Raw genomic sequence first — 133743 nt, forward strand, 5'->3', positions numbered from 1 at the left:
CAGCCAAATTTCCCTTATCTGGACATTATGCACAAACATTGCTCATGGGTATGCAAAGGATATTTTATGTCAGAGTGTAAAGTTCCTCATGATAAGTTGCTGGTTGCCACTCCCGATTTCAACCTTGGCTTGCACTTTTGACCATGACCGTTCACCCAGATTTTTTAACATGTACACAGTTTAAAAAAAACAAATGCTAAAACAAATGTACGAAAGATAAAGTGAGAACATGGCTACAATTTGGATACTTGGAGGAGTAGAGAATTGCTAATAGAGAAATTAAGCAACTTCTCTTCCTTCAACAGGTTTCAACAGAATGGTACCTTATCAGTATTGCACCTTCAACTTACTCATTTACATTCCCATGGTTTATCGGACGAGGGCCAGGAACAATGTATATTGATGTCACTGGAGAAAGTTACATTTTCCTGGTGTAGGTGACAGCTGCTCTTTACCGAAAACCTTATTCAACCTGAAGTGTAACACATGTGCACTGAACTCTTTTCCTAAAACTCAGTATCAGTGTACTTCCTTTTACTTCAATGGAACCAAATTTCAGAATTAAAAACATGTGTTACTGTATCCATTGTTCAGCACACACAGAGGACAATTTTCTTTTTAAAAAACACACACTTTTCTCTCCACTTCTGACACCATCCAAGGATACAGGCAAGTTCAAGTTTATTGTCATAGTCAGACATACACAGGGTATAAATGCCATGAAAATCAGCTTTTTGCAACAGCAACACAGTACATTACACACATGACAAGGTTAACAAACTTAAATTAATATAAATTATACATAACATACATGACAAAAACATAATGACATTAGTTGAAGTTCAGAGAGAGACAAAGAAATACAGTCCAAGGTAATGTTGCCAGTATCTCATGGACATTACTTAGCTCACACTTGGCATAGTGTGTACAGTTCTGGTCACCACACTACAGGCAAAATGTGAGGGCTGTAGTTATAAGGAGAGATTGACTAGGCTGTTTATTCTTATTGGAATGTAGGAGGCTGAGGAGAGACCTTACAGAGGTTTATAAAAATTACAGTTAGTATAGAAATCAGGGCCTTTTCTCCTAGGGCAGGGGAGTCTAGAACTACAGGTTTAAGGTGAGAAATTCAAAGGAGATTTGAGGTGCAAGTTTTTCCACATGGAGGGTGGTGGTTATCTGGAACAAGATGCCATAGGAAGTGGTAGGGGCAGATATAATTACAATGTCGAAAAGCCATTTGGACATTTGAATAGTAAAAGCATAGAGGGCCTAATGTAGACAGATGGGATCAGTGTAGATAGGTTCATGGTTGGCATAGAATTCTGTTCTGTATGATTCTAATTATTCATTCTTCTGTGCAAATACGGACTGGGGTGACTGACCTTACAAAAGAAAGCCTGAACAAAGCTAGCCTTCTGCGTTCATGCTGACTCCCAATAGATCAAATCCATCAGTCCCATGTCCCCTCCTTATTTTCCTGTAGCCCAGCAACATGTTCTTCTCTAACATGCCCATCAGCTCTTCTTCGATCGTCTTACCACGAGGGATAACTTATGGTGACCAATTAGCTTACCAGTGCATCTTTGGGATGTGGGTGCAGCCAGAGCACCCAAGAAAACCCATGGGGTCTCGGGAAGAACCTGCAAACTCCACAGTCAGCACCCAAGATCAGGATCAATCCCAGGTCCCTGGAGCTGTGAAATGACAGGATGAATGACTGTACCACTGTGTCACACATGTTCAGGAGCAACCAACACATCTTAAGAAATCTCCAAGCATGTTTATTTCCTCAGCACATACATCGTTTTTTTTCTGAAATGCAACCTTCCCGGGTAACATTGTGCCACTCCAGAAATTCAAGCAGGCAGTTTGGGTGGCAAATCAACCTTGCATGTGACTCGTATTGAATGACATCATTCCCCATGCATCCTTCGAGTATTACAGAAGAAATTAATGGGCATTGTTCTGAGGAATGACCATCATTTGTGCTTTGATAATGCAAATCCATGCTGTGACCCCACTCAGGGAAGAACCATTACTTTCTTTTGGGTCATCCCCCTGCATGGTATCAACCCTCACCCAACACTTACTGATTCATCTCCAACAGCCCAGGCTTAGACCCTGAACTGGTGCAAGTTACTGAACTCTCCACTCTGCTGTCACCACAACCTCTCTTTGGGTCCTAGTGGACCCCTGACCGATCTGGACACAGCTACCATCCCCGACTCCATAAGTCTCTCCGTGGATCCCTTACTACATGAAGGAAGTGCACAGCAGAGGTGCGATGGTGCCTGACACCCTCAGCCTTGAAGTAGCGAAGTTTCCTTCAGTGGACCCATGATTGAAACTGCTGTTGGCACATTGTAGAACAATCCTGTGGTGCATTTTTAAACGTGCACATCAATTTCTTTGCCTTGCACTATCAGGTACAGAAACCTAGAGAATTGGTCACCATAAGTTATCCCTCGTGATAAGAGGATCGAAGGAGAGCTGATGGGCATGTTAGAGAAGAACATGTTGCTGGGCTACAGGAACTTATCCTCTCATCGATTGATGAGGTGGGTTGTAGCATAGTCGTGAGGAGGAAAGGGGTAAGGATTTGTGGTGTGTGATGACAGGGTACTGGGTGGGATGGAGGGGTGTCAGGTGAGAGACGGTGGTAGAGGAGTACCTATTAATCTATTTCCTGCCTCCACTTCTCCCAAACCCATTGGCTCCTCTCTGAAGTAAAGTTCCAGAAATATTTACTATGTTAATCACTCAAGAGCAGTTGTACCAGTTTGTTGAATAATACTTCCGAGATTCACCTTGGAACATTCTGTGGTCTATTTACTTATAATATGTAATTAATTCAAGTGGTTATAGAATGTAACAATGTCATCATGGAAATGACATAAGCACGAATGTTGTTGCCTTGCTACAAGACGAGAACAAAATATAAATCCTTGTTTTGCTCTTGTGCCCTGTGGATAGTATTGTTGTTAGTGCTTACTTACCAGCACTCTCAATACAAAGTACTCCCAAAATATATTATGTATTTTACTCTTTTAATAGGGACTCAGTCAATGCAAGTCATTATTGCAAGTAGATATTCTTTGTGTACAAGCCATTATCTATTCAACTGAAGAGACCATCATACCTCAGGCTGACATCCAAGGATGTGCATTAATTGCAGCAGATAATAATAAGAATCAGGAATCTTAGCCAGTTGGGTCCGTAATCCTGGGTTGCTAAGGCTAATTGCTGCATTCCAACCACCACCCAGACTGAGATCATCAATGAACAGTGCAGAACAAGCCTCCAACCTTTAACATTCCTGATGTGTTCAGCTCAGTCATTCATAGGATAAACAATCATTGAAGGAGTTGAATCATTTCTTACATACCAGGTCCACCTTAGTGACAAAAATAAACAATGGTTTAATTTTAAAACATAACTGCTATATGTTTGAGATATGTATAAAACAGTAAAGTGTTCATTTACTGTAACACCCTTGGGTCAGATGCTAAGATCTACATCCAAGTCTTTGGTGTTGGGTGTTGAAGGGAGTTGTGAACATTTTTATGACTGGCAATCACTAATTTTAGCAATGGAAGTAAATTTGTTTATAATTCCTTAAATTGGTGTAGAATTATAGTTATAAAAAATGGAGAAAGTGGAAGTCTACATTGTAATATTACTTTTGATGGAATATGTTTACATATTTGATAATTTAGAGAGATTATGTGAAAATAAATCAGAACAAATGCTTCCACAGCCATATAACAATTATTCATCTACATGCAAGATCCCAGTGTTTAGTGAAGATTAGCTGAGACTCTTCAAGTTTGAACAGAGGTATCTTGAAAGGGAGCTTTAAGATGACACTTAATTGGCGGAGGAAGTAATTCCAGAACAAGACTCCTAGTTAGGGCAAGAGGTCACAAGGTCAAGTCATAAAGGACGGTTTTGTGGCAGATATTAGGAAGGCTTCATCTGTTCAGCGGAGTTGATGCTTTGAAGGGCCAACATTTCAAGCTAATGCTAAGTCCACATTCACAACTATAATTATCTAGAATGGTTCTGCCATTTAAAGTGGTCATTAGCTTGGAAGGAAAATAAATAATTAAATTGAATTTGTTTTGTGGCATTTTCCATGTCCCTTACATGGTATTGGTTTATTATTGTCACTTGTACCGAGGTACAATTGAAAAGCTTGTCTTACAAACTGATCATACAGGTCAAATCATTACACAGTGCAGTTACATTGTGTTAGTACAAAGTGCATTGATGTAGTACAGGTAAAAACAGTAACAGTACAGAGTAAAGTGTCACAGCTACAGAGAAAGTGCAGAGCAATAAGGTGCAAGGTCACAACAAGGTAGTTTGTGAGGTCATAGTCCACCTCAATGTATAAGGGAACCGTTCAATAGTCTTATCACAGTGGGGTAGAAGCTTTCCTTAAGTCTGGTGGTAAGTGCCCTCAGGCTCCTGTATCTTCTACCCGATGGAAGAGGAGAGAAGAGAGAATGTCCCGGGTGGGTGAGGTCTTTGATTATGCTGGCTGCTACACCAAGACAACGAGAAGTAAAGACCAAGGAGGGGATGCTGGTGTCCGTGATGTGCTGGGCTGTGTCCACAATTCTCTGCAGCTTCTTGCGGTCCTGGGCAGAGCAGTTACCGTACCAAGCCGTGATACATCCAGATAGGATGCTTTCGATGGTGCATTGGTAAAAGTTGGTGAGAGTCAAAGGGGACAAACCAAATTTCTTTAGCCTCCTAAGGAAGTAGAGGCGCTGGTGAGCTTTCTTGGCCATGGCATCTACGTGATTTGACCAGAACAGGCTGTTGGTGATGTTCACTCCCAGGAATTTGAAGCTCTCAACCCTCTCGACCTCAGCACCATGATGTTTCAAGGTTTCTTATAGTCAACAAAGTACTTTTTGATGTGTTGTGATAATGTTATAATGAAAGGAATGTGAAGACCAATCTGAGCACAGCAAGCTCCCACAACAGCAAAGTGATAATGATGAAAACTCTGGTTTTGAAATACCTATCTCAAAAAAATACTGGGTTCAGCTCCCCTGTTTTCAGTATTACAGTGTCTTTACCATTCACAAGAAAAAAGGCTTGGCTACTTAAATGTCAGTAGATCTAAACTACAACCTTCACTCCGTAATACACAGTCTATTAGCCTAGAATTTGTAGTTGTATGGGACTTCAATACACAGCTTTCTGACCTACCAACTAAGCCACAGCTGACACAAAAAAAAAGCTCACCTTTTGAATCCTGATCAGTCTTTAACTGATTCAGGGTGTTTCACTGTATCATCACGCAACTGTGATAGGTCAAAGATCAAAGAGTCCCCCAACAGTCCATTTACACTTCAGTACAGAGCATAAGAAATTCATGATACCAGCAAAGGACCTTTTTTTCTTGTGCCCTATGGGTGACATTCTGGTTAATTTATTTGAACAAACTTAAGGTCTGGATCAAAGGAAAACAATTATAACGTAAATGTGTAATAACTACACTGAAATAGTGCAAATGGCATTTAATCCTGAAAACATGAGGTGATGAATTTTGGGAGGACTAATACAGCTGGGATACACACATTGAACGGTAGGACTCTAGCAAGTACTGAGCAGGGCCTTGGTGTACACTTCCAAATGCCCTGAGGGTAGCAACACAGGTAGACGTGGCCAGAAAGTTATAAGACACGAGTTAGGCTACAGCCCGAGTATTGTATGCAGTTCTGGCTGCCACACCACAGAAAAGATTTCATTGGAGAGGATGCAGAGATGCCTAGACCAGAGGAAATGGATTTAAAATCAGAGTTTTAGTGGGGTTTTGAGGAAGAATTTTTTTCACCCAGAGGGTAGTTTGAAATCTGTAAAGCACCACCTGAGGGGGTGGCGGGGCAGGTACTCTCACAACATTTAAAAAGTATTTGGAAGAGCACTTGAAATACCAAAGTGAGCGCTGCAAAATGGAATGAGCACTGATAAGTATTTGATGGCTAGCATGGATGTGGTGGGCTGAAGGGCCTGTTTCCCATGCTCTATGACACAAACATGATAACCAATGCACTAAGAATTGCAAGTGGAGGCAAGTGACTTCTGAGGATGAAGATGAAAACCGGAGATGAAGATGGTGTACAAGTTGTAATAAGGAATGAGATCAAGATGCATCAAAGTCAAAATAAACTGTGAAGTTTCTCACTTTAGAGTTTACATCTCTGTAATTTGCATAAAGCACTTATTTTCAGTTTGTAGTTAGTAAGAACCAGATCACTAGCTTGGTCTGGAATGTAAAATATCATTCACTTAATTGTTTTCTGTACTACTCCTGCTGGTTTCTCTTGTTTGCACTCTAGCTGTGGTCTACTAAATCATTTGACTAGATATTTGTCCTCTTGCTCTTTATTCCTTTGTTTCTTTCTCTGGCAGATGGTCTATTAAACTCTCTTAACTCATTCACATTTAATGGACTTAGTGCCTTGGTCTGATGGAAAAGCATTTGAATGCTCCTTCAACAACTCAATGTAAACACAGCCCAAGGTCATTGTGAAACACTCTAGCTTTCTTTCTCCTTGTGTTTTTCTTCCTTGTATGGATCTGTAACCTATAATGCACTTTACTCTGTGAGGCTGTTGAGGTTTTGCAGTGGTCTTGAATCAATGGATTAAGATACATGCTGTTTCCAGTACACTTGGAATTGTAAAAAAACATTAGAGGAACTCCGAAAGGAGAGCAGTGGGGGACTCATCCTCTCCTTGAAGAAATTGATCTCAATGCATGTTGGCCATGGAGGAGAAATCTAATGAACTAGTCACTCATCCAATCCCCAGCACTGCACTTCCTTGTAGCTGTGACACTTTACTCTGTATTCTGATATTGTTTTTGCACTGTACTACCTCAATGCCCTATGTAATGAATTGATCTGTATGAACGGTATGCAAGACAAGTTTTTCACTGTACATCAGTACAAGTGACAATAATAAACCAATACCAATACCATTTGCCTGCATTTGACCCATATCCTTCTAAACCATTCCTATCCATGTACTTATCCAAGTGTCTTGCAGCAACTCCTCTTTCTGCAGTCGAGGGGGGGTGCATGTGACGGAGGAACTCCGAGAGGCGAAGAGCCAGCAAGCCCAGCTCCACGCCTCCGAATCCTCCAAGATTAGCTTTCGATCCAGGGTCTGCTCCGTGGAGCAAGATGAGACGTGCTCACATTTCTTCTTCCAAAAGGTGCACAGGGGGAGCTCTGTGATCCACAGCCTTAAGGAAGAGGACGGCTCAGTAACATCCTCTGCAGATCCTTCTATTCCAGTCTGTACGACAAAAAGGCCACAGACAGCACAGCCTCCCAGAACTTCCTGTCCTCTATCACGGAGGTCTTAGATGACAGCAAGCGGGAAAGTCTGGACCAATCACTGACCCTGGATGAACTGACTGGCTCCATCTGTTCCTTTGATTTGAATAAAACTCCCGGAAGTGACAGCTTACCGGCTGAGTTGTACTCAGCTCTGTGGGACTGGATGGGCCCGGACCTGCTGGAAGTGTACAACGCTATGCTTCTGGCTGGCAGCATGTCAGAATCCATGAGGAAGGGTACCATTACCATCATCTACAAGCAGAAGGGGGAGAGGGAGGACATCAGAAATTGGAGACCCATCTCACTGTTGAATGTGGATTATAAGATCCTGTCCAAGGCCATTGCCAACAGGGTCAAGTCTGCTCTGGGACAGGTGATCCATCCAGACCATACCTGTGCTGTACCTGGCAGGAAGATCTTTGACAACTCGTGCTGCTCAGGGACACCATCACCTACGTGCAGGACAGAGGGGTGGACACCTGCCTGGCCAGCTTGGACCAGGAGAAGGCCTTCGACAGGATATCGCACACATACATGTTGGACGTGCTCTCCAAAATGGGCTTTGGGGAGGGAATCAGGAATTGGATCCAACTGCTCTACACAGACATCCGTAGCACAGTCCAAATCAATGGGTGGGAAACAGACAGCTTCCCCATTAAGTCTGGAATCAGGCAGGGCTGCCCTCTCTCTCCTGTCTTGTTCGTGTGCTCTATAGAACCCTTTGCCGAGTCCATCAGGAAGAATGAGAACATCAGAGGGGTGACATTGCCAGGCAGTGGGGGCACCCAGGTGAAAACCTCCCTGTACGTGGACGACGTCACCGTCTTCTGCTCGGACCCAAGGTCAGTTCGCAGATTGATTAGCATCTGTGACCAGTTTGAGTCGGCATGGGGGGCCAGAGTTAACCACGCGAAGAGCGAGGCCATGCTCTTTGGCAACTGGCCCGACCGATCCAACGTCCCCTTCACTGTCAGGCCTGACTACCTGAAGGTGCTGGGGATCTGGTTCGGAGGGACCGAGGTGTCCAAAAAGAATTGGCGGGAGCAGATTGGGAAGGTGAAGCAGAAACTGGGACTGTGGGAATGGCACTATCAATAACTGGGAAGAACTTGGTCATCAGGTGTGAGTGCTCTCAGGGCTGCTGTACTTGGCACAGGTGTGGCCTGTTCCTTGATCCTCCGGCTTGGAAATCACCCGTGCCGTCTTCCGGTTCATCTGGGGATCCAAGATGGAGTGGGTCCAACTGGTCACCATGCACAAGTCCCTGGACAATGGGGGCAAAGGTATCCCCAATGTCGCCCTCATCCTGATGACCACCTTCGTCTGTGGCTGCATCAGGCTGTGAATGGAACCAAAGTACGTGGGCACCAAGTGTCACTACGTGCCGAGGTTCTACCCATCCCCGGTGTTGCGAAGGATGGGCCTGGTGCCGTTGCCGTGCAACGTCCCAGTCAGCTGGATGTTGCTGCACTACCTGTCCTTTGTGGAAAAGTTCTTCCAGACCAACACCTTTGACCACAAGTCCATCAGGCAGTGGTCAGCACGTAACGTCATGCAGACACTGCAGGAGAAGGACTCAATGGATACTGTGGGATGGTTCTCTGAGCACACTGTCCAGACCATCTGGCAGAATGCCTCATCGCCAGAACTCACCAACAAGCACCAAGACCTCCCTTGGCTGGTGGTGAGAGGGGCCCTCCCAGCCAGATCTTTCCTGCATGGTCCAAACTTCAGTCCCAGCGCGCGTTGCCCCCGGGAAGACTGCATTGGGTATGAGATGGTCACCCACCTCTTTGCAGGCTGTGGTTTTGCGAGGAGGGTGTGGAGAAAGATGCAAGGGTCCTTGTCACAGTTCATCCCCAGCAGCTACGTAACAGAGGATTCTGTAATCTATGGGCAGTTTTCCCAGGGACACACACAGAGACGGACATCAGCTGCTGCTGGAAGGTCATCAACTCGGTGAAAGACGCCCTTTGGTCTGCCCGAAACTTGTTGGTCTCCCAGCACTGTGAGATGTCTGTAGGGGAATGCTGCTGACTGGAGTACGTGCTGAGGGACGCACTGAAGCTGGGTGCAGCCAACACAAGGGCTCGGTGGGGAAAGACTACAGTTTAGGGTTCTTCTGCCACTGGAGATGGAGGGGCTGGGTCAGACAAGGAAGCCCCTTAAGTGGTATGAATATGGGATTGGGGTATCACCCCAGGGAGCCACACGAGTGGCATCGGTGCTGTGGTTTTTTATAAAAAGGTAACACTAATGATTGATCTGTACACGAATATAAAGGTTTGCAATGTTTTAATGTTGTATATAGTTTGTTTTTTATGATGAATAAAGTTTATTTTGGAATTAAAAAAAAATAGGATCGTGATTGGTTGTGATGCTCAACACAAATGCATGTGAGAAATGGCACTTAAACAGGCACTGGAAAAATAACCTGGCAGTGGGTTTCACTTTCTCTGTACAAGCTAATGACTGCATTAGTACAGTAGAAATAAGAACACACATAGATCCATAATACTCACGGCCGGGTCACACCGAGATTTACAGCATTTGCAGCTTTCTGTTTTCATTTACTGTGAAAAATGGTCACCTGGGCAGATTTCCAGCTCTCATCCAGAAAGATTATGTATCAGAAAAGGAAAGGCACCCACCATTGAATGCAACTGAGGTAGCAACTGATGCTTACAGCCACTGAGTGACTGGGATACAGATTCAGTACTTTTAAAACCTCAAACCGCACCATAAACAGAATTGATTCCCTCATTCTTTTCTGGATTATTTTCTTTTTCTACCTCCCTGGTCTCTGCTGTATATGCCCTGTGTCCAAGATGGATGTGCATGTTCCAGTGCTGCTGTGATACTGGCTATCACAAGGCTTCTGACAGCAAGCAGAGAACAAGTCCTTTCGTTTTCTTCACAAGGCTCTTATCGATTGCATTGCTGAGATTCCGAACACTGCACCGCAAACACAGAGTCAGAAACAGGATGACCATCATGCCCATCTAATACTAATCCTACTTTCCCACATTAATTCCATCTCCCTCTATGCCTTGCTCATTCAAGTACCTGTCCAGGTGCCTCTTAAATGTTCTTACTGTTACTGCCTTCTACCACCTCCTCTGACAGCTCATTCCAGATACCAACTACTCTTTGAAAAATTTACCCCTCAGATCCTTTTTAAACATTCTCTCTCTCACCTTAAACCTATGTCCCCTAGTTTTAGACACACCTACAAGGGGAACGGACACTGGCTATCTATCCTGTCTATATCTCTCATTAGTTTATATACCTTTAACATGTCACGTCTCAGCCTTCTTTGCTCCAGCGAAAACGGTCCCAGCCTATCCATCTCTCCTTTATAACTCAAGCCCTACAATCCAGGCAACATCCTTGCAAATCTTTTCTGCACTTTCTCCTGCTTAAACACATCCTTCCTATAGTGTGGTGACAAGAATTGCACACAATACTCCAAGTGCAGCTTAACAAACATTTCGTACAACTATAACGAGGTTCCAACTCCTATATTCAATGTGTCGGCCAATGAAGGCAAGTCCATCATATGCCCTCCCCACCTCTTTCAGGGAACAATGTACTTATACCCCAAGGACTCTCTGCTCAATAACGTTCCTCACGGCCCTGCCACTCACTGTATACGTCCTATCCTTGGTTTAACTTCCCAAGTCCAGTGAAGGGTCTTGAGCCAAAACATCAATTGTCCATTTCCCTCCACAGATGCTGCCTGACCCGCCGAGTTCCTCCAGCTTCTTGTTTGCTGCTCCGGATTCCAGCATCTGCAGTCTCTTGTGTCTCTGTCATTTCCAAGAGGGGTTCATTGAAACTGTGAGAGTCTCTACTCCTGAATCAATTACCTTTTCCTCAGAAAGATATTTGCTTCCAAGTTACAAAGAGGGATTTTTTTAAAATTAGTGGCTGTTCATCTGTGCTGTATTTAGCACGATTTCATAGTTTCCTAACACATCATTATGTCTCAGTATTATTTTATGGATGCAAATTCTGTACAACTCATGAATAGGTTTAGTGCTCGTAATAAGAATACAAGCGCGTTGATGAATGTTACAATGCCCAATGCACAACAACTGCAATTCCAATGTCACCAGTCCCCTTATGATGTCCTCAACCATCTACAGACTGGTAAAATCCAGGCCATACATTTGCAGCTTGTATACAGTATGTCCAACACATTGTGAAATGGTAGCACTACAGTGGTTTATGGGTAAATACACAACCTAGGGAACAATGAAGATAGTTCAATCCTAGATTTAATCCTAGACCTGCACTGAACTAACATTTAAAAAAAACAATGGTTTGATGTGGAAGTCAAGCCTATAGAGGCGGTGGATAAAACAAAATCAGTGGTTTCATAAAAGAAGTGGACAGATACTTGAGAGAGAAAAGATTTACAGGATGATAGGGAATGAGAAGGATAACAAATCTGATGATACTGCTCTACTGGCAGCAGGTATGCCCTCGATGAACTTAATGGACTTCTGCGTTGTAACAATTCTGTAATTTCCTCCAATCCTAATTAAATGTTAGTTTTAGCCCTTAATTTTGTACTGGTTGAATCTCAACAAAGTTAGATTGAGAGTCAGATCCCCAACTTTCCTGGTTTGTGTGACTCAATTAGACAGGGGATAATAATCATTAGACAACAGAGAGCCAAAGCACACACTTTATTTACTACCTATTTTTCATTCTTTCTGATGCCATTAATTACTTCCAACTATAGTGAACACTACCTACATCACTTTGCCATGAAGAGATTTTCCAAATTGCTACACGATTAAAGCCTACTGCCAACAGTAACACAATGTCTACATGGTTACGTTTTTGCTCTTGTTAAGTCACCCCTTTAGTGTTTTCATTGTTATTGCTGGTAAACATGTGGTGACCAGAACTGCACACAGTACAATGTGGCTGAACCAAAGTTTTATACAGCTGCGACATGATTTCCCCAACTTTTATATGCAGCGCCCCAACCAATGAAGGCAAGCATGCCGTATGTCTTCTTTGCCACTTTTAGGGAGCTACGGACATGCACCCAGAGATCCCTTTGTACATTAATACTCACAAGTGTCATGCCATTTACTGTACACTTTCCTTTTGTATTTGACCTCCCAAAATGCATCACCTCACACTTGTTCGGATTAAACTCCATCTGACATTTCTCCACCCAAATTTCTGCTGTATCCTTTGACAAGCTTCCTCACGGTTCACAACTCCACCAATTTTTGTGTCATCTCCAAACCCACTGATCAGTCCACCTACATTTTCATCCAATCATTTATAGATATCACAGACAACAGAGGTCCTAGCACTGATCTTTATGGGACACCACTGGTCACAGACCTCCAGTCAGAGAAACACCCCTCCGTCACTACCCTCTGTCTTCTATAACCAAGCTCATCCAACTTACCAACTCACCGTGGATCACATGTGACTTAATCTTTTGGACCAGCCTACCATGAGGGACCATGTCCAATGCTTCACTAAAGTCCATGTAGACAACATTCAATCATATTTGTCACCTACTTAAAAAACTTGATCAAATTTGAGAGACGGGACCTCCCCCGCACAAAGCCAAGCTGATTTTCCCTGTTAAGTTCATGCTTCTCCAAATGCAAGTAAATCCTGTTACTAAGAACCTACTCAGTAATTTCTGTATGTTGATAGAAGGCTCACTGGTCTATAATTTCCTGGTTTATCCCTGTTGCCCTTCTTAAACAGAGGAGCAACATTGACTATTCTCCAGTCTTCAAACAAATCAAAATCTAACCCTATTCCTAACTTTAAAAGCATTGAAATAGAAAGTAGACAAAAATCTGATCAGCCTACTCATAAATAACAAAACAGTTAGATCCGTACTGTAATTTGTATGTCAGTCTGGCTCATCTGTGGGTTTAAGGCTGTTAGAGAGCAGATTGCGCTAGCTTTTGCAATGCTTGCAGTAATTACAGTGTCTCACAAAGCTGTTGTTACTGATATCACCATGAACTTGTCATATAATCTTTAAAAGAAGATGCTGAAAATGAAAATTGCAGGTTGCATTTCATTTTGGTAATTGACTTTAAATCTGTCTAACCAATGTATTTATTAGCAAACAGGTGAGTGATAACTGGACTTTCAGCACAAGGGCATCAGTTTCAGGTCAGCTCATAATTCTGTTCAATAATGGGCAAAAAAAATCTCATCCTCACTGCAGTTTGTTCAATAAGTTCTCTTGTCAATAAACACTGAACTAAACTGAGAAACATCATAACTCAAAAATTACATTGAATAACTGCTCATCCCCCAGTTGCTATGGATTAATCCTATGGCAGGAAGGATTGGGTTAAATAAGTGTGTGCATAAGTGTATGTTTCCACTTGCTTAAAAGTTGTATCCTTGACTACACTGTAAATTGTTAACATGTGGGGGTTCAGCATTTCTTGGGAAGCACACTGGCCTTCTACCTTTGCTAACTGGTTCAGCTTAATGGAATAAATGTTTTTCTTCTGTCAGCTATAAAGGCAAGTTTATACAAAAATGAATTTAGAAAGTGCACATTGCAAGGTACCATAACAACATCATGCAGAAGGAAATTTAAAAACTGTTTTCCAGAAAATACAGTTAAGTGGTGGAATGAGTGTAGATTTCTTTTGCATCAGGCCAGTCTCACACTGATCCTGACAATGGTAAAAGTAAATAAAAGCAGGGAACACTCAGCAGGTCAAGTGGCATCGATGGAAACAGAAACACTTGAAATTGTAGGTCCAGGATCCTTTCTCAGAACAGGGAAAGACAGAAAACAAGTTAGTTTTAGGTAGCAGAGATGGTGGGGTAGGGATGGGTGAGGCCAGATGACTCAATGTTAAGTAGCAGTTAAGATCAGATGAAGCTTTCTCGTCTATGTAATGTGTTAATGGTAGGGTTGTGAGACTTGCCCAGCAGGCACACTATACCAAAAAAAAGGAAAAACTGAGCCAAAATGATGTATGGTAAAAATGTCCAGTTCTGATACAGACAGAAAGAGCAAGTTACCTAAAGTTGGAGAGTTTGATTCGAGATTTCCTGAACGATGGCTTCCCCTCTACTGTGGTGGATAGAGCCCTTGACTGCATCTCATCTATTTCTGCACCACTGCTCCCACCCCTCTCCTGTACAGAGCACAAACCTTTCACCCCACCAGCCTCCACATTCAATGGATCATCCTTTGCAATTTTTGCCAGCTCCAACAAGATTCCACCACCAGACACGTGTTCCCCAACATTCCCCTTTCAGCATTTTGCAGGGTTTGCTCCCTTCACAATTTCCTGATCCCCATTCCATCCTTGCCTCCTACTCCCTGTCGTGTGGTGACCAGAGCTGCACATAATACTCCAGGTGCGGCCTATGCAATGTTTTGCACAGCTGCAACATGATGTCCCAACTCTTATACTCAGTGCCTTGGCCTATGAAGGCAAGCATCCAAATGCCTTCTTCACCACCCAATCCACACATCGCCATTTTCATGGAACAATGAATTTGCACCCCAAGCTCTCTCTGTATATCAACACTCCTAAGGTCCCTGCCATTTACTGTCTACATCCTGCTAGGATTTGACACCCAAAGTGCATTACCTCACACTTGATTGGATTTACTTTCATCTGCCACCACTCCACCCAACTTTCCATCTCACTCTTTATCCTTATACAACCTTCTTTGCTATCTATGACTCCTCCAATTTCCATGTTGTCAGCAGCATTACTAATCAGACCACCTGCATCGTCACCCAAGTCATTTATATATGTCCAACAACAAAAGGTCCCAGCACCTATCTCTGTGGTACACCACTGGTTACAGACCTCCAGTCAGAAAAGAAATCCTCAACCACTATAAGAGATAAGATATTTATTTATTAGTCACATGTACATCGAAAAACACAGTGAAATGCATCTTTTTTTGCCTAGAGTGTTCTGGGGGCAGTCTGCAAGTGTCGCCACGCTTCCGGCGCCAACATAGCATGCCCACATCTTCCTAACCCGTACATCTTTGGAATGTGGGAGGAAACCGGAGCACCCGGAGAAAACCCACGCAGACACGGGGAGAACGTACAAACTCCTTACAGACAGCGGCCAGAATTGAATCCAGGTCACTGGCGCTGTAATAGCGTTACGCTAACCGCTACACTCCTACCTCCAGGCAAAATATTACACAGACAAAGAAACTTAATCTGATCTTAACTGCCACATTAAGTCATCTCCTCACACCCTATCAGAAATATTCACCTTGTTCTAGCCATCCCTCTTCTATCTTTTCTATTCTCTAAAACTAACTTTTTTCTCTCTTTCCCACTTCTGTGGAAAAAGAAATGTTAACTATTTCTCCTTCCACAGGTGCTGCCTGATCTAATGAATGTTTCCAACATTATCTGTTTTTTATTTCAGATTTCCACCATCTATGTTTCCTTTAGTGATAAGATTTCTTCTGATACTTTCCTTACAGTAGGTTACTGCAGCATACAGAGCAGAACTGACTTGCTGTGTTCTTTGACTTCCGTGGCAGTGTTCTAAACTGCGAATCCTGAACTCAATATGGAATAGATTAGACAGGTTCACATTGCTGATTGCCAATCGCTGGCATCATACACCTGTGGATTCTAGAAGAGGACAGCATCAGGATCATGAATGAACCCAAGGTTGATTGCCCTATTGATCTTTCAGCAGGAATCACTGGAATAAAGACTTGCATTTATGTAGCTCCTTTCATGTCCCTGTTAGGATATCCCAAGGCCCTTTATAGCTCATGAAATACTTTTGATTTATGGACAAACAAATAGTAAATGCCAAAGTTATAATTAATGGCAAGGAGCATTTCAAACAAAGAAAGATAATACAAACACCCTAGAATAACCTAAAACATAAGGCCATATAGGAGTACAGTGATGCACAAAGTAAAATGTGAAAATACATTCATTATTGAGCCATGAGGGTATTTTAAAAGAAACTGTGTAAATACTTGAAAAGAAAGAAAATAAAATCAAATGGGGAAGTGGCACAAAGGTTAATTTTGCAGCTGTAAGTTTGTTTTAAAATTACATCAGTTTCCACGGGGGTTGGGAAGGGGATGGCAGGAGTGTCAAGACTCCAAGAACTAAGCTGTTGAAATAACAAAAGATCAAATTTATAGAGTCACAGAGTCAGAGCATGAAAACTGGTCCTTTAGCCCACAGAGTCTAAGCCAACCATCAAGCACTTATTAACACTAATCCCATTTTTATTCTCTCCTCATTCCCATCCACTCACCTACACACTTGGGGCAACTTACAATGGCCAGTTAACTTACCAATCTGCACATCTTTTGGATGTGGGAGGAAATGGGAACATCCAGAGGAAACTGCTGTCACAGGAAGAACGTGTAAACTCTCCACAGACAGCAGCAGAGGTCAGAATTGAACCCAAGTGGCTGGAGCTGTGAGGGAGGAACTCTACCAGGTTTGCCACCCCTAAATTCTTGGTCTGTGTGCTGATTTTGTTGTTCTTAAACAGAGCACCAACTCAGCATAGGTGGTTGTCTGCAGAACCCCAGAGCACGAGGAGTTTAAAAAATTGGTGTGGATCCTTGCCAGCTTTTCAATGGAACCTACAGAGAAAAATGCTGACATATTTGTGCTTAATTTAAAGATTTGACTGGTTATTTAGACTCATGAAAAACCCAGAGATCCTGGTTCATGTGGAACCAAATTTTGATACAAGTTTCCTCATTTAGTCAAAAGAAACTTATTTATTTTACATTTTGCTGAAATTATGTTTCAGTGACATAAAGTGCATTGCAAACCTGACTGCAGAACTCAGAATAAAAAAAATCACAACTCTGGCAGCATTGCAACCCCCTTTTTCAAAGGCACTGAAAGGACCCTATTAAACTATTTTTTTGAGGACTTCTTAAGGATGATGAGAATGTCTACCTATACCACCCTTTCAGGCAAGGAGTTCCATCTCTCTACCAAAGATGTTAATTCCTTCCACTTTTCTTTATCTAGGCTTCTCATAATTTTATGCACCTTAGCCTCCTCTATTCTAATTAAAACAGCCCAAGCTGATATAATTTTTCTTCATTGGTAATTTATTCATGCCCTGGTAACATCCTCATAAATCTCCTCTGCACACTCTCCAGTGCAATCACATCTCTCCTATAGTGTTTCATTAAGTATGGTGAGCTTCATTTGCTACTACTATGGAATTCAACAAGTCTCTTAAAATCAGAACAGAACAATGGAGGTGAAATCAACTAGGAGTGAAAAAAAACTTTGAGAGAAACTGGTTTCATTAATGGAGTATTTAATTAGCATGTCCACTCTTAAGTGAACTAGACTATATGTACTAGTACCAGTATCTCACTTCAGCCTGAATGCACACACTGTAAAATTAGGCTCTTCTATTTCTGTTTAGAAATGCTCATTGTATCAGGCTGTCAGTGAGATGAGAATGCAGCTGATTTATAAGCAATTAAAGCTACAGGCCTCCTGCACTCCTTGTAAAATATAGCATCCCTCTCAATAAGCAGCTCACTGGGTCGTGATCATAGTCTGAAATAATTGACCCACAAAGCGTGCACATCCATTCAATGTAAATTGTTTTAAAGACTGCGTGTGATGGAAAAATAAATTAATACAATTTTATGAAAACATTTAAAGTAATTTTAAATTTTATATAAGACGTGAACAGTTGCAGCGTTTTTCACTTAGAATACTCTTTGGGAAGACAAAAGGTTGGTGGGGCAAATCTCAGTTCCTAATGGCCATCTTATGAATGCATATGTCTGCAGTTTGACTGTTTCAGGCTCACCTGCAATGTTGCCATTAAATGATGGCACAGAAGGGAGCTATTCATGCCATCATCTGTGCATTCTGAAAGAGCTTTCCAATTAGTCCCACTCTCTTTCTTTCTCCCTAACATTGTAATTTTCTCGTCTGCGTTAGCTCCTGGGATTCAGGTATGAAAAATGACACCTGGATGAGATAACAGAGGGCTGTCAATATATCAGCATAATTCTGTTCCATTCAAGAGGAGATAAAATATTCAACAAATAGCAAAAGAAATTAAAGGGAGTTTGCATTTATAGAGTACCATTAATCTTGAAACTTGAATATTAGTTCTGTTTGAGGACCCACAATCGTGATCCTTTTAAAACTAAAATATAAATTCAATGGAGGGTGACATTTAAATCATGGGAGTATAAAGCAGATGGCAGCATAAATGACACCTGTTATATATTCAAGCCCATCTTCCTTTCAATCAACACAGGCACAACAGGACAAAGATAAACTGAGGCCCAGTCTGTTCTCTGAAATGGTCATAAATGATGCCATGGCAAGATAGTTACAAACAAAAACAAATGCATTATTTAATCATAATCATTTCGCTAATAATGTGCAGAAATTGGTTGTCACCTTTCCTGTATTTGCAAGTGTTTAAATTTTTTAAAAACTTTGTTGGTTGTAAAACGTTCTGGGACATCCAGAAATCCTAAAAATTGCTGCATAAACGCAAGACTTTCTTCCTCCTTCCTATTGAAAAAAAATTGTAGATGTTTAAAATCTGAAATAAACCCAGAAAATGCTGGAGATACTCAGGTCTTTTTTCATCTGCATTGTGTGATTCTATGATAGGGAAACCGAGGGAAACGCTCATTTCGCGCCACTTCATAACTCAAATTTATAAATACACACATGCGTATATTTTACTTTGTTTCCTTTTGCTGTTTCACAGGACCTCCAACTCTGATCTTTCGCACTTTCAAATATTAATCATTGGCATGCTAACAGCAGCTGATTCCCCCCCCCCCCCCCCAAAAAAAATACTCGGCGGTTTGTTGTGTCTATGAGCAAGATCAGTTAACTTGTCTGCATGAAATTTGCTCTCTCCATAAACACGCACTTACATGGCAATATCGCCAGGAGGATCTGCACACCGCGTATGTCTTAATCGCTGAGATGCATGAAAATACGTCCTGAGAGTTTTAAAATATTGAGTGATAGTAATCGATAGGAACCCCCATTACCCTCGATGCCCGTGACTCCTAAAATTGACAATGCCAGCCTATTCCAAACTATAGAAGTCTCTTTAAAGGCCCTTAAGCGCATTACAGTTTCTGAATCAACGATTCGTCATCATCATCATCATCATTTCCACAAAAAAATCCTTAAGGCTTTACCGCCAAAATGACGCGGAGGAACCCCAAGGCCATGATATCATTGGTTGGCCTGTCCTGCCAACTGCATTTCTGCGGATTGCACTACCCTATTTCACCAGCTCCTTTTTACATTAAAATAAACCTAAAAAAATTGATCTTTAAAATGTTATTATTGTGTCGATCAAAACAAACCCGAATGCCTACACCCCCCACGTCCTATCTCTGAGAAGAAGGAACTGCCTTATTGGGATACAGGCGCACAAAGCGACGGGTGCGGGGCCATCTGCCGCTGTCAGGGGAGGGGTTCCAGGCGGCGGCACGTTACCATGGCAACACCGGGGGATTTCGTGGCGTTCTTTGGAGTTTCTCTCGTTTTTTTGGTTCGGATGAGAGGCAGCTGTTAGTGCAACACTCGGAAAGCAAAATGGAAAGCAAATATAAATAAATTACTCGAAACAGAAGTAGCAGTTCCTTGGACTGCAGCGTTACATGCCGGAAGATCGTGAGTATATATTTTTTTCAGAAAGTGGCGAAAGTCTCCTCAACGGGCGAATGGAGGAGCAGTTGGTCTGTGAATATAATGAGAGCCGCGTCAATCACCGGGGCTCCCTCGTGCTTCCTTTTTCTTTCGTTTGAAGAGAACGTTCCCCGGGAATCATGGAACGTTCCCCGGGAATCGTGGAACGTAAGTTGCGCGGCCGGGGCGCGAGCATTCGCACCACGTTTCACGTCGCCAGGCTGAGCTTGCACTCTGTATCACACCGAAATTCTCTCTTTATGTAAATTATTATTAAAACGCGCCTAGTGTGTGGATTTTTGACTTCTTTCACCAGCCCCCGTTAAAGACTATGCTTTCAGAAATATTTTTTAAATTTGGGAAATGTGTGCGTGTAAAGTTATTTATAACGTAGTAAGGCATTTTTTTATTTTAAAACGTTGCAAACTTTAATGTGTACGTTTGCATGAGAACAGTCGTAAGCGTGCGAAATTTCGCTAGATTTAGAAGCACGTAGCATTTTCTGCTTTGGGATTGCTGGGGGTTCAACTTTCAATCTCGATCGTTTTGTGTTTGTTTATACTTTAGGATGGCAAACGTGATGTTTTACGGTTTAAATTGGTAGGCTAAATGCTTTTAATCGGTTGGAAACAAAAAAAGAAAGTAGAGTTCACCATTTTTAATTAGAGTTTGTTTAATGGGGGCCCAGTATTGTAGGCCTTATCGAAAATGAGAAGCCGACAACTGAGTTCTCGATCGTGTCAGTTTCCTGAATGAGATATTGCAGCTTGTCGAGAGAGCGCTGGAAACTGACAGGTCCACGTGGTCGGATTGAGGAGACAGGAAGCGCCACCGCCCGGTCTCCCGGAGATGGCCCTCTTTTTTTTCTTCCCTAAAAATACCGTAGAGTGGATCTTCGTCATTTCCGCGTATCTCGCCATCGAAAATAAATGATTCCCAATCACAAACAGCTTGGCCGAACAACTACCGTGTGATCGATTCCTTTACGGAGATTTTGAACATTTTTTTTCCCTTTAGTGCTTAGTAAGTCTGTGAAATGCCCTTGTCAGAATACAGAGACTCATAAAAGAGACAGCATGAAAAAAAGGCCCTTCTGTGCACCAAGTCCTCACCAACCATCAACCACCCATTTACACTAATCCTATTTTACTCCCCATACATTCCCGTCAATTTCCAGTATTTACAACACTTTTTGTTTTTATTTTTAAATTTCCAGCATCTGCAAATTTTTTGTTTTTCATTATCTAGCAACCCGCATGTCATTGGTATGTGGGAAGAAAGTGGAGCACCTGGAGGAAACCCATGCAGTTACATGGAGAACATGCAAACTCCACACAGACAACACCCAAGGTCAGGATTGAACTTGGATCTCTGGTGCTGAGGCAGCAGCTCTACTAGCTGCACCACTGTGCTGCCCAAATATATAAACATTTATGTCACCCTGCCAGAAATTTAGTACAATTATTGGTAAAGCTGCATGTACATGATTGTCATACAAAGTTTACATGCTAAAGTCATGTTTGAAGGCATCATTAGGATTTTTCTGTCCATTAATAATATTCCTCTTGATGACAACAAAATGGTTCCTTGGGCAATGACTGCACTCCATTGTCTTTCAAACCACCTTTATGCACATTTCTAGATTGAAATATTTTTTAAAAAGCAGCAGGTGCTGGAAATCTGAACTATAAACAACAACTGCTGTTAATACCCAAAAGGTTGGACAACATATGAGAAAAAGAAAGCTAGCATTTTCAGTCAACTGTTAACTTTGTTTCTTTCTTCACTGATGCTGCTTGACCTGCTGAGTATTTGCAGCATTTTCTGTTTTTATTTCCAGTGTCCCTAGATAGTCAGTGTAAGATTTTATGGTAGTTAAAGGTAGTACAGGGTTGGTGCTGGAAGTGTATCATGGCCTGCTAGATCTTCTCATTCAAGAATTAAGTATTTGCAGACATTTCATTTGGAATGTCTCCTTGGCCATGGAGGCCAGTTGGATGCCCCTTCAACTGTCTGTATAAGTACACTTTAACCTATGTATAACACTGTATGTTAGTTCAGTAAAATGTTCTTGAAACATGAACACATGTTCCTGAGCTGTGACACAGTGGCAAATGTGACAATCTGCTGACTCCCAAATCCTGTTGCAAGAGATGTCATATAATCACTAATATTCAATGGGGGAGGTGGTATGTTATTTCTGTGTTTCTGAGCTTTACAATTTGCATGAGCAAGGAAGAAAGAAATAATTTAATGAATTTACATGAACTTGATTTAAAGTCATTCATGAACTTGATTTAAAGCCATATCATCATTATTATTGAATTGGAATTTATTCAACACCCTTTCCAGCCTTTACCATGCCTATGCTAAAACTTTTTTCCCCCATCTACATTAGTCCCATATGCTTTGCCTATTTAATTATTTGTCTGAATGTTTCTTAAACATAGTATTTATGTCTGATTCCACCACCTCCCTGGCAATGCATTCCAGATGTCAACCACTTCGTAACACACACAAAATGCTGGAGGAACTCAGCAGGTCAGGCAGCATCTATGGAGGGAAATAAACAGTCGACATCTTGGGTCAAGACCCTTCATCAGGGATGATCAGTTGCTGCCTGACCTGCTGAGTTCCTCCAGCATTTTGTGTGTGTGTTGTTCCAGATTCCAGCATCTATAGAATCTCTTGTGTCAACCAGTTCTTTTTAAAAAAAACTTACCCCTCAGATCCCCTTTAAAACTCCATCCTCTCACTTTAAAATGATGCTCTTTTATTTTGATACCCCTGCCATGAGGAAAAAGAGCTTGACTATCTACCTTATCTATTGCCTCCAATGATCTTATTTGTTTCTATCAGATCATCCAATGTCCTCCTTTGTCCAGCCTATCCAATCTCTCCCCATAACTAGTCTTCCAATCCAGGCAACATCCTGGTGAATTTCTTGCACATTTTTAAGAGGAAGTAACCAAACTTCTTTGATTTAGGCATTTTAATGATGTTTAAATGATCATTACCACCACCCCAGGGATTTTACTTACCATCAGTATTTTCATTCTATGTATGCTACTTTTCTGGCCTAAAGGGCAAACTATTCTCTGGCCCTTTCACAGGGTTGCTGTAATGTGGCTATTGCCAGATATTCAATTATCTGAGAACCACTCCCATGTATATTTTCTAAACACCATGTCATGAAAGCAATACAAATTCATAAGAGTTACAGGTTTTTGCACTCTATACTAACATAATGTAAATGCACTGTGTAATGAGGACAAACTCCAAGGCTGAGTACAAGGTAAATGGCAGGATTCTGGGCAGTGTAGAGGAGCAGAGGGATCTGGGGGTTCATATTCACAGATCACTGAAAGTCGCCTCACAGGTAGATAAGGTAGTTAAGAAAGCTTATGGGATGTTAGCTTTCATAAGTCGTGGGATCGAGTTTAAGAGCTGTGAAGTAATGATGCAGCTTTACAAAACTGTGGTTAGGCCACACTTAGAATACTGTGCCCGGTTCTGGTTGCCTCATTATAGGAAGGATGTGGTGGTGTTGGAAAGGGTGCAGAGGAGATTTACCAGGATGCTGCCTGGATTAGAGAGGATGGATCATGAGGAGAGACTAAAGGAGCTAGGGCTTTACTCATTGGAGAGGAGGAGGATGAGGGGAGATACGATAGAGGTATACAAGATATTAAGAGGAATAGATAGAGTGGACAGACAGCACCTCTTTCCCAGGGCGCCAATGCTCAAAACAAGAGGGCATGGCTTTAAGGTAATGGGTGGGAGGTTCAAGGGAGATGTCAGAGGGAGGTTTTTCACCCAGAGAATGGTTGGTGCATGGAATGCGCTGCCTGGGGTGGTGGTGGAGGCTGATACGTTGGTCAAGTTCAAGAGATTGTTAGATAAGCATATGGAGGAATTTAAGATAGAGGGATATGTGGGAGGAAGGGGTTAAATAGTCTTAGGTGTGGTTTGAAGGGCGGCACAACATGATGGGCTGAAGGGCCTGTATTGTGCTGTATTGTTCTATGAATTGACCTGTACGATCGGTTTGCAAGGCAAGCTTTTCACTGTACCTCGGTACAAGTGACAATAATAAACCAATACCATGTACACTGTTCAAGTTGCAATTTTGGTACTCAGTTGGCTTTAACTGGGGAGGAGAAAAATCAGCCAGGTTCACAATAATAATCACTATTGAGATGCTCCAGAAAAGTACAGATGACCATTGGGTATAGTCATTATGTTTATTAGTCAGGTAGATCTAGCTAATATTTACTCACTGTCTATAGATGCCCTTTTATCTCATGCAAGGTACATGAAGACTACCATTGCAAGGGAGACAATGTCTTTAGAACAGAGAAAGTTCAGAAAAAGTCATAACTATGCCAATGTTATATTGTAGATATTAAAGCTGCCATCATGACACAATACATTTTCTTTTAAATATAAAACCTCAATGTCATCTCAATTTTTCTTATTTACATTGTAGGTCCTGAATTGAAATGACTACCTTGTGCTGACATTGATCAAGTTAAGTCGTATTGAATCGATTAGAATACAATCTTCTTAGGTGAGTTTTGAAGATAGTGTGTAATGCTGTCTTTAGCAGCTGTTTTTTCTCTCTCTACCACTGTACAGAATTACTGTACCAACCTTGCACCTGTTATCCACCATTGCTGGCTCCTCTTTATGATCAATGTTGTGTGCTAGTTCTTTGTTGGATTCCCAATATCTCTGTAATAGTCCTTCACAATAATGTGTACCTTTTGAGCCAATTCCTTCTCAAAGACAAATTGTGCATGGTGAGTAGTAGTAAGATTTAAATTTATGACAATCTGATAAGCAATGGCATGTTGGTCACTAAAATGGAAAGCAGTGAACTGATGACCACTCCAGAGATTTGTGAACTTCACTTAGGCTGGATACTTCAATGCAGTACTGTTTCACCAGAAAAACAGCTTTCCTCTAGGTTGGATGTAAAACATCCCATGGCATTTTTTAATAAGAAGGATTGTTCTCCTGGTGTTCTGACCAATACTTCTTATCAACCAACAATGCCAAAAAAAAGTTATTTATCTTGTTCAAAATGGCTACTGCTTTTCCCATGTATCATAATGACTACATTTTAGAAGGATTTCTTAGCTGTAAAGTGCTTTGAGACAGCTGAGGTTGTGAAATGCTCTAAAGAAACTTTTTTTGTTTACTCCTCTGAATCACTTCAGATACTGATAGAAGAAATCAAATAGTCTGTTCTTGCTCCTCCACTTGGAAATAAATAAGAGTGAAGTTTCCCCATCTCATCATCAAACTGCCTAATGCTGCGTCATTCCACCTGGAATTCTGTTCCAGCTATTGGTGATTCTTTGCATTCCAGAATTCAACCTGACAACCATTGTTAAAGCATATTTTCACCAGTTTTATGCTATGACTCTAGATTTTACTTGGGTGTGGTGTTGCTCTCGGGTTTATTCATTTTCTGTTCTGGGAATGTGGAGATGAGCTTCTCCTGAAATTCCTGTTACTCATTTGGGCAGGGATTTCAGCATATCCACACACTGGTGATGTAATAATGTCAAAGAAAAACTGCATATGATGTTGTTTGCACTGGACTGCTGCTCTGTCCACCTGGTAATCTTTTGTGACAGAGCTCAGAACATAGTATCTGTTTTGGGAGTCTGCTGTTGAGTATGTGACGAATGTGGTTTCCAAAAGCAATGACTGACTGTAACAGTGGTCTCAAGGTTGAGAATGTTGGCCTAGGAAAGGACACTAATGTTGGTTTGCTTATCCTAACAGTGAACTTGGAGGATTTTGTAGGGATGGTATTGGTGGTATCTTGAGATGCTTGCTGTAGGTAGTTCAGGTCCCAGAAGTATATAGGAAAGCAGGGAATACTCCTACCTCGTAAACCATGACCAGGTCTAAGATTTTGATCTTCGAACACACTTTTCCTCAATCACCCAAAGTCTGTGCTGATACATTGAAGGCAATGGTGAATCCATCCTGAGAATGAGGTATTTCCCCTTTTTCAGGGTCTAACAGTGAACTGTTGTTCTATGGGTAGGTTGGTTAGGGACCTTTGTCGTATAGATGTTGAGGGTAAGACCCATCCTGTCATATGCTTTCAGTGATGCCATGGAGCTACCAACACGCACGTCTTTGGAATGCGCATGGAAACAGGAGCACCCAGAGGAAACTCGTGCAGTCACAGGGAGAACTTGCAAACGCCAAACAGACAGCACCTGAGGTCAGGATTAAACCCTGGTCCACGGTGCTATAAGGCAGCGACTATACCAGCTGTTGCCATGATTAGCCTTCTAGTGAAGATAGGGATGTTTGAGTGTTTTCCAAGGGGATTGATGTACAGTACATTTGGCTAATGGGATTTTTTTCTAGGGTTTGTGGATTTCGTGTTTCCGTGGTTCATTATATTAACAGAAAACATGTTTACATTTAAGTTCCTCACGTGAGCATCTACTATTAAGGAGACAGATAAAAGTGCATTTTATGTTTATTATATTTCAGTGAAGGAGCTGTCTATAGTAATCCTTCTGAATTGTAGAACACAGCTGCTTTATTATTGGCCTTTTGCAAAATCCGATTTGTTTTAAATTGAGTATCTATAATACAAAGAGGCATTAACTTCCTTCCTCCCCTGACTATTTTGACTTCTCTGTTACTTGGCCATTATGTGTGGTGCTTAAATAACGCATGTTGTGTCAGAGACTCCAGCATATGTTAAGTTCAGAGTGGAAGGACATCCTCCACTATGCACTCTAATGTAAACCAGACTGTACTTTTTTATCCTGTGATATTGGAGATCCATTCTGAGTCTGGTTTTTCTACAATTCTTTGTTTTGAGAATGTGGATGTGGTATCTAGGGTAAAATGTGGCTGATTAGTCACAGGGATATGGAGCATAAGACCTAAGAATGATTGGGGCCTACCTTGTACACCAGTGAGCCAAGATCCAAGGAATGATTTCCCACAAACTACCCAGCTGACTCTCCAGGGGACACAGGTTCTGGGAATGAATCCAGGATTCTGGGGCCTAGTTGAGCAACCAGGGAGCACAGATCCTGAGATGATTTCCAGATTTTGGGCCAGACTAACCCAAACCAAAACCCAAGCAAAGTGAAGGAAATTGCCAAGTATCAAAAAATAAAAATAGCTCATTTAGCATTATGCGATTTGCTTTGCAGTCTTTTGTCACATATTTATATCTTGACATGAACAAGAGGGAAACCGAGAGGAACATGAGGTTCTTTCCCCATCAATTCCCAAACTTGCAAACCAATTTTGACATCTTTCTCCCAATTCTTTAACCAATTTTGACATCTTTCTCCCAATTCTTTAACCAATTTCTAGGGGCGGAGTATCAAAACTGCCATTTTAGCTGCACACAATTCTGCACTCATACCTCAAATGTTTTCCCCAGTGATGTGGGAGGTCAAGGGTAAATGTAGCCTAACAGACACTGGGAAAACCTCTGATCCAACTGCAGTGGCTGCAGAAGCAAACACTGGTTCCTTCCCCTGGTGGAGGGGGTGGAGGGGGGGGGGGGGTAGAAAATGTTCAAAAAACGGGATAAAGTGTGTCATTTACTGTTTCACTACAGGGCAGCTAATTTTCCATTTAAGTGTGGGCCATCTCATGTGAACATTAGGAATTCTTGATTTATGACCTTGTTTAGGGCTATTTCAGTGGCAGAGATAAAACGCTGATTGGTGAGATTTAAAAACTAGGTTTTGACTCAGTTTTGGACCAGATTTGGGAGACGACAATCTGCTCATGGTTGGAGCAGAACAGGGAATTCGGAACTACAACTGGTAATTAAAACAGACAGTACTGAAGGAGAGGAATCCTGTTACAATGTCAGCTGATTTGGGGTCAGTTAAGTGGTCAGAAGAGGGGGATAAGGGACCAGGGCAAGATGATCATGAAGGAGAATAAGATAAATGCTGAGAAGGGACAAGAATCAGGGCTCAGGCAAAGTGGATCCAGGGATCATGTTTATTTTCATGGGGCTGGCACAAGGGAGTAACAGCAGAAAGGATGGTTTTAACCTTAGTGAGAAAATTCATGACGATAGAGCACACTGGAAGGGAAATAGCTAGGCAGAAGGTTCTATTAGCAAAAATAGGAAATGGAGGAAAGCAAGTGCATGAAATATTTAAACTCTAGATTGGTTCTGGAGCAATGGGTAATTTTCACACTGGAAAGTAAGGCCACATCCACTTGACAATGAATGATCAAATCAATAATTGATGAGGCATGCTTAAGTCTCCACCATTTGGATGAGAAAGTGGAAGGTGAGGACCCTACTTGAGTCTTAACCAGCAAACGAGACAATTTAAACATTTTATTGTGTTAAAATGTACTAAGGGTGGGCTGAAGAAGTGGTGAGCAAACTGATAGTTACTAGAAGTAACATGGTGACTGGAAGGCAAAAGGAGGTTTGGGATTTGAACTTGCAGATTTGAAAAAAAGTTTGACATAGCCCTATCTGTGATCAAGATCATGGAAACAGGAAGACCAATGAGATGTCAATGCCAGGCATAGCTGTAATTATAAGTATGAGGGTCTATATGGAATGACAAGATTAGGAAGAATATGGAAGTAAAATCTGAGCAGGAAAGGGGTGTTGAGATGGAAATTGAATTTTCTGAAGACAAGGAGACCAAGAGAGTGAAGGTGGGGAAAAACTGAGGATCATTTGGGAGGAGTGTGAATAGGAGTAAGCCATCTAGCCCTTTAAGCTTGTTCCACCATTTAACAAGATTGTAGCTGATCTTCCAACTCTGCTTCATTTTCCTGCACTATCCCCATTTCCCTTGGTTCCTATAATATCTAGCAATCTTATCTAGAATCTTACCTATGATATCTAGTATGTTATAAGACTATTGAATGGACCTCTTGTATGACAGGATAGATTCTTGACCTCACAATCTACCTCATCATGGCCTTGCACCTTATTGTCTGCCTGCATTACACTTTGTCTCTAACTTTAATGCTATATTCTGCATTCTGTTATTGTTTATCCCTTGTACTGCCTCGATGTACTGATGTGGTGAAATGATGGGTATGGATGGCATGCGAAACAAAGTTTTTCATTGTCCCTCGTCTGTCAATAATATTCCAATTACCAAATCTATTGATCTATTTTGAATGAACTCGATGACTGAGCTACCACACCCTCCAGGGTAGAGAATCCCAAAGATTCACCACTTCTTCAGACATTTAAAAATTTTATTTACAGTGTGGTAACAGGCCCTTTCGGCCCAATGAGTCCGTGCTGCCCATTTTAAACCCCCAAATTAACCTACCCGTACGTCTTTCGAGTGTGGGAGGAAACCGGAGCACCCGGAGGAAACCCACACAGACACGGGAGCACGTACAAACTCCTTACAGACAGCGATGGGAATCGAACCCCGATCGCTGGCGCTGTAGTAGCATCGCACTAACCGCTATACTACTGTGCTGCAGCCCTAAATGGCCTACACCTTATTCTGAGACTGACCTTGGTTCTAGACTCCTTAGTCAGGGGAAGCTTTCTCCTTGCATCTACCCTGTCCAGTGCTGTAAGAACTTTGTAAGTGACAATGAAATCGCTTTTCATTCTTTTAAACTCTAGAGAATACAGGCCTAGTCTACTCAGTCCTTGCTCATATAGCCAAACCTATCATCCAGAAATCAGTTTAGTGAATCTCTGCTGCACACACTCTATGATAAGTATATCCTTTAAAGTATGGATACAAAAAACTGTACATAATACTCCAAGCACAGTCTCACCAAGGACCTATAAAATTGCAGGATGTCCCTGGGTAGCAAACGTGTTTCATTTTCACAGATGTTCATTAGTCAATTTTTGTCTGCAAGTTGGAAACAGCTATACACAGTCTCCCTTCTTGCAATTGTACTTAATCTCGTATCATCAGCAAACTTGGAATTACAAGATTTGGTCCCTCGGCCAGCTCATTTATTTAGATTGTGAATAGCTGAGACCCAAGCACTAATCACAGTGGTATCATTCTAGTTATAGCCTGCAAACCTGAGAAGGACACTTTATTTCCACTCTTTTTGTTTTCTGTCTGTTAACTAATTCTCAATCTGTGCCAGTATATTACACTGAATTCCATGTGCAATAATCTTGTTAACCATCTTCTTGTATGGGACAGACCTTAATGAAGGCCTTCTGAAAATCTAAGCACACTGTAAGACAGGAGCAGAATTAGGCCATTCAGCCCATCGAGTCTGCTCTGCCATTTGATCATGGCAGATTTATTTTTCCCTCTCAGCCCCATTCTCCTGCCACACCAAATGCACTGGTCCCCTCATATCTATCCTACTAGCCACATCATCAATTAACCCCATTAGTTTAGTCAGACATGATTTTTTCCTTTCATAATTCCTGCTCAGTTCTTTTTTTTTGTTAGGTGTTCAGTCCTTTTTAAATTCCAGCACTTGCCCAGCAAAGGTTAGGCTAATAGGTTGTTAGTTCCCTTTTGTTCCTCTTAAATAAATGGTCACATCTGCTACCCTCCAGTATGCTGGAATTATTGCAAAATTCATATCATTTCAAAAGATGATAACCAGTGCATCCACCATCTCCACAGCCATCTCTTTCTCACCCGTCCATCCCAATAGGCACCTGCTGTCCCATCTGTGGTAGAGTTGGATCTATAAATGTTTAGAATGACTTTTATGAGTTTATGAATAGCAACACCAAATACAAAGTCGAATTCTTGCAGCTTTCTTAACCATCTCCTTAACTTGTCCTACCATCTTCAAAACTTTATAAATCTGCATTCCATCCTCCATTCAAATGAACTTTTTAAAGTCTCTCTTGAAGTGCATCACTTGAAACTTAAATCATGTCTACCCAGATCACAATACTCCTTTTAGATTTGAAGCATGGAATTCCATGTCTAAATCTTCTCATCTCTACCTCTCTCTCTCTTTTAAGATGGTCCTTAAAACCACCATTTTGATTGGCTACCTGTTTGATTAATTTGCTGGTCTTGATGTCAGATTGTATTTGATAACACTAGTGTGAAGTGCCTTAGGATAATTGCACAACATTAAAGGTACTCCATAAATACAAATTGTTGCTATCATCCATCCTAAATGGCTCCACCTTTTCCAAAGTTACATTTGTGTCTGGGTATCCCCTGAGATTGTGTACACTGCTGTTATGCTCAAGGCCTTTTGAGATCAGTGGGCACTGTAGGGACTCGTATGTTTGAATGGTACACATAGTATCAGAGCACTCATGGAAATAAAGGAAATGAAAAACAGAGTGGGAGAACTGAAAACAATAACTTCTATCAGTGGAACAGATAGACATCAGAATCAAGCTCCACATAGAGCAGTGATCGTGTGGGGAAAAACAGAAGGATGTTTAGGCTTTGGATTTGTTTTTGTAGGTTCCTTTTTGAATTGAAATGGGTGGGGCAGAATTTAATGGCTGGCTGTTGAATTGCTGAAGCAGGTGAGCATTGTGTTGCTAATTAGATATTTAACTAAATAGCCACTCAACAGCATGGCTGATGTCTTTAATGGAAAAGCTCTGGGGAAAAGGACAGAGCTGTAAATAAGGCACTTTTACGTATGGTGTTATCTTGATTAAGTGCATTGTTTAATTGTGTATCCATACAAGAGATTGAATATTTTTCAATTGACCTAGTTATCAGCTTCACAGAAAACAAAAAAAAGCACACTTTTTTAAAATCTACTGTGTGATTTAAGAATGTATTTTTGAGATTAGCATCAAACACGCAGTTAACGTAAATTATGGGAGCTTTTGTCTTTGTGAATAAGATTTCTTTGTTGTCCACTATTTAAGCGAGGTAATTCTTTGTCTTTTCCTTTCCCCTAGTTTAAATTACCTTTGGTTTCTGGTGCTCTAATTAATAAACAGTTGAATTAAATTTATTTTATTCACAGTAGTGATCAAACTAGATTAAATTCAAGTGCACTAATTTAGACCGAATCCAGTCTGTACTCTGAATTAACACTCCATTTCTGGAAAAATTCAACAATACATTTTTATTTACAGGATGAACAGAGGCTTGAGGTTCATGGGTTTGGAGCAATGTAAATGAGATTAAAGCCTCACTCACAAGGAGACTGAAAGCTTCACCCTCACTAATTGAGAGAAAATAAATGCACGCAATATTTCCTTGCATCTATATTTTAGAGTTGACAAAACCTGGAATTTAGGACCTCAAGATCCCTGGATATCTCAATATTTAAGTTTGCTTTTTCTCTCTTTTCAGTTTTTACTTCTAAACATTCTGTCAATTGTAGATACAATTTACTTAAGGAACTTTGGTCACCTTGTTCTGTGTGTTCATATATAGTAAGTACTTGCAGAGTTTCCAGTATTGTCAACTCAGCAGGAACTGCTTGGAGGTCTCTCTCTTTAAATCTCTTACTCTCTTTTGCTGCCTGGATTGCAAGATATTTATGAGGAGGGTGTTACTGATTCAGAATTCCAGAGAGATTCTAAACTCTCGCCCCACCCCTATGGCAACATCTCACCATTTTAGGGCTTTCATCTGCTTTGTATATTGATCATATTTTGTGTAGGTAAATCGGTTCTAAATTCTGTTTTTATTTCAGATAGCTAGCATCTGTAGTTTTTTGATTTCCATTAAATTTATCTATTAAAGTGCACATTCTCTTTTCTGATTCTCATCATTAAATATTCCAGATGAAATATTCCATTTCCTTACCTATTACACACATTTCCATGAAATCACTTTTGGGACACTTGTTTTTCTCAGGCTGAATAATACATGTCACTCCAGCTTTTCTTTAGAAATCAAAATATTGACATTTACCAGACTTGACTCTTTGTATTTTCCTAATTGCTTGAATATCTCTTGAGTTGGGTCTAGCCCCTGCGACAACTACTTAAGATGTGGCCTGTAAAAAAAACATTATATAGACTGTTCAGAACTTCTTACCTGTACTTCACTGGTTAGGTTATAATAACAATACATTTGCTTCATTGGTTGCTACTCTGAATTGTTTAGAAATGTTGACTTTTGAGCCATCAAGGCTCCATGGACCTTTTGGATCCTGAAATAAGCTTTCTTTCCTAAAAAAAATATATGGAGTAATTTTATCTGACACTGTTCAACTTGTGTACTTATTCTGATCTATTTACTCCATAATTTCTGAGTCAAATCCCTTGTTTGCACTGACCCTTCTGATTTATCATTATGCACAAATTTGGCTGCTTTGGTATCGGGATTAAGTCTAAGTCATTGATGTAAAATAGAATAATGGTGGTTCCAGCATCAAGCTGTGGAGCATCCCATTTATGATTTTTTTTTGTGTGTATCCCCTCTCTTTCACTTTCTGCCTCCCAAAAACAAAAACCAGGGTTGGGTTGTAGGAAGAAAACTGTAGATTTACACAATGCTTTTCATGACATCTGGATGTCCAAAGTACTTTCGTACAATTAATTACTTTTGAAATTCAGTCACTGGAGTTGATTATGCTTGGTTACTATTCATTATTGTAATTTCTGATACAAGAACATTGATCTGGAAATATTAACTCTGTTCCTCTTAAAATACACTACCTGATCTGCTAACTGTTTCCAGTTTGCCTGCACAGCTTTAGAGGCTTTCTTGATTATCTTATTACTTCTGCCAAACTTAATATATTTAAAATAAAAACAGATGGTTAGTGTTTATACAATTATGTAAAAAGGAAGAGATTGGTCAATGTAAATGAGGTTCTCTGGTAGGCCAAGTGATAACAAGGATTAAGGAAATGGCAGAGATGTGAACATATATACAAATCAGGAGCAGAAGTAGGCCCTTGAGCGTGCTCTGCTAACTAATAAGCTCATTGCTCATCCGTGTATTCCTACCTATCCCTTGTAACCTTTCTAGCCATTAGAATCTATCCATTTTCCCTTTTAAAAATATTTAAAGACTCTACCTTCAACACCCCTTTAGGAAGAGAGTTTTGAAGACTTGCTACTTGTGAGAGAAAAATATTCACCTCCACTGTGAATTAATGGGCAACACCTAATTGTTAAATAGTGACTCCTACATCTAGGTTGTCTCACAAAAGGAAACCTCTTCTTCACATCCACTCTGTCAAGGCATCTCAGGATCTTGTATGTTTCAATCAAGTCACTTACTCTTCAAAACCCCAGCATAGTTTGGTCAAACTCTCCTCGTAAGGCAACCCACCTATTCCAGGTATCAGTTTAATAAACCTTCCCAGAACTGCTTCCCGCAATTTGTACATCTTTCCTTAAATGAGGAGACCAATACTGTACACTGTGTTCCAGATATGATCTCATCAATGCCCTTTAGAAGTGAAGTATAACCTCTCTAATTTTGTATTCCATTCACCTCAGGAAAAAATAACAACATTATGTTAACTTTCCTGATTACATGTAGTATGTGCATACTAGCCTTTTGTGAACTGTGCACTGGGACAACCAGATCCCTCCATTTCAGAGCTCAGCATTTAGAAAATGTTTTTATGTTAAGTGCAAAAATGTACAATTTCACATTTTCCTCCTTTATTGTCCATTTGCCAGATCTTTGGTCACTCACTGAAGCTATCTATAGTACTTTGTAGCCTCCTCATGTCTTCTTATTAACTTGCTTTCCTACTTTGTGTTAGCAGCAAATTTAGCAGCCACACCTTTGATCCTTTCATTCAAAACATTTATACAAATTGCAAAAGGTTTAGGCCCCTAGCATGGCACACTACATGGTACATCTTGACAACCAGAAAAAGATGCATTTACACCTACCATTTCCTATTAGCCAGCCAGTTTTTTTTATTTTTGCCAATATGTTGCCTCCTACACTATGAACATTTATTTTCTGCAAAACCTTTGAAGTGCCATATCAAAACCTAATTGACCACAGCAACTATACTTCAATCATATTTATAAGATATCTTTATTAGTCACATGTACATCAAAACCCACAGTGAAATGCATCTTTTGCGTAGAGTGTTCTGGGGGGCAGCCCGCAATTGTCGCCACGCCTCCGGCGCCAACGTAGCATGCCCACAACTTCCTAACCTGTATGTCTTTGGAATGTGGGAGGAAGCACACGCAGTCACGGGGAGAATGTACAAACTCCTTACAGACAGCGGCCGGAATTGAACCTGGGTCGCTGGTGCTGTATTAGCGTTATGGACTTTTACATTGGTGGTGTCAAAGATTTTCTGATGTCCTGTTTTTACACTAGTTCAACAGGCACTGTCCTTGACTATATTCACTTTTCTTTGCCTTACAGATGTGAAGGTTAAATGGGTCCGATTAGCAGCATGTCTTCAATGAAGAAAGCAGAGACCTCAGGCACAGGGGAGCCTTGCAGCTTGAATTCAAATTGTCCAGTAGATGTTCTTCCAGAGGTGACAGGTGGCTCTGGGTCAGGAGCTATTCTTGTAGAGAAAGGAATGACTGATGATGAGGAGCTTACAAACCTGAATTGGCTTCATGAAAATAAAAACCTATTGAAAAACTTCAGTCTTGGCAGTGAGATGCTACGTAGTGTTAGTCCTACACGTGATGTCACTGAAGAAGACACTTCGCCTTTGCCACTCTCTGATTCACTGAATAATGAGAAGCGTGGATTGAACTCCAAGCCTCCCTATTCATTTAGCTGCCTTATTTTCATGGCGATTGATCACTCTGCCAGAAAATGTCTGCCAGTCAAGGATATCTACAATTGGATATTGGAACGTTTTCCATATTTTACCAATGCGCCCACTGGCTGGAAGAACTCTGTAAGGCACAACCTTTCCTTGAACAAGTGTTTCCGGAAAGTGGAGAAGGGTCATGGCAAGGTTAGTGCACGCTGTTCAATGTCTCAATTGGATCATGCAGGTGTCAAGACAGACTCTTAATTGCTTGGCTGGTAAATGGGGTGCTGAGCCACAGACATCAATATGGCTCAAGATTTTATTCTTGGTCTGTGCAAATTAGCTGATCTGAACTGGGTGCTGAGGAGCATTTCAGCATATGAGCAAAGACGAGTGAAAATGACATTGAGGTTCTTGTTCCAGATATGTTAGTTGATGACAGAGTTTTCCTCTGCTATGCTTCCTGAAATCCTTGCCTGAGTGCTAAAATTTAGAATGGAAACTTGGAGGGGTGGAGGAATTCCAGAGGAGTTCTCAACCTGTAGAACTAAAGTCCACCATAAGTGTTAGAAGGAGAATAGCTGATCTCTTAAAAACTTAATTACAACAGAAGGTTACTGGTTTTGATGGAATTCCAAGTGTATGCTCCTTCATAGTTCTTTAGCTTGGCAGCCATATTTTTCTTACAGGAGAAAGATTGGGTTATCACATGGCAGAAAAAAAGAGCAGGAAGTGAGGAAGTAAAGGGTTAAGAAACTGTGACTAACTGTAACTATACATATAACTGATGGAAAAATAACTTGCAAGCAAGAGGACGCAAGCTACTGACTCAAGCTAAGTGATAATTGCTGTGTCCGGGACCTTGGTGGCAGGGCAATATACTAGACGATAAGGGTAGCGGGTGTAATAAACAGACTGGAAGAAGCTTGTTTTAAACAATGAGGGTGATACCTGTCTTTGAATCTCTCGATTATAACCCAATTATGTTGGACAATAGGTGCGATGTCTGTCTTTGGTTCTCTGAGGCCTGACCGGAACTCGTGGAGCCGAATTCATTAAGTGTGCGTGACAATATCTGTATAAATTACTGTCTGCTGCTTTGGACTGCGGAGACCTCCAATAAAGACTCTACGTGAGAGTTTGAGGAGAATTCTCCCGCAGGATACTGCTAATAAATGTGTTTTAACAGAATTAATCTGTGGCACTGTGTTACTTTGCAGCAGACAGGAGTGGGAACTTAAAAGTGGGACAACAGAAGGGACTGGATTTTCTTTCTATGGTTGTTCAATTGTAATCTCTTACAGTTTTATCTCAAGTGTTCCTTCAAGTATGACCTCTGAAGCATTAAATATGTTTAAATTTCAAAATATTTCTCCTATCATCCCTGTTATGTTTGCAAATATTTACAGTAGTAAAATGGCAGGATTGATACAGCATGGATAAAACACTGGTTAGGCCCTACTTGGATTTCTGTGTGCAGTTCTGATTTCACACTACAGGAAGAATGTGATTGCGCTGGACAGAGTTCAGAGGAGATTCGTCAGGATGTTGCCCTGGATTGGAGGACTTTAATGCCGAGAGGTTGGATAGACTGGGCTTGTTTACAAAATTATGAGAGGCATCGATAGGGTAGATAATCAAATCTATTTCCTATAGTAAAGGTAGCAAAAGCAAAAGGGCAGAGATTTAAGGTGAGAAGGAGGGCCCATTTCAGTGCTGTATAACTCTGAATCTGGAACGCACTGCCACTGGAGGTGGAGGAGTTGGATACAATTACTACGTTTTAAGAGGCATTTAGATAGACACTTAAATAGGCAAGGCAGAGAAGGATATGGTGTTAATGTGGCAAATGGAATTAACGTAGATGAGCAAAAAGATCGTCATGGATGTGGTAAGCTGAAGAGCCTGTTTCTGTGCTATGCAATGACTCCAAGATCAGTTCACCTTTGGAGAAACTGTTTACAGACAATGGTATACATCATTAAGACTGGTGATTCTGCTCCAGGCTCTAGAGTGGCAAGGCACCGGCACCAAATAAATAGAAGTAGATGCAGTTTCTATGCACAGAAAGAATCATAGTGAGCCTTTATACTACTGCAAGCTGATTAAGTACACATATTAGATGTTTACAAATAATCCAAAAAGCAACAAGCAAGATTCTCCTCTCGCAAAGAACATGTCAGGTAGAGCATTTTCATTGTATGCTTCATCCTGCATAAAGCTTTCGACTAGTGAGTCACATAATGAAGAGGCTGGAAGTTAGTAGACTGTTACTGTTGGAGACACAAGAAACTGCAGATACTGTCAGACAATCTGCTGATTGCAGAGACTACAGATGCAACAAATAATCTGCTGTAGGAACTGTCAACATTTCAGGTTAAAACACTGCATCAGGACTAAGTGCAGAGGGAAGATAGCTGTTATAAAGAGGAGAGGGGGAGTGGTGAGACGGGCTAGTAGATGATTGGTTGACCGATGAGGGATGAAAGATGACGGGCAAATTGAGCCAGGTAGGGAGGGGGAAGGGGTGGAGTTCGGAGACAGGCAGGTGGATGATAGGTGGAGGTGAGCAAGAACTAAAAACATAGATGGAGCCAGGACTGTTGCCATATTGTGGGAGAAGGTGTGTGTGGGGGGTCAGTAGGAAATGATCTTTCATTCAGTTAATACATCACAACAACAATTATCCCAGATTTCAGTATTTTCTCATTAACTCAAGAACCAATATCTGCCTTCAGCATCCCGTGTGAGAATTGGACGGCATCACATTAAGACCCAAGACCAAATGGAAAGAATGTATTGGCTAGACAATCCGGCTGCTCTGTGGACATATACCTAAACTCTTGGGATTTGTTAAGAGGGATCTGACCCTATGGTTGGGGAGGATGGTGGGGTGCAGGCAGGAAAGGAGGGAGGTGGTTAGAGGGGAGGAGAAAGAAGGTACATTCTGCTTAAAACAAAACCAAAAGTTGAGATTACAATTCTCAGTAATTTGGCAGGATAAATGGGAACAAAGTTCCATAAAAATATTCTTTGCAATGCTCCCCTTGACAGCCACGGCCTTGAGTCCAAACACCACATTCTTAGATCCCTCCACTTATCCATCACTACCTTTTATTTGCTTCTGGCCTTGGTATCTATTCCATACGGCATCTTGATGTTTTTCAACATTAAATGCCATTATTTATTGACATGTTTTCGTTATATCATTCAGATATCTGTGGTCAGTTGATTAACATAATTATCTAAACATGGCATGCAGCTTCTCATTTTGTACTGTGAGGAAGATAAAATAAAGGGGAAAAGAGAATTTAAAAGGATATGCCCATATCTCAAATATTAACACATTATAATAGAATTCAGTGGTCAGAAGCAATAATTCTAGATGATTTGAGGTTAACAGTCAGCAAACAGGGTTAAGTTAATGATCTGACCTAGATTGTATGCTGGGGTTTAATGTTTGCATGCTTGCAGTACACCCAATTCCACCCCTTAGCAGTTTGCTGACAGTTACAAATACAGTTAGCTCACTTAACCTAGTTACTATGGTTATTGGTCAAGTAGACTGAAAAGCTTTTGTAAAATCATGGTCCCATGCAGGATTTTGGATAAGATGTGAGGCTATGGGTGCACAGAGCACAAGGCTACTCTGTATTGCTATGCATCCAGATTGAAAATTACAGAACTGTTTAACAAGAACTTTGTTATTTTTTCTATTTAAAGACATTTCCTGGTTCTAATTATCAGGGTTTGATGCTAGAATCTTAATGTTTCTTCATTATAATAGTAAATAAAAACCTTTTAAGATTGGATACATTTGCAAAGCAGTCAGGAAGTTGCTTACCGGGTGTGGGTTTCATTTTGTGGCCTGGTTTTGAGTTGCTATGGCAACATTTCCTTCAGCTCTATCAGTTTGTGACCTGCCAGTAACATAATACATGACTGATCTGGCTTAACTGGATAAGAGTATTAACGCTTGTAGACAAACCATGTGCTTCCTGTTTGTCAAAATTTGTTCTTGATTCAGGCCATGAAAGTAACTGTACCATGTAAATGTAGTGACAAGTCGTGCATTTAGGAAATTTTTTTCTACACATTTTACCTGCCCTATTCTCCACCAAAAGCAAACTATCCCTCATTGTGAATTGTGTAGATTTCTCTGCTGGTTCACAAATGTACCTAATGTTTATTTCAGTACTTTTGATAATAATGAGCTGCAAGAATGCAGGCCTTGACAGTGTGACTACATCTCGAGCACGTATTTTACAGTGTCACTATGTTCTAATCGATGGCTAAATTTGCGCAAATGAGGATCTTGCAGTGCAATGCACTCTGTGCCAATCAGCAACTAGGTCAATGGTCAAAGTTTTTCTATGTAACTTGTTTATAATTCTGCTTAACAATTTATTAGCTAAGATCAAAATGAGAGAGAAAAAGGAATGGCTATATCCACTGGGCAAAAATGTGATTGTGATTAAGTTTAAAATAGTGAGAACTGTTACCCGTAGCAACAGCTTAACTTGCCAATAAAGAACAGAAACTGTTATATCAGGCCCTATCCAGCAAAAAAAGAACAGAGTTAATGTTTGGGAACTGGAAAAACTCATAGATAAAATAAAATTGCTGTTAGATACAGAGAAAGGAGGAAAGAGCAAAACAATCTTAATTTGGCACTGCATCACAAGATGAGTCTGTAGTTTGGTTTCTGATTAACCCTGACTCTGTATGGTTTAAATGATGTGATGTGTCTCCAAAGGCTGTGTTAATTGTTTTGGGCTTGTTTACTCACTGTTGAAGACTGTGGAGCATATTGTTTATGCAAGCTGCAATGAAGTGTGGCGTTTCCACAAAGCATAAATGCCTGCTTCCACACTTTGAAGGAAATATCTGTTTGCAGAAAGCCATCTTAAAAGACACCAGATAACTGGACAAGGAAAGGAGAATGCAAAACCATTCCAGTCCTAACACTAACACTTTTCAATACAGTACCCTGATCCAAGGTCCTTGACCTGAAACATTAATGCTTTCTCTTTCACAAGATCACAAGACAAGGGAGCAGAAGCAGGCCATTCGGCCCATCGAGTCCGCTCCAAGGAAAAGGGAAAAAGAAATGGGGTGGGGAAAAAACTATTCTAATCCCATTTTCCAGCCTTATCCCCATATCCCTTGATACCCTGACTATTTGGATATCTGTCTATCTCCTCCTTGAACACCCCCACTGATCTGGCCTCCACTGCTGTGCGTGGCAAGGAGTTCCACAATTTCACCACCCTCTGGGTAAAGAAATTTCTCCTCATCTCTGTCTTGAAACTGTACCCTCTAATTCTAAGATTGTGCCCTCTGGTCCTGGACTCGCCCGCCAAGGGAAATAGCCTAGCCACATCTACTCTATCCTTACCTGTCAACATTTTAAATGTCGCTACGAGGTCCCCTCTCATCCTTCTGTACTCCAGTGAGTACAGTCCAAGAGCCGACAAACGCTCATCATACTTAAGCCCTTTCATTCCCGGAATCATTCTCGTAAATCTCCTCTGAACCCTCTCCAACGTCAGCACATCCTTCCTAAGATGTGGGGCCCAAAACTGCGCACACTATTCCAAATGAGGCCTCACTAGTGCCCCGTAGAGCCTCATCAACACTTCCTTACTTTTATACACTATACCTCTCGAGATGAATGCCAACATAGCATTTGCTTTCTTAACCACCGATCCAACCTGGTGGTTAACTTTTAAGGTATCTTGTACGAGTACCCCCAAGTCCCTTTGTACTACCGTACTATCAATCTTCTCTCCTTCTAGATAATAATCTACCTGCTTATTTCTGCTTCCAAAGTGTACAACTGCACATTTCTCAACATTGAATCTCATCTGCCATTTCCTTGCCCATTCTCCTAAACTGTCTAGGTCCCTCTGCATCCTTTCTATTTCCTCTATGCTCCCTACTCCTCCACTTATCTTGGTGTCATCCGCAAACTTAGCCACACAACCATTTATTCCATCATCCAAATCATTGATGTACAAGGTAAAAAGGAGCGGCCCCAACACCGACCCCTGCGGCACACCACTAGTAACCGGTAACCAACCAGAACGAGATCCATTTATTGCCACCCTTTGCTTCCTGCCAACCAGCCAATGCTCCACCCATTTTGCTACCCTACCCATAATTCCATGACCTCTCATCTTATTAATCAGTCTCTTGTGAGGCACCTTATCGAAGGCCTTTTGAAAGTCTAAATACACAACGTCTACCGCCTCTCCCTTATCCACCCTACCTGTGATTTCTTCAAAAAACTCCAATAGGTTGGTCAGACAGGACCTCCCCTTCACAAAACCATGTTGACTAGGTCCAATCTTGCCTTGCGCCTCTAGGTATTCGGTAACCTCCTCCTTGAGGATAGATTCCAATAATTTTCCCACCACTGACGTCAGACTAATAGGTCTGTAATTGCCTTTGTGCTGCCTCCCACCTTTTTTTATACAACGGAACTACATTCGCTACCCTCCAGTCCTCCGGAACCATGCCAGAATCTATTGATTCCTGAAAAATAATCGCCAATGCCTCCGCTATCTCTACAGCCACCTCCTTCAGAACCCGGGGATGCACCTCATCCGGTCCGGGAGACTTATCAGTCTTAAGCCCCTTTAGTTTTCCTAGCACCTTCTCCCTATTAATCTCAACTGAACTCAGTTCCAATTCGTGAGACTCCTGACTAACGGGCACATTGCTTATGTCCTCCACGGTGAAGACCGATGCAAAATATTCATTCAATTCCCTTGCCATCTCACTATCGTCCATTATAATACCTCCTGCACCGTTATCAATTGGTCCTATGTCAACCCGTGTCTCTCTTTTATTCCTTATGTATTTAAAAAAACTCTTAGAATCCTTCCGAATGTTGTCCGCCAGCTTCCTTTCGTAACTCATCTTTGCTTTCCTAATGACCTTCTTAGTTTCTCTCTGCAGATTTTTAAAAACTTTCCAATCTTCTGTTTTCCCACTAATTTTTGCTACTTCGTACGCCGCCCCTTTTGCTTTTATTTTATCCTTCACCTCCCTCGTTATCCACATCTGTGCCTTTTTTCCATTCAAAACCTTCTTTTTTCTTGGAATATATCTGTCCTGCATTGTCCTTATTTCCTGTAGAAATTTCTTCCATTTCTCCTCTGCCGTCCCTCCAGCTAACTTACTCCTCCAATCAATTTGGGCCAACTCTTCTCTCATACCTTTGTAATTTCCCTTATTCCACTGAAATATCGATACACCAGTTATCAGCTTCTCCTTCTCAAACTTGAAACTAAACTCAATCATATTGTGATCACTTGTTCCCAGTGGTTCCTTTACCTTTAGTTCCCTAATCACCTCGGGTTCACTACACAGCACCCAATCCAAAACAGCCGATCCCCTGGTGGGCTCCTCAATAAGTTGCTCCAGATGCTGCTTGACTGGCTGAGTTGTTCTAGCATTTTCTGTTTTTGTTCCAGATTCCAGCATCTGCTGTTTTGTTTGTTTTCCAGAGGGCTGGATTTTGAATCTTAGCAAAGAGGCTGGGCATTTTAAACTTTAAGTTATGAAAATTACATCTGGAATTCAAAGCTACCATAACTAAAGCAGACTATGAAAATGGTGTATTCTAGTAAATTCATCTGGTTCAATAATGTATTTCAGGGAAGGACGCTGCTATTCTCAGCCAGTCTGGCTTAAATGTAACTCCACATCATCACAGTGATTGAAGTTTAACTGCTGTCTGAAATGGCAGGACAACAACTTTGTAGAAGGGCATTTTGGCATGGACAGTAGATGTTGGCCTTGCTATGATATCCTTTTACCATCTCCCCAACCATTTTCTGTAAATTTAATTTTTAAAGGAATTCTTCCCATTGGAGATCAGAAAAATAGGTTGGTGTTTAAGACTAGAGTGTGTGAGAGCTGAGGTAATATTTCTTTCATGGATCTCTCTGCATCAGTAGGGTATGGGTTTGATAAGTTCTCAGGCTGTCACCTGAAATTGGAAGTCAAGGAAATGACCAAGGCTATCAAGAGTAACTCGTCTGTGTTTTGGTTTTCCCCAGGCTTTCATGTGCCACTTGCCCATGATGAGATAGCTGAGGGCAAGGATATTAAATTACATCCAACAATAGTGTGCTACATTATATCAATAAACAGTGTTGACATCAGAAATTGTGAGTGAAAACTGGCTGCCACAAGTCAAAGTGCACTGATTTGTTTCATTTCTCCAGTTCTGATGTCAAGTCATTGACCTGAAACATTAACTTTGTTTTTCTCTCCATAGTGGTTGCCTGACCTGCTGAGTATTTCCAGTACTTCCTGTTTTTATTTCTGACAAAAGAAATGTTTTTATTTTTGTTTTGAACAACTTCTATAAAATTCACCATTAAACAAAGGTTGAATGGTTGCAGGAGAAGGAAAATGTAACTGGAGATTGAGAAATAAGGGGAAAACCATTAGCCAACCAAATTTGTCTGGGTAGGCTGTGAAATGACTTGTGAGGAGAGGAGAAAGATGGTGAGGGACAAGGGGAAAGCTAGATTGGCTGAAGCTCTGCAGCCAGAGGTGAAGAGGTGGAAATGGGAAGTTATGAAGAAGAAATGGGATTTGTTGACAAAGATAGGAATTTAAAAAGATAGCTGTGTTGACACAAGGAGTCAGTGATGGTGTCATTTTCAGAACCAGTTAAGATTTTTTAAAAAATTGTGAACTTTTGAGAAAGTAGATTGCTTTCTCTGGCACACTGTTCTTGTTGTCTTTTACTGCTCTACAGTATAGGTGCCCTCCCAGTTCCTGCCAAATGAGTTAACTCTAGCTGGTGCACTATATTTGGCTTTAGCGCCCACTTTTGAATCGCAATCCTATGGGCAACTCCTACCCTTTTACTAGGAAGCATGTATTTATGAGCATTGGATTAAAATGGGCTTGGTCTTGACTGTAAACTTAAAATAAAAACTTTGATTTTTACAGTACCTTTCATATCCTCTGCATAATCAAAAGTATTCTACGACCATTTAAGTATTTTTTTAAAGCATAGTCACAACTTCAATGTTGGACAGGGCCAGCACTTGTATGGGAATAACACTATTTACCAGTTCCCCTCCAAGTTAGCAGTCCTTCATTGTCACAAGATCTACATACTGGAACTCCCTACCCAATGTCACTTGGAGTACCTTCACCAGAAGGACTACAGCAGTTCAAGATGCTCACACCACCTTCTCGAGGGCAGTTGGGGGATAAGCAATAAATGCTGGCCTTGCTGGTGTCACCTTGAAAATGAATGAAAAATATGGCAGCCAATTTTCACACAGAAAGGTATCTCCAGCAGTAATGTGATTTATTTTTGATAAATAGACAATTTAATTTAGTGGTGTTAGTTGATGGACATGTATTGTCCAGGACACTGGGGACAACTCCCCCTGCATCCTCTTCAAAATAATGCCATTGGATCTTCAACACCCACCTAAGAAAGACTCAAGTTTAATGTCTCATCTGAAAGATGATACCTGCAACAGTCTCTTAGCCAGTGTGCACATCTATAGCACTATCATTAATCCTGGTGATTCTGACATCATGAGTATGCCAGAGCAGTTCAGTGAGAAATAAATTTGCCCATGTCTGAAGTACTTTGCAAATAAAGTGACTCTTGAAACAGTAGCCCTTAGAACTGAACTGGAGTTGTCTAAATTTTGTCCTATTCTATGGAGCAGGACTTGAACCATTACTTCTTTACTTAGAGGTGGGAGGACTACCAATTGACGCAAAGCTGACAGTGAGATTCCATCCCACACTCCACTTTTTCACACACACACACATATGTATCAAAGTAATCAGCTTTCACTATCTTGGTTATACTTGAGGAAGAGCCAGTTGTGTAAGTACGGGAAGATATCAAGCTGTTGCATGCTTCAGATATCAAAATGAAAAATAAATATAATTCTAATTCACTGAAATAAAAATACTTCCAGTATTTCAGTAGTCTTTCATTGAAAAAACTACTCATCAGGATAGTGGTCATTTGGCCTTGTTTCCAATTACTTCCCTTCATCAATGCTGTGCTCCTTCCTAAAGTGTTCCACACATGCCTTTTATGTTTTGGGCTAAATTCAGTCATTTCTGAATCATTGGATTTGTTTGAATCACGCATGAGCAGTTTGTTGCATTTATTACTTCACACCTAATTCAAGGATCATGCTTGTCTGCCTGCCAACAATCAGAACCCAAACTAACGAAGTACATCTGTGTGAGTAACAAATAGAGTTTATATTTTCCAGAGTACTAGTTTGGGACAAAAACATAAAATATTGGAAGCACTCAGAAGGTCAGGCAGCATCTGTGTGGAGTTAATTTTCAGGTCTTCAGTGCAGTTCCAGTGAAGAATCTTTGACCTGAAAACTTACTTTGTTTCTCTTTCTCAGATGCTATTTGACCTGCTGAGTGTTTCCAGCATTTTCTGCTTTTGTATCAGATTTCCAGCATCTGCAGTTTTTTTTTTGATTTTCAGCCAATATATTTCATTTACCATTGGAGCATTTCTGGAATCTGTTGCATTCTTGTAATTTTCAATAACTAGAACCAATATTAAATTGAGAAATCTTTTCTTATCCAACATGTAAAAATCTCAAGAAGAGGAAGTTTTGCCTAGATGTGGGAAGTAAGTATGGGGTAATATATCTTGCTTCCCACATCTAGACGATCATCACATAAAGTGTGAAATAACAATTGAGAAAGATGCCAGTAAGAGAACAATTAAACTGACAGATTGGAATAAGGTTAATTTGATGGGGATGAGAATGGAATCAGGGAGGCAAGGTGGAAAACATTTGCTTTAACTGGCAAAGGGTGAAGACAATAGTCAGTTATTTGTAAAATGATAAAGCTTAGGTGTAAGATATTTGTTTTTTTAAATAAAGGGACCAACCAGCCAGTAAAGGTAAACCACAGATGAATAATGAGCCTGCAGTAAATCTAAATCTAAGTAAAATGAATCAGAATAAGTGCATATGGGTTAAATATGGATGTAAGATATCAGGATTTTCAAACAACTTTTGATAATGCAAACCTCATGACCAAAGAGCATGTGGAGTCAAGGGAATGGGCAGCACAATGGAGAGCAAGTTGTCTATAAAGCAGTAAACTGATTTAGGATTAAGGTTTGGGGCAGCTACTCAGATTGGCATAAGGTAGGAAGCAATGTTGCACAGGGATGGGCACTAAAACTACTGTTATTCACAATTTAAATCGAATGATCTAGATTTGAAAATTGGAAATTTGTAGATGATACCAGATTGTTTGAGAATTTGAAAAATCTGAGATATTAAAAAAAACATACAGACAAATAATACAAGTGAACTGTATTGTAACTCTCAAATAATACAGGTGACCTTCATGTTATGGGGGGGGGGGGGGGGTGAGGGGCGTCATGGTCTTAGAAAATGGTCTGTATCATGATTTTCTGTAATGCAAAGTGAAGTCATCTGCATGTGTGAAGAAATGCAAGATGGAAAACTAAGTTATGTTTACTTATTTGCTTTTTTTCTCACATAAATTTCATAAGAGCAAACTTTTATTCTGTATCCCAGATTGTTTGATAGTGAAATGTGAATTCCATAAGAGCAATTTTCCATTACCCAAGTTGTGTTAATGCAGAAGTTGTCTATATGGGTAAGGGACTTGTGGGGCATTTAGTTAGGAAGAATAAAGAAGCCACATAGTATTTAGACAGTAAGAGTATTAAAGAGATCAGTGCAGCAAAAAGATTGAGCAAAGGGGTATGTACGCAAATCGTAAAGAAAATAGTTGAGTTGAAACCTCTTTCTCAAAGAATGATTAGAATGTAGAACATGGAGAAGCAGATGCATACATAACTTGGACACATTTAAGGGACAATGAAATGGTGCAGGGAAGAAGGGGATACTTGGTTAAATGAAGCAGAACTGGGTGAAGCTCAGAGTATAAATGCTGGTTGAGCCGAATGGCTTGTGGTGCGGAGTGTTTGTAACTTGATTTGTAAGAGTATATAAGGCAATTACATTTTAATATCCACACTGAGTTTGGTCAGGAAAAATCCTACTTTATTACTCAAAAGTTTATTGTTACTTGTTAAAGCCACTTTGGAACTCTTTGAATATATTGGGAATATCGGGTATTTATGTGGGTTGTCTTCCAATAAATTTATCTCTGGAAGAGTCAATACTTTTAGAAGAGGAATAAAGATAGGCATTATTGGCAAGGAAATAAACTGGCTTCATGACTGAAATAATGTGATGAAATATATTTAAGTACAATGCCAACAGGCCATGTTGAAATTTAGTCTATTAACCTATCAACTTTTATTTTGTTCTAAATTGTGAACTACTAGCAGGCATGTGACTGATGTGTGTACAATGAAATAACCTGCTCTTTGTCATGTATCTCTGACAGACTGTTGGGAAAGGCTCACTGTGGTGTGTAGACCCACAGTACAGGCCCAACCTCATTCAGGCTCTAATGAAGACTCCATATTATTCAACAATGCAAATCTTCTACACACCACCAGCCTCTCCTCCAAGGTAAGTATCATCTCCCACAACTGAAGGAGGTTTTCAATAATCTACACAGCAATGAGAAGAATTCTTTTAAAAAATAATTGCAACGTCATATTAAGTTTGTTGCTAAGTATTTCTGCAGCGTAATGCTCTATAAGGTGGGCTCAATCATGCAATTTGAATTTGCTGTGAAGTGACTTGCTGTTACAGCTTCAAAGTAAACTGGAATATTACTACTGATACTGTATATGTTTGCATCATTTAACGATTGTGAAAAGGACTTGGGGGGGAAAAATGAGTGAGATATGAGTGTAACGATAAATTGGTATTGGTTTATTATTACCAATTTATCATTACACTCATATCTTACTCATTTTTTCCCCAAGTCCATCAAGACAGAAATGATAATAAGTAAGCCAGTTGTAATGTTACTATGGGAACACATTGTGGGGAAAATGTGTATATCATTGTAACTGTGTTTTGCTGCTTGGTAACTAATCATATGGGTGGCACACTAGCATAATTGTATTTTTACACTTCTTGTCTGAAAGATGGACTTCAGTGATTGTAATTACCAAATTTAGAAATTGCACAGGGTTTTTTCCCCCCCACGAAGAAGCTTGGTGCATTTGTATTTAAAGTGTAGAACTATTCATTATCAGCATTACCAATCCTTTGGGTATGCTGTTTGATGTGCACAACACTAGAAATGTGGCGTTTAGGTGTGATAGTAAGGTCAGTGTTCTGTTGCTGCACGAGGACATTACTACCACTAACAGGGATTCACTCAAATATGCTGTCTCAGAATTCATGAACCGTCTTACTTCATGCTTTCTCACCTTGCCCTGATGGGAAGTTGCACATTATTTCTAGGATTGAAGATAACTGGAGGTGATCAAAGCCTACATTGATTACAGATCAGTTCAAAAGGAATCCTGTTCATCTGATGATCTTTCTGGCGTGTCCTGATGCTTTAGTGAACTGCAGAACCCTGTCAAACTGGGAACAGTGCTGGGTTAGCCAATAACAGATTCCACTGATATCGTGGTGCAATATTAGATCTCAGTATTGTCCTGGTTCTAGAACATAGAACAATACATCACAGGGACAGGCCCTTTGGCCTATGATGTCCATGCCAAACATTATGTCAAATTAAACTAATCCCTTCTGCCTGCACATGATCCATCTCTGTCCATTCCCTGCATATTCATGTCCCTATCTAAAAACTTCTTAAATGCCATCATGTCTGCTTCCACCACCACCCCGGCAACGCGATCCAACACTTACAACTTTGTGTGTGTGTATACTGTATGTATATATATTATATAAAATATTGCCCCTCATATTATTTCAACTTTCCTCCTCTCACCTCAAATCTATGCCCTTTTAATATTTGACATTTCTACACTGGGAAAAAGATTCTGTCTATCTATGCCTCTCATAATTTTATGAACTTCTATCAGGTCTCCCCTCTGTCTCTGATGCTCCAGAGAAAACGATCCAGGTTTGTCCAACCTTTCCTTGTCGCTAACACCCTCTAATCCAGGCAGCAGCATGGTAAACCTCTTTTGTACCCTTACCAAAGCCTACACATCCTTCCTGTAATGGGGCTACCGGAATTGCGCACAATACTCCAAATGCAGCCTAACCCAAGTTTTATACAGCTGCAACATGACTTCCTGACTCTTCTCAATGGCCAACCAATGAAAGCAATCATGCCATACGGCTTTTTTAATCACTCCATCTACTTGTGTTGCCGGTTTCAGGGAGGTATGCACTTGGACCCCAAGACCCCTCTGTACCTCAATGCTTTTAAGGGTCTGTATACTTTGCACTTGCATTCGATCTCCCAAAGTGCCACACCTCGCACTTGCTCAGAATAAATTCCATTTTGGGAACCGTTGTTTCTAATCCTGAAAATTTTCCAGTGACCCCCGAGGCAGAAGCAGGCATTTAGATCTTGATCGAAGGCTGCTTTCAGTAAGATATAAAGTGGCTGGAAGGGTAATCCTGTGTACATTTCCTGATAATTGGTGTAGAAGGGCAAGTGATCTATGAATGGGTTACATGGCTGCTTTCTCATCCAGGGCAAAGAGGGGTTTTTTTAACCATTGAAACATTATTTTGGAGGTGTGATATGAAGAACCAAGATTAAAATATTTATGGGTTAAGGTTTTTTAGGAGTAATGGTCTGGGATAAAAGGACTATTGACTATGTGGAATTGCTAATGATTATTTTTACTGCATTGGAAATTCCTGTCCTAACAAATTGCCTGAGGAAATCTTCGATATTCTTAACTGTTTGCAGTTCTGCATATTACTTGCTGTTTTTTCCATTTTCTCTCTCCCTGTTCTAACAATGCCTTTTAATATGCTCTGATTATCACTCCTTTTTTCTATCTCAGGTGTGTGGTGCCCTGGGTAAAACTAAATAACTCAGTCAGTGTTGGATTTGTACAGCTTTGTAAAAATACAATCTAGAGCAGCATGGCACCTTACAAAGTGAGTGTACATAAAAATTGCAACATGGAGCAGGCCTTTTGGCACAACTGGATTTGAGATCCATCCATGTTTAGTTTTAATTAATTTAAATTGCTGGGTTCTAGAGAAAATACTCTGAATTAGCAGAATATATAGGGCAATCCTTTTTCTTTACTTTTGATTATAGACCATCAAATTTTGCTCCCAGTCGCTTGATAACTTGCATCAATCAAACCTTATCCTCCAGCTAGTTTTATTTTTAAAAACCAAAATGCTCCTCCTAACACTACTTTCAACTTTCAAGCAGCCCATCAGCAATCTTCCATTTCTTTATAAAGTCTTGTGTGTTTTATTGTATTGCGCTGCTTAAATCTTTCCAATTATGTTTTTGCTCCACTGCACAGGCCAGTCACCAATGCCATTTTGATTGTACCTGAAGCTCATTATCACTCCTAATGTGTTTGATCACTGCCAAGCACCAGCACCATATCCCACTTCCCCATCACAGGTTTCTTCACATATCTTTTGCTCTTCAGACACTGACCTATACTTATTGTTCCTTTCTACTTTTGGTCAATCAAAAGTTAGCACTCTTTTAGCCACAATAGCCTTTAACTCTGAATTCCATTCTCTAGCTTCTCGTTTTGCCACATCTGTGTCTCTCGAACACCTTAGAATCTTTCTGGTGACTTGTTTTGGTCCCACAAGTTTTCTTTCCACTTTCATGACTGAGTTGGAACTCCCATGGTATGAAGATATCACCCACCTGCCATGAAGTAGGCTTGTCAAGGAATCCTTGTGGATGCCCTCCAACTGTCATCAAACCCTGTCCAAGCCAAGAATTGTTGATGCAATTCCAGACTATTGTGTGAGTGTTAAACAGAAACTTGATCAAAAATCTGATCATTGAGTTTCAGTGTTCTCACCTACAACATAAAATAAGAGGTCACATTGAACCTTTCCATACAGGACATGAAGATATCATTGAAGAATGGGGCACTATAGCCTTGTTAAACTGCTTGGGCAGCAAAGTGCAGTCTTTAAGTTGCATTACAGATTCTTGCCCTGGAGGGACTTGGGCAACCCACTTGGCTGAATTAATCATTATCAGTTCATATCCAAGCTCAATATACAACATTAACAATCATCTTTTCCGCTATTGCTTTTCCAGCAATATGGAAGAATAATGGATGTCTATGGGTGGTATATAATACTTGGTCTAGGTTTACAGAGAAGCCATGCTCACTTTGGGGCACCTAAAATTGTAGCATGAGCAAATCACTTGGACTTTGCAGTTCAGAGGGAACTACAGGGAATCTAGCTATGTCAATTTCTGTATGATAGAAGCAGAATATTCTTTATTTAAAACTGTTCCCATTTGATTTCAGTTCAATATCAGTATGACCTGGTGCTCTGAGCACATGTCCAGCATGCCATATAAGTATTGCTCATTTGGAACAATATAATACTAAAGAATAACAAAATCTGGCTATAAATGAACACTAACTAAAATGATCCTTTTCAAATAAAGTGGAACTATTGCCAGCTTACAGCTTTTACATTTCTATCCATCTCCTCGCCATTAACTCTTAAGAGAGTTCTGGGGAAGAGGTTGGTTAAATGCACTATTAATCTCGTCTCCAGTTTTTCCTGAGTCCTTCCCTCTCTCCCCTGTTTTAGCAGGGTCTTCTTTCCATTGGTTAAATATGCTGACATTTGCATTTAAACATTAAAGATGGTCACCTGACAACATGAAAGAGAAGGGCTAGGTGCCTACAGGACTTTAGTACAGCAGAGCTCAGTGACTTCAGAATTGGGAGGTGCAGGAAATGATTATGACATACTTATGTGCTGGAATTTGTATCTGATGTGTACCTTTGAATGCTCAACATGCATATTTCACAGACAGAATCAAGTCACTTAGAACAATACAGCACAGGAACTATCCCCCCGGCCCAAGATGTCAAATTAAACTAAATCTCTTCTGCCTGCACATAATCCACATACCTCCATTCCCTGCACATTCATGTGCCTATCTAAAAGCCTTTTAAACACCAGTATCACATCTGCTTCCACCACTACCCCTAGCAGCCTGTTCCAGGCACCTACCACTCTCTTTAAATTTAAAAAAAACCTGCCCTGCACATCTCCTTTAAACTTCCCCCTCTCACCTTAAATGCATGTCCTCCAGTATTTGACATTTCTCTCCTAGGAAAAAGAATCTGTCTACCCTATCTATTGCCTTTCATAATTTTATAAACTTCTCAGGTCTCCCCTCAGCCTCTGACGCTACAGAGAAAACAATCCAAGTTTGTCCAGCTGCTCCTTATAGCTCATACCCTCTAATCCAAGTAGCATCCTGGTAAACCTCTTCTGTACCTTTTCCAAAGCCTCCACATCTTTCCCATGATGGACCGGCTGGAATTGCACACAATACTCCCAAGTGCGGCCTAACCAAAGTTTTATACAGCTGCAACATGACTTCCATACACTTGTACTCAGTGCCCTGACCAATGAAGGCAATCATGCCATGCACTGCCTTTACCTCCTTAGATACATCCCATTACACCTCTCTACTTGCGTGGCCACTTTCAGGGAGCTATGGACTTGGACCCCAAGGTCCCTTTGTACACTTTAAACTACTTTTCTAACAGCTTTCAGATATCTCTCAACAGCCTTGATAATGAGTTTAAGGAAGACAACTTGTGACAACAGTGATGTGGGGAACCAAGAATTAGAATTAATAGAAATACAAAAAAATGTTTAATGTTTGGGTAGGCGGCACGGTAGCATAGCGGTTAGCGCAATGTTATTACAGCGCCAGCGATCGGGGTTCGATTCCCGTCGCTGTCTGTAAGGAGTTTGTGCGTTCTCCCGTGTCTGCGTGAGTTTCCTCCGGGTGCTCTGGTTTCCTCCCACATTCTAAAGACGTACGGGTAGGTTAATTTGGGGGTTTAAAATGGGCAGCGCGGACTCATTGGGCCGGAAGGGCCTGTTGCGACGCTGTAAATAAAAAAAAAAGTGGGTTTAAACAGCCTTGGCTAAGAACAACTAAATGCAGAAATGACATCATAACCCTCTGATTAGTTTTTTTTCCCAACCAATTTGTTTGACGAGTTTGATGTTTGGTCATTGCTTGTTGCAATTATCCTCTATGCCTAGTTCCAAGGGAATGCAAATAAACCAAAGTTGTTTCTTGTAAGCACAGTAGTCATTGGCTACTTGTTTGTGGATGTCAGGTGAGCAAATAATTGAATGTGATTTTTGTTTTCTCTATCCAAATAGCCTGACAAAATTTGTTATCTAGATTCATACATGGGGAGTAACACTTTTGAAACAATATCAAAGCAAGTTGGCATCTTTAGCACCTGGTGATTATTTTAAGCATATAATTGTTTCTTTTAGTGCATCACCACCTCCTCACCACCTCACATCAACATCACCACAGCTCCGAGACAGCCTACAGAAAAGTGAGTTCAGTTTTCCTTTTTGTTTTTTTTTAAACTGGAAATGTACATACTTGGATAAACTAATTTTGTGTAAACTCAAGAACTAATGTACTTATTCATTTCTTGGCAATAACATCTTGACCATTTGAAGAGTAGTTATATTAAAATATGGCTGACATTGCTGTTTTATTTTGAAAATGACAATGAGAATCTACTTTAATTTCTCCACATTGCACCTGTTCTGACACATGCTGCACGGTTAACTGAATTGATTCTTATCAGAATGTGAGAACTAGAAGCCACTCCAGCCTGCTCCACAATTCAATAGAATAATGGCTGATCTTTAACCTTCACGTTATTTCAATATTCCCATATTTCTCATTTCATTTAGTGTCTAAGTATCCTAGCTCCCGATCCAATGCTTCATGGGTTAAGGCAATTTGGGTGCTTGTCTTGTAGTTTTCAAGTGCGTAGAAGGTTTAAGCCTCCACCATTCTTTCAGTCACTGAGTTTCAGACCCCCCTCTCCTGCCTTCACTCTTTGGGCGAAAATACACTTCTTCAACACCCTCCTATCAATGATGTTAAATTTAAAGCTGAGTTATTGCTCTCTGTGCTGAGGGACATAGACCCTTGCTGATCCACTGACTCAGTCTCGTAAATTTAAAATATTTTAATTAAATTCTGTTCATCCTTTGACAGTCTGTTGCAGAGTACACTCTAATATTTCCTTACATTTGTCCAAGTTATAGGTTTCTATTACATTCCTTAGAACGTGTTGTTTATTAGTCCAGATAGAACTTTACTATTCAGCTTAATCCATTTCATGCATTATTGTATCAACCACTGTACCACAAACTATCCCCTTCACAGTTTGGCAGTATCATCAGAGATAATACATAGACAATAACTATTCTACCTCTGTTCCCTTCATAATTTTGTTTTGTGAAGATCAGTCACATTATTGCCAGTCTTTGGATGGAAGATTCCACTCCACAGAAGGAAAGGCGATAAGTTGCTACTCTTCTTTTCTGTGTCATTTTTCCTTCTCATTGTTTTGAAGACACTGATTCCTAGTAGAACACAATTCCAGAAGCCTCCAATATAGTATTGAGACCTGCCAGTGCTTATTGATAATTTACTCAGTTGCAGGTATAACTTATCCTGTAATGCCTATATGCATAAAGTTTTAGCATGGTGTAACAAAGTAGTGTTGGAGGCTTCACTAATGTGGCATGTTACCTTCCCTGTCCAGGAGGTAAGTTAATTTGGTGCTTCTCTACTGCCCTGGCTGAGCCCAATTAACTGGGCTCCGGTCAGGGCTTTGGAAATTTCCACAGCTTAGTTACTCACTGGAAAATTTTGATTAACCATCAGGGAAGGGAAGGGCTACTTAAAATAAAACTGGCCCATTGGCTTGGCAGAACATTAAGAGAACTCAGCTGTTTTTGGTTGAATTCTCATCATGTTAAACTACTGGTTCTGGAAGGGATTCACCAATTTGCAAGGCTTTTGGTGCCCTCTTTACATCAGGGAACATATTTCAGAATATTAGCAAATAAAACAAACACAAGTCATGCATAATTCAGAAGTTGCAGTCTGTGATCTGTGAAGATTACTTCATTTCACCCATAACAAAAGAGGGACATCCTCAGTAAATGAAACAATCCATGAGAGCATGCAGTAAGACTTAGAGGACATATAGGCATGGACTGAAAAGTGCCAGGCAATGATCATCTCCAAGAAGTGTGTCCAACAACTTACCCGTGGTAGTCAATGACATTATCACCAAGTCCCTCTCAAACAACTTCATGGGGGTCGCAAAATGACCAGAAACTCGACTGGACAAATCACATAGATATCACAATTTCAAGAACAAGTCGGAGGCTGGGTACCCTGCAGCGAATAACTCACTTCCTGAGATGCCACAGCCTGCCTTCCACCATCAGGTGTGAATCAGGAGCATGATGGAATACTCTCTGCTTGCCTACATGAATGCAGTTCAACACCATCCAAGACAAAACAGCCTATTTAAAAGGCACCTGATCCACTGTTTAATATTCTTTTCCGATATATCACTGCTGTATTTTGGCTGCAATGCCTGCCATTTACCAAATGCACTGCAGTTACTTGCATCCTCTAAGACCAAGAAGGACATGGGAACAACATCACCTCCAAGTTGCTCGCCACCCTGAGCTGAAGTACATAATCAGTTCTTTATTGTCATTAGGTCTAAATCCTGTCACACCTTGGTAGCATTCTGTAGCATGACTGCAGTAATTCAAAAAGGTGGCTTGTCACCACTTTTCGATGCAATTAGTGATGGGTAATAAGTACTGGTCTTGGCACCAACACCTACATCGCAGAAAATTATGTACTTAACCCTGAAGCAGAGCTGAGATATTGGCCAAGCTTACAATGTTCTTATTTCTATCCAGCAATTCTTGTTTGAATGGTGTGTCAATACTGGATAAGGAAGAGCAAGGTCATGGCTTTGATTATCCATATTGGCACAATATTTAATATTAATATCATTTAAATACGAGTTGTACAACAGTATATGTCTTGCAGGAAAAAATATCTAATTTACAGCAGCCCATTTTGAACTTCCTTCCCTAAGTTGATCAGTGATCAGCCAACATTTGTTGTTGCTACTTTCTGCTTTACTGGTTCTACTTGGGTGTACTTGCGAGCATCCAATTGCTTTTCAATTCTTTATTCAAGTGTCTATTTTTCATGTGAGTCCCAATGGTGTGCTGGTAGGCTCATCAACAGTAACGCCCAGACTTATAGCACACACACAAGTTAAATTCTGATTTCTAGTCCCATCTAGCCCCACCCAATCCTTTCCTTGTCCTAGAACATATTATGGTAAATTGTTGCAACTTGACTCTGCCCCAGCTGGGATCAGCCACTTCATTGTGGAATAGCAATTTAACTTTGGACAGTCAACTATAAAGAACTGTTTTGTACTTTTATCAATTAATTCATTGAAGAAAATTATTTAAGCCTTTTAACAGCAAAGCAAATCAACATCTTGCATGTTTTTAAGAATGGTCTTGCATTTCCATAGCTGAGAACTGTTGCAGTTAACTGATCATGAGACTCACCAAGCTAAACCTCAGCATGTGCACAGATGTGATATCAGGAGCCACAAATGATGCCTGCTGAGAATGTGCCTTTTAAATCTGCATTAATCTGAAATTTGCTGGAGCCCTGATTGTTTTCAGAAATTACCAGAGACTCTGCGTCAAAAAATAGAGAGTTCAGTAGCCCCAGATTTGGTTTTGTATTCTATAGCAATGAAGCTGGAGTTTAGATTTTTTTTTACTGCTGGCAGTGCAGCTACTGTTGTGTCTAGAATTTCCATGCCTATGCTTGTAACTATGACTACCAAAACCTAACACTATAATTGGCTGTTGGCGGCTGACTTAAAATCTGGCCAGTTATAGTAGGTTGTTCATAATTTATATCATTTACTCTCTCAGGAGAATAGAACTCTTAAGTTATTGACTTACCAGTGAAGTGACATGATTGCTGTTTTTGTCAGTTTTGTATGCCTCTGCCAAGCTAGATTGGCTATGTAACTGATGATTAATCTAAATTCATTTGTTGACGTTACATTTTTTTTCTTAGGTTCTGATATTGATGCTGCCACTGCTATGATGTTGCTGAATTCTTCTCCAGAACAAAGACTTCCTCAGTGTAAGCCGCCTTTTATTTCAGTTTTCTTTATTGCTAGGTTGGGTTAATATGCCTGTAGTATCTGTTTCTGGGGTCAGATTGAGGACAATTATTTGAAAATTTGACTGGTTTATCACTACAAAATAAACCAAGGCATCTATTTCAAAAGGGGCTCTTTTCCTTGAACCAAAATCATTTGCCCTCCAACTCTGAAGCTATCAACTCCAAAAAAGTTTACAATATCCAACCTTGTCCACTGGGTACTGCTGACTAGTCCTAGATTTGGTTACCCAAAGAGGGGTTTTGCATATTACTGTCAATATCAGAACCAAGCAAAAGAAAACTTGTATGGATGCAGATAACACAGGCAAGTATATTACATGTAAATATTCAGTTAAACAAACAGCACCGTTTAGTAATTAAGAAAGTAAAGTGCTCAAAGATTAAGATATTTTACATTTGGTCTCATTTTACTAAGAAATGCATAAAAAGATGAAATGCACATGCGTTCAGGAATTTTGAGAAATAACAAAGCCAGCATCTTCTTTCTGGCCTTGTACATCTGTTTAGATTGCATCCTAGTTAATAAGTTATCAGTGAAGGTCTACAAATGTTTTTATAACTGTGATTTCAAAAGAATCAGCAGCCCAAGTGCTAGATGTTCAGGTGCAAGCCTAGACAGTGACTATTGCCCTCATTAGTCTTAAAATAACTGGTGGAAGGATTGGAGCGCAGTTGAGAATTTTTTGTGTTGAGGGTTGGGAGTTCAGAACTCAGTGCCCAACAACGTGGTTTCTGCATCTACCATGATCACATTTAAAAATTCTTAGTACATGCCACATAATCTGCAGAAGTGTGCGCAGGAATTCAAATTTGCCATTTTTTTTTTGAAGGGGTACAAATGTACATCTCTAATTTTATGGCAAAATATGTATTTTTTTCCCCCTGGATGATCATAGAGGAGAGGGTGCCTTCTAGTACCCAACCCCACCTCACACATGAGGATTCCAGTTTCTAGAGATTGAAGATTACCTTAAGAAGTTTGACAAACTAAGAACCAACAAAGAAATGAGGTATCAATGGCTTATTTTCTGGTATTATCTTGCAGTATTAAAGATTGGAAAATGTTAAATATAGGCAGTAAGGACAGTTATGTCACTTTTGTTATGTTAACTTGTAATCCAGTTTTCCATGCAATAAATCCAGTAAGTTTGCCCCATCACGCTCTTAAAATATTTTTATTAAAAATTAAAGGAAAAGGCATTATTCAACTTATTATGTAAAACCAAATTGTTCCTTTCCTATCAGCTTCAGTAAGTAATGATCAAATCTTTTCTCTTTTATTTTGACAGGTAATTCTTCTCAGCAACACAGTCCAGTGCTAAGCAGAAAACGTAGCCACAAACGTGCATTTTCAAAGCTTGCCCCTCTTACAATGAAAATGCCTGAAACCACACACAGAACAAGGTAAAGCAATGTTTAGTTTACTTTTGCACAGTGGCTGATTTCAATAATTGGGTGTGAGCATGGTAGGTATTTATCTTGCTTTGAAAAAATTCAGAGTAAAGTCACCAATGAGAAACAGTCATACCAAGCAAGGAGTTCTTGGATCTCGGTGTTAGGCTGGGGGTATTTGGATGAGCTCAGCCAGGCCCACAGCAGCTATACACAACCTAGGTATTTACATGGAGGAGTACAATCAGTTAGGTAGGCTGCAAATTATACCCTATTTAAGAAAGTGAATTGCTTCATAGACTAATTTAGAAATTAGGTTATAGCATGTCTTTGAATTTATTCCAAAGTTAATTTTTGGTAAGGATATTATTAAGGTGTTTTTAACTTCATGGTTTACAAGTTTTGGTCAAAATACTGGCAGATTGTTGGGCAAAGTAATTTATATGTTAACCATGCATCCTCCTTTCTCTCCCACAAAGATTAAAAAAGAGCATCAGAAATTTAGGAGCAAAAATGGGATTCTGGGTTATATATCTGTATCCATTTTTCAATAATCTATATATTTGCCCTTCAGAAACACTAAATGTAAGAACATGAGCAATAAGAAGCAGGAGACCACAGACCATAAGACATAGGAGCAAAATTAGGCCATTCATTCCTTCAAGTCTGCTTCACCATTCGATCATGGCTGATTTATTTTTCCGTCTCAACCCCATTCTCCTGCCTTCTCCCCGTAACCTTTGACGCCCTTACCAATCAAGAATCTAACCTCCACTTCAAACCTCCACTTCCAGCGCCTCCTTCCCAGGGCACCAATGCTCAAGACGAGAGGGCATGGCTTTAAGGTTATGGGTGGGAGGTTCAGGGGAGATGTCAGGGGGAGGTTTTTCACCCAGAGAGTGGTTGGTGCATGGAATGCACTACCTGGGGTGGTGGTGGAGGCAGATACATTGGACAGGTTCAAGAGTTTGTTGGATAGGCACATGGAGGATGTGAGATAGGGGGATATGCGGGAGGAAAGGGTTAGATAGTGTGAGGGTGGTTTGATGGACAGCACAACATGGTGGGCCGAAGGGCCTGTTTTGTGCTGTATGGTTCTATACCCAATGACTTGGCCTCCACAGCCGCCTGTAGCAATGAATTCCATTGTGAAGTGATACATTTTGAAAGGTTGAATTTGAAGGCAGAATACAAGGTTAATGGCAGGAGTCTTAGCAGTGTGGAGGAACAGAGGGATCTTGGGGTCCACGTCCATAGATCCCTCAAGGTTGCCGCGCAGGTTGATAGGGTAGTTAAGAAGGCATATGGTGTCTTGGCCTTCATTAGTCAGGGTATTGAGTTCAAGAGCCGCCAGGTAATGTTGCAGCTGTATAAAACTCTGGTTAGACCACACTTGGTGTATTGTGTTCAGTTCTGGTTGCCTCATTATAGGAAGGATGTGGAAGCTTTAGAGAGGGTGCAGAGGAGATTTACCAGGATGTTGCCTGGATTGGAGAGCATGTCTAATGAGGATAGGTTGAGTGAGCTAGGGCTTTTCTCTTTGGAATGAAGGAGTATGAGAGGTGACTTGATCAAGATGTACAAGATGATAAGAGGCATAGATAGAGTGGAGAGTCAGAGACTTTTTTCCCCCAGGGTAAAAATGGCTCACACGAGGGGGCATAATTTTAAGGTGATTGAAGGAAGGTATGGGGGGGAAGTCAGAGGCAAGTTTCTTTTCACACAGAGTGGTGGGTGCGTGGAATGCACTGCCAGCAGAAGTAATGGAGGCTGATTCATTAGGGACATTTAAGAAACTCTTAGACAGCCACATGAATGATAGAAAAATGGAGGGCTATGTGGGAGGGAAGGGTTAGATACATCTTAGAACAGGATAAAATGTCGGCACAACATTGTGGGCTGAAGGGCCTGTACTGTGCAGTAATGTTCTATGTTCTAGAACCATCAAACGTGCCTCATACGTTAACCCTTTCATTCCCGGGACATTCTGGTAAACTTCCTCTGGACCCTCTCCAATGCCAGCACATTAAGGAAGGATATGGGGCCCAAATCTGCTCACAAATACTCCAAGTGTGGTCTGACCAACCCCTGAAAAAGCCTCAGCATTACATCCTTGCTTTTATATTCTAGTCGTCTTAAAATGAATAGCAACATTGCATTTGCCTTCCTTACAACTGACTCAACCTGCAAGTTAACCTTTAGGGAATCCTGCACTAAAACTCCCAAGTTCCTTTGCACCTCCAATTTCTAAATTCACTCCCTGTTTAGAAAATAGTCTACGCCTTTATTCCTTGTACTAAAGTGCATGTCCATACACTTCCCTACGCTGTATTCCATCTGCCACTTCTTTGCCCATTCTCCCAACCTGTCCAAGTCCTCCTGCAGACTCCCTGCTTCCTTAATACTACCTGCCCCTCCACCTATCTTTGTATCGTCCACAAACTTGGCCACAAAGCCCCCAATTCCATCATCCAGCTCATTAACATGTAACATGAAAAGTAGCGGACCCAACACCGACCCCTGCGGAACACCACTAGTCACCGGTCAACCAACCAGAAAAGGCCCCTTTTATTCCCACTCTTTGCCTTCTGTCAGTCAGCCAATCTTCTATCCATGCTAGTACCTTTCCTGTAATACCATGGGCTCCTATCTTGTTTAGCAGCCTCGTGCGGCACCTTGTCAAAGGCCTTCTGAAAATCCAATAAGCAAAATCCACTGACTCTCCTTTATCTATCCTGCCTGTTACTTCCTCAAAGAATTCCAGCGGATTTAGAACATAGAACATTACAGCATAGTACAGGCCCTTTGGCCCAGGATGTGCTGACCTTTTAACCTACTCCAAGATCAATTTAACCATCCCCTCCAACATATCCCTCCATTTTTCTATCATCCATGTGCCTATCTGAGAGTCTCTTAAATGTCCCTAATGTATCTGCCTCTACCAGCACCCTACCAGCACCCCTGGCAGCATGTTCCACGCACCCACCACTCTGTTTAAAAAAAAAATGCCTCTGATATCCCCCTTGTACTTGACTCCAATCACCTTAAAATTATGCCCCCTTGTGTTAGCCATTTCTGCCCTGGGAAAGTCTTTGGCTGTCCACTCAATCTATACCTCTTATCTTGTACACCTCTATCAGGTTACCTCTCGTTCTCCTTCACTCCAGCGAGAAAAGCCCTAGCTCGCTCAACCTATCCTCATAAGACATGTTCTCTAATCCAGGTAGCATCCTTGGTAAATCTCCTTTGCACCCTTTCTAAAGCTTCCACGTCCCTGCTATATAGTGACGTGACCAGAACTGAACAAAATACTCCGAGTGGGGTCTAACCAGGGTTCTATCAAGCTGCAACATTACCTGGCGGCTCTTGAACTCAATCCCCCAACTAATGAAGGCCAACATGCCATACACCTTCTTAACAACTTGAGCAGTAATCTTAAGGGATCTATGGATGTGGATCCCAAGATCCCTCTGTTCCTCCACACTGCTAAGAATCCCACTATTAACCCTGTATTCTGCCTTCAAATTCAACCTTCCAAAGTGAATCACTTCACACTTTTCCAATTGAACTCCATCTGCCACTTCTCAGCCCAGCTTTGCATCCTATCAATGTCCCGTTGTAGCCCTCGACAACCTTCTACACTATCCTGTCAGGCAAGATCTCCCCCTAACGAAAACATGCTGACTTTGGCCTATTTTATCATGAGTTTCCAAGTACCCCAAAACCTCGTCCTTAATAATGACCACATGAAGGAGGCCACATGGTCCCTTATGCTTGCTCTGCCATTCAATCAGATCATGGATGATCCACTGAAGTACCATTTTCTTCCCTATCCCTATATAACTTGATTCCTTTCTTATCAATCGTCCACCTAAAATGCCAATTATTTTTTTTAAAAAAAAGAGGAAATATTTCCTCCTCTGAAATTGCATTGATTGTTATACAGATAATCCTTGGGTTTACTCCTAGTAAAGTATTCCAGAAAGAGTTTAAGGTTACTTATGTGCCTTTTTGAAAATCAGCGACACTCTTTGAAATTTTATTTTTATGCATTTTAGAGAGAATGTGGAAATTTCTCCGTTACAGAAAGCTGGCAAAAGTCTATCTGGCTTACCAATTATCAACAATGATCCAAAGGAAGATCACAATTACAGTGCAAATGGAACAGTCTCTCTTCGCAGTGAATCAAGGTCTAGTGTCTCATCCTTCTCCTCAGTGGAGGAAGTTTATGAATTTATTCCAAAAGCTAGCCGTCAGGGAAGTGATGGAAGTGAGGGTTTCCATAGTGATGAAGAGTCTGAAGCGGATGATTGTGAGAATGAGTCAAATGACTTGCTAGGTGCCAGTGCCTCTAATGTGTTGCATTCAGCTGGAAATAGCTGCAGAACAATGCAGCATGAAGTTGATGAAGAACTGAAGGAAGCTGCTGGTTCACTTTTGCATCTTGCTGGACTCTTTAGTCAGTAAACCAGGAAAAAACAGACAAGAAAAACATTGTGCAAAATAGCTGGTCTCCTTTCTTGTCTCCCATTGTGCGTCAATGTGGCAATATTCTTCAATGAAATCCTTCTCAAATGGAAGATAAAAGCCATACAAAGACAGAAGTGTTTGTCCTTCTGCGTAAACTGCCATATGTTTGCACCTTTTCTGAAAACAAGCAGCTCTCTTTAGAGTTGTATCAATTCTTTAAATGTGGACTCCTAAAGCACCTATTGATTGCTGCAAGTCCACAGCACATGCAGTGAATCAGTCTGCATGTCACAATAGGTGTTTAAACTTTCATTGGTTAAAACTGCAACCGAGTGCAAATTGAGATTTTTTTTAGGAAAAATTTGAATAGGGTTGAAAAGGGGTGGTGGGGCTTTGCAATACTTTAGACATCTTGGAGATTGTAAACAGTATTTTCTAAAACTAGCATGTTGGTAAAGACACTTAAAAAGTTACCATCTCTTTTTTTTTCCTTTTTCAAATATGCTTCTCTTGGTTCCTAGTGAACACAGAATTGTTGCCAGTGGCACATCACAGCTAAGTAACCCTCGATTGGAAACAAACCTCTCTAAGGTGCTGGCTTCACTGACATGAGCAACCATCATTAATCACCATTCTTTATGCATAGATTAACTCAACTAGTCATATGACTGTGTGGGATATCACAGCAAAGTTCATTTCCTATAAACATAGATTACTGTACACATTTTCCAACGTGCAATGCTTTGTGTTGGAAAGTGGTTAATTTTTCCCCCATGTACAGCAACTTATGATATCTCTTAGCTGCTGCCCAGGCTGCAATTGAATGAATTCATGAAGATTGTGATGTCGCTGCACTTTACAATGGAACAAAGTTGAGATTGCTATGCAGTTTATTATAATTTTTTTAAAAATGTCATCACTTGTAGTCATGCTTCCATGATCTTATTAGACTGTGTTGGCTATTTGCAGAAATTATTACTGGGAGAAGATTGGCTGTATATTTTAAATTGTTCAAACGAAAATCTCAGTTGGATATGTTAAACTGGAAATGCACACCTGCAAGTCATATGATAGCACAGCCCAGTAGTGACTGTATTGAAAAACATTACTGTATGGGTCATATCAAAGAGGATTAGAATGCCTTTACTAGTAAGCAAGCAGTACCTCTTAACGTGGTGTGTAATTTAGAATTAAAATCAGCATGTAAAACAAAAGCAACATACTACCAATTTTTACATTTTAAAAAATTATTTTAAAAAGTTGAGGTACATTCTACTGAATCCTAAAATTCTAATGCTTATGGTAATGATTTATGACCTCTAAATCCACTGACCAGAGTAGGATTTTGTAATTCATGCAAATGTACTTATTAATTTTGCTTCTTAATTATGTTCTTCTTTGAAAATGTTATTTCTTCTACACCACACCATTACAGATACAGAGTTGGCCAGCTGTAAGATATTAACCTTTACTAATACCCGAAATAGTGTGAAATAAGCAGAATTAATCCCTTACTGGAGTTTTTCATCTTCACCACAATAGGAAACCACCAATGAAAAATAATTTTGCTACAAAGCATTTATACTATATTGGGACTGTACTATTTTGTGCAAATTTTAACGTATCCTTTATTTGGATTGTTGATCATGTCTCAAGTTATGCAACCCTATATGGTGTTATTTGAATTTTTTTTAATGTGCGCAATATTCAATCAGTCCTACTAAATGGCAAAGGCAGAACTTTTTTGTGGTTGTATGTTATTGGGATTGTTGAACCAGGAACTGCTGATAGACTGCTAATCCACCTTTGCTGGAAGCTCACTTCGCAATGTACATTAGGAGACTTTTATAGTGATCCATTCTTGTAAAATTTTTAGTGTTATGCATTGTTAATGTGCTATTGCTGAAGCAGGATCTTTGGAAAAATATAACAGTAATGTAAATCCATACTTTTTGATATGTTTGATCATTATGGGCAGTACTAAATCCAAGCGTGAGGGGTTAAATTTTACCTACAGGCTATCAGGGAACAAATGGGTGAATGAAGGGGAAAGAAGTGAATAATTAAATTGTAGCCTGCTTCAACATACTGTTCAGTCAGAATCCTATCTGCATTTGCACAGTGAACTCCAACTGTTTCAGTGAGGAACACAGCAAGTTGAAGACCTCGTAAACCTGTGCTTACCTATGTCAACTTGGGTTTGAGTAGGGAATGTACTGCAACTTCCTAATCTTGAGATTCAGATCAATAGCTGTCAGGTGGAATGAGAGACCTTTCAAGATAAGGTCATAGTCTTTCCTTTGTGAAGTAAAGAGCAGTAGGAATTATTGTATGAAACATGTTGGTTTTGTTGCCCTATACTCCATTCCCCAACTTTCCCAGAGCCTGTTTGCCCTGATTTGCCCTTTGATGATAAGCCTACAATTACTGCCTACACTGGCATTTTGCTGAATGAAGCTCTATTTTATCTGCCAAATAGCTTCTACTTTTGCCCATTTCAGATTGGCAACCAAGAAGCACCAAGCAGATGAGGTATAAGAGCTTTTTTTGAAACACAGCATTGAAATTTGAGCCTGTGAGTGTATTTTGCAATTTTTTTGCAAAATTGAATGGGAATCAAAATTGATATTAAAGGGACATTTTATATCCACATTATAAAATCTCTCTGGTTGCACATACAAATTAATATTTTAAAAAGAGAATACAAAATGCCAGAAGCAATCAGCAAATCAGATAGCATTTGTAGGCAATCACCAGAAGTAAATAGTTAATTTTGCTTCTCTCTCCAGAAATGCCAGTTGACCTGCTGAGTATTTCTATAATTTTTTGTTTTATTTCAGATTAAAATTCCAGCATGTGCATCTTTTAATGAGTTAACAGTTCAAACCATTCACCTTCCATCAGCACTTCTGATGAAAGGTCATAGACCTGAAACACTAACTAAGTGGATTTCTTTACAAATGTTGCCTGACATACTGAGTATTTCCAGCATTTTCTGTTTATATGTTGAATTTCCAACAGCCACAGAATTTTCTCTCTCCACACGAGGTGTTTGCTGCCATTGCTTTTTTGTTATCAGTTAATGTTCTTAGGCCATCACATCAGGTCTCTCTCTCTTAGGAGGAATTACATTGAAATTGATACACACGGAAAGCTTTTCTGAAGTTGCAGCATTTAGTCTTGGATGCTTGTGATTCAAATGTGTACTTAATGGTCTGTTTTATGTAATCGTCCTTTATTGGACCATTTATTTTCTCCTTTATTTTTTCCATACTATTTTCTGATCCTGTGTATTTTGGAGTTCTGAAGAGTGATGCTTTTTGGGAAAGAGGTAATGAAGGTAGTATAAATATGATTTTAAAAAAGTTTTTTCATTTAAAAGAGCAAAGGGCAACTGCCACAAAATTAATCTGCTTTCTTTTGGTCTTGTAGGAATATATAATTTATAGTACAGAGAAAAAGTTATTTGCCAATACTGAAGAATATTATAAATTTCTAAATATTTTTTCTCATTTTGGAAAAAAACATATTCAATATTCAAGCTGAAAGTTTTTCCAGTGATTTCCATATGGGTATAAGGTTCTGAAATCCTCTCAGGCCAGTAAAAAATACACTGTGTTCCTTGGCAAAGGTGATGGCTTCATGTTGCATTGTATGAACTATTACACCATGTATTCAGGGTGCTCAGCAATTGACAATTCCTGTTGGTAAATTGGTATATCTTAATTGTTCACCAGTTTTCACAAAGAAATCCATAGGGAGGCAAATTATATGTGTGAAAAATTCATCTTTTGGTTCATAGGGCTAAGCATGAGCAAGAGTAGCAGCCTCAGGTTACATACTCCCCTGCATATTCAGTCCCTTTTGTGGAATACAGCTAATTACTGATATTCTCTCGTGTGTTTAGTGCTGTGACCAATGACTTTTCTCCTACAGATAATGCTATAGGATATGTCCATTATACTATTTATTACATAATGGCGTATTTTGCATGCAAACCAACACAACTTTAAAGTCTGCTGGAATGTCTGCTTGATTTTTATTTCCATATTTTTCCTCTGCCAAATTGAGGTCTCCAACAACTTTTGCCACAGATCAGAGGCTAAGTGGCGTAACAGCTTTCATGTCCCATATGATGGAGGGAAAAGAGGGTAGAGCAATTTTTTAAAGTTCTTAATGTTGTTGAGATTACACAGTGGATATTTTGCACTAGTTGGTATCATAGTCTTAAAACATTCCACCCGGCTATTACAGGTTGAATAGGCCCATGCAAATACACAGGCTGACAATTTAGAATGTGACCATGTAGCTACATTGTTCATTAATTTATTTTCTCATAAGAAAATTGTAACATGTATACTATCACATTTTCTCTGTATAGCTTTTACTATGTAAACATTATTTAATTAAATATTTTGCTGAATTCTCCATTTCCCCAGCATCCTAAAATATCCATTTATTAACAAGAAACTATATTTGAAGGACTATTATTTTCACATTTTTTCCATTTCTTCTGTATATGGCTCAATACACTTTTTAAAAGGAAAATAAATAATTATCAGTTTAAATTTACTTTCATTATATGGGTTAGTGAGTATTTTCCCTAAGCTTCTAAATGTATTTAAAAACAAAAAAACAAAAATTTGGAATACTCAGCAGGTTAGGCAGCTGCAGAGAAACAAGAGTTATAGTTTCAAGTCAATAACCTTTCAGTAGAACTAGGTAAAGTTAGAAATGAAATAAATGAAATGGTTTCATTTCAGATTCTTCAAAAACATATGTGGCACTGTAATCCAGTACAATGAATTACACCAGCACAGCTCCCCTACAGTCTTCCCCTTTTTTCTCAACTGTTGGCAGTGGTTTAGTGTCGATACAAATAAACATTACATATGCACCATTTCTTAATCAGCTGGTTTCTTGATGCACCATCGTCCTGTGAGTGCCTCCTTGCCAAAGAAGAGAAATATTTTTATTTTCTTTTGGTTGTTTATGGAATGCACATGGAGTGGACCTTACGAAAAATCTTGAATGCATTTTGTTGCCAAGGTTTGGACTATGCTGAAATTGAATTGGTTAACTGAATACAAGTTTTCACCATATGTTTATTTGGTGGGGAATCTACTTACAGCTTGTTTGGCAATACACAACTATGTATATAATTGCTATTGCACACCAAAATGTGGCTTCATGCATGAATTTTCTTAACATCATCCTAACTATTTTTCCCCTACTGCATTCTTCAATGTACAGTAGTTATACAGAGCTACAAAATAAATACTGTTCATAAATAAAATATTAAATCAAGAATTACAGATCAAAGTGGCTGTCAGTTCAACAACGTTAAAGATGATGTTTGTTTACATGTGCCTTTGTTACCCGCTGAACAATTTGAAATCTTCTAAACAAGCTATTTATCAATTAAAAAGAACTATTATTTGATTGTTGTCTCGATGTTTACTTTCTATAAGTGTTTATTGGCAAGATTTGTTACGTTTCCTTCTCTGAATGGGACTTCATACATTGTACAACACTGGCTAGCTATCCTTCGTACTTTGTCCAGGCATACATTCATGTCTGAAGAAAGATAATTTAACAGTTGAAATTAAGGCCATCATTTCTGGACCCTGTAGTTACTCTGAACAATGACTTTTCCAACTGCTTCAGAGGAGCAGGAATTTTGCTTGGACAATTCTCTCCCTACCACTCTCCAAAGCCACTGATTACTTGGATACAGTTTCACAGGTATTACTGATGTATTTGATGCTGCCAGCACCTAATGTACACATTGCTGTAGCATAATACACATTAGAACTGGGAAAGTGAATCGTAGCTGATTTCTCTTTCTTCCATAGAACAGGTATGCTGAGGCTAGTGCAGCATTCCTTCTACAATCGCAGCTGAAATCGGTTCATTCAGCACTGACTAGCTGCATGCTGCATTAGAGTTTCATTGAACTAACTAAAGGATGTTACTTACCAGACATTCTCCTCACAGGAACTGGCTACAGTTGCAACAAATTTCAATCATGATCCACTTCAGAACAATGCAAAATATTTAAACTTGATTCTTCCACACTGCAGTGCTATTAGTGCTTTTATACTGCATCACTGGACAGGCAGCATATGGTTCAGATTACAATCTGGTTGGGAATTTACTGAAATACTTGCAATGCAGGGTAGAACTAATTTGTTCCCAAACCAGCATTGTGATTACTCTTGCCCTTTGATGCCATTGTAGCAAATAAATCACTATTCAAATGTCTGCAGTAGGCAAAAAAAATCAGCCACAGAGTGAATATAGCAGCTGTCATGTAAAATAGAGGACTGCCAGAAGTTCTTTCCTGATCCCAAATGTGTATTGTTTAATTGCCTGTGAGGACAAAGGTGATTCTCTCTTACTTTAAATGAGTTGATTTAAAAAAAACTTTTCATTACTTCTCCCTTCTTTTGCAAAAGGTGGCAGTTCAAACTGGTGTGTACTTCTGTGTGGATCAGCAGCAAGTGTCACTGCTCTTTGAGGAGCTGATATCAAGTTTGAGACTTGATAGAAATAGCTACAATAACTACAACACGAGACTCTGGACACTAATCGGGTAGGATCCATAGCTTTCACGCAGTCTCTTTCCAACCCAACTATTCTAGCTTGAGCTAGGTGCAAGGTTATTAAATATGGAGCTTGCGTTTTCCACTCTGAAATGATTCAGAGTTTTAAATTTTCCACCCAAGTTTCTCAAAATTAAAACTCATTCCCCATTAAAGTGGGAAGCAATGTCTGGGATGTGTTTCCAAGCATTGACTGCTTGAGTGTGTTTGTTATGCTGTATGAGATTTGTTCTACACCTGTTTTGATGTTTTGAAGTAGAGAAAACCCCTTTTAATATTTTGCCAATGAAACAAATGCAATGGGACAATATTAGTACATTTTGGATTCTGTGATTTCAGTGAACAAAATCTGCAAAGTTGATGTTTACAGGAGTATCTTATTGCCATAGCTGTTTATATGAAAGAAGTTGCCTTTGTTAGACATTGATATTTTATTCATCAAGCTGATTTTGGCTTTTGGCTTGAGCTGACATTGTGTGAGTTATATCTTATTCTATTTTGTTGAATATTGCATGTAGTAAAACCTGAATGGTGCTCGGGTAGCTGTAGGATAATGAAACACTTTTAAGCTAAAGTAGCAGTGAAATGGATTAAGAACTTGAAATTCAGTGAGATAACAAAGCAATTATATGGATGTAAAATGTTGCTTTTCCAATACTTCCTGTTCTTATACTTCTTAACTGAAAATACCTGCTTAACATTTAATATGCCAACATAACTGGTTTGTTTCTTTCATAAAACAGCAAATATTGCTTTTAGCATAATGGGGGGTAGGGAAAGATATGTGTGACTTCCTGTGTTAGAAGATTTGTGCTGATTGCCTCGTGCCTACAATGTAATTTTTTAACCAAAACATTTTGCCAATCTGATTCTTGAAAAGGTTGTTGGAATCTGTTTAAAAAATTGTTTAATTATACCATACAAAACATGTATGTTACCCTATGTTATAGATGTTTATTTTCACCAAAGATACACAAATTGCATACATATGAAATTACTTAATAAACCTTTTTTTGTTTGCAAGTTTCTGGCTATATTCCTGTATTCCTAAATTTCTTCATATGAAATATCTATTTTGTATTTAATTACATCGGCACTAGCCCATTACTATGGATCTGTTTCAAGACCTGCTGTTGAACCACTGTGATCTATTGCTGTGATCTCTGTGACAGTGACTTCCTCAAATTCTGGTCCAATATTACATGGACACTTTTGCATATGTTGTGTTGCAGCTCAAGATTTTTTTAAGTTTTCACACCCACAAATGGAGGTTTTCTTTTCCCCTGATCTTGAAAGCCTTCTGAATCAGCCGTGCATCACTCATGAAGGGGAAGAGGCTGGAGAGCCACTCCCACATCTCACTCCAATAACACTAAACCTGAAGAGAGAGAGAAAGAGTGTGTGTGTGTGTGTGTGTAGGTTATGAATTTCCATTATGTCAAATTTTACATCTTTTCTGGTTTGAGATGTATACTCTACAGCAAGAGCTCAAAATATTTTCACCCATCAAAGTAACAAGGCAACAACTTAGTTCTTGAATGTTCAGACCAAATAAAATTCTAGAATCTCTGACTTCCTGACAAAATGTAAATAAACCACAGTGGGGACCTTCTGGGACTCTGGGGAGAGGAGAAAATAAGATCAGATAATTATCTATAAATTTCCTGACTATCTTTCTTTAGCCATTAATATTTTTATATTTATTGATATGCTTGGCTATCTTCAGTAAAGTGGTATGACCAGCTTAAAAATTACTTTGTTTCTTAATTTTAAGCTAAACTTTAATATTGATTAATCCTTGATTTTGCACACTAATCTACAGATGGGCAACGTGGCTAGACACTAGTTCTGATGAAAGATCTTTGACTTGAAATGTTAACTGTTTCTCCACAGATTCTGTTTCACTTGCTGTATTCCAGTAATTCCTGATTTTTCAGATTTCCAGCATCTGCAATATTTTGCTTCTGAATATAAACACGGGACTGAATGACTTCTTGCGCTATGTTATTCTGGAATGAAAGTGAAGGATATCAGTACTGAGGATCCCTTCTATAATGGAAACTCAGAAACTTCAAAAATCAGATTGGTACAAGTTGGGTTAGCAATTAAAATTCACAAAATATGCAAAAAGTAACCCTGCAAAAGAGCTTCCGATTCTGGTTCTTACAGAGACATACAAGGGAAGAATAATAAAATAGCTCAAGAAAAATTTGTTGATCATAAAAATTATGAGACTGTATGCTTTAATTTTAGTGTTCTATTTTAATTAATTGAATCCTAGTTTACCCTACCTTGGGAATTTTGGTAGGTATCTATTACGGAAGTGTCCCATTGCCCTACCTTGGGAATTTTGGCTGGATCTATTACGGAAGTGTCCCATTGCCCTGCTTTGTTCAAGTTTACTTCCACTGGAGCAGCTCTCAACCCATGCTAACCCACCTCCTCTCAATATTTGATCTTCACCCTAATTCTTCCTTCAGAATGTCAAAAGGCAGGTCTGCTGACCTGCCACTCCTATCAAGCAGCTTCCCCAGATTCTTTCCATCTAATAAACAACTAGCCTGTCAATCTTGCTGATTGTCTGATGAGAAATCTCCAGAGAAAAAAATAAACAGTTGAGATTAATTTCTGTGAGATATCCAGGAAACCTACGCGTACAGGATTTCCATCTGCAGATCTACCCCCCCCCCCCCCCCCCCCCGACTTCTTACTCCCTTGGCCCTGAATGAATTTTGGCAACAATCAGTTTAACCTTTACTATTGCTGGCACTTCAAATTACCTGCATCATTAAACCTGAACCTTCCTAGTCCACACAACCATATAGAACAGTCACAATTGCAATTAGGGTGCCATCCAGTGTTCATCCTTGTGATAGAATGACTGAACCTTCTTGTGAAGTAAGAATGAACCTCCAGTTAAATAGCACCTTTCAGAGTATCAAGACACTTCACAGCCAATGAAATAATTTTCTTTTTCAAGTATGCTTGCAGATCTGTAGGCAAATATACCAGATCATGGTATGCACAACATGTTCTCAATAACAATGAGATAGATGACTGAGTGATTTGTTTAAGTTGTAATTATTCAAGGGTAGATGTTGGTAAAGTCCTCTATTCTTCTTGCAATGGTGCTAAGGATCCATTGGGATCAGATGGAGCCTCAGTTTAATATCTCAACTGAAAAATAGCACTTTTTACACTAAAGTGTTAAAGTGTCATCCTTGAATATGTGCTCAAGGATCTGAAATGATGTTCAAATTCACCACTATCTGGTTCAGAAGAGAGAGTTCCAACATTGAACCAAGGTTAATGTGCAATTAACACTGTCAAATTAACTCAGCAGTCAAGAGCTTAAAAACTTATGTTGCCCAAAAATAGTGACTGACCATTTAATGTACTGCACATCATTCATATTAAATAGGTACGCAAATACCAATTTTATGACAAGAATTTGAAATCTGTATAACATACAATTTACCCTCTTCACCCTCAAGAATTAAGTGTATATTTATCAAAACACCATGTATAGTCTGAGTTTCAATATGCACAATTTATGAGCCAACCTTCCTAGTTACATTGATTCAGTGCTACTAAGAGAATTTATCATTTTAAAGCACTGATGGGAATTCATCACAAATACATCTATAGAGGAGGATGACAAAGACCAAACTATGCTGGCCATTTGCCAACTGGTTCACCTCAAAGCAAAAGATCATACTATGAGATTAACAGTACTTTTATCAGCAACATAAGTAAGAAATAACTTTGCTTTTTAAAATGAATTTACAAAATGCAAACATTGATGGAAAGGCTGCAATTATTCACCATTTTTAATTGCCTTTGAACTGGATGGTTATTTTCAAAATGCTGTGGGATTCTGGGCTTCTGCTTCCTAAAAACACACTTCCTTCCTTGAAAGAGATTAATGGGTTTTTCCATTAACCACCTTCAGAGCAGGAATTCAGCAAAATTGAATAAAAGGTTTGCCAATAATGGTAATCTCATGGTCATCATTAATGACAATTTTTTTTTTAAATTTTGCTCATTTAAATGCTACAGGTGCTACCAGGGGATTTCAACTCAAGTCTGATCATCAGTTTATGTCTGGATTCTGAGTCATGTAACGAAACCATTATGCTATCATTATCCCAATATAACATAATATTTTCTTTGACATAATATATTTAACAAAAGGGTACATGGAAGTAAGCAAACCAATCACTAGAACTCATTCCAATGATGTAATTGTGACAAAATAGCATTAATTGTAGGTTATCCTTTATTCACTTTACTGATAAAGAATATCTATATGATCTCAATTTAAAGGGTTGTTTCAATTTTTGATCTATTTTCTCGTGTGCTGTTCTTAATATTTTAAATAAATAGCTTGTTTCATTTTTCTCTTTCCAAATAACTGACTTTATAATTTTGTTTTCAAATTGATGAACATTCATCGTTGTACTTGACTTCCTAACAATGCACCATGAGAACAAGGCCAAGTGCAATACCAGGGTTAATCTGATCTGGATCAACATTGATTCTACATTATTAATACAATACCTGTACACATCTAACCAGAGTTTAAAATATTACATTTATTCATACCTCCATTTAACTTAGTATCATGCTCCATCTATGGCAGAGTAATTTACAAAAGTGTCAGCTTTTACCTGCAGTATCTGCTATAACACCATGTTCCAGCACATGGTTAAATTACTAGACAAATAACCAAGAACTCGGGACTAACAATGGAGTTCAGGACTAACAAGTTTAAATCCTACCATGGTATGGTTTTAAATTCACTTTTTTAAAAAAATTAAATAAAAAGCTAGTCTTAGTAATGGTGACCATAAAACTACCAGATTGATATCAAAGCCCATTTTGTTTACTAACGTCATCCTTGTTGCTGTTATTATCTCTACGTGTAATTCCACATTGCAGCAATGTGGTAAATTCTTAACTACCCTCTGAAATGACCTAGGAAGCCACTCAGTTCAATCATAGCCACTATGATATGGATTGTGGAAAAAAATTCATCGGATAACTTTCAAAGTAGAAACTACTGGTGTAAATTCAAAATTTGGTCCAGTCTTAGCTATCACAAAAGCTAAAGATAGTATTGGATCAAAGGAAAAGGCTTATGATGTTGCCAAAAAAAAAGTTATGCTGGGAAAATTTCAGGTCATCAAAGGAGGACCAAGGTTTTGAGGAAGGAGAAAGTAGAATACAGAAGTAGGCCAGCAAGAAACATAACTTAAGAACATAGGTATATTGAAATGTAAAGAGGAAAAAAAGTAGCTAAGGTTATACTGGGAGTAAGGAAATGGCAGTGAAATTAAACAAATATTTTGTGTCTGAAGAGTTCGAAGTAATTAGCATTACAAAAAAACTGGTATTAGAAAAATTAATGGCACTGAATGGAGATAAATTCCCAGAACCCCATGACCTGATCCTAGAGTTTTGAAGGTGGTGCAAACAGAGATAGTGGATGCTTGGTTGTCATCTTACAGAAATCCATTGAGTTTTGTGAAGTTTCCCACAGATAAGATGATAGTGCATTTAACCCCTCTATTTGAGAAAGGTTGGAGAGAGGAAACAGAGAACTGCAGACCAGCTAGCCTGACATCAGTAGTAAGGAAAATGCTGCAATCTATTAAGAAATTAGTAATTGGACACTTGGAAAATAATGATAGAACTGGGCAAAGTCAACACAGATTTATGAAAGGGAAATCATGTTTGACAAATCTGTTGGAATTATTTTTGAGTTTGTAACTAGCAGAATAGGTGAGGGTGAACCAGTTGACGTGATGTTTTTTGACTTTCAGAAGGCCTTTGATAAAGTTGCCAAACAAGAGGTTGGGAAACAAAATTAGAACATAGAATTTGGGGGCAATATGCTAACATGAATTGAAAATTTGTTAATAAACAGAGTATGCAAGTGATTTTGGAATTGGGAGGTTGCCTACAGTGGGGTGCTGCCACAATCAATACTTGGGCCCAAACTGTTCACAATCTATATCAATAACTTGGATAAGGGGATTAAGTGTGACATGAAAATCCAAAAGAACTGCAGATGCTAAAAATCTGAAATAAAAACAGAAAATGCTGGAAAAGCTGAGCAGGTCGGGCAGTACCTGTGGAAAGAGAAACCACCTCACGAATATTGCATCCAGCACATCATTCTCTGCAACTTCTGCCACCTCCAATGGGATCCTACCACCAGGAGTATCTTCCCCTCCAACAGCCCCCTGCCTTCCACAGGGATTGCTCTCTCCGCAACTCCCTTGTCCACTCATCACTCACCACCGATGACCCTCCTGGCACTTATACCTGCAACCATGCAAAGTGTTACAACTGCCCCTACACCCCCTCCCTCACCACCATTCGGGACCTCAGGTAATCCTTCCAGGTGAGGCACCACTTCACTTGTGAATCCGAGGGTGTCATTTATTGCATCTGGTGCTCCCAGTGCAGCCTCCTCTACATCGGTGAGACCCGAAGCAGATCGGGTGACTGGTTTGTGAGCACCTTCGCTCTGTCCGCCGCAACAGTCAGGATCTCCCGGTGGCCACCCACTTCAATTACACTAATCATTCCCATACTGACATGTCTGTCCACGGCCTCCTCACCTGCCACGTTGAGGCCAAACACAGGTTGGAGGAGCAACACCTCATATCCCGCCTTGGTCACCTCCAACCTGACAGCATCAACATCGATTACTCTAACTTCCAGTAACCCCTCCCACCCCCCTTTGTTTTCCCTCATTCCTGTGGCCCCCTCACCCCTTCTCTTTCCTCTCTCCTGTCCTCATGACCGGCCCACCACCTATTCCCCACCTCCTTCCTTTTATTCCATGGTCAACTGTCCTCTCTTACTGGATTCCTTCTTCTTCAGCCCTTTGCCTCTTCCACCTATCACCTCACAGCTTCTCACATCATTCCCTTTTATCCCCCCTCCCCCACCCACCTTCCCCCTCTCAACTGGACTCACCTATCACCTGCCAGCTTGTGCTCCCCACCCCCCCATCTTTTTATTCTGGCTTCTGCCCTCTTCCTTTCCAGTCCTGATGAAGGGTCTCGACCCAAAATGTCGACTGTTTAATTTCCCTCCAGAGATGCTGCCTGACCTGCTGAGATCTTTCAGCATGTTGTGTGTGTTGCTCTAGATTCCAGCATCTGCAGAATCTCTTGTGAAACAGCTTATGTTTCAAGTAGAAGACCCTTCATCAGAACCAATTATGATGACGGGTCTTTGACCCGAAACATTAACATTTTCTCTTTCCACAGATGCTGCTTGACCTGCTGAGTTTTTCCAGCATTTTCTGTTTTTATTTCAGATGTAAAATGTCCACCTTTACTTTTGATACAAAATTAGGTGGCAGTATGGGCTGTGTAGAGGATGAAGAGAGGTGTCAGGCACATATAGACAGGCTTGGTGAATGGGCAGGGTCTTGGCAGGTGGGACATAATGTGGGAAAACATGAGACCATTCCCTTTGGTAGAAAAAATAGAAATGTGGATTTTTTTTAAATAGTGAGAGATTGAAAGGCATTGGTGTCAGTGGGACCGAGGTACTTGCTAAGAAAACCATTAAAAGTTAACATGGAGATTCAGCAAGCAACTAGGAAGACAAATGGTATGTTGGCTATATTTGCATGTGGATTTGAGGGCAACTATAGAGATGCAATTCAACAATTATACAGACCCCTAATGAAACCACATCTGGAATATTGGGTACAGTTCTGGTCTTCCTATTTAACAAAGGATATATTTGTGAGAGAGCAACATACACAAAATGCTGGAGAAACTCAGCAGGTCAGGCAACATCTGTGGAGGGAAATAAAGAGTCAACGTTTCAGGTCGAGACCCTTCATCAGGACTCTAGCTCCCCCTAGTTGTGATAGAGTTCAGCAGATTGATTCCCAAAATGGCAGATTTGTTATTTGAGGAGTTGTTAAATTGACCGGGCCTTATGCTCTCTAGGGTTTAGTAGAGTGAGAAATAATCTCATCGAAGCATACAAAATGCTTTAGGGGCTTGGAGACACAAGAGACTGCAGATGCTGGAGCCTGGAGAAACAAACAATCTGCTGGAGGAACAGGTCGAGCAGCATCTGTGGGGGGAAGGAATTCATCTATTAGGATGAAAAGCATAACTATGCATCAATTGTGGTTTCTAGCAATAACCCTAAAACTCAGGTTACCAATAGCACAATGCAGGGTAACCTGCTGTGTTAATAATCAGAATGGCGATAGTCACAGCAGCTTCAATTCTTCTGCACCTTTGCCACTCATCCTTTTGTGATCTATATTTTAGAACGTGGGCAGGTCCACTTTTAGATCTGATGCAGAGTTTTGACCTAAAAAGTCAACAATGCCTTTCCCTCCCTCCCCCCCCCCCCCCCCCCCCAACAGATGCTGCTTGATCCACTGGGTTCCACCAGCAGATTGTTTGCTGCTTGGTATTGGTATTGGTTTATTATTGTCACTTGTACCGAGGTACAGTGAAAAGCTTGTCTTACAAACCAATCGTACAGGTCAATTCATTACACAGTGCAGTTACATTGAGTTAGTACAAAGTGCATTGGTGTAGTACAGGTAAAAACAATAACAGTACAAAGTAAAGTGTCACAGCTACAGAGAAAGTGCAGTGCAATAAGGTGCAAGGTCACAACAAGGTAGATCGTGAGGTCATAGTCCATCTCATTGTATAAGGGAACCGTTCAATAGTCTTATCACAATGGGGTAGAAGCTGTCCTTAAGTCTGGTGGTACGTGCCCTCAGGCTCCTGTATCTTCTACCCGATGCAAGAGGAGAGAAGAGAGAATGTCCCGGGTGGGTGGGGTCTTTGATTATGCTGGCTGCTTCACCAAGACAATGAGAGGTAAAGACAGAGTCCAAGGAGGGGAGGCTGGTGTCCGTAATGTGCTGGGCTGTGTCCACAACTCTCTGCAGCTTCTTGCGGTCCTGGGCAGAGCAGTTGCCGTACCAAGCTGTGATACATCCAGATAGGATGCTTTCTATGGTGCATCTGTAAAAGTTGGTGAGAGTCAAAGGGGACAAACCAAATTTCTTTAGCCTCTTGAGGAAGTAGAGGTATTGGTGAGCTTTCTTGGCTGTGGCATCTACATGATTTAACCAGGACAGGCTGTTGGTGATGTTTACACCCAGGAACTTGAAGCTCTCAACCCTCTCGACCTCAGCACCATTGATGTAGACAGGTGCATGTACACCGCCCCCTTTCCTGAAATCAATGACAAGCTCTTTTGTTTTGTTGACATTGAGGGAAAGGTTGTTGTCATGACACCATTCCACCAAACTCTCTATCTCCTTCCTGTACTCCAACTCATTGCTGTTTGAGATACGGCCTACAATGGTGGTATTATCTGAAAACTTGTAGATGGAGTTAGAGCAGAATCTGGCCACACAGTTGTGAGTGTATAGGGAGTAGAGTAGAGGGCTGAGGACGCAGCCTTGTGGGGCACCAGTGTTGAGAATAATCGTGCCGGAGGAATTGCTGCCTATCCTCACTGATTGCGGTCTGTTTGTTAGAAAGTCAAGGATCCAGTTACAGAGGGAGGTGTTGAGTCCTAGGTCTCGGAGTTTGGTGACAAGCTTGCTTGGAATTATTGTATTGAAGGCAAAGCTGTAGTCAATAAACAATAGTCTAACGTATGTGTCTTTACTGTCCAGATGCTCCAGAGCTGAGTGTAGGGCCAGGGAGATGGCATCTGCTGTAGACCTGTTTCGCCGATAGGCGAATTGCAATGGGTCCAGGTTGTCTGGTAGGCTGGAGTTGATGCGTGCCATGACCAACCTCTCAAAGCACTTCATGATGGTGGATGTCAGAGCCACTGGTCGGTAGTCATTGAGGCATGTAACCTTGCTTTTCTTTGGTACCGGGATGATAGTGGCCTTCTTAAAACAGGAGGGAACCTGAGACTGAAGCAGGGAGAGGTTGAATATGTCCGCAAATACTTCTGCCAGTTGATCAGCACAAGATCTGAGCACGCGGCCCAGGACACCATCTGGGCCAGATGCTTTCCTCGTGTTCACTCTCCAGAAGACTGATCTTACTTCCTCCACTGTGATCACAGGTTCAGCTGCGTTGGTGGCTGTCAGGGTGGATGATGACAATCCACATCCCTTTTGTTCAAAACGCGCATAGAATGCATTAAGTTCATCAGGAAGGGATGCGCTGTTGTTAGCTATGCAGCCCGAATTCGTCTTGTAGCCTGTTATGGCATATAAACCCTGCCATAACTGACGGCTGGTCAGGGACTTTATTTTGAGTTGGTATTGCCTCTTGGCATCCCTGATAGCTTTCCAAAGGTCATAACTTGATTTCTTGTACAGATCAGGATCACCAGATTTGTGTGCAGCAGTCCTCTCCTTCAGTAGGGAGTGGATCTCCTGGTTCATCCATGGTTTCCTGTTTGTCTTCTTTGGTACACAGTCCTCCACACACTTGCAGATAAAGTCCATGATGGTGGTGGCATACTCATCAAGGCTGGCAGCTGAGTCTTTGAACATGGACCAGTCCACTGTCTCAAAGCAGTCACATAGGAGCTCATCTGCTTCCTCAGACCAGCACTGCATGACTCTCCATACCGGATCCTCCCATTTCAGTTTCTGTTTGTATGCAGGGAGAAGGAGCTCAGCCTGGTGGTCTGATTTCCCAAAGTGAGGACGAGGGGTGGCTCAGAAGGCATCTTTGTTGGTTGTATAGCAGTGGTCAAGGGTGTTCCTGGTGGAGCAGGAGATGTGCTGATAGTATTTTGGTAACACACTCTTGAGGTTGGCCTGATTGAAGTCCCCTGCGATGATGAAGAGGGCCTCAGGGTATCCTGTCTCAAGGTTGTTGACCACGGAGAATAGCTCATTGAGTGCAGGCTTCATGTCCATCTGTGGTGGTATGTAGACTACCATCAGGATAGCTGAAGCAGACTCCCTTGGCAGATAGAATGCTCGACACTTCACCGTTAGATATTCCAGGCTGGGTGAGTAGGAGCTCGCCAGGACTGTCACGTTTGAGCACCACAAGTTATTGATTAAGAAGCAGACCCCTCCGCCTTTAACTTTGCCTGAGGACTCTGTACGGTCCATTCGATGAATTGAGAAGCCATCAGGTTGAATAGCAGAGTCAGGTGAGGCAGGTGTGAGCCACGTTTCAGTGAGGCATAGTACACAACAGTCCCTCAGTTCTCCTTGGTAGGTCAGTCTTGACGGGGGACAAGCTTCGGGGGCTTGTCAGGGTAGATGCAGAGTTGATGTTCCCCCCATTCATTGTCTCACAAAAAGGGGTCAGCCATTTGGGACAGAGTTGAGAAGAAATGACTTCATCTAGTGGGACATGAGTCTACAATTTTCATCCAAGAGGCTGTGGAGACTCAGTTGCTAAGTATATTCAAGACAGATATTGAAAGGCTTTTAGATATTAAGGAAATCAAGGGACACTATGGTTAGTGCAGGTCAAAAATTATGCATGAGATGTGAAATAGCCTACTCCAGCTTCTATTTCTCAAGTTCCTACACTTCACAAAGCTGCTATGTGGGTTGCAATATTCCATTTCAAAATGCACTAGAATTCAAATGTAATGCTCCATCAATGCTAGAATGTTTTATCGAAGTGTAAACATTTATCTGCCATCACATCTCACCAGATTTTCAATAGCAAGTGTCACGTAAGATGTGTGCCATAATAGTAAATAAATACAAAACCAGTAGAGCCCGAATACCATTACAGATTATGGCCAGTGAGTGTCATTATGGAGCAAAGTACATTTTTGAGCCTCTGCTTTTCCATCCTGCACCCATGTTGGTACAGGTAAGCAAAGGAGTCCTGATTACAACTCTCCATGAAGTTATTTGAAAATAACACTGCATATGTCTGTAAGAAGGTCTAGTTTGTGTTGCCATATTAACCACCCCAACAACCCGCCCTCTCCCACCAGCCATTTAGCCTGCCAACCCAACACCTGTTCATATTATTAAAACAGAAAATAATGGAAACACTCAGCAGGTCAAACAGCATCTGTAGAAATAGAAGAGTTTACGTTTCAGTCTTCAACCTGAAATTTTAACTCTGATTATCTTTCCACAGATGCTGTGTGACCTGCTAAGTGTTTCCAGCATTTTCTGTTTTTAATTTTAGATGTCCAGCACCTGCAATTTTTTCATTATCACTGGCTCATGTTAACTCCTTTTGCTCTCTGCACCAAATAATCTATCATATGCATCACCGTCTTACCAGGCTAGTTGAAATTCCAGGTTAATTAGCCAGTATCTCTTCCATCCTCCTTCTGAGTGTTGCCTCTCTGTAGTATCTTGGCTCAAGCAAGCTTCAATAAGGAGTGACAATTCCTCCCTAAGGAGCATATTTGGCCAATGTTTTCCCTCTTCCAACGATTCCAATTCATTTTCCATCTCAGTAAGTATAAATAATCCTCTTATAAAACAAAATTACAAATCCAGTCTTTTTGCTAAGGAGCTGCATTTTTCTATTGGCTGTCTCTCAATAAATAAGATGAGATTCATTTTCCTCTTATTTCTCAGTCACAGGAAAATTATTAATGGACCTCTGCTCCTTTCTTCAATGGAAGATCAAAACAGATTCTGAGAAACTGTTCACCCATGATCCAAATATTCTCCTTGTCCCCATTTCTCTCCCTATCCCTATCCACCCCTCCAATCATAGAATTGCTCCAACATAGAAGGAGTTAACAACCCTGATCTTATTATTTTTCTCCACAGAATCCCTTGCATCCACCTTCTATTTATCCTCTACTCATCATCACCACATCCTTTTCCTTAAACATTTTTCTTTCTGCCAACCTTCTCTTCATCTCCTACTTCATTTTATAATCATCCTAATGTACATCACATGAAATCAGTTTGAATTTAGATGATTAATAATTAATGTTTTAAAATAAAAGGCATGATCAATGCAGCGATACTAGAGGTTTCTACCCATAACCCTAAAACTCCGGTTATCAATAGTACAATGCAGGGCAATCTGATGTTTTAATAGTCAGAATGGTGACATTCGCAGCTGCTTCACTTCTTCTGCACCTTAGCAACTCATCTTTTTGTTGATTCATGCTTTGGGATGTGGGCATATCCAGCAATTTTTGTCCATCCCCATCTGCCTTTGAGGAGATGGTGGTAAGCCACCCTCTTGAATCACTGCCATCATCGTGATCATGGTATTCCCACAATTCTGTTGGTTAGCGAGAACCAGTAATGATGAAGGAATGGTGATACATTTCCAAATCAATATATTGCGTGGCATGGTGTGGAACGCGCAGCTTGTGGTATTCCTATGCACCTGCTCCCCTTATCCATTTTAGTTTATGGGTTTGGAAGTTGTAGTCAGATTAATTACAATGCACTTTGTAGATTTTGCGCCCCCCCCCCCAGCTCCAACATCTAATAGTCACCTTTTAATCTTACAATTTTTCATCAGTATAAGAAATTTTAAGTACCTGTAACAGAAGGTCCTTGTCAACAATTTGGATTCAGCATTATTAAAAATTCATCAAGGATGTGTGGACTCGAGGCCTTTATATGTTACAATGTCACTGACTCCCTGATGCGGCGCCAGGCAATGTAATAAACAATAAACTGCAACGAAGTTGTGATTTAAGTATATCAAAGTTCATTATAAGGAGCTGGCAAAAAATGTTGAAACGTTTTGAAATTAAAGTAGAACAAAACAACAGATAACATACAATCCAAACAGCCACAATAAAAGACAACTCTCTTTTACAAACACCCAAAGATTTTCTGAATAATATTTCTTTTTTCATAATTTCACCCACCTGATTTATATTTCCAGCACCTCAGACTTGCAGTATTGGCGATCTTTATAACCGTTCTGTGATTAACTTAGTACTTTATCGGGAGTTTCGCTGTGTTTATTCCGAGGCTATCAACTAAATACAAGCCTGTTGCCATGACAATTTGGTGCCCCAGCGTCCCAGTCACGTGGGATCCAGAGCCCTGTTGCAGCGCATGTGACTCGATTCCGGGCACGCCGAATCGTTGCTGTGGCGACGCCGTCCGACGAGTCGCCGTGGTCACGTCAACGTGTTGTGCGCGTTGCCTTTTGAACCAGCTCGCCGAGCCGGAAATTGTCGGTGCCGCGGTGCCACTGGGCCCTGGTACTGTCCGCGCAAACCTGCCTTGTCTGAGCTACACCTGGCGGCGAGTCGAAGGCGATAAATCCGGTTGAAATATTGGACGGGGCAGAAGACTTAACGTCCGAAGGAAGTGAGAATTGTTTGGAGAGAGAGAGAGTGTGATTGAGTCGAAGGCGCAGTTCTATCAAATTGTGGAGTGGCAACGAACAGAGTGGACGGGCCGAAGGGGCAGTGGCAACGAACAAGTGGAAGGACCTGAGAAACATTATTTTGTGGATTCTCGGCTGCTCGGCTACCAATCGCTATTTTTTCTTGCCCTCTCCCAAAAAAGATGTGTTGATGTCGCTCACGCTACCTGAGTGAGAGGGGGCAGAGCCCCTGGTACCCCCCCCCCCCCCCCCCCCGACCTGGCTCTACTGGGTGATGAGCCAGGTTGTGACCGCCCATTTTGCAATCATCCTTCATCCAGTTACTGACCATGGCCGCAGACTTGCAAGCCAAGTATCAGAAACTGGCACAGGAATACTCCAAGGTGGGGTGGATTGGCTTCATTGTTTTTTTTTATCCTGTACTGTTTTTTCATGATGTTCAATTTTTCTGAGAGTAGATGAACCGCTATTATCTATTAAAGAATTATGGACTTGCATATTAGTTCGGTTGGGTTGTTAATCATTTTTAAAGTATTGAAAAATAATTAGAAATCAAATTATTTTCTTAACAAAGTCCAATTGCATTTTAGTTGTGATTTAGCGTTTGTATATATTGAGAAGCATGTGAGAACATAAACATTACGAAAGCTAGAAACATGGCATTTCTAAAAGTAAATGGACTAACTAATCTCTTTTGGTGAACAATCATTTGTTAGAATTAAGATCTTGGTGGGTATGATATTTTAGTTTGTATTTTTTGTAATGTGGGGAAATTATGCAGTAAAGCAATCTTGCATTCTAACTTAAAGTCTTCAATCTACTTTATTCATTATGTTCCACAATGTTAATAGAATAATTGCTAGTAGAGTAAGTAAACTGAAAATTGCTTCCTAATTTAGGATGTACAAAAAATCTTCAACTCTCTGAATTTATCTACAATCTATAGGCATTGTGTATTGAAGGATGCACAGATGATCTGACTGCAGGACGTTTAAAAATAGTTTAGATTCTTAAAATGAATTCAAAATAAATTATATTGAAGTTTTTGTTAATTCCGATACTCTTAATGTATAATTTGGGTAGTTAGAAATTAATGTATAATTTGGCATGGTGTCTTCAAAGTTACAAGTTGTGCATGTGTGGGTGAGTTAATTTTAGCCACATCTTTAGACATATTAGTAAGGTTAAATGATACTTGATGGATGGGAGAAAGAGAGGAGAATATTACATCTTTCAGACTGTTTCAAGCAATTCCTAATGACTAGTTGAAAACTTTTTTAGGGAAAAGTTTGAATGTCATCTAGAGAACCATGCAATGTATATTAAAAGGGAAAGGAGAAAATATAAAAAGTAGATATTGTGGATACTTCAAATCTGAAATAAAAACAAGTACTGAGCAAGTCATATATTAACTGTGAATGAAATCAATAATCATTAACTCTTATTGTAATGCACATAAATCATTGTAAAAGGATGTTTTGATTGTAGTTTGATAAAATGTTTGTAAGCAGAGAATCACCTGCACTCATCTTAGTACCCACACACTATCAGCAATGGTTCCCACATGTAAACTGATGATATCCAGCTCTACTTTGCCAGTATCCCTCTTGCAACACACACAAAAAGTGCTGGAGTAACTCAGCAGGTCAGGCGGCATCTATTTCCTCCAGCACCTTTTATATGTGTTGGTCCAGATTCCAGCATCTGCAGAATCTCTTGTGTTACCATCCCTCTTGACCTCTTTGATTCTAAGTTGCCTGAATCAAGTACTGGATGATTGGAGAATAACTTCAGTTAAATATTAGGAATAATAAAGCCAAGGACTTTGGTACATCTGAGGAAATTTGTTTTCCTAGATGATGGCTTTATTGTTTAGAACCTTGGTATAATATTTAATCTTAGTATGTGATTCAGAGCACATATCTCCATGTCACTAAGAATATCATATTCCACTCCCTGTAGGGGTGTGTGACTTAATCAGAAATGATTGAATCTTTGGAATTCTACCCAAAAGGGTCAAGGAGGCTCAGTAATTCAGTGTATTCAAGACACACGTGGATAGATCTTTAGATATTTAAGAGAATCCAGGGTTATGCAGTAATTGAATAGCAGAACAGGTATGAAGGACTGAATAGTCCACAACTGCTTCTATTTCTTGTGTTCTTGTAACTTCATTCCTGTGTTATCCTTGGCTTTATTGTCTCTGGGCTTGACTATTCTAGTGCACTTTTGTTCATGCTACCCTCCTTAAACTCAAGGTTGCCAAAACTTTATTGTTCTTGTGTTGATATGGACCAGGTCCCATTCATCCATTACTTCCACTGACACATTTTGGCTGCTGGATAAATAACTACACATTTAAGAGTCTCATCTTTGTCTTTGAATCCTTCCACAACTTCCCTGAGATATCTGGTTCTTCCAAATTTGTTCTCTTTTTTTTCTCAGTTCCAAAGAAGGGTTTTCGCATTCAAATGTTGACTCTCTTTCACTTTCCATGTTTGTTGCCTGGCCTGCTGAGTGTTTCCAACATATTCTGTGTTTGTTTCAAATTGATAGTGGTTTAATATTCAGTGGCATTATTGATGATAATTCAAAGTATTTTACTGTTGGAATGTTTCAGCTTCGGGCTCAGAACCAAGTGCTGAAGAAAGCTGTTGTGGACGAACAAGGTCAAGGAGCATCTTTAAAGGTACAATCCAGAGCTTGCATGTGAGTGATGCCAATATGGTGGGCTGGATCTTGCTGCTTAATGTCACAGATTCCCAACTGAACATCTAGGTTTTGGCATTTTACTGGGGCAGCAAGTGTGGAAGTTCCACAAATGTGCCGTCAGGTGTTTGTCTCAGACCTTTTGACAGTTTTGGAACCCTCTTGAGTCCTGGGAAACTTGCAAGTCAGTGCGTGTACCCCATTAGATCTAACAGTGATCTGAGACCTCACTGATTTCAATGCAGGGTGTAGGGCTGCAGATTAGGATGCAATGGGGAAGGCAAATTCCCTTTTTAATTATTTTGCTCTAATTTAACATTTTTAAGTAATGTATTTTAGCTATTAAAATTAAAAGCTTATATTGAAATATTTTTCAAGTGTCTCAATAGTAGAGATATTTAAAAGTTAATTATTACCCATAACCTTTATAGCTGCTAAAGCTGGGGTTAGGCTTTGCCAGTATGAAAGCTTTAAGGGTGAAGCTAACAGGAATCTATATCCACTGTACAGTCCAAGCCATTGGAGTCTAGGATGATTCAGGCAGGAGAGTGACCCTTCTCATCCTGACCTTGTAAGTGTAATGTGGGGAGACCACAAGTTGTAATTCTGGAAAGCAAGATCTGGTCTATTGTTTCATTTACTTGTGTTCCTTTGTTTCTGTCTTCTGCTAATCATCTAACCAAGAATGAGAGGTTTGCATTTGGAGCACTATGGGCACGTGATTCACTTCCTGAATGTAGTCAATGAGATGATTTTTAAAAAATCAATTAAATTGCTGTAGTTCCTTCCTCTTTTCTCCCAACAGTGGACCAAATATTTTCCAAGATTTTGTCTTGTCCTTTAGCTTCCCTCCTATCTCTCCTTATTCCCTTTGTAAGCTCTCTTGTCCTTGAGACCCACTTCCTGCTCTCTGACACTTATTCCCATCAAATTGTTGACACCCAACTTTCTGGCCCCTAAGATAACTGGTATCGTTCATTATATTGTATCTCTTTAGGAAATTCTCCCCTTTAAATCAAATCTCCAATTATCACTCCCTCAAAACCTGCTGTCACCACCCAACTACCCTCCATTCTTGCTACTCTAGAGATAAATATAGTGGGCCATCCTTATTTCTGCCTGCACTTGCATGGTCTCTTTTGTATCTAACCAGTTATTGGCTACAGAATCACCTGTAACAGTTGCATTTTCCACACCTGCACCTTTGACATCCCAAAGTTCTCTGCTTGACTTCACACTTCTTATTTAGCTGCTGCCCTTGAACAGTGTCAGCTTCTTCACGAACATTGATGTCACTATTAACCCTCCCACTAAATTGTTTATCTGCTTGTCCAAAATGTAGTACTGGACAAACAGAAAACTTCTTCAACTCTACATTGGGAAGCCATTGATTTCCTTCCCTAAATGCAAACTCTACCCTGCTATCAACACCATCCCTGTCCCTAACAACTCTCTGAAACAGTTTGCAATCTGGTGGCTCTTCATGACCCTTAGAATAGCTTCCATTACTTATCCATGCAATCATTAAGCAACTATTTTCATGTGCTACGTTGTGCTACTCTGCCTGTGTCTGTGCTTGCCTGTTGCTGAATATGACATGTATGTTTTGTTACCTCTAGACCCATGTATTCTAACACATTCCTGGCTGTACACCTATGTTTCACCAGCAGAAGTTGGGATGATCTCAGGCAATCACTAGTCATATCAAATCCTTTTCATCCATTACCCTTCTGCTTGCTGACTAATGTTGGCTCTGGATTGAGAATTGCCTCCATTTCCTCATCCACATTTTCATACCTCCATTACTACTTCTATCCCACATTAACTGTGTAATCTCTTCAAGCCCTGTAACTGGTATTAGATAATGTGACTGCACCCAAGTTAATTGATGGTGATAGTTACACACCAAGCTCTGGAATCAGCACCTATCTCATTACAACTTGCATTCTTGTTTGTGGGAGACTGCTTTGTGCAAATTCTCTGACAAGCTTCCTGCATTGCAACGGTGAAGACATCATTGGTTGTAAAGCATGGTTGGGAAGGTGGTACGTGGATGTAAGCCTTTTTGTTTTTTCTCTCTCTAAACCTCTTTAATGTCCCACCTTTTTGTTCATACTGAAGATTCTTCTTTAAAACCCACCTCTTTCAGCAAGTTTTTGGTTATCTCCCACAACTCTACTCGTGTAGTTCAATGTCAGTGTTTCCTTATGTTCCTGTAAAGTGTCTGGTGATGTTTTTACTGTGGTAAAACTGTTCAATAAATGTAAATTATTGCCATCTTCGTCAGGGCAACTTTCTGTTTGAACTAATTTAGAGAAGTCTTAGCCGTGGCATTATTTCATTAATCCTTTACTTCAATAATCTGAGCAGCAGCTGGATGAGAAGCAAAATACTTTTCTAAATCTATACTTTCCTATGTTTTCATGTTGTATAAACTAACTGAAAACAAAGATTTTTCCCTGCAACAGGAGGAGCTGAAAATGAAGGATCAAAGTGTTAGGAAGTTGCAGCAGGAAATGGACAGCCTGACATTCCGAAATCAGCAGTTGGCAAAGCGGGTTGAGCTACTTCAAGAGGAATTGGTGACCACTGAGGCCAAAGGGAAGAAGAGCAAGGTAAATAGTATGAAATAAAGCAACATTCCTGTCTTCCAAGCTATTGACTTTTTGAACCCAAATGATAAATGCCTAAGCGTTTGTTATTGTTTGTTTCCACTCTTATTTTTCATACATCAATTGAAATTTTTATCTTGCTGTATGTTTTTTGGAAAGTTTTTCAGGCCTGAGAACAAAATTTGGTTCATCAAAGCAATTGCACTGAGTTGATGATTGTGAGGACTAATGGAAGACTAAACTTTTAATTGAGTTGACTCACTATGATAAACAATGAAACCATTGAACTTTATAGCACAGAAATAGAGAAAATTTTCTCAAATGTGTGATATTAATTTGCTGGTACAATCCAAAATTGATGGTATTGCCCTACCCTCATCACAGGCATACTGTATGTCTTTGCTTTTTAAAACAAATACTTTGAATCTTCCCTTAAAAGAAGCAAAGGTTTCTAAGTTCATCTACTCCTTGTGCTAAAATATTCCATGTTCCCACAATCCTCCTGTATAAAAGCATTGTTCCCCATCTCTTCTCCTTGCCTACTTGCTTTGCCAGAACTCTTAATTGACCAACAGTATTAAATATTGGCATTCTCTTGCTTCTGTGGAAATAATCCCAGTGTCTTAAGCTTCTTTTTACTTTAGTTTCCCATCTCTGGAAGTATCTTGGCAAGTATGTGTAGAATACACCTGCATTTTGTTTTAATCAAAAATGATCTTGTATTCATATTTGTATTGCATGTGGCCACCCATTCAGTTAGCTCAACAGCTCTCCACAGGTGTGGTCTGACCCTGTTGAGTGTATCCAGCATTTGCTGCTTTTACTATCTGTTTGTATGTGGAATCTTACTATTACAATGTGATTTGGAGGTCCTGGGGTTGTGAATGGAGCTGTAAAAATGCAAGTTTTTACTATAGTACCATTAGCAAATTTTGAGGCTACCTTCCATTCTTGCATCTAAATTATTTAAATATATACCACAAATAAGATAGGGCCAAGCAGTGACCTTAATTATTTTTAAATGTCACCTGCAAATAAGTACCCTCTCACTATCACACTCAAGTATCAGCTTAGTTTATGCGTTGGAGTTGTGGAATGGGCCCTGAGCTAATAGCCATTTGATTTAGATGAGCATGCTCTCAGTAATTTCAGTTGACACATGGGTTGCATCTTACAAAGAATTAAAGATAAAGTAATATGGATAAAGTCGCAAGAAACAAAATAAAACTTCATCTGTGGGTAGTGACATTCCACGTAGATTGATGACATAAGAATGTGGATGGATTTAGAGGTAGCAATTGCAATGAGAAAATTACACTTATGAAGCTGAATAACAGCAAGAAGTGCACTTATGGTAGGATTTGAATAGATTAAAGAAGCAAAGGAATCCTGATATGACAATACACTGATGTTTAAAGGTGGCAACGTAACTGGCATTTTAACTTGTATGAAACTTGAGATCACATTTGGGATATTGTGCAGCTATAGGAAGGTTATGAAGAAATGGAAAAAGTATAGCATGCATTTGCTAAGATATTGGCAGTGTTGGGATTTAGTTTCTTAAGAATCTAGAGCAGGTGTGAGGGCATTCCTATTATTCATTAAGATTGTGCCATCACCTTGCTTCAATGCTACTTTTCTGTACTGATCCCATATCCTTTGATTCCCTTAATATCCAAAAACCTATTGATCTGTCAATGATTGAGCCTCCAGCACCCCTTTGGCTGCACTACCCACTGGGTGAAATGTCTTTCCATTTCAATTGTGAGTCAATAACATCTTATCCTGAGACTTTGACCCCTTGCCAACAGAAACGTTGTCCCTTTTTGTTTACCCTGTGAAGCCTTGTAATGTTTGTATATTTTATCTCATTCTAAATTCTTAAGAATATTGGCCCATTCTACTCAATCTCTCCTTGCCAGATTAATTCCCCATTCATTCCTCCCTTTCCTACTGCATGGGCTTCTGGTTTCCAATTGGCTTAAAAGATTTGCCTTGGTTATATCATTGCTTTGGCTTATTTGGTCTTTGGGTATTCTGGGAAATTTTTTTCCACCAGAAGATGGATTTTGTTTTCAGAGAAATTGCCTTTCCTCTGTCTTCCAATAAAGTATGCACGGAAACCATGCCTCAAAGCATTTTCTGTCCTTGCGGTTTTCTGTACTGAACCAAGGACCTGAAATAGCCCTATCAGAAATGTATGCTGGAGAAAGATCGTAGACATTTTCAGTTACTAAGACTGACCTGGAATTTTGACCACCTCCTTGATATTTTTTTAATGAATAATGGGAGTCAACAGTACTCAAAAATATATACAAAAAGAATTTTCAGATGTAGGCTTGAAATTGAATTTGAAGACTGAAGTCACAAAGTGAAGATCTTGACTGAATATTCAAATATTGTGCACCACATTGGGGATCATATTTCTGCAGCATTTCTAATAAATCCAAACGCTTACTGCATCCTGTTTTCAATACCAGGGTATTTTATTCCTTTTGGCAGGGGCATGATAAAGGGAGGAGAGAAACGTGGAACTGGCAGAGTTCTACGATGGGTTGCTGAACCATTATCTGAACCTTTAATTTGCTGAGCACTTGTTATAGCTCCTGGAATTGTACCACAGTGCTCAAACAATGCTAAAACCATAGAACCATACAGCACAAAACAGGCCCTTCGGCCCACCATGTCGTGCCGTCCATCAGACCACCCTCACACTACCTAACCCCTTCCTCCCGCATATCCCTCTATCTCACGTTCCTCCATATGCCTATCCAACAAGCTCTTGAACCTGTTCAATGTATCTGCCTCCACCACCACCCCAGGCAGTGCATTCCATGCACCAACCACTCTTTGGGTGAAAAACCTCCCTCTGACATCTCCCCTGAACCTCCCACCCATAACCTTAAAGCCATGACCTCTCGTCTTGAGCATTGGTGCCCTGGGAAGGAGGCGCTGACTGTCTACTCTATCTATTCCTCTCAATATTTTATATACCTCTATCATGTCTCCTCTCATCCTCCTCCTTTCCAGTGAATAAAGCCCTAGCACCTTAAGCCTCTCCTCATATTCAATACTCTCCAATCCAGGCAGCATCCTGGTAAATCTCCTCTGCACCCTCTCCAACGCCTCCACATCCTTCCTATAATGAGGCGACCAGAACTGAACACAGTACTCTTAAGTGTGGCCTAACTAGAGTTTTGTAAAGCTGCATCATAACCTCGCGGCTCTTAAACTCAATCCCGCGATTTATGAAAGCCAACATCCCATTGGCCTTCTTAACTGCTCTTTCCGTGAGGCAACTTTCAATGAACTGTGAATATGAACCCCCAGATCCCTCTGCTCCTCCACACTGCCAAGTACCTTGCCGTTTACCCTGTACTCTGCCCTGGAGTTTGTCCTTCCAAAGTGTACCACCTCACACTTCTCCGGATTGAACTCCATCTGCCACTTGTCAGCCCAGCTCTGCATCCTATCGATATCCCTCTGTAAGCTCCGACAGCCCTCCACACTATCCACAACACCGCCTATCTTAGTGTCGTCCGCAAACTTACTAACCCAACCCTCCACCCCCTCATCTAAGTCATCTATAAATATCACAAAACTGGGGACACATGGTAAAATCTGCTAACCTACTGTACCATTCTGTTCCTTGTAGATTTTTTTTTATTCATTTAGCTTTGCAATTTGAAGAAAATCACCTGAATACCAAATTCAGTTTTGCAGTTGAATCAATTATTGGATTAACCAGGCTATTGTCACAGAATAATTCAATGTAGAAAGAGGCCTTTGGACTGTTCGTCGTGCATGGTAATGTAGTAAAATAAGATTGAGTTATCGGCATTTGTTTGCTGGAATAGGTAAGCAGCGATTCTGTTGGGATGTTGGACTCATGAAGGGCTAACTGCTAGGAGTGCAATTGCAGTAGGATTGCATTGGAGTCAATGTGACGGAGGACCCAGAGTTTGTCTGAACCATTAGAATTGAGGTTGGAAGAAGTATTGTAAGAAGTCTGGCACAGGCTAACTGGGCGAAGTTTGTATTTAATGGTACAAGTTTGCCAGTTACTGTTCTTTTTGACAAGGCTAAGGTGTACTTGATCAATGTTGCTGTCATATATGGCCATGATTTGTCTATATTGGCAGCATTAAGTTAGTGGAGTATGTTAACTATTTTGAGGGAGGAATGAGCAGCATGGCTGGGAGAAAGCTTAGTAAAAATGTATCTTTCCAGCTGCTTTTAAAATCTAGCTCCCTACCAAGCCTTTGGCCATCTTCCCTTAGAATTCTTTATAGATAAGAGTCTTTTTGATTGGCCATGCTCCTGTGAAATGATGAGGGATGGTTTTACTAAGTTAAAGGGGATGTAATTGGAAGTTGTCTGTTCAGTTCAGCAATTGCATGGTTGCAGCATCACCCAGTGGTAAGTGATAATAATTGCATTGGAAGTTCAAATATGCTGATACTTGTAGCTTTTAAATATTTTTGTACTTTTTTGCTTTAGCAATATGCACAAGTGTGCAGTGATGCAGTACCTTGTATCTTGAATAGGTCCCGACTGGTTGATTTTTCTTTTAACAGCAGAGGAGTGCTGATTCTCCATCTCAACTGAACCAGCAACGACAGAGTGTTTTTGATGAAGATCTACAGAACAAGATAGAAGAAAATGAACGACTGCACAAGCAAGTGAGTTAATTCCATGGTGTATAAGTTGCTTCTGTCAGCAGCTACGAGGAGGGTTGTTACAACAATATGCAAGAAATCCAAACCATTAACTGTAATAGTAAGTAATATTCTTTAGATCCTCATTTTTGAATACATTCTTGGCCCAGAACTCTTAAGTTTACTTGGCAAAAAATGGAAATCAACCAGCAGAGTGGTGCAGCTAGTCGAGCTGCTGCCTCACGGTGTCAGCGACCTGGGTTCAGTCCTGACCTTGGGTGCTGACTGTGTGGAGTTTGCATGTTCTGCCTGCAAACATGTGGGTTTCCACTGGGTGCTCCCATTTGCTCCCACATCCTGAAGCTATTGCAGGTTGGTAAATTAATTGGCTGCTGTAAATTGCCCCTAGTATGTCGTGGAGTATTGTTGGGAATGTGGGGAGAACAAAATAAGTGTAATTGGGTGCTTGAATGTCCATGGGCTGAAGGGTCTGTTTCTATGGGTGTATGATTATATGATTATTAATTGTCTCTGGCAATTTAATTTTTGTCATTTTTCCAAGAAGGGCAGAAGAGGCATGGGAAAACTGAATGCATCCTGTAGATAGGAGTAAAGTCATACAACACAGGAAACAGGCTCTTTGGTTATCAAGTCTGAGCTGACAATCAAGCACCCATCCCATTTATTCTCCCCATATTCCCACAACTTGAAAATACTACCACTCACTTACAGTTCTAAGGGCAATTTACAGTGGCCAATTAATCTCCCACATCCCAGAAGTGGGTTGGTAGGGCACCAGCAGGAAACCCACATGATCACACCGAGCACATGCAAACTCTATACAGGTAGCACTGAAGGTCAGAAATGAAACCAGGCCACTGGAGCTGAGGCAGCAGCTCTACTAGCTGTGCCACTGTACTATGCCACCCATGTCCCTCTATTAATGTAAAGGCAAACTAACACATGAACAAAATTGTTAATCATGCACATATTAAAATTCAAGCCTTTTGTTTTTGCTCTGCTGTTGGGTAGCTGTGAGCTATCTGCATTTGTGTGAATCTGCTTGGTAAGAGCATAGCAGGTTTGAATTCTCAGCAGCAAATCACTGCTGCCATCATGTAGATTTTGCTTGAGAGAAAAAAACTTGGAGATCAGTATACAACAGTTTTTTCAGGTATCAAACCTCGTAGTTGCACTTGACATTCAAACATTAATTAAAATATTTTAACACCAAAAATTTACATTGTTTAATTTTTGTTGTCAGTTCATTGAAATGCAGTTGTGGTTGTCACGCTATGTGGAAAAATATGATAGTGCTGGAGAGGGTGCAGAGGAGATTCACCAAGATGTTGCCTGGCATGGAGCATTTTAGTTATGAGGAGATCATGGAAACGCTGGGTCTGTTTTCCCTGGAGTGGAGGAGGTTAAGAGGGAACGTGATTGAGATGTGTAATATAAGGGGTAATTTGTGAGAATCTTTTTCCTGTGAACTTGGGGTAAAGGGGAAGAGATTTGGATGGGATCTGAGGGATACCTTTTTCACCCACAGAGTGGTGAGTACCTGGAATGCACTGCCAGAGAGAGTGGTGGAAGCAGAGTTGCTAACAGCATTTAAGAGGTGTCTAGACAAGCATTTGAATTGCCCAAGCATTGAAGGCTACAGGCCAAGTGCTGGAAGATGGGATTAATATGGATGGGTGCCTACTGATTGGTGTGGATATGGTGGGCTGAATGGCCTGTTTCCCTGCTTCATGACTCTTAAGTGATTAAGTGTTATTTTTAATTTCCTGAGTAACCTTTCACAGTTATGTGATGTAGCTGGTACTGACAAGGCCAGCATTTATTGAGCTTTTTCTAAAATTTGTCCTTGAAGGTAGTATGAAAACATGGTTTGTTTTTCATTTTGGTAAAAGAAATTGGCAGCACAGTGGCACTGCAAGTAGTGCAGTTGTTTCACAGGTTCACTTCTGAATTCTGGTGCTGTATGGAGTGTGTATGTTCTCCCTACAACAGCATGGATATCCACCGAGTGCTTTATTTTCCTCCCACATCCAAGTGCTGATTGGTAGTTTGACTGCTGTAAATTACCCTCAGTGGCTGGTGGAAGAAGTGGGGTGTGTGGTTTGTTGGTGGGTATGTGTCGGAGAATAGTTTATATATAAAAAAAAAATTGCTCTGATGGTAAATATTTACTCAATGGGCTGATTGGCCTCTTTAGTTGATAAGAAAATATGAAACCTTATTTATCCTTCAAGGCCCAGAAAACATTTCATTGATCTTGCTGTCAAATGCACATTTGAGTCTTCAATCTTTAAGCAGTTTTTAAAATTAATTTCAGGAAAAGCTGCTGTACAGTGGACAAAATTTTAGCAAGATATTTTTGTTGTTATATTGTTTTACAATTTCTTTGCCACAGGAATAGGTGCAAATAATGAGCTTTTCAAATTGTATCAATATCCCAACTTGAACACGGAAGCATCATGAAAATAATTTACCTAATGGCTACTTGCAGCGATGCATCTTTTCATTCCAAGGACCTTTTTTTGGTCATTGGCTCCCTGCTGCAGATGTCTGTAATGACTTGGGTACAACAGAACAGCCATTGCACATTTACTCAGTCATGTGCCACCTAGAAGTTGGTCTTGAGGCTGGATTAGGAGGGTTGTGATAGCCCATACAGGCTTGTGCTGTGTTTTGGGGTGGGGGCAGTGCCATGGAACTAAAGGTATGAGAGCCTATCTTGTTATTATCATGAGGGTGGGGCATTGGGAGGTGATGATATTTTCATGGTCATGGAAGAAGTGTGGAGATAGAGAAAGATGGGGGTCTTGTTGTCAAGAAGTGTGTTTAGGGGAGCTCTGTACTGCTGTGGTTGGAGGTAAGGGCTGGGTGGGAAGAGACTGGACCTGCCCCCTCAAGTCAGTGGTGAAAGGAATAGAAAGATGGGAATATCCTGATAGACAAAGTATGTGGCAAAGAAGGGTGGGAAATTTTGGCTTTTATCAGGGCCTAGTCAAATGAAAAGGGGAATTCAGGGGGCTGAGTTTTGGGAACTGGTGGATTGGGATGGTGATTGGGTTTTGATTTGGTGAGTGCAGGAGTTCATGCAATATGGAAGTGGTCCTTGAAGGATAAAAGTTAAGAGAGACCTGGTTTGGGTCCGAGGGAGCATGTCTCAGTTTATTGCTCCTCTGGGAACATAAAGTTGACTAGGGAGTGCCCCAGTGTGGTTCTTGGCACAATGAGGTACAAGTTCCTCGGCAAAGTTACAGAAAAAGCTGTTCTCCTGTGTGACCTTGATGTGGAAAGCAACTTGGCTGAAGGTTGCTTGCACCTGGTCATATTTTCAAGAAAACACTGGACACTCCAGAACTCCAGGTCATTAACATGCTTCACTCTACAGAGCAGGAAAAAATGATTGTTTAGTCCTGCAGGGCTGGGGGGGGGGGGAAGTGTTATGTAATTCTGTTTCCGTTGTCTCTACCACGTGGGGCAGCATATGCTTAATGTGGTGGGTAGGTTGGTAAGTTGAAAAGTGCTGTGCACCCTCTGTAGTTTTTCCTGGACTGTGCTCTCTATTTTTGGGTGGTCATGGGACATGGATAACAGAAGTAGACTGTATTGGAATAGACCTAGCCATGAAGGCATAGCAAGTTATTTTTCTAATGTTAGCCCTCAATGTTCAGATCTATCTCTTTCATTTTTAAGGTAGAGGAGGAGGGAGGGGACAATGGAAAGCAAAAGTTCTTTTGTCTTAATGATGATATCTGATGTTAGTAAACTTATTTGTTTTACGTGGTCAAAATTTTAGTCTTTTCACTCTGTTGACCATATTCCTGTTATTCCCAGTTTGCAACAGAAACAGTTTGGCTACTGTTTTGCAGGAATTATAAATGGAAATTAAGACTTGACTGCAGTTGTTCAGTTAGCTGAGAATAAGTGAACATTCCTGAATTCTTTCTTGCCCATTTGTTCTCAGTCTGGCAGCTCAAAGTGGAAAATTCTCATGCTGGCACAGAAGAGGCATTTAATTTGTTTTTTTGCTTTTTATTGGTTTAATGAATTTTAGTTCAATGTGTATAATATTTTTGTGTTAGAACATCTGTTTTTTGAATACTAGGCATCTATGGCTACATTTATATTATGTATAGATGAGTAAATGTCTGTGGTGTTGCTCATAGGATTGTTTTTCAAACAAAATATTTGGGATGAGGCATTTGTTGGCTATCCCTGGTTACCCTGAAGACATTGAGGCAACCACATGAGTGACTGTATTAGAATAGACCTAGCCGTGAAGCCACCGCAAGTTATTTTTTAAATGCTAGCCCTCAATGTTCAGATCTTTCATTTTTAAAATTTGTATTTGCGTGATTTGACAAATTCTAGTGTACCAGTATGTTGGTCTAATCAGTAGGTTAGTGAATCCATGCCCTAATAAAGGATACAGTGATAGGGAGAGTCATTTAATTCTAATTTGCTCATCCATACATAATATACCCACTGAACTAAAATTCTAAGGAGCACTAAAAATGAGAAACTCAGTGGGTAGATGGTAAAGAAATGTGTATATAGTTTTTAAAAAAAATGAGTAGAATAAACTTTATATGAACCATCGGTTAGTTTTAAAATAAGATATATGAACTTTGTGCAGAGGAAGCAGGCTCAGAGTTTCAAGGCAAGGAGCAAAGATGGTAGAATGAAAGACAGTTAGAAGCACTAACTACAGGTAGTTCTGGTCTCTCGCGTGTTTCCTTAACACCAATTGGATATAATGCAATAGATGAATTGGGGGGCATTCTCTGCTACACGGGCCGAATAGGTTATAATGTGATTTTGATTGGGAGTGAGAGAACCAAGAGTCTATTTCCAAAACAACAAGCAGAAGAAATGCTGTCTGTGGGGTGGGGGCCGTGGGCTGGAGAGGAACATTTTACATGTAACCTCCCTGCAGTAATCACACACCATTGTCTCTTAAGTACACAGGCTGCCAGTTTCACCATTGGGGCCCATTGGAAATTGAGTAGCAATCACTTCTATTGATACTTGTGGAACCATACTCTATTAAACAATGTAACATACAGTCTTTAGTATTTTTAACAAAATAAAATTGCTGTTATTAAATTTTTCTGTGCTTCATGCATTGCTTTTACTTGTTTGCAATGCAAGTTTGTGAGGCTGTACCATTGAATGTTTTGCTGATGTTTGCATTTGGCAGGATGTCAGGAATGGAAACCAGATGTTTTCTCTGAACTGTTATAGGTTTTCAGTTTGAACACTTTTTTAAAAATATTGTGTTCTACATGTTGTAGTATTGGAACATGTTAACCAAGTAGTTAGTATTGAGTTGCTTGAGGCTTACTTAAATCATAGCTAATTTGTACCTCGTCAGTTGCCTGCCTTTGTTTTGTATGCCTTTTAGATAACAATTGATCAGACTGTCTTTAATTTCATTTTGTATCAAACTGTACAGCACCTTAGGGGGGTATTTTCAGATTTCCACAAAGCTTTGTTTGGGAAAAAGTGCCTTTTGTTTTCTTCATGACCTAATTTAACTGTAAGGTTAAGCTCTTTTAAATTCCATCATCAGAGGAAATTGTCTGTATTCACCCAATTTAACTTTATCATTTTAAATTTAATAGATCACTCAACCTAAAAAGGAGCAGAAGCCAAATTTATGCCTAAACTAAATTATCTGTGTCCTCCTACCATCCAAAGATAAACGTCTCTTCCTGAAGTTGAGTCTCAAAATTAAATGTTATATTCTCAATTTGGTCTCGCCAAAGGTCTGTATAACCTAAATTTTCTACATCTCTAGTTTCCACTGTTAATATTCTGATTTGTGCATTCCACAATATGAGAAGAACATCCAATTACTTTTAAAGAATAATCCATACATGTACCTTGGTGTATTGGAAATCACAGGAATAGCTACGAGGATATTTTGAATTTGAGTAGAATTTTGCATTTGCTTAATTTGTCTGTTGGGAGTCGTATGATACATACAGTTTATTTAGTTTTCAGTGGAAATTATTTTAGAGGCAGAATTGGGCCTATTTCTGCCTTCACTGTATTTGTTTCATTGGTTGCTATTTTTCACCACTTACTCCTCTTCTGAAAGCAGTGTCTTGTGTCTCCTGTGTATCCCTGGTTTTCCGGGTGCTGGTTGCCCAGGAGTGCCTCATGTATGAGTACAATAGTACCCCACTTGGCACTACTCCACCAAGTGCTGATTCATTCAAGATCTCTTCCAGTCCAATCAAAAGATCGACAGGTGTGTACCCTCGTGTACTTTAAAGACAACATCAGCTTGGGCAGCATGTGATTTGGAACCTGGCACAAACCCTGCCTTTTCCCCACTGCTGCAGCAGGAGCCTAGTGCAAACAAGTTTCAGTGAGATCTTCTCATTTTTCTGATTTTTTTTTTGAGAAACAGGCATAATCTCCTCCAGTTTCTTCTGCCAACTTGCCTTCCCTAGAGCCAGACTGGTGGATCTTCACTGCACTTCCTCTGTGGGTAAGGAGACCAAAACTTGGCAAAATACTCCAGGTGTGGTCTTGCCAAAACCCTATATAATTACAGTAAGCCATCTTTACCCTGTACTTCCTTTTGTAATAAAGGTCACTATTATTTATCATCCGAACTACTTGTGGCACTTGCACGTTGGCATTTTGTGACTTGTGTATAAGGCCACCCATGTCCCTTTTGACCATTCACATTACCCAGTTGCTCACCATTTAAGTATTTTGCCATGATAAAACAAAGTTTATTTTGAAAGTGGAACATAGAACATTACAGCACAGTATAGGCTCTTCAGCCCACGACGTTGTGCCAACATTTTATCCTGCTCTAAGATCTATCTAACCCTTCCCTCCCACATATCTCTTCCCTACTTCCCCCCCCCCCCCCCCCATATTTTTATCCTTCATGTCACAGTCTAAGAGTCTCTTAAATGTCCCTAATGTATCTGCCTCCACCACCTCTGCTGGCAGTGTGTTCCATGCACCACCTCTGTTCTTTCTTAAAAAAAAAAGAAACTTGCCTCTGACGTCCTTCCTATACATTCCTCCAATCACCTTAAAATTATGCCACTTGTGTTAGCTATTTTCGCCCTGGGGAAAAAGTCTCTGACTTGGCAGGAACTTGGGAGTGTAAATTGGGAACAGATGTTCTTGGGGAAGTGCACAGAGGAAATGTGGAGGTTGTTTAGGGAGTACTTGCATGGGATTCTAGATAGGTTTGTCCCATTGAGGCAGGGTAAGGATGATAGAGTGAAGGAACCATGGTTGACGAGATGTAGAATATCTTGTCAAGAGGAAGAAAGAAGCTTACCTAAGGTTTAGAAAGCATGGATCAGACAGGGCTCTGGAGAGTTACAAGATAGCAAGGAGGGAGCTTAAGAATGGAGAGCTAGAAGGGGGCATGAGAAGGGCTTGGCGAGTGGGATTAAGGAAAACCCCAAGGCGTTATATGTGAAGAATAGGAGGATGAGTAGCATGGGGGTAGGACTGATCAAGGATAAGAGGAAACGTGCCTGGAGTTGGAAGAGGTAGGGGAGGTCCTTAATGAATACGTTGTTTCAGTATTCACCAGTGAGAGACACATTGACATTGAGGATGGTGTATGACAGGCTGATATGCTAGGGTGTGTTGATGTGAGGAAAGAGTACGTGCTGGAACTTTTGAAAAACATTAGGATAGATAAGCCACTGGGGCCAGATGGGATATATCCAAGGTTATTACGGGAAACGAGGGAAGAGATTGCTGTGCCTTTGGCAATGATCTTTGTGTCCTTACTCATCACAGGAGTAGTGTCAGATGATTGGAGGGTGGCAAATGTTGTTCCTATGTTCAAGAAAGGGAGTAGGGATAACCCTGGGAATTACAGGCCAGTGAGTCTTCAATGTACAAGATGATAAGAGGCATAGATTGAGTGGACATAGAACATTACAGCACAGGATAGGCCCTTCAGCCCACAATGTTGTGCTGACATTTTATCCTGCTCCAAGATCTATCTAACCCTTCCCTTCCACATAGACACATGGATGATAGAGAAATGGAGGGCTATCTAAGAGTCTCTTAAATGTCCCTAACGTATCTGCCCCCACAACCTCTGTAGGCAGTGCGTTCCACGCACCCACCACTTTCTGTGTTTTTAAAAAAAAAACCTACCCCTGACATCCCCCTTGCATCTTCCTCCAATCACCTTAAAATTATGCCCCCTCGTGTTAGCCATTGTCACCCTGGGAAAAAGTCTGACTGTCCACTTGATCTATGCCTCTTATCTTGTACACCTCTATCAAGTCACCTTTCATCCTCCTTCTCTCCAAAGAGAAAAGCCCTGGGTCACTCAACCTATCCTCATAAGACATGCTCTCCAATCCAGGCAGCATCCTGGTAAATCTCCTCTGCACCCTTTTTCAAGCTTCCACATCCTTTCTATAATGAGGTGACCAGAACTGAACACAATACTCCCAAGTGTGGTCTGACCAGAGTTGTATAGAGCTGCAACATTACCTGGCGGCTCTTGAACTCAATACCCTGACTAATGAAGGCCAATACACCATATGCCTTTTCTTAACACACTGCCATTAACCTTGTATTCTGCCTTCAAATTCAATCTCCTGAAGTGTATCACTTCACACTTTCCTGGGTTGAACTCCATCTGCCACTTCTCAGCCCAGCTCTGCTGTAGATTACAACAGGATATTGATAGAATGCAACCTTCTACACTATCCACAACATCACCAGCCTTTGTATCATCAGCAAACTTACTAACCCACCCTTCCACATCCTCATCCAAGTAATTTATAAAAATCACAAAGAGCAGGGGTCCCAGAACAGATCCCTGCAGAACACCACTGGTCACTGACCTCCAGGCAGAATATGCTCTATCTACCACCACCCTCTGTCTTCTATGGGTAAGCCAATTCTGAAACCACACAGCCAAGTTTCCCTGGATCCCATGCCTCCTGACTTTCTGAATGAGCCTTCCATGAGGAACCTTATCAAACGCCTTACTAAAATCCATGTTCACCACATCCATTGCTTTACCTTCAATGTGCTTGGTGACATTCAAACAGGCTTGTGAGGCATGACCTGCCCTCAAAGCCATGCTGACTGTTCCTAATTAGCCTATACTTCTCCAAATGCTCATAAATGCTGTCTATGAATCTTCTCCAGTAACTTGTCCACCACTGAAGTAAGACTCTGCCCCCTGACGCCCCCGCCCCCCCCCCCCCCCCCCCCGGCCAAAAAAACAATATCAAAAGCAGTATACCTGTTATTCAGGGGAATGGCCACGGCCACAGGGGTACTCTGCACTACCAGCCTATTCTCCTTCTCCTGACAGTCATCCAGCTAGCTGCCTCCTGCAGCCTAGGACACAGGTAGAAGACTATATGAGATACTCTGCTGATTTACTTTATCTGCTTCAATGTTGTCTTGAATAGTATTTGGCATCCATTATGTGTATAGACAAATTTTATTCACTAATGCCACATTTTTGTCTCCATATTTGGATCACTTGGCTCTCTAGCTCCACTCTGAATCAATAAACTAATTTCTTTAAATAAAAGTCTCGGCTTAAATTAGTTAAATTGATGCATATCTTTTAGGCCAAGAGTACTTATAAGCATCCTGTTTATGTACACCAGCCAGCATTCCACAACCAGTTCCAGAAATTGCTTTTTATTTTGATTTCTTTAGGGGAAAATTCAGTGTGTTTTGGCACAAAACATGATCTGTCCAGAGTTGGGTAACAAATAGTACATTTTTTAGTAGTTGTAGCAGTCTTGAATATGTGGTATGGTGAGGATGTAAACCAGGACCCCTTTCTTTTGCAGGACCCCTCCACTGCCTTGTTTGACAGGTATTTGTGGTTTGCAGAATATAATGGTGATCCATAAACCAGGTTTTTCTAGATATTCTTCCCAAATCTTTTGCTCTCTTGAGAGCTGATTAGATTAATACTTTGTTTTGACTGCAATGTTTTTTTACAGTCCTGCTTGAATTGGAGAAGTTGATGAATGTTCTGGTGGTCATTTTTCATTCACTGTATTTAACCAATTTTTGTTCAACCTCCAATATATTTAACAGCTTCTACAGTATATAAGTTTACTTGTTCAGTTTTAGTACTTTCTCAACCTCTTTTGCTCTACCAGGAATGTGGTAGTGGCCTGTTTCTGCGCTGCAAGTTCTACGTAAACTACGTCTTTGAGTTAGTGTTAATTGTAGCTCAGCTTTTTGTAACAAAGGGGTTGGCTGAAAATGCCCTCCTTGCTATTCATTTGTGTATTCAGTCATCTGTTATGTACAGATGTGGTAAACTCCTGGCTATTACTATCTTTTTATTTATTTGTTTATTGGAATATGCTGTGGCCAAATTAGGTCCTCTGACTTCCTACAAAATAACAATGACTACATTTGGAGGTGGGTGGGGGGGGGGGTGGCGGTGGTGCTGTGGGGGAACAGGGGAATAGTCTCTGCTTAGGGTTGTGAATAATACTGTTCTAACAGAAGTTCATTTTGTTTTCCTAAGGGGACTTCTGGTCATATTCTTCTTTTGAGTCTCTTCTTATCACACTTCTTTCTTAATTTTTTTTTGTATTGAATTTTCCTCCTCTTGGAATTATTTGGCTTTTTATGGAATTTTATTCTATCCTGTTCACTCATTGATTTAAATGAGCAGTTAAATGAAGTCATGAAATTGCTTATCTTTCACAGCTTGTTTTTATTTATGGCATGACTAAAATTATTGGCACACAGACTACTCATCTGAGGCTTTCTTAATAAACTTCAAATAAACTGCCATGGTAATTGGAAAGCTTGTATGCATCCAGAGGTTGTGGTCCATGTTGGTACTAACAAGTTGGGTTGAAGCCCCAAAGTTTCATTTGCTATGACGAAGGATGGGGGACAGATTTGGAAACTGTCTTTCAAAGAACAGATTCGTAAGAACCAGTAACATTTAATAGTCATTTTGAGCAGGTTGATGAGAAGGTGTCTGTTAGGTAAACTCTTAAAAATTTTGGGGGGGGGGGTTTGGTGGTGGGGGAAGGGACAGAGTCTCTAAGCACCTGAGCTGTTCTATTTGGCAACAAACATGAATCGATGAATGACCTATGGTTCAGCTTGTCAAAACAAACACTGTTTCCTTTTATTTATTGCATCCTTGCAGGGAGAAGGTTGACTAGCTTCTGACTTTTTTTTACACCATCTTCAACAGCTGACGTCTCCTATGAAAGTTGAGTTTTCTGTACCTGTCGCAATATGAACTTCATAATGAGGGGTTTTCTGAGCAAAACCCCTCATTAGCTGGAGAGTGCAGGATTAAAAGTGGTGGTCATGGAAATAGTGGTTGCATTGGTTGTCGTTTGCTAAAATTATGTGGTTATGCAACAGTTCCTGCAGATTGGAGGGTGGAGAGAAAACTGGAAACTTGAGACCAGTTAACTCAATGTCAGTAGTAGGGAAATCCCAGAATCTATTATAAAGAACGTGATAAAAGGATGCTTTAAAAAAAAATGGGTTTGGGCAAAGTCAGTGTGGATTTATGAAGGGAAAATGGTATTTAACAAATCTACTTGAGTTTTTTTGAAGATCTAACTGATAGAATAGATGAGGGAGCATCAATGGATGTAATGTATTTGGATTTTCAGGCTTAAAAATTCCCACATGAAGATCTTTTTCAACAAAATTAAAGCATGTGAGTTTGGAGTAATATACTGGCATGGATTGAAAATTGGTTTACAATTTGGAATTAATGGGTCTTTTAAAGTTTGGCAAGTGGTGACTAAAGCAGGGATTATTGCTTGGGGCCCAAGGCATCTGCAATGTTAATCAATGAGTTGGATGAGGAAACCAAATGTAATATTTCTAAATTTGCCAAGCACAGAAAACTGGTTGGAATTGTGAATTGTTAGAAGGATGTAAGAGGCTTCAAGGTGATTTACACCAGTTGAATGAGTGCACAAATATATGACAGATGCAATGTAACCTGGATAAATATTACTCACTTTGGTGGGAAAAACAAAAGATCTAAATTTAAACAATATTGATAAATTGGAAAATGTTGGTTATATAAAGGGATTTGGGTGTCTTACACTAGTTTCTGAAAGCAACCAGTTAAGATTCAGTTAAGAATGCAAAGGGTATGTGGAACATGCAAGAGATTTTGAGTACAAGAACAAGGATATCTTGCTACAATTAGACAAGGCCTTGGTGACACCACACCTGGATCATTGTACAGTTTTGGCCTTCTTGACTAAGACTTTGTTGTTATTAAAGGAGTATGCAGAAGGTTCACTAGACTGTGATGTATGAGGAGGGATTGGGCCAATTAGGCCTGTAGTCCATACAAGATACGCTGACAGTGTAGGAAGGATGATTCCATGGTATCCTAGTCACAGGATATGTGATTAAAATATTTACAAGTGAGGTGAGAAGGAATTTCTTCACTTGGAGCACGTTCTGGAATTCTCTATCACGAAGGTTATGCAGGCTTGGTCACTGAATTTGAAGTCATTTCTTGACACAAGCCATTAGGAGGTCTGGGAGAATGGGAATATAGTATTGAGTCTGAAGACCAGCTATGGTTGTGTTGAGTGGCAAAACAGACTTCAAGGGCTGAGTAGACTACTCTTGTTTTTGCATTTTGTTCTCTGCTACCATAATCACTTTTTGTTGAAAAGAAATATGGAATGGTTTTCATGGCTTCACCATTAGTCATAGTCTATCCACATTAAAACAGCAGTAGCTCTTGAAATATCCTAGAGGAAGAAGGAGAGACATGTCTGTTTGTCTTGCTGCCAAGAAGCTTCATGTTCAAGCCCTAGGTAATGGTATTTTGTTTGTCTTTGAAACTATTACTGCTGTTTTTTTTTCCTGTTTTAAGAAGTCATCTTCACATTTCAACAATGCTTTTGGTTGTTATTTTTCCCCTTATTTTCAAGTAATTTTTCTGCATGATTCTTGTGTATGAAACAGATGTAATGTATTTGTCGTCTTTTGTATGAAACAAATTTCTTTGGTTGGATTCTTCATTTGGCATTCTTCGTCTCAGCAGGGGATTGTCTGTGTTCTCTTGTGATATTTACTGTTCTTGGAGAATATAGAACGTTATTGGTATTGGTTTATTATTGTCACTTGTACCGAGGTACAGTGAAAAACTTGTCTTGCATACCAATTGTACAGGTCAATTCGTTACACAGTGCCGTTACATTGAGTTACAGCACAGTACAGGCCCTTTGGCCCACAATGTTATGCTGACATTTGATCCTGCTCTAATATCTATCTCACCCTTCCCTCCCATATAGCCCTCCATTTCTCTATCATTCATGTGGCTATCTAAGAGTCTCTTAAATGTCCCTAATGTATCTTCCCCCACAGCCTCTGCCAGCAGGGCATTTCACTCACCCACCACTGTTTTTAAAAAAAAACTTGCCTCTGACATCCCCTTGTATTTTCCCCCAATCACCTTAAACTTATGCCCCCTCATGTTAGCCATTTTTGCCCTGGGAAAAAGTCTCTGACTGTCCATTCGATCTATGCCTCTTATCTTATACACCTCTATCAAGTCACCTCTCATCCTCCTCCTCTCCAAAGAGAAGAGCCCTAACTCACTCGACCTATCCTCGTAAGACATGCTGTCCAATCCAGGCAGCATCCTGGCAAATCTCCTCTGCACCCTCTGAAGCTTCCACCTCATTCCTATACTGAGCCGACCAGAACTGAACACAATACATCAAGTGTGGTCTAACCAGAGTTCTGTAGAGCTGCAACCTTACCTGGCTGCTCTTGAACTCAATACCCCGACTAATGAAAGCCGACCCACCATATGCCTTCTTAACAACCCTATCGACCTACGTGGCAACTTTGAGAAATCTATGGACGTGGACCCCAAGGTCCCTCTGTTCCTCCACACTGCTAAGAGTCCTGCCATTAACCTTGTATTCTGCCTTTTAAATTTGATCTCCCGAAGTGTATCACTTCAGTTTTCTGGGTTGAACTCCATCTGCTACTTCTCAGTCCAGGCAGAATACGCACCATCTACCACCACCCTGTCTTCTTTGAGCAAGCCAATTCTGAATCCACACAGCCAAGTTTCCCTGGATCCCATGCCTCCTGACTTTCTGAATGAGCTTTCCATGAGGAACTTTATCAAACGCCTTACTAAAATCCATGTACACCATATCCACTGCTCTACCTTCATCAATGTGCTTTGTCACATCTTCAAAGAATCCAGTCAGACTCATGAGGCATGACCTGCCTGTCACAAACCATGCTGACTGTCCCTAATCAGCCTATGCTTCTCCAAATGCTGTCTCTAAGAATCTTCTCCAGTAATTTGCCCACCAGTGAATTAAGACTCACTGGCCTGTAATTCCCAGAGTTGTCCCTACTCCCTTTCTTGAACAATAAAACAACATTTGCCACCCTCCAATCATCTGGCACGACTCCTGTGGCCAGTGAGGACGCAAGGATCATCACCAAAGGCGCAGCAATCTCTTCCCTTGCATCCTGTAATAACCTTGGATATATCCCATTTGGCCCCAGTGACCTTTCAAAAGTTCCAGCACATCCTCTTTGCTTCTTGAGCAAGGAGACAATGAGACTTTGTTATTGTGTACTATACATTTGGATAGCCTGCAGATAAACACAGTTGAGGTGTACACATTCTAAGATGGACCAAAATATCAGAGATGCTGACAGCATTTAAGAAGTGTCTGGACAAGCACTTAAATTGCCTAGGCTAAAAGGATATGGGCCAATTGCTGGAAGGTGGGATTGATGTGGATAGGTGCTTATTGGTTGGCATGCATGTGGTGGGCTGAATGGCTTGTTTCAATGCTTATGACATTTAAGCTCTCACTTCTGTAGACGAAAAGGAATGAGTGAAAAGATCTGTATCAATAAAGGCAAATAGGTGTTGTTGCTGGGTTGAATTGACTCGATGATTGTTTCTATCCTGAAGTCTGTCACCTTTAATTTTGGAACTTGGTTTAACAGTTAGAAAGATTACAATTTAATTATTAGGCATTTTGAGAATGAAATTAATGCAACTCTACTTCACCTGAACAAGAAAACAGTGAGTTTCAAAATATCAATATTTGGAGTACTTTGGAATATCTTGTATTTAATGGGCTGCATTCATGCAGGTTCCTTGAGTTTGGGTACAAAGCAATTGATATCAAAGTCAAAATGAGCCTTACCAAAAATTTTAGGAGTTTAAAACTATTTTAAAGACATTAGTTCTTGAAGAACATCACTGAAGGGCAAAAATTTGAAATTATGTTTTAAAAACATGAGGTGAGAACATTTTAAGCCCAACCATGCTTATTATATCAATAAGCTAGAGTGTAAGAATTAAACTGATCCACAAATCTAACTGGCTTTGATTCATCACTTTGTATTTTCTTGAATATACAGGTTCAAGAAGCCCAAGAAAGACATAAACGAATTGAAACTGAGCTCAGGGAGAGATTAATGGTGCTGGAGAGAGATGCTGTGCAACATCATGATGTGGTTGATGGGTTGAAACAAAAATACATGGACACCATAGAAAAACTCCAAAATGACAAAGCAAATTTGGAGGTTAGACCTTTCATCCTTTTTTTTTGTGCATGAGCTTTTATCTTAAGTTGTCCATCTCTCCTTTGTTTTTAAACTCTGCAACATGCTAACTTTAAGAAGGAATTTGGTACAGAAACCTAAGGCTGCAACTCAAGGGTTTTTCTTCTCAAGAGAAATATAAAATCTCCAGTGGTGTTGCATGGATGGAATCTTGAGACCTGTACATAGTGGTCTCCTGCATTTTTCAGTTTGTTTCTGTTCTCAGCATTGCACTAGTTTGCAGTAAAGTTTACTGCATTATACTGCACCTATAATTTGCAGAATATTGTGGTGGTGTGGGCTAAGAGATAGTGAGATTTTTTTATGTGTAAAGGGAGGCAAATAATTAGATATTGTTTTGTGTATTGCTTGGTAATTAAAAATAGAGGATTTAAATATGATCCAAAAACTGATATCAGATAAATCCTCGTAAATTACAGCTTTGAATCACTCCAGTATATTGCGCTGTCAATGGCACTTGCAAAATTATTCAGTTGGATTTTATTTGTGTAAAAAGGTTTTTGCAAATGATCCATGAAGTTTTACTGATATAATAAATACTAATCCAGAGTTTGAGAATTATAAATGAATCAGTCATTAAAATGTTTGCAAGACTATGGATACTTTTTGTTTATAAAAGGACCAAAAAAAGGATGGTCCAACTAGTTCATTCTGATCACAGAACTTAAAAATTCTTCTTGGCATCTGGCCTCCTCCTTGTTTGTGAACTTTGTATGAAGAACTTTCTAGTTCTACCATCCCTATCCTTTTCTAATGACCAACCCAAATGAGTCCAATTCCTACCAGACCCTTTTTATAAACATCTTGTATATTTTAAGAATCACTTTATACCAGGAAAGTTACCCATGCTGGCAACTAGCAACAACTTCAAAAATTATGAATGGGTATGTTCTTTTCACAAAAATAGGACATATCCAATCCAGCTAATGAACACCCAACCATTCTGCATACAGATTGTCAGCAAAATGAAGAGAAGTGTCATTGACAATGCTACCAAGCAGACTTACTCACTAATAATATGCTCACTAAAACCCAGGCTCCAATCCTCATCGTAGTCTTCTGCTGAATTCTCACTGCGGGAGTTCCACTGGGCAGTATTTTTGGTTCAACCATCTTCAGCTGCTTCATCAATGACTTCCCTTGCTGCTGACTTCACAAAGTTCAGTTCCACTTGCAATTGAAGCAATCCATGCATGCATGATATTCAGATTTGGATGGTTAAGAGAGTTGTACTTAAGATCGATGGCAGCTGCCACTTGCTCACAGGTCTTATCACAAAGGACACTGGTCTGGCTGAAAGCAGAGTAAGAACAGTGATTGGTGCATGGTACAATCTATTTCAAATTTGGATGAGGAGATCAGGTGCAATATATACAAGCATGCTGAAGATAGAAAGAGGCTTTGGGGATTGCTGGTTTGTCATACGAGGAGAGATTCATCAGACTGGGTATATAGTCTCTTAAGAATGAGAAGATCTTATTGAAACATACAAAATTCTTACTGGACTTAACTGGGTAAATGTGGAGTTGATGTTTTCCCTGGCTGGGTGTCTGGAACCAGGGGTCTCAATCTCAAGAGGCTGGCCAGCCAAATGTATAAAATGAAATTTCTTCACCCAGGAGGTAGTGAATCATTGGAATTCTCAGCTGTGGAGGCTCAGTTGATACGTGTATTCTTGACAGATTAATTTTTAGATTTTAAGGATATTGAGGGATATGAGGTTAATGCATGAAAGAGACATGCTGGTAGATAATCCATGATCTTAATTAATAGTGAAGCAGACATGATGGATTGAATGACTTCCTCCTGCTTCTGTGTTTTTTTTAAACGAGAGTAGGAAGAACAGAAGTGGGTGTAGGAAGGTGAGGCTGTTTTAGAGATGGAGCTCAGATCCCTGCTGGAATCCTGGGCTGCAGGGTATGGGGATATTGAAGTAGTACCATATAAGCATTCAAAGTAACCAAGAAGTGGATGAGAGCTTTAACAGTTGAATAGCTGAGGCAAAGAGAAATCAGTGATGTTAGAGAAGCTTTATTTATTTGCAGGTTGTGAACATGAGCGCCAAGGCCAATATTTAATGTCCATCATGATTTGTCCTAATTTCCAAGCTATTTTCATGAGTTTTTATGCATCAACCATTTTCCATGTGCCTGAAGGGGAATTTGTCCAAATTGATTAAGGATGAGGGACTGATGTCCCCACAATGAATTAAATGTGTTTCTAAGATAATCTGATTTGTTTTGTGCCGCAAGGGTCGGTGTTGGGGCCTCTCCTTTTTACCTTGTACATCAATGATTTGGATGATGGAATAAATGGTTGTGTGGCTAAGTTTGCGGATGACACCAAGATAAGTGGAGGAGTAGGGAGCATAGAGGAAATAGAAAGAATGCAGAGGGACCTAGACAGTTTAGGAGAATGGGCAAGGAAATGGCAGATGAGATTCAATGTTGAGAAATGTGCAGTTGTACACTTTGGAAGTAGAAATAAGCGGGTAGATTATTATCTAGAAGGAGAGAAGATTGATAGTGCGGTAGTACAAAGGGACTTGGGGGTACTCGTACAAGATACCTTAAAAGTTAACCACCAGGTTGGATCGGTGGTTAAGAAAGCGAATGCTATGTTGGCATTCATCTCGAGAGGTATAGTGTATAAAAGTAAGGACGTGTTGATGAGGCTCTACGCGGCGCTAGTGAGGCCTCATTTGGAATAGTGTGCGCAGTTTTGGGCCCCACATCTTAGGAAGGATGTGCTGACGTTGGAGAGGGTTCAGAGGAGATTTACGAGAATGATTCCAGGAATGAAAGGGCTTAAGTATGATGAGCGTTTGTCGGCTCTTGGACTGTACTCGCTGGAGTACAGAAGGATGAGAGGGGACCTCGTAGCGACATTTAAAATGTTGACAGGTAAGGATAGAGTAGATGTGGCTAGGCTGTTTCCCTTGGTGGGCGTGTCCAGGACCAGAGGGCACAATCTTAGAATTAGAGGGTACAGTTTCAAGACAGAGATGAGGAGAAGTTTCTTTACCCAGAGGGTGGTGAAATTGTGGAACTCCTTGCCACGCACAGCAGTGGAGGCCAGATCAGTGGGGGTATTCAAGGAGGAGATAGACAGATATCTAAATAGTCAGGGTATCAAGGGATATGGGGATAAGGCTGGCAAATGGGATTAGAATAGTTTTTTTGTTTTTTTTTCTCTCTTTTTTCCCACCCCATTTCTTTTTCCCTTTTCCTTGGAGCAGACTCGATGGGCCGAATGGCCTGCTTCTGCTCCCTTATCTTGTGATCTTGTGACCATTACAGATGCTATTTATTAAGTTCAGGTTTATTTAATTCGTCCAGCTGCTGCAATACAATTTGAATGTCTCCAGTTCATTAGTAAGAGCATCAGGATTATTAGTCCATTAATATAACAATGGTAATGTAAGCTGTAGATAAAAGCGAGGGGTCTTTGTAATGGAGTTGAATGTTGAGCTTGAGTTGAATATGTTGCACAGCTGGAAAAAGTGGAGGCAATGATCATGAAATTGTTGAAAAGGACGCAGAGTATTTAGTGCCGCTGAATACAGTGGTGTTTGTCTTTGTGTTGCTTGACTGGAGGAAATTGTAACTCATCCAAGACTAGTTGTTTGCCAGCAATTTTTCAGCACTGTGGTGATGGAGGGCTTGGGTGTTGTGCTGGAAAGAGGAGAGCCTGGTGCTATTGGGAGTCAAACCTGACACTACCTCTTCCACCCCCCCCCCCCCCCCCCCTTTTCACTACTCCCCCTCCCAGTTTGAGGGAAAGAAGAAAAGTGGTCACCAAAATTTTTATCAAGTTAAGATTGGAACTGAGTAAGGGTTGTCTGCCTGAGCTGTCACCAGTGGAGATTTCTAAAGAGGTTGATGTGGTTGAGTCCAATGGTATAGAGGAGAGAAAATTAATGATAAAAGGATGGCATATACATACTTGGTGTCATTTTCACCAGTCTAGGAAGGTTGCAAACGTGATTTGAGAGATTCAAATGTGGAGTTCCAGGAAAGATGTGTATTGTTTTGGAAATGTGATCAGCACTTCCAGGGATTTGGGGTAAGAAAGCCAGGTTAAAGATGTGGTAGTTTGTAGTAGCAAGAGATTTAAAGTGAGTTTTTATGAAAGCACTTATGACATTGGCTTGGTGTTGGATGCTGCTTAAGGAAAGGAAATAATTTACAGTGGCACTGAGCAAGACACCAAGGGAGTTGGATGATTATCTACATATGCACATGTAGAATTAAAAAAAATACTTGCATTGACAAGGATTTTAAGTTTTTCTAAAATATGGAATATTTTCACAGGTGAAATCGCACTCATTGGAAAGAGAAGCTAAAGATTGTAGACTTCGGGCAGAAGAATGGTAAGACAAAGCCATTATTTAATTTGCTGTTTTGTTAATACTTAAATCTTTACAGTATATCATATCAATTGAACCATTTTAATTTCTTCATTTTTAAATGCAGCCAACAACAACTAAAGAATGTACATGCTGACCTAAGTAGGCGATTAGACCAGTCAACAAACATCATTCAAGAAAAGTTACCTTTTAATGATACAAGTATGTCTCTTTCCTGTGATTGCAGTTTTATAACATGCAATATTTAGTATATGGAACCTAAACTGAATCATTCTAACTTCTAAGATTCCACCAGTTTTTAAGCACTAAGTTATTTCACATAATCTATTAAAGATGCATGAATATACTAAAACAACCTATCCTGGAAGCACCATAGAGATGTACTGGACATTTTGTGAATACTTTCATGAGGATGATGGGTTTTGTTTTATTATCTGTCGTGGATAAATTCAGTTTTGTTAGCTGTTTTGAGTTTAAGTGGCTCATTTAGACTGCAAAGCACGAAGATGGAAATTTGGAGTGCATGCACATTTGTTTTCAATGTATTTCTTATTGCTTAACACTTACTAATTTAATATTCCCAAATAGGGCTTGCAGAGTACTACACATTGGATGTACCCATTCACGACAGGAGGCATCAGGTGCGTAATCAAGATATTGATGTTGGGGACTGTTTGGTGGAGACTTTAACCTTTGAATATAGGAACAAAGTAAAACTTAAATCTGGCGTGGAAATTACAATTGTTTTTCAGCTCTGGTCAACATTAGGACATAAAACCTAGAACAGAACAGTACAGCACAGGAACAGGCCCTTCTGTCCAGGAAATGTTGAACTAATTAAGCTCATGATGCCTGATAGTGCATCATGAGCCCAACTGAGTTTTTCAAGGAGATGACAAAACAAATGAATGAAGGTAGAGTGGTGGATGTGGTGTATATGGACTTTAGTAAGGTATTTGACACGGTTTCCCCATGGTAGGCTCATCGAGAAAGTCATGAGGCATGGGATCCATGAAGACTTGGCTGCATGGATTCTGAATTAGCTTGCCCACAGAAGGCAGAGGGTGGTAGTAGATGGAGAGTATTCTGCCTGGAGGTTGATGACTAGTGTTCTGTAGGGATCAGTTCTGGGACCTCTGCTCTTTGTGATTTATTAGAAATAACTTGGTTGAGGAAGTGGAGGGATGGGTTGGTAAGTTTGCAGATGACATGAAGGTTGGAGGTGTTCTGGATAGTGTAGAAGGTTGTCATAGGTTACAACGGGATATAGACAGGATGCAGAGTTGGGTGGAGAAGTGGCAGATGGCGTTCAGTCTGGACAAGTATGAAGTGATACACTTTGGAAGATCGAGCTTGAAGGCAGAGTATGAGGTTAATGGCAGGATTCTTAGCAGTGTGGAGAAACAGGGATCCTGGGGTCGAAGTTCCTCAAAGTTGCTGCTCAAGTTGATAGCATGGTTAAGAAGATGTATGGTGTGTTGGCCTTCATTAGTCAGGGTATTGAGTTCAAGAGCTGCGAGGTAATGTTGCAGCTCTATAAAATTCTGGTTAGACCCCACTTGGAGTATTCTGGTCACCTCATTATAGGAAGGATGTGGAAGCTTTAGAGAAGGTGCAGAGGAGATTTACCAGGATGCTTCATGGAATGCATCTGTGATAGCTTTCTTGAACAGCATATTAATGAACCTACAAGGAAAAGTGCTATCTTAGATCTAGCCCTATGCAATGAGATGGGTAAAATTAATGATCCTTTAGTTAGGGATCCTCCTGGAAAGAGTGATCATAGTATGATTGAATTTCTCAAACAAATGGAGGGTGCAATAGTTTGATCTAAAACCAGTGTATTATCCCTAAACAAGAGAGACTGCAACAGGATGGGGGGGGGGGGGGGGGGGGGGGGGGAGGTTGGCTAGCATAGACTGGAAACACAGGCTATATGGTGGGACAGCTGAGGAACAGTGGAAGACTTTCAAAGAGACTTTTCACAGTGCTCAACAAAAGTACATTCCAGTTAAAAGCAAGGACAGTAAGGGTGGGGAGAGTCAGCCATGGATAACTTGGGAAATAAAAGAAGGTATCAAGCTAAAAGCTCATGCATATAAAGTTGCCAAGAGTAGTGGGAAACTGGAAGATTGGGAAAACTTTAAAAAGTAACAGAACTCTAAGCAAGCCATAAGGGAAGATAAATTATGAAAGTAAACTGGCACAAAATATAAAACCAGTTAGTTAAAGTTTCCATAATTATATAAAGCAGAAAAGGGTGGCTAAAGTGAACATAGGTCCCTTGGAAGATGAGTAGGGGGTATTAAATATTGTGTAATGCGGAAATGGCTGAGGCCTTGAATTATTATTTTGTGTTGGTCCTATAAAACATAGGAGTAGGCCATCTGGCCTGCTGTGCCTGCTCCGCCATCGAATAAGATCGTGGCTGATCTGGCCGTGGACTCAGATCCACCTAACTGCCTTTTCCCCATAACCCTTAATTCCCCTACTGTGCAAAAATCTAACTGTCTTAAATATTTTTAATGAGGTAGCCTCTACTGCTTCCCGGGGCAGAAAATTCCACAGACTGACTGCTCTCTGGGTAAAAGCAGTTTCTCCTCATCTCAGTCCTGAATCTATTCCCCTGCATCTTGAGGCCATGTCCCCTAGTTTTAGTCTCTAGTTACCAGTGGAAACAACCTTCCTGCCTCTGTCTTATTTATCTTTCATAATTTTATGCTTCTATAAGATCCCCTCTCATTCTTCTGGATGCCAGCGAGTATAGTCCCAGGCAACTCAATCTCTCCTCGTAGGCTAACCCCCTCATCTCCAGAATCAACCTGATGAACCTCGTCTGCACCACCTCTAAAGCCTGTACATCCTTCCTCAAGTAAGGAGATCAGAACTGCACACGCATAATGGGAAATAAGCAGGTTTCAAGGACTCTCTTCAATGAGGGAGAAGGAACACTTCAAGGTTGCTTCAGGGTATTTAAAGTATAACAAGAGATAAGAAATACACACACACACACACACACACAGTTTCTGACTTACTGTTTTGTACATCGTGTAAAATAATTGAGTCTCCAAAGAAGGGGACAGAAGGATGTGAGACTTGTTATTTTAGAATTACAACGACTAGTCTAGAGAACCTGAGGTCCTTGGCACCGATCGCGATTTCGGTCCAAGGAGAAGTCCGAAGAACTTCACTACTCACACTTAAATAATCAAGAAAGCTCTCACTTCTTTTCTAATCTTCGCATTTCAGTCAGCTGCAATTCTAAAATTAATTATTTCTTGATGAATTTTAATTGTCAACTGAACCAGTCTCGCTCATCTCTAAGAAAAAACAGGTTACCTTGTCATTACACATTCCTTAATGTGTCACGCCTACATGCTACAAGGCCTCAAGGACCCTATGAATCAAGACCTTTTTGTTTTAGTTGTCTTCCTGATTAACATTCCTGCTCATTGTGGAGACAGTGGGCTGACAACTCCACTTTGAGTAAAAAAAGATCTGCTTTTAACCCTCTCATTACAGTGCAGTAATCCAGGTGCAGCCTCACCAGTACCCTGTATGGTTGCAGCATAACCTCGCTGCTCTTGAATTCAATCCCTCTAGCAATGAAGGCCAACATTCCATTTGCCTTCTTGATAACCTGTTGCACCTGCAAACCAACCTTTTGCGATTCATGCACAAGTCTTCATGGTGAAGGACACATCTAACATGCCAAAGAGAGATGTTATGGATGCAATGGGAGGTGAGGACCACGATACAATTGCTGTCACTAAAGAGGTAGTGATGAGCAAACTAGTGGGCCTAAAGGTAGACAAGTCCCCTGGTCCTGATGGGATGCATCCTAGGGTACTGAAAGAAATGGTGTGAGTTATAGTAGAGGCACTTGTGATAATTTACCAAAATTCTCTGGACTCTGGGCAGGTCCCTGAAAATTGGAAGACAGCGAATGTCACACCACTTTCTTAAAAAGGATGTAGGCAAAGGGTGGGTAACTATAGGCCAGTTAGCTTGATGTCTGTAGTCAGGAAAATGCTTGAAGCTATCGTTAAGCAAGGAATAGTGAGACATCTGGATAGAAGTGGTTCCATCAGGCAGACATAGCATGGATTCAGGAAGGCAGGTCCTGTTTGACAAACTTAATGGAGTTCTTTGAGGACATAATGAGTGCAGTGGATAGAGGGGAACAGGTGGATGTTGTGTACTTGGATTTCCAGAACGCGTTTGATGAGGTTGCCGCATAAAAGATTTATCCATAAGATAAGGATGCATGGAGTTGCGGGTAAGGTATTAGCGTGGATAGAGGATTGGTTAACCAATAGAAGGCAGAGAGTTGCGATAAATGGGTGTTTCTCTGGTTGGCAATCAGCAGGGTGCCATGGGTCGGTGCTGGGCCCACAACTGTTCACGATATACATTAACGATTTGGAAGAGGGGACCAAGTGTGGCGTATCTAAGTTTGCTGATAACACTAAATTGAGTGGAAAAGCAAATTGTGTGGAGAGTCTGCAGAGAGATATAGATAGGTTAAGTGAGTGGGCAAGGGTCTGGCAGATGGAGTACAATGTTGGTAAATGTGAGGTCATCCACTTTGGAAGGCAAAATAGAAGATCAGATTATTTAAATGGTGAAAGACTGCAGCGTGCTATTGTGCAGAGGGACTTGGGAGTGCTTGTGTAAGAATCGCAAAAGGTTGGTTTTCAAGTTTAACAATTTAACAAGAAGGCAAATGGAATGTTGGCCTTCATTGCCAGAGGAGAGGAATTGAGTTTAAGAGCAGGGAGGTTGTGCTGCAACTGCACAGGGTACTGATGGGGTTGCACCTGGAGCACTGTGTGCAGGTCTGGTCTTCTTATTGAGGAAAGATATACTGGCGTTGGAGGCGGTGCAGAGGAGGTTCACCAGGTTGATTCCGGAGATGAGGGGTAAGCTATACTCACTGGCATGCAGAAGAATGAGAGGGGATCTTATAGAAACATATAATTATGAAAGGGATAGATAAGATAGAGGCAGGAAGGTTGTTTCCACTGGTAGGTGAGACTACACTAGGGGCATGACCTCAAGATGTAGGGGAATGGATTTGGGACAGAGATGAGGAGGAACTGCTTTTCCCAGAGAGCAGTGACTCTGTGGAATTCTCTGCCCAGGGAAGCCGTAGAGGCTACCTCATTAAATATAGTTAAGACACAGATTTTTGCATAGTTGGGGAATTAAGGGTTATGGGGAAAAGGCAGGTAGGTGGATCTGAGTCCACGGCCAGATCAGCTATGATTTTATTGAATGGTGGAGCAGGCTCGATGGGCCAGATGGCCTACTCCTCCTATTTCTTATGTTCTTGTGCCTGGATTAGAGAACATGTCTGATGAGGAAAGGTTGAGCGAGTTTGGGGCTCTTCTCTTTGGAGTGACACAAGATGAGAGGAGACTTGATAGAGGTGTAGAAGATTGAAAGGCATTGATAGTGGACAGCCAGCACCTTTTTCTCCAGGGTGGCAATGGCCAATACCAGAGGATATCGGTTTAAAGTTGGAGGAGGAAAGTTTAGGGGAGATGTCAGAGGTAGTTTTGTTTTTAATAGTGGTTGGTGCCTGGATTGCACTGCCGGTGATGATGGTAGAGGCTGATACAATAGGGAGATTTAAAAGACTCTCAGATAGGCACATGGATGTAAGAGAAATGGAGGGTTATGGGCTGTATAGGAGGGAAGTGTTAGATTGATCGTGGAGGAGGTTTATATCGGTCGGCACAACATCGTGGGCTGAAGGGCCTGTACTTTTTGGTTCTAGTTAGACTAATCTCTTCTGCCTGCATGTGCTCTGCATCCCTCCATTCTCTGCATATTCATGTGCCTATCTAAGAGCCTGTTTAAACAACCCTATTAGAACATAGATTATTACAGCAGAGTACAGGCCCTTCAGCCCACAATGTTGTGCTGACATTTTATCTTGCTCTAATATCTATCTAACCCTTCCCGCACACATAGCCCTCCATTTCTCTATCATTCATGTGGCTATCTAAGAGTCTCTTAAATGTCCCTTGCATATCTGCTCCCATAGCCTCTGCCGGCAATGCATTCCATACACCCACCACTCTTTTTTTTTAAGAAAAAACTTGCCTCTGACATCCCCCTTATACCGTTCTCCAGTCACCTTAAAATTATGCCCCCTTGTGTTAGCCATTTTTGCCCTGGGAAAAAGTCTCTGACTGCCCACTCAATCTATGCCTCTTATCTTGATAAAGTTACCTATCCGCCTTCACTCCAAAGAGAAAAGCCCTAGCTCACTCAACCTATCCTCGTAAGGATGAGGATAGATCCTCATATACCTATCCTTGGGTATATTCCATCTGGGTCCGTTGACTTATCTATCCTAATGGCTTTTCAAAAGTTCCAGCACATCCTCTTTCTTCACGTCGACATGCCCTAGCGTATCAGCCTGTTGTACACCATTCTCACCAAACATATTGTATCTATCTCCACCACTCCTGGCAGTGCTTTGCAGGTACCCACCACTCTGTTTTTAAAAAAATCTTGCCCTGCGTGTCTTCTTTGAATTTTCCCCCCTCTCACCTTGTCTGCATGCCCTCCGGTATTAGACATTTTGACCCTGGGGGAAGAAAGTACTGACTGTCTACTTATACCTCTCATAATTTTATAAATTTCTGTCAGGTCCCTCCTCAGCTTCCACAGCTCCAGAGAAAACAACCTGAGTTTGTCCAATCTCTCCTTGTAGCATCTGCCTTCTAACCCAGGCAGCATCTTGGTAATCCTCTTCTACACCCTCTCCAGAGCCTCCACATCTTTCTAAAAATGGGGCAACCAGAATTGTGACTCTTGAACTCAATGCCTTGACTAATAAAGGCAAGCGTGCCTTGCACATTCTTTACCACCTATCAACTTGTGTGGCCACTTTCAGGGAGCCATGGACTTGGTCCCCAATATCCCTCTCTAATATCAACACTGTTAAGGATCCTACCATTAACTCTGTACTTTCCTTTTTTTTTATATTCAATGTCCCAAAGTGCAACATGTCACGCCTGCTTGGGTTAAACTCCATCTGCCATTTCTCTGCTCATATCTGCAACTGATCTACATCCCATTGTATCCTTCAGCAGTCTTCTACACTATCCACCAGTCTTTGTCATCTGTAAACTTACTAACCCACCCATCCATGTTTTCATCCAAGTCATTTATATATTATGTAGTATGTACGTATATCACAAACAGCAGAGGTCCCAGTGTGGATCCCTGCGGAACGCCACTAGTCATGGACCTCCAACCAGAGTAAGACCCACTGACCACTATCCTCTAACATTATTTAACACCGAGATATTTTTTATTATAACTCATGTTTTGAAAACTAGCAATTATATTCAGTTCTGTGAACAGATACACTACAGTTACCTCAAATCTATTTTTGATGGCATCTTTAATTTTGATAAAAGTTGTGAAATTATCCCAGTTTTAAATTCACTGCATTAATTTGCTGCTCAGCTCTCTGGTTGTTCCAGATTCAATTAGGAAATTGATGTGATGAACATGTAATTACTTTTCACAATTGAGTAATGGCTTGGTTTGGACCTGTGGTTCATATGTTTGCACACTTAAGTCTAAATGACAATACAAAAGTACTTTGCTTAGCTCTCGGGATGCATTTCCTGGATTCAGAATATTAAGAGAATCAGCATTTAAAGGGGTCATTATATTATATATAGCAGCTCTATTCGAAATAGATTTCTCTGTGTGGAGAAGGCTGCTGTGTACTTTTTCCTGGCCCACTGCTGAGCTGGAAACCTTGTGTGAGCCCCTGCCCTTGCATTGCTGTGTGCTAATGTACTGGGAATCTGGAGTGAATCCAGCAATAAATCGCCCCATTTCTTTGTGGAGAGGCTGCCTCTGAGGTGTTGCACCATGGCCAGCAAGCTGAGTGTGGGCTATTGTTGGGAATTGATATCACCTGTTCCATGTGTTGACTAGTCTTTTTCATCGCCACATGTTCAATGCAGTGGAAGCTGCTCTGTCTCAGTTTGCTACCTCAGATATGTCTCTAACAAGCTCAGTTGAGGAAGGGAGATGGCTTCTTCCGTCACATCCAAACATTGAGGGAGACCATGGCATATGGGTGATCTGATAACACATGGAGCAGATGCTGCCAGTCCTCAGCAATGGGTTGCACTCAGTCTGCCAGTGCTGTGTGGACACATTGCTTGCTGTGGCCTGTAACATCAGTCTGTCCACAGTGAGCTGTGGGCAATTCATTGCTGGCAGAACAGCAACAGAAGGCAGGGATTTGTGCTAGGTTCCTACAGGAAGGGAAGGAACTAGCACCAAGTTCACGACAGAGCAGCACACAGTTCGAGCAGATGTTCTTTTTAAAATATGGGCGATATGTACCTGTAAATGTTGGGCAGTAGGAATCGAGAGCAATAACAAATTGGCACTCTGGGGATAGTGCAAAAAAGGTAATAATGTAACAAAATTCATCCCTAGGCTTTGTTTTATTTTAAACTATGAAATAGAACTCTGAAGCATGTTTTGTGATCAGTATCAGAATTAATAAGTTATATTTATCCAACGCTGTTCAGTAAGTTGCCTTTTTAATTTTACAAAAAAACTTGATTATTTTATTATTGTCCATGTTATTGTTGTCAATGTTATGCACTGATAACATAAAGCTGACATTTCAGTCCAGTGGGCTAGAGCTAAGTCAGTAATCTGAGTCGATGTGGTTTTAAACATCTGTTTCCTTTTGCTTAGCCAACAAAAATATGCTTCAGTGAAATCAGATGTGCAAGCCCCTATAAGAATAAAACTGATGAGTGTTTTGCACGTACTTCGAAATAACTGCATCAATTCCATAAGTGACGTGTGAAGGAAATATATATGAAGGGAGGCCATAATATTTGGATTATTCCTTAGAGGAGTCAAAATAATGCACATGCCATCAGAATTTTGCCACATTCAAATTGTTATAACTTGATTTCTAGGATATAGGAATATCCTTGAGTCCAATTCAGACAGTGGTGAGTTCAAATCTTATTCCTCAGATTTGAGTACAAATGTATACTAAGGGAGTACTACACTGTAAAATAGCCTGTCACAAATAGCACTGCAAGATTTCTTATCTCCATTGAAGAGTAGAAGTGGACCTAGTTTTTACATGATTTGAAAGATGGCACCCCTGACCGTGCAGGATTCCCTCAGTATCTCATTGAAATGCAAGGCCACATCTGTGCTTGAAACTGTGGAACAGAACTTGGACCCATGCTATCTGACTCTGAGGCTACTAACTGACTCATAGAAAAATATCCCTATATTTGAATATCTGGGTTAATAACTTCTTCCAATCAACTATTATTATCACCACTACTGGACAAATTACCTGGGCATAATCATGTTGCTGGATGTGTGAGCTTGCCTTTTTGTTTTGCATATCCGTGGCCATGTGGTGTTTTGCACAAATTGGCTGCTGCATTTCTGTACATCTATGCTTGTATTAAATACTGAGTATAAAATGTTTTGGATGTCCCAAGGCTGCGATATCTCAGATTGATACTTTAACCCAACTTGTTAAGCTCAAGCATCCTTGTGGAGGTATAAAGCTGGAGAGACTAAATCTTTTCATGACTCCTATCACCATTATGGGTGTGAGGTTTAAAATTTAAACTGGAGGTTTGCCGAACTCTTCTGCAGCAACACATTTTGTAACATGGTAACCACAGATATTTTGTCCACATTGTTGCATAGGTGATGCAAGTGCAGGAAGCTATCATATTGCTGGAGAATGGGCCTGATTTTAAAAAAAAGACTTTAACCAGAATCAGATTTATTGTAACTGAAATCTGTATGATATGAAAATTGTTTTGTGGTAGCAGTACAGTGCAAAGATATAAAATAGCTATAAATTACAAAAATAAATAATGCAAAAAAAGGAATAACAAGGTAGTGTTCAGAGACCATTCAAAAATCTGATGGCGGAGAGGGATAAAGCTGTTCCTGAATCATTGAATCTTCAGGCTCCTGTAAATATCTATCCAGCTTTTCTTGTTCTTGAGGGAATCAACTTGTTTAATTCCTGAATATGAGGAAATCTGAGGTATATTCAACAATATTAGCCTTTGTCTATATGTATAGTGTAACTGTGCCCATTTTGAGTGATCTTACTTGCATGGTTATCATTTTAAAATTGAAACTTCTTCCTTTTGCTGGTTACAAATAAATGTAATTGTTCTGTGATGGTTCTAATTATTTTTAATGTTCTTAACTTGTTTCTCAAGGTACATAACACCAAATTGCTTCATTATTAGTGTTGAAATTAACTATGTATAAACCAGATGTTGTACATTCAAACATCTTGTGTCTCCAACCGGATGAAATTGATGACTTTAAATTTCAGCATGGTTTTTTTTGTACTAATATCGGTGAAAATGTTCTTCAAATTTGATGGCTTTAAGTTCTTTGGATCTTTTTTCATGTTGGTATAAATTAAATTCGTATGTAGGAATAGTTTGTGGTACTGAATATAAAAACATAATTAATTACAGGAGATTCAGCTGAAGATATTTTAAAAATTATTTTTGGAGTAAGTCAGACATGTCTTGTTGCTTCTCTATAGCCAACCACAGAATTCCACAAGACATGTCTGAACAGTTAGTCTGGAGCAAAATGTTGTTCACTCTTCATATTGGTGGTCTTTACAGGCTAAAAAGAAAAAATTATGCTCTAAGTATTGTCCAGTTGGCCCCCTCATTGTGCTTTTTGGGTACTTCCAAGTGGTCAAAGATGATTTTGTTTCCATGCCAGTTCAGAGTTCTAGCTCATCAATGAGGCCAATGTGGGACCTGCACACTCGCCACAGATGGACTAGGAGGTGGACGGGTAGGTAGTTGGGGAGGTGATGTATACCTTTCACTGTTTGTACTGTGCTTCTGTGGGCACCTAATAAACAATCCTGAGCTTCTCAGTGCCACCCTGAAATGCTGCTCCTCCATCTTGAATGGCCACAGCCAAAAGGTTCCCTCGAGTTGGTCGAGATGTTGAACCATTTTCAGTAGGGCTTTGGAACAAGCTTAAACCTCTTCCCCTGTGTACCTGTAATCTCTTCCCATAATGGCTGAGTGAGATCGTGGGTTGTATTGAAATTGTTTTGTTCTTAAGGTTCTTTAAATGATTTTGTTCCAAAGCTTCTGCATTCTTTTGCTTTAATTGTAAGCCATAATTTTGGGACTGTCAACCATAGTGGAAAAACTCTAATGTGTATATTTAAAAATTATCCAAATCAAGATCCTTTATCATTATGGGTATCTGATGGCAATAAATAAAATGCCAACAGGGCTTGAGGTTCAGTCTTATTTCGAACCTGGAGATCCGAAAACTTCATGGGTTCATTTCCTGTTCTGTGATGAGTTAACTCGTGAAAAGTGGTCATTATTGTGTTTGTGTAAGCTCACAGTCCACCATGGTGGAAGCAATCGAATAGAAAACGAAAACTCTATACTTGCATAAAACTAACTGTATACCATGTAAAACTGTGACTGTTAAATTTCAGTTAAAAGCTCGTGATGTGAGTGCACAAGCACTAGCATTTTGTCAAGACTTGGTGGGAGCATTGCTAAACTTTCACACCTATACAGAGCAAAGAATTCAGATCTACCCCATAGATTCTGCAATGGATACTATTTCACCTTTGAATCAAAAGGTATGCTTTATGTGTGGCAACAAATGGTATTTATAAATGTCTTTTTAATAAAACATTCCAAGGCACTTTATTAGAAACAAAATGGCTTAAAGTGATAAGGAGCATAAGTACTACCCATTAGCAAGACATGTTAAAGAAAATGGGTGAGAAAGGGACATAAGCATGGTAATGGGAAATGATGAGAGAAGTTTACCTGAAGATGGAGAATTCATTGTTCATTCCAGTGAGTTGCAAATTGCCCACGGCAAAGGTAGGATGTTATTCTTCTCGTTTATCTTGGGCCTTATAGCAGTTGAGGAGGCTAGAGACCATGGGTCAAAAAGAGAAAGGGATTGAGAATTTAAAATGGCATGCAACAGAAAGGTCAGGATCACTCCTGCAGACTGAGCACAGATGCTCTGCAAAGTGATCACCTAATCTGTGTTTGATTTCTCCAATGCAAAGGATACCACACTGTGAACAATGAATGCAGTACAGTTCACTTGCACTTCTCTATCACTGTTTCACCTGGAATGATTGTTTGGGACCCTTCCTACCATCCACAGTGAAATTGACAAATACAAGCTTGGTTCAACCTGATGGATATTTCAGAGAATCTTGCAAAATGGAACATTCATTTATAATCAAATATTATTTTGCATCCTTTTAGAATAAAATCTTAATGCTTCTATATTTTCAAGAGAAGGGAAATCATTTGCATTTCCTTTTTAATTGTACCTTGGAAGCATTATATAAATGCCTTCAACAGAGAATTTTTGTAGCTCTGTGTATTGAATTGTCAGCTGCACTGTTCTGTTCTTTAAGATGGTATGAAGTGAGCTTGTATATGAGATTTCCCCCTCATGGGAAATTCTCGGATAGTCTGAAGTTGGTGAATGTTATTAGGTCAATGCCACATGTCGAAATTGGGTGGATTGCTATCCTATGTTGTACTTGTACAGTTAAGAAATGTTGTCAACTCCACAAACAACCTTCAAAAAAAAATTGAAATAGATTTACCTGGACGTGCTGTGACCATAGCTTTCCCGAGCAAATCTGAGAAAGTAGAATCTTGAGTTTGCTTGCAGTTAGATTGGTGTGCATACCATGATGAGATCTAGTTTTACTCTCACTGTCATGATGATGCAACAGTGGAGTTGTTGATGAACTAAAGCAATCAAACTCTACCAGCTGCACTTTAATGAGCCAGATCTAAGACACAAATCCCAGTGAAGGAAAGTTTTTGTTTTGTTTATTAGGGACCATGGGTCCAAACTTATTCTTTTCAAGCATACCACACTTGCAATGTGCCATATCTCAAATCACTGTGTTCTTAAATTCCTGAAAGAGCAAAATGGTCCCATTAACTCTAATGTTCATTTAGTACTGCAGTTAACCAGCTAGTTAGTTCTGGTATTGAGATTTCTATAATTGTGTGATCTGACAATAAAAGCTAAACACTCGCTCTTTCTATGAAGCACTAGAATGTTCAAGACTGTCCAAAATAAAACAATGGTACCTTTTTTAAAAGAATCATATACAAACCATTATTACTCCTTTTTCTCAGTTTTCTGAATACCTGCATGAAAATGCCTTGTATGTTCGTCCACTAGAGGAAGGAATGTTGCACTTATTTGAAAGTATTACTGAAGAAAGTGTTACTACACTGGTGAGTTTATTAAAATTGGCTTTTATATTGATGTTAATCCCCCTTAAAGTTCGTTATTGTTGTGAATTGTACATACCACTGAGAATGTTTCTTTTTCCTAGGAAACTGCTGTGAAACTTAAACCATTTTCAGACATCTTCACTTCTTATGTTTGCTTTCTAAAGAAGATTCTACCATACCAATTAAAAAGGTGGGCTCAGTTGACCCTTGTAGTTTGTAAATAACAAAATGCAATGCTTTGTGTGTAAGTTAATACAGAATTTCTGTTTCGAGCTTCTTGCTTCAAACTTTCTGGTATGTAAGTCATACTGACTTTTTCTTCAGTTATTCATGGACATGATTGATCTAGCCAGATTGCTAGAAATTGAGATTTGTTTGGTAATTAGGACTGTTCCATGTAAATACCTACCTACTTTCAAAAACATGCTTTTATTTATTGAATGATGTCCTTTCATCTTTTGGCTGCTGAATTCCAATGCAACTCTGCCAGACGATCATCTGATGCTATAGTCTGGCAATTTAGCACTAACATTTTTGTATATGATTTCTTAGAGCTGAATAGTAAAGCAATTTATGCAGTGCTGCTGCATCATTGACTGCTTAAAAAAAAAACTTGGAAAAATGAACACAGACGAGGTCAAATCTCGTGCTCTTAAAATTGCAAGTAAACAAGAAGTGAAAGATTTAAATATTTCAATTTCTTTCCTCCCAATAAAGAATAAGACTTTATCATGTAATTGGTTATCTTTGAAATGTGCCATCAGCTGTTTAAACTGAACATTGTCAAAGTTGCATCAATTACGGCATAGCTCAAACAAATAATGTACCTAAGTCTAATGTATTATGAAAAGAGTGACTTTCCCCACTTTCCTTGCATGTTGTTTTCAATAACAAATTATGACCACAATTTTGGAGCATAAAACTGGAGTTTCCTTTTAAATTATTCCATCATTGAACTTGGAATTGACTGACAATGTCATTGTTAATTGCCCATCTCCAATTGTCCCTGAACCATGGTGGCAGTTGAGTAGCAACTAGATAAGTGGCTTGGAGTCACTTAAAGGGCAAGCTGTGTAAGAACTATTGTCTTTATGACAATCTTGTAGTTTCACGATGACAGTTGCTGAGAATTTGTTACTGGAATTTAAGTTCCCCCAGGTTTAGAACTTCTTTTGATGAATGGTCCAGAACTTTGGTTACTAGTCCAGTAGCAACCATTGTGCCACCATACAGCACAATAAATAAAGAAGACACCATTTTTTTTCTATTGAACTTAGTGACTTCTTATTGAAATAGAGATTCATCTGAGAGCAGAGCTATGTATAGGTTTAAATGAGGCAGGTGACTTCCTTCAGTTAACGAAACGAGTTTGTCAAAAAGATGCATTTTTTTAAAGAATCATCTGTATAGCTATAAAAACTGGAATGTTGTTTATATTCATCAAATAAAAATTTGGGTAATACAGGTATATAACCCAGAATTTTGGTGCAAAGCTGCATGACCATCAAAATATTTCTTTAAAATATAGTACTATTGAACTAAGCAAAATTTATAATTTGCTGTAGATTTTTTTCTTTGAGTGGATTCTTTCTGAGCTATTTATAGAATCCCCATTCTGCCTTCACCGTGGGATTCGAGAGCTTGGTTCACTTCTAGTTATCAATGCCATATGTTCTATTGCTAATACTCATTAATAGCACATGGCATTTTTCATATGCATATGCATACTCCTGGCATTCTGTCAATAAAGCTGTCTAAAGAGGAAAATTTAGTTCATGTAGACTCAATAAATGGTTAAATCCTTTCAGAAATGTTTTAAAGAAATAAGTAATTTGACTTGGATGCTGATATTAAACATTTTTGCTTTTTTTGAACCAATTAGTTTGGAAGAGGAATGCGAGTATTCACTCTGCACGGCTAATTTACAAGCAAGGAACGTGGAACTACGGAGTGACATGCAAAAGGTTACAGCTATCTTTGAAAAGCTTCAGGTTTACATAAGCCTTCTTGCCTTACCAAGTAAGTTCACGTTTTGTCATTTAAGCTCAACACAAAAGCTACCATGTATGTTTCTGAGAAGATCCATCCCCTAATTTGTTTCCATGGTTGGTTAGATGCATCTCTGTTCTGAGTACAGCAAGCCAAGAGGACTGACAGATTGTGTACAAGTGGACTACAGGAGAGTAATGATAGCAGTGTTGTGGAAAGAAAGTGATTTAAGTATCTAATCTTTGGCCTGAGTCATTAGAAGGGACATTAGCTGTAAATATGATATTTATTAGTGTGGAAACTAAACCTAGAAAAATACTTCAAAAATACTGTGCAGCAAAACAATTCATACAGTCTTATGACTGTAGAATTCTTGATCTTGTTCCACTATTCAATTAAATCCTTTGCTCATCTGATTTTTGGTCAGACTTCACTTTGCTGTTAGATCACTAATCTCTTTTGATTTTGAATATATTGCTTGACTCAGCGTCTACAGCTCTCTGGGGCAGAGAATTCTAAAGATTCACAAATAAAAAGGAATTTCTCCTCATTTCAATTGTATTTGACAGATTCCCTTGGTCTCTGACCCTACCTTATTCTAGACTCGTTAAGGTAAATCCTTTCAGCATCTACACAGTCAATCCCCTTTGAAATAAGATCACCTTTTATTTCTAAACTCCAGAGAACATAGGCTCATTCTGCTCAGTACTACCTCAGGACAGCTCCTTCATCCAAGGAACTGACAGTGAACCTTCCCTCCATCACTTCTAAGATAAGAAAAACTTAAAGACCAAAATTGTACTTTTACTGCAGGTACTATTTCAACAAAGACAGAGATACATTTGTACCAAGACTTTCTACCATTGTACTCCAATTTCCCCTTGCAATGAAAGCTGTTTTCCTATTGCTGTCCTGCTTAGCTGGTGTGCCAGGCTATTACATTTTAGGGACAGAGTCTATCTACCTACCCTTGACATAAAGTGACATTATCATCACCAAGTCCCCTAGTGTTATCTGATATAAGAGCAGGGAGGTTATGGGACAACTTTACCAAACGTTAGTTAGGCCACTCCCAGAGTAATCTGGTCACCACATTACAGGAAGGATGTAATTGGATTGTCGAGGGTGTAGAGGAGATTCACCAGTACGTTGAGTTTGTTTTCCTTGGTGACTGATAGAGATGTACAAAATTATGAGGGGCATAGGTAGAGGAGATGGTTCAAAACTTCATAGCAGAATGCTAGAGGAAATCTGAGGAACAATTTTTTTTTCCCACATGGAGAATGATTGATATCTGGAAAGCATTGCCTGAGTAGGTGGTGCAGGCAGAGAGTCTTACAACATTTGAGTAATATTGAGTATTTAATTGTCAAGGCACAGAAGGCTATGGGCCAAATATTCATCAGTGAGATTAGTATTGATGGGAACTTGATGCTCAAATGGACGTGGTGGACTGAAGGGCCTGATTCAGTGCTATATGACTATGAAAATTCAGCTGGACCAGCTACCTATGTATAGTGGCTACTAGAGTAGACAGAAGACTGGGTATCCTGTGGTGAGTGACCTGCCTCGTAATATCCTATGGCTTTTCCACCAACTACAATATAAATATGGGAAGTGTCATGGAATACTTTCCACTTGCCTGAATGAGTGCAGCTACAACACACTCAAAGATGAAGCAGCCCAATCACCATCCCAAATATTCATTCCCTATACTGTCTGCGTACTCTAACAACAAAATACATTTGCACTCGGTCATCTAAGCTACTGTCTCAAACTCATGATCTCTACCACCAAGAAAAATGAAGGCAGTAGGTTCATAGGAACACCACCACCTGCAGGTTCCCCTCCAAACTGTAGACCACTCTGAGTTCAAAATGTATCCTCATTCCATCATCATCCCGCTGTTTTTAAATCCTGGAACTTCCTACTCAACTACCTTCAGCAGAGGGATTGTGGTAGTTCACGGCAGCCTTTTCAAGGGTAATTAGGCATGGGCAATTAAATTCTAGACTTATCAGCTTTAACCACATGTCATAAGTGAATAATTTAAAAAAAATGCCATTAACTTCATATTTCTTGTTGGAGAAAGCTCCTAGCTGAATATCAACATTTTATAGTTTTACAACATTAAATAATTTTTTGCTATTCCTCTCAGCAAAGTAGATAAGCTCACAATTTTTTCACATCATTGGCCACCTTTTTCTTCACTCAACCAGTTTATATCTGCTTGCAGACTGTCCTCATTACCTTACCACCTTTTCTATTTACCATCAATAAACTTGATGCATTGGTTGACCATTTCATTAAATGAAAATGCAAATTGTAACTATGCCCCAGCACTGATTCCTGAGGTGCTCAGGTTGTGGAATTTTACTTACAATCAGTGGATGTGGGCAGCACAGTAGTGTAGCGGTTAGCATAACGCTATTACAGTGCCAGTGACCCTGGGTTCAATTTTACTGCTGTCTGTAAGGAGTTTGTATGTTTTCCCCGAGTCTGTGTGGGTTTTCTCCAGGTGCTCCCATTTCCTCCCACATTCCAAAGCCATTCAGGTTAGGAATTGTGGGCATGCTACGTTGGTGCTGGAAGAGTGGCAACAGTTGTGGGCTGTCCCCAACACATTCTCAGTAACGCAAAAAGACTAATTTCTCTGTGTTTGGATGTACGTGTGACAAATAAATAAACATCTTGAAACCAGGAAGGGGAATCATAATGACTCATTTAAGACTCACCTGGTTGTTGAAATGTGAATCAAAGAGCAACTGTCATCCAAATCCATATACCCATTATTGAATCGCATCGTACCTGAAGTTCAGAAGCATGGAATAATTCAGCATATTTCATGTAGATGGTAAAGTGGGCTTATTTTCTTTTCTGGAACCCACTTGATAGCTATGTAAGGAACAAACAGGCTAATACTGAGCAAGTTTTATGCTGCTGGCTGTAGAGAAAGATTTTAAATAAACTCCCTTTAATGTTAACAGTGGTAGTGTATGAAAATTAATTGTATTTGTTTTAACACTGTATCTTTCCTTGTAGGTACCAATCCTGAAATGCTGCTTCATACAAACTACAATGTAGTTTTCACACAACTTGCTGGTTGTCTTCATTCCTTGCATGATATTATGAAAGGCAAGTCTAAAAGCAATGGAACGAAAGCAATTACTGGTGACCTTGTTAGACCATGGCAACTTGTAAAGAATGGTTGTGCCAATTCCTTTACCCATGCTTTTGTAAAGGTTTTAATATGTTAATAGAACTTTGAACTAAATGGCCACAATAGTAGATTAGAAATCTGATTACTCAAACTATAATATTTCTGTTCAGTCAAATGCAATTAGTGTATCCCTACATTACCACAATTTGGGTAAAGGAAATTCACTACTACAGAATTTACAAAACAATACCAAAACATTTAGGATGTGGAATAAAAATTCACTCTTATGGAACTTAAAACAACAACCCTTTGTCTTTTGCCTACAATGCAATCGGAATTCCCTTGCCTATAGACCGCACACCTGCGGGGACATTACTGCTGAGAGGAAAAACTTCGCAGAGGAACACGTCTCCATTTATAACATTGGAGTCAATGGGGGGGGGGGGGGAGAAAAGGGTTTGCGTTATGGAAAATTGTGATAAGGACTGTCTTCTGCATTATGCATGGGTACACTGTAGTAGTATTTTCTGTTCACCGGGATAAAATCAGAAACTACACGCAGACTAATTGAATGCCTGAGTTCCAGTGTCACAAATACATGGGGGAAAATATCAGTGGGATT

At 40.2% G+C, this 133743-nt stretch overlaps 2 protein-coding genes across 10 annotated transcripts in view; both read left to right on the forward strand.

The window, feature by feature from the left end:
• Positions 1–19689: 19689 nt before the first annotated feature.
• LOC127568570 (forkhead box protein N2-like) lies at positions 19690–71351 on the forward strand. 7 transcript variants are annotated; one of them, XM_052012478.1, is made up of 9 exons: positions 19690–20042; positions 21306–21407; positions 24547–24627; positions 35342–35894; positions 48120–48247; positions 54110–54174; positions 57789–57857; positions 59189–59303; positions 63350–71351. In XM_052012478.1, the coding sequence occupies exons 4-9, from the start codon at positions 35355–35357 to the stop codon at positions 63756–63758; spliced, it is 1326 nt and encodes a 441-aa protein (XP_051868438.1). In that variant the 5' UTR covers positions 19690–20042; positions 21306–21407; positions 24547–24627; positions 35342–35354; the 3' UTR covers positions 63759–71351. The 7 variants fall into 7 exon arrangements, with proteins under 7 accessions (XP_051868438.1, XP_051868441.1, XP_051868437.1 ...); XM_052012481.1 differs by lacking the exon at positions 21306–21407 and adding an exon at positions 26186–26304; XM_052012482.1 differs by lacking the exons at positions 19690–20042; positions 21306–21407 and adding exons at positions 20119–20225; positions 26186–26304.
• Positions 71352–84963: 13612 nt separating this feature from the next.
• ppp1r21 (protein phosphatase 1, regulatory subunit 21) overlaps positions 84964–133743 on the forward strand; it is a 72711-nt gene continuing 23931 nt past the window's right edge. The window contains exons 1-13 of one of the 3 annotated variants that reach the window (XM_052011407.1): positions 84964–85037; positions 87275–87343; positions 89832–89978; positions 94553–94657; positions 110060–110224; positions 114577–114635; positions 114739–114833; positions 115221–115273; positions 126175–126324; positions 127871–127972; positions 128074–128162; positions 129855–129991; positions 133004–133096. In XM_052011407.1, coding sequence (XP_051867367.1) covers positions 84984–85037; positions 87275–87343; positions 89832–89978; positions 94553–94657; positions 110060–110224; positions 114577–114635; positions 114739–114833; positions 115221–115273; positions 126175–126324; positions 127871–127972; positions 128074–128162; positions 129855–129991; positions 133004–133096 — 1318 coding nt within the window. In that variant the 5' untranslated portion in view covers positions 84964–84983. Of the gene's footprint in view, positions 85038–87274; positions 87344–89831; positions 89979–94552; positions 94755–104429; positions 104502–110059; positions 110225–114576; positions 114636–114738; positions 114834–115220; positions 115274–126174; positions 126325–127870; positions 127973–128073; positions 128163–129854; positions 129992–133003; positions 133097–133743 lie in introns of those variants that run through there. The other 2 variants (XM_052011405.1, XM_052011406.1) reach the window with 2 other exon arrangements.

This window comes from Pristis pectinata, chromosome 3, assembly GCF_009764475.1.
Source record: "Pristis pectinata isolate sPriPec2 chromosome 3, sPriPec2.1.pri, whole genome shotgun sequence".
Lineage (NCBI taxonomy): Eukaryota > Metazoa > Chordata > Chondrichthyes > Rhinopristiformes > Pristidae > Pristis > Pristis pectinata.

Excerpts from the sequence above, each read along its gene's own strand:
- LOC127568570 (XM_052012477.1), top strand. The coding sequence starts at position 35,355 with ATGGGTCCGATTAGCAGCATGTCTTCAATGAAGAAAGCAGAGACCTCA. Across the intron at positions 54,175-57,788 it reads CCGAGACAGCCTACAGAAAA|GTTCTGATATTGATGCTGCC; the intron begins GTGAGTTCAGTT and ends TTTTTTTCTTAG. Across the intron at positions 57,858-59,188 it reads AGAACAAAGACTTCCTCAGT|GTAATTCTTCTCAGCAACAC; the intron begins GTAAGCCGCCTT and ends TTATTTTGACAG.